The sequence below is a fragment of the Balaenoptera acutorostrata genome, chromosome 17 (genome assembly GCF_949987535.1).
Source record: "Balaenoptera acutorostrata chromosome 17, mBalAcu1.1, whole genome shotgun sequence".
Classification (NCBI taxonomy): domain Eukaryota; kingdom Metazoa; phylum Chordata; class Mammalia; order Artiodactyla; family Balaenopteridae; genus Balaenoptera; species Balaenoptera acutorostrata.
The window spans coordinates 78082128-78225412 of NC_080080.1; the positions used below are offsets into that span (position 1 = coordinate 78082128).

Consider the following 143285-nt stretch of genomic DNA (forward strand, 5'->3'; position numbering starts at 1 on the left):
TGGTGGGAGCGCCTGCCTTGCAAGAGAAAGAGCAGCCTTTGTCTCTTCCCATCCTTTGGTGGAGCGCGGGAAGGGATGAGAAGTATCCTGGAAGACCCTGTGAGAGTCAAAAGAAATGAGAGTTTGAATATCTTGGGGGTAAGATTCTCTTAGAGGAGCGACCATCTCAGGGAATGCGGCGTCTGGGATTCATTGTGGACTGATTTCTCTTGAGCTTCCTGCGTGGCTTCGACAGCTTTGCCCCTGTATTTCCTTTCCCTTCAGAAAGCCTTTTAAAAAAAACTCCTTTTGTGATCCTAAAAACGATAGCTCATATTTATCGCGCCTGGCACGAAGCTAAGTGCTTTACACACATTATTTCATTAAACCAGAATCATGAAGGTATTTGGCGTATGCCGAAGAAGAAAAGGCGTTTTATTTCGCGAGGGTGACATCCTTCTCAACCGGAGACGTGCATTCAGAGGATCAAAGGCCCGCTTACACCAACCAACTCATGCTCCAAATCCTTGGTTAACGAGGTTAATTAAGAGAGAGGCACAATATTGCTCCTATATTACAATTCCAAAAGCATATATTCTAGGGGCCTATCTATTTAGTTGAAGAATAAAGAAGAGACTCTCAGGGGATTTTGTAGAACAAAGGTCTGGGGCAGAGTGGGCACCACCACATCATAACAGTGTTAACAGCAATTATTTCTAATTGGAGTGCATCTGGGCTGGACGACTACAAAGGCCTGAAATTTAATTGTGGTTTTACAGTACCCATACAATTGTCTAAGTGAATTCAGATTTATTTGAAGCGTTCACAGGAGAAGAGACCACATGTAAATTAGAGGATTCTAGAGGGTAACAAATAACAAGCTGGTTTAATACCACAGGGGAGCAAGTGTCCTCGGTGTGTGTTTCCGAGCAGTTTCCATCTGAAATTTAATCCTAATGAAGCCATGATCAAGAGCCCAACACCTAAGGAGGCCTTAAGACTGGAAAGGCTGGAAAACAAGGGCTGTCCCCAGAAGTGGGCACCCTGCCCTCCAGATGGCATCATCCTGTAGTTGGCACGCTGCTCAAGAATGAGGAAGAACGCTTGGCATTAGAAGGAGTTTGGCTGGGGAAAACGTGTGACCATGGTTTTGGGGGGTTTGGGGGGCTTGGTTTTTACATTGTGATGTTGTATTAGTTAGCTCAGGCTGCCATGACAAAATACCACAGACTGGGGGGCTTAAACAACAAACGTTTATTTTCTCACAGTTCTGAAGGCTGGGAAGGGCAAGATCAAGGTGCCAGCTGGTTCAGTTTCTGGTGAGGGCTCTTCCTGGCTTGCGGCCAGCCCTCTTCTCACTGTGTTCTCACGTGGCCTTTCTTCCACGTGTGGCCATGGAGAGAGAGATCATGCTCTTCCTCTTCCTATAAGGGCACTAACCCTATCACGAGGGCTCAACCCTCATGACCTAATTGACCCTAGTTACCTCCCCAAGGCTCCACCTCCCAATATCATCACACTAGGAGTCAGGGCTTCAAACACCACATCCTATCAGCCAGAATTAGTCACATGACTAAACCAGCCTGCAATGGATGCTAAGTGTGGTCCCCGTTTTGCCCTGAATGAACAAGCTAAAGATCAGGGGTTATATCACTGTAGAAAAGGATAAAAACAGGTGTTGGTGTCAACTTACAGTTCTGTCACAGTCTGCTTCCCTAAATATCTATGTATCCTCTTATCAGATGGAACCCACAGACCCACTCCACCTCAAAGCCCTTCCCACTCACTGCATGTCTTGCAAAGTCCAGAACTTTGCTCTGTCCTGGCTCTGCTCTGTTACTGGCATCTATGCCCTGCCTCTCTCTCTTCCCCCGTCCCTCCCCATCTAGTAAAGACTCTCTTGGGGCCATCTGAAGCATAGCTTTAGGGGAAAAACCTATCATTTGATGATTGCTACTGTGCTGGATACCATGTCTGGCAAACAGCCTTTAATGGAAGGTGCTGGAAAAAGGCTTAGGACCACAGTCCTACTCTGCTAAGGCCATTGTCCGGAATCCACACTTCCAAGGGCTTCTCATCAGACACAGAGGGTGTTGGCTGTTTCAACCATCCGAGGCTCTAGATTGTAGGTAGAGAGGGCCTCCTGGAAACAGACTTTTATTCCCTCACACCTCCGTTTGCACATGGGTGCTCTCCAGCCTGGGTTCAACTCTGGGAGACACCACTTAAAGCAGCAGAAACATCCAAGTCATAGCAAAATTCTGAATTTGTCTTACCTTTTCCCCTCATGCTACAATCTCCCTCAGCAGGTGACAGAGCTTTCAAGGTAGAGTAAGGTCAATTTGAACTAAATGTTTCCACTGCCAAATACGGATCACCAGATTTCTAGTCTGTACGATTCTGAGCCCTTGCCACCTCCCACCTGAGAACTTGAACTTACACCACATCTTTTCATTTCTGCCATATGCAGTGCTGCTCGACAAGGTACTGAGTTCTATATTAATTTAAAAATGATGTTCAGCTGTAATAATGTTCGTAAATAACAGTGAGGTAGAAACTATGAGTGTGTTCTCTCTGTTGTGTGAAAGTCCAGAGGTGAGTGGACGATGCCTTCTCTGCTGGTTCCGCTCTATGAAGTTCCAGGGACCTGGGCTACGGACAGCTCCTCACTCGGCCATCCCTGCAGTGTGGCCACCACCATCACCGCCAAGATGGCAGCCATCATAGAACCTTCCAGGCAGCAGATGTAGGAAGGGGTAAGGATGAAAATGACATAGGCACCAATTTGCCTTTTAAGGATATTTCTAGAAACAGCCACACATCACTCTCTTCAAATATTATTAATCAGATGCAAGTGAGACTGGGGATTGTAGCTTTTATTACAGCAGCCATGACTCCATCTAATAACGGCAGAGATTTCTAAACGTGGGAAAATGGGCATTAGTAATCTTGGCCACAGGCGCTCCCAAGTCATAGAAGAGGATTCGAATCAGTTCAGCTATGCAACTTAGGTCAAGTGATTTGAACTTTCTGAAACCCTTTTCCAATTCTGCAAATGACTGTAATTCCTCTTTTGACTGTTACAAGGATTAAATGAGTTGACAGTAATAAAATGCCTAATGTAGGGTCTGGTACATACCAACACTCAATAAACATCAGTTTCTACTATGTCCCCTATGTAAACTCTGATCTTAAACTTCTAGTTTGTAGCAATGAGTCTGGTACCACTTGAAATCTCTTTGTAACACATTTCCGTTGACATTTTTTAACCTGTTTGTTAAGGGTATTTTAGTATTTATTCAGAGCTATGGATTTTTTTTATATATATAAATTTATTTATTTTATTTATTTATTTTTGGCTGCGTTGGGTCTTCGCAGCTGCATGCAGGTTTTCTCTAGTTGTGGCGAGCAGGGTTTACTCTTCATTGCGGTGCGCGGGCTTCTCATTGCAGTGGCTTCTCTTGTTGCAGAGCTTGGGCTCTAGGCATGTGGGCTTCAGTAGTTGTGGCACGCGGGCTCAGTAGTTGTGGCTCGCAGGCTCTAGAGCGCAGGCTCAGTAGTTGTGGCACACGGATTTAGTTGCTCTGCAGCATGTGGGATATTCCCGGACCAGGGCTCAAACTCTTGCCCCCCCGCATTGGCAGGCGGATTCTTAACCACTGCACTGCCAGGGAAGTCCTGGAGCTATGGATTTTTATAGAATAAATATTCTTTTAATTCTTTGTTATCTAAAAGAATTTGCTTGCCTTTGGGAGTATACCAAAAAAAAGAAAATATAATGTTCTCCTTTGATTCTTATTCATGTTACTATTCAGTATACTCTACATAGGCCACTTATGTTGATATAGTTTTGGATAAACTTTGGATCTTAATTCTCTTTCTCCTTATGGTTCCTATTTTTTCTCTCTTTCCTTCTGACTTCCTCCTTTCTAACTTCTCTGTTTCTCTATCTCTTCCTTTCTTCCATTCAAAAAAATTACGTTTCAGTCACTTTGCAAAGTACTATGTACTAGGTATGCAAATATTTAATATATGTTACAGGCTATTAAATGGAACATTTTCTTGACATCTTGAAATTTTGGCTGAAGCCACAAAGCTGTTAACATGGAGGGTAAGGACCTTTATCTTCTAAAAAACAGTGCTAAACATAAGCACGCAGGACTAGCTGATAGATGCCAACTCCTGGTTTCAGGTTTCATCTTCTGAACGTTGGGTTTCATCTTCTAAACGTCAGGTTTCATCTCTGACATGAAGTCATCATTCCCATCTTAAACAACAAAATTTGGATAAACTGAAAATAAATTACTTTTCTCTGACCCATCAGAAAACTGAGGGCAAAACCTACTGTACAGCACAGGGAACTATACTCAATATTTTGTAATAACCTATAAGGGAAAATAATCTGAAAAAGAATATATATATATATATATATATATATATATATATATATATATTAATTTATATATATATATTACATATATATGTAAAACAATCACTTTGCTGTACACCTGAAACTAACACAACACTGTAAATCAACTATACTTCAATTAAAAAAATTTTTAAGAATAAAATAAAATATATAATGGAATCTTTTATACCAAATTCTGTGTAGTTTTGGGGTTAAATGTGATTATAGCTGCATGCGGTTTATTATCTTGCTGCAAAATATGGATGAGATCATTAGTTTAATGATTTAAACCTCCCAATAAAAAGAAATTAACATAAAAAAAAGAAGAAGAAAACTGAGGGCAAACCAGCACTGCAAATTCTGGAGAAGTTGGTTCAGAGAGACAGAGCCAAGATCTACTTACCTGGAGCAGAAACCACTGGAGCTATAAAGTAGTCGGAACACTTAAATGGCAATTCTGACAAATCGCTAGAGGCTGAGGATGAACTAATATGACAGTGAGAAACTCTTGGGAATCAAAGTCTTAAGGGCCCTCACACTTATGTGGGCTTTACCTCTGGGAATCCTAGCAGGTTCTCACAGTGAAGGTCTGAGAAAGATCCCTTCCTGGCTCTGGGGAAGAGGGATCATTGTGAAAGAAGCCCAGGGCTTTCCCCACACAAAGCACTCTCCAGGGGAAGGAACTTTGCCAAAGCCTTATCTCAGCAGGACGAAGGTCATTCTACCCGCTTCCAGCTCTACTGTCTCACCTAAGAGGAGAAAATAGTCAGCTCGGGCCAGGGCTTTCAGGAAGTGGATTGGGAACACTGCAGCCAGGGAAAGAAGACGGACAGGGAAAAAGCTACACTCCTGGAAAACATTTATGAAGATTACAGCTCTGAGAAACAGGTCCCCTAGAAGGTGAGGTTCAGTCAGAAGTTTGTAGACTGCTACCCTTCTCCCCACACCTTACTGCACACCAACAGAGCTCCAGTGTAATAACAGTGGATTATAGCTGAAAACATTGCAACATACAAGCTCTCTCTCTAAAAAGAAATACTTAGGGAAACCCAAACACCAGAGGGGAGACAGAAACAAGGGTCATAGAGGGATTTGAAGCCTCTGGCACTTAGAGCTACAGTAAACATTAAATACAGCCCAGCCCCTAAATAGATTAACATCAACCCTCACACCAAAAGCCTATTTACCCCAGTTCCCATAACCCAATAAAACATGCTTGGCTTTCAACCAAAAATTACAAAGCATGCCAAAAAGCAAGAAAAAACAGTCTAAAGAGACAAAGTATTATCAAAACCAGACTCAGATATGACACAGATGTTCAAATTATTGGGCAAGGAATTTAAAATAACTATGATTAATATATTAAGGACTCTAATGGAAAAAGTAGATAACATGCACAAACATGCACATAACTGTGATACTGTGATTTATATTAAGATATATATATTCCTCTTCCCCATTTCTGGCACAGAGCTCCTAAAACCCTCGCGATTCCTAAGTGATAAGAATGATAAAGATGAAATGGGTGCCCTATTATTCATCTGACAAGTTCCTTTCACCCACACCTGAGTTTATATTAATGAGGGGACTTTTGGAAAGCCCGTAAGGGTGCAAGCTGGTTGCCTGGGAAACCTTTGGGGAGGGAAGAGGGACCGGAGGTTGAATCAGTCACCAATGGCCAATGATGTAATCTCATGCCTATGTAATGAAGCCTCCATAAAACCCAAAGGACAGCCTTCAGAAAGCTTCCATGTTGGTGAATGCATCCCCATGGCTGGAGGATGGGCACCCCCAGTTCCATGGGCACAGAAGCTCCTGCACTTGAGACCCTTCCCAGCTCTACCCTATGGACCTCTTCTCCTGGCTATTCATCTGTATCCTTTATAATAAACTTATAAATGTAAGTTTCTCTGACTTCTGTGAGCCATTCTAGCAAATTAATCAAACTGGAAAAAGGAGTCATGGGAACATGCAGTGTCAAGCCAGTTGGTCAGAAACGCAGGTGACAACCTGTGCTTACAATTGGCATCTGCAGTGGGGGCAGTCTTATGGGACTGAGTCCATAACCTGGAGGATCAGATGCTCTCTCCAGGTAGATAGTGTCAGAACTGTGTTAATTTATAAGACACCTGGTCAGTGTCCCCCGAGAACTGGAAAATTGCTTAAACCCCACACATCTGGTGTCAGAAGTGTTGTGAGTGTGGTAGTCTTCCCAACTCAGTTGGTGGTGTTGGAAAACAGCCATCAGAGTAATGTAAACAGAGAGATGGAAACTCTAAGAAAGAATCAAAAGAAAGTTAGAACTCAAAAGCACCATAACAGAAATGAATGCCTTTAATGGGCTCATTAGTAGACTAGACACAGCCAAGGAAAGAATCAATGAAATTAAAGATGAGTCAATGGAAAGTTCCCAAATTGAAATGGAAAGAGGAAAAGATGGGGGAAAAAAACATCCAAGAACTGTGGGGCAATTTCAAATGTGTATCATAGGCATAACTGGAATACCAGAACATAAAGAAAGAGAGTAGAAAGCAGAAGAAATATTCCAAGTAATAATGGCTGAGAACTTTCCAAAATTAATGACAAACACCAAACCACAGATTCAGAAAGCTCAGAGAACAACAGCAGGCTAAATACCAAACACACACGTACACACACACATATATCATATTCTAACTACAGAAAAATCAAAGACAAAAAAAAGAGAAAATTTTTAAAGAAAAATCTTTAAAGAAGCCAGAGAATAAAAAACACCTTACAGCTAAAGGAACAAGGATAAGAATTTCAGGGTGCTTTCATTAGAAACTATGTGAGAAAGAAGAATGTGGAATTTAAATATGTAAAGTGTTCAAGGAAAAAAACTACCAACCTAGAACTCTATATCCAGCAAAATTATCCCTCAAAAGTAAAGGAGAAAGAAAGACTTTCTCACACAAACAAAAACTGAAGGAATTCATCACCAGTAAACCTATCTTATAAGCAAGAAATGTTACAAGGGTTCTTCAGAGAGATGAAAAATGCTATGTAGGTCTGAATTTGGATCTATATAAAGAAAGGAATAACGTTAGAAATAAATGAAGGTACAACAAAACTTTTTATTTTTATTATTTAATTGACCTAAAAGATAATTATGTGTTTAAAGGAATAATAGCATCAATGTATTATATGGTTATAGCATGTAGATAAGTGGAATGAATAACAGCAATGTCACAAAGAATAGGAGGAAAGAATTGGTAATACTCTGTTATAAGGTACCTGCAGGCCACACAACACTATATGGTTTACTTCAGAGTGGACCTAGATTAGTTAAAACTACATATTGTAAACTCGAGAGCAACCGTTAAAAAAATTTTTGACATATAATCAATATGATAAGTGGGGAGACAAAATAGAATCATATAAAATGTTCAATTAAAACCAGAGAAGGCAGGAAAAGAGGGGGAAAAAAGAAACAAAGAACAAATGCAACAGTAGAAATCCTTAATTCATCTACATAAATAATCACTTTAAATGTGAATGATTAAATACACCAATTAAAAGACAGAGATTGTCACAGTGGATTAAAAAAACAGGACTCAACTATATATTACATATATAATTTATATATTAAATATAAAGACTCAGGTTAAAAGTAAAGGGATGAAGAAAGATATAATAATACTAATCAAAAGAAAGCTGGAGTAGTTATATTAACTTCAGACAAAGCAGACTTCAGAACAAGGGAGTTTATCAGGGATAGAGAGAAGCATTGCTTAATGATAAAGGGGTCAATTCTTTCTGAAGATCTAACAATTTTAAATGTGTATGCGTCTAACAACAGAGAGTCAAAATACGTAAGGCAAAAACTGATAGAACTGAAAGGAGAAATTTTAAATCTACTATTATAGTTAGAGGCTTCAATGTCCCTCAATCAGTAATGCATAGATAAAGCAAGTAGAAAATCAATAAGGATACAGATAATCTGGACAGCACTGTCAGTGGACCTAATTGACATGCATAAAATATGCCATCCAACAACAGCAGAATATACATTCTTCTCAAGGTCATCTGGAACATCCACCAAGAAAGACCACATACCAAGCCATAAAAGATACCACAACAAATTTACAAAAATGGAAATCATACAAAATATGTACTCTGACTGAAGTGGAATTAAACTCGAAACCAGTAACAGAAAAATATCTGGAAAGCCCACAAGTATGTGGAAATTAAACAACGTATTTCTAAATAACCTGTCTCAAGAGAAACTTAAACATAAAACATATTTTGAACTAAGTGAAAATGAAAATACAACTTACCAAAATGTATGGAGGGAAATTTATATCATTAAAACTATCAATTAGAAAAGAAGAAAGCTCTCAAGACAACAACCTAAGCTTCCACCGTAAGAAACCAGAAACAAGAAGAGCAATTTAAGCCTAAAGTAAGCACAAGTAAAGAAACAGTAAAAATTAGAATAGAAATCAATAAAACTGAAAAGAGGAAAACAGTAGAAAAAATCAATATAATGCTAACAGAGGAGATAAAATGGAATAATAAAAAATGCTCAAAACCAGAGGAAGCAGTACAGGAGATCAACAAAATTGATAAGCCTCTGGTTTTCTCAATGTCTGGTGGAAAAGTCATCAATGCATTCTTTCTAAAGTTGACTTAAATTATCATGGACCTCAGATCTTAACTCCTGCATAAAATTTTTAGAGCAAGTGTACAAAAGTTCATTTATAAATCTAACTGGATTTTATTTCAGTATTAATCAACCAACCTATTTGTAGAGTGGCTGGAAGGCTGGGAGTTTTCAGTGGCCCAGAGTAAGAAAGGGCTCTGCAGCAAAGCGGTAGAAAGATGGGATTTTTAATTAATGGAATTGGGACAATAGGATAACAAACTAGATACCTTACACAACAGTAGAACAAACTTCAAATAAATAGAAGATTTAAATGGAGCAGAAGAAAAACATGAGAATATTCAATTTATAAATTCAATTCATAAAGAAAAATATGAGAAATTTTAATTCAAAATACATGAAAGTACTGGAAGAAAAACATAAGAAAATTCAAATAGAGCCTTGGAGTAGGGGAAGCCTTTCTAGTTAAACCTCAAAGGAAGGGCTAACAAGTCCAAATAGATAAATATAAAAGCCTTCCTTACAGCAAAGAAAAAAAGCTTTATATTGCTTTTAAGAGGAATATGTGTAAAGCTTCTTCATTAAGTATAAAGTTTATACACTTAAACACTTATAGTTCAACAAGTATAAAGTCTTTTAGTATATAAACTTTATCAAGTGAAGAAGGTTCTCTTTTATCCCTAATTTTCCAAGAGTTTCTTTTACTAAGATCACACACACACACACACACACACTCTCTCTCTCTCTCTCTCTCTCTCTCTCTCTCTCTCTCTTTTGGATTCCAGCTAAAGCAATCAGATGTTCCATGACAATGTGCTTTGGTAATTCCCCCTTTGGGCATGCACCCTTTCCCTTCACCTGATGTTCATCTGTTCATGTTACCTGCCTTCCCACATAGACATTCAGATTTTGGATGCTGGTGTCATATTGCCTGTGAATATAGTCCCTTTGCTGTCTTGATGTAGATGCATTACCAGGAAATGTAAGCCTCTCTGCACAAACCCTCCATGTCCTGCAGGTCTGGGCCTACCAACCCAGCACCCCTGCTATCTGCTCATACCTGCCCAGTGACAGCTGTCAACCTGTCATACAAGCCCTATCCAGATCTTTATTTTTTTAAATAGCACATGAAATCAGAGATTTGCTACTCACTCTTAAACTTGTCATTGAGAAGTGTTATATGTTTGCATTACGTTAGAAATTATGTTTCTAAAAACTCCTATGATGATTGAGAAGTGCTTCTGACAATTGATACAGGGCTTTTAAAAATAGGAAAACAAATTGTGCAAAATCATAACTATATAAAATAAAATTTAAAACAACTTAACATCATTTGGAGAAAAGCTTATGGACATGCACCCCAAATCTCTCTGGTGTTGCCTCCATGGGTAATGTGACTCAGGGTGCTTTTTTTCACTTCTCCTTCCTGTATCTCTCAAATTGTAATGAGGATCTCTGCCAGTGGGGCCTCACCCAGATCCCTTTCTCCCCCTGATACACCCACCCAGCTGCTGCAAGGGATTCCTAGCAGCTGATGCTTGTGACCTTCTCCCCAGACTCCTTCCTGCCTGACTGAGCCAATGCCCCACCTTCAGGGCCTGTATTTGTTTGACTCAGGGTACAAGGAGTGGACTCAGTGATACAGTTTAAGCTCCAGAGTGCCCCCTCCACCCCAACGGAGCCGGGCTCAGGGTAAGAGTTTACCTGCCCACTCCTGGCTTTGCTCTTTCCCCTTCCTTATAAAGCTTCCCTCACTGCCGTCCAGGGTTTTAGCAACCAACCCACACTGAGTGCTGGGGCAGGCTAGGGGTTTTCAGTGGCCTAGAATAAGAAAGGGCTCTGCAGCAGAGCTGTATAAGCTGTGGGATAAGCAGCCCCGCTACCTGGGCCATATGACCCAGAAGATCCCATGATGCTGGAAATCCAATAGGAGAGATGCAGGCACGCTTCCTGGTTTCTGGAGCAAGACCGCACCATCCGTAGTAGGAAATTAGCTCCTGGGTCCAGCTGGGCCCTGGGAGAGAGGAAGCATCCGGCTGTAGAGCATCAAGTAACTATGCAGCAAGAACTCCCCACGTTAAATGAGGACCGTCCCACTCACCAGGACATAGGATCAGGCAAAGCCAGCTTCAGTCTATCACAGGATGGAAGTGGTATATCCAGGATCGAGCTTGACAGGCCCAGAAGGCACAAGTAAGGGGCACAGACAGGCCACTCAGGCTCCGTGTCACCTTCCACTGCTGCACGAGTTCCATTCTGTCAGCTCACACATACGGGAAGTCCCCTGTGGCCAGATGACAGAGGAAAACCCCGAGCTTTGTTCACACGGGGATGTTCGGTGTTGGTACAAGTCAACAAAGGAGCGATGCGTCACCTCAGCCCCCTGGGGGGGGGGGGAGGGGAGGGTGTTGGGAGATCGAGTGGGATGGAAACCATCCCAACTGCGCAGGGGTCCAGGCGGTGTACCCAGCCATCTCCTTTGTAAGAGAGAGGGGTTCATAGCCAGGATACACACAGACTCGTGCAGTGGAAATGGCTTGGTGGGTGATCAGGACCTAGAAGGAGCAAATCTGGGATATCAGAGACAAGAAGGTCTGGGGAAGGGGCATGGAGATAAACATATGGGAGTGGCCGTAGCACTCCCGTGAGGGTCTTTTATCACATGTTAATGTCCACCACAGAGCATCCCTTTAGCAGAGACGTTAAACTGAATAGACAGGATAGCTTGGCTAGGAGACATCAGCCAGCCTCTGTCCTCAGCTACCCCAGTCTTTGTACAATGGCCATAGACTGGAACAGCCATGGTAGCAGAGAAGGAAGCCAGGCATGTCCCAGCAGGGCTGCCTTTCACCACAGGCTCCCTTCTGCTGAGGCTGATCGAGCAGCTGCTACGGAGACGGATGCTGAGCCCTCCATTACAACACTGTCCCTCAAGGAGACTAACCAGGCCCTTCATGGCAAGTGATTACATTGGATCCCTTCCATCCTGGCAGGGTCAGCGGTGCAACCTGACCAGTCTAGAAGGTTAGATAACAATACCATATATCATAAAATATGCAAATTGAAAAAATGATTTTTTTGTACTGTTACAGATTCACAATACCTGTATCACTGCAGTTATGTGTGAGTAGAATTTTGATGAATTAGATTGTTTGTAATTGTTTTTTCCCCCTTCTAAGCTTACTCATTTTATTAAGACTATGTGAAAAGCAAGGAAAACTGTATTTTTTTTTTTAAGGTAATGATTTGAGATTTCTCAGGGGATTTCATTAGAGTTGGAACAAGGTTTTAAACGTCTTTTAAAGGTCGTTAAAAGACGACTTTTCTGGGGCTTCCCTGGTGGCGCAGAGGTTGAGAATCCACCTGCCAATGCAGGGGACACGGGTTTGAGCCCCAGTCCGGGAACATCCCACATGCCGCGGAGCAACTAAGCCCGTGCGCCACAACTACTGAGCCTGTGCTCTAGAGCCTGTAAGCCACAACTACTGAGCCCGCATGATGCAACTACTGAAGCCCGCGTGCCTAGAGCCAATGCTCTGCAACGAGAGAAGCCACCGCAATGAGAAGCCTGCACACTGCAACGAAGAGTAGCCCCCACTCACCGCAACTAGAGAGAAGCCCACGCGCAGCAACGAAGACCCAACACAGCCAAAAAAAAAAAAAAGACAACTTTTCTGAATTTCATTTGTTAAGAACATTCTCCGATCTGAGCACCAGCACCACAAAGGATTAGATTCCTATTCAGTCAGAATTTAATTCAGAAGGATGAATTTACTATTCACTCCCCTCCCCTTTCCCCTGCGGCAGAGCACACCTCCACGCTCCACTAACCTTGGGCTTGGCCATGTGTCTTGATTTGGACAGAAGAGGTGATGTGATCAGTGGAAGTGATCTAATCAGATGTCTTAAGAAGCGTGGCCTTGGGCTGACTCATAGCCTGAAGCAAAGCCTCCCGATGACTTGCAGACCTATAAGCAAACAGTGTGAATACGTAAATAAATGCCTACTTTAATGAACCCTGAGCTTTGGGATGACTTGTTCTGCAGCACTGTTGAGCAATACCTGACAATTACAAACATCACCAACATTGTCTAATCATGATTACAGATAAAAGGCACGCACCTGAGTGTCTGAGCTGTCAAACCAGAGGATATAGAATCGCACTTTAAAGGGATTTGGACAAGATTGTTCACCTAGAGAACAATCTGTGTTGTAAGCCTAGAATGTTATAGTTACGTGGAGTTTATCATTTGCTTAGCTTGATTTTTTTCCATATACCACGTACAGCACACCTGTGCCTTGGAGGGAACCTACAGCCACGTTCTAGACCAGCACTGACAAATCTCATCTTCCAAGTTTCCACCATCACGCGAGGACTCACGTGCACTGGGAAATGGCTCACCGGTGATCGGGGGCCGGCACAACCCAAATAACGAGCACAGTGTCAATCTGCATGTGACACTAGTTGTGAGACAATCAGGAAAGAACATTTTGTCCCAAATAAGGCAAATTCAAAATAAAATCAACCCCAGGCAGATGCAGAAAGTTGCCAATCACTCCCCAAAGGAGAAAGGTAAGCTGAGACTGTTGCTGCCGACAGCAGGGGTGAGACTTGAAAGAGAAGAAATTGGGCAATATTCCGTATATACCTCATGGCCCAGAATCACACTTCCCAACCATCCAGGATACATTAAGAGAGGACTCTAGTCAAATGGTACAGAAATCTGAGGGATGTGGAACTGCAGAGTGATCCTTCCCCCAAACACACACACACACACACACACACACACACACACAGTAGATTCATGGGTCATGTAGAAACGTAATCAGGAAGTTTAACAGAGTCTAAAACACTTTTTTGAGAGTGTAGTTTGTGTTCTGATTGTTCCCATGTTCCTTCTTTACCCTAAGATTCTCCTCTGCTGGGTGTAGATGTTTCTTCTGCATCCTGCACAGGTACCGAATTCTCGACTGCTGATGCATTTCTTCTTGATATCCCTCTAGCACATCACTCTTTCCTGACTCAAGTCTCATCTTTCTGATAGCCCCTCCTCCATCTTCCATGCCAGTTCACTTGTGCACCCTGTTTCTTAGTTCAGGCTGCAATAATAAAAATACCACTGACTGGGTGGCTTAAAAAATAAACTTATTTATCCCAGTTCTGGGAGCTGAGAAGTCCAAGATGAAAGTGCCAGTAGATTGGCAGAGCAGGTGTCTGGTGAGGACCAGCTTCCTGGTTTGCAGACAGCCACCTTCTTGCTGTGCCCTCCCAAGGGAGAGGGAGAGAAAAAGAGAGGGTGGGGTAGAGGGGCCCTCTTGTGTCTGTTCTTATAAGGGCATTAATCCCATTCATGAGGGCTCCACCCCCATGACCTAAGCATCTCCCAAAGGCCCCACCTCCAAACACCATCACATTGGGGATTAGAATTTCAACATACAAATTGGGGGCAGGGAGAGACACAAATATTCAGTCCGTAAAATGCTGTCTGTTGCATGTTGCTGTTCTCAGTGTCCCATCTTTAACTCCCTTCTCATCTCACTATAACATATTCTCCCCAGGTAGTCTCCTGAGGCAAACGAAACAAAAGAAAAATAAACAAATGGGACCTAATTAACCTAAAAACATTGCACAGCAAAGGAAACCATTGACAAAATGAAAAGACAACCTACTGAATGGGAGAAAATATTTGCAAATGATATGATCAATAAGGGGTTAATATCCATAATATATAAACAGCTCACACAACTCAATATCAAAAAAAAACAAATAACCTGATGAAAAGAATGGGCAGAAGACCTGAATAGACACCTTGCCAAAGAAGATACACAGATGGCCAACAGGCACATGAAAAGCTGTTCAACATCACGAATCAGAGAAATGCAAATCAGAACCACAGTGAGATATCACCTTATACCTGTCAGAATGGCTATCATCAAAAAGTCTCTCTGGATTTGGGCAAACTGCAATTTTTCTTTGGTGACAGAATGTCCCTTTAAGGCTAAGAGTGTTAGCAAGTAGATGCTGTCTTCCTGTGAGAAGGCTTGAGAAAGAGAGCAAAGAAGTAAATCATCCATATATTGCAACAAAGTAGAACCTCTAAGGAGCTTTATATTATCCAGATCGACCTTCAGGATTTGTGAGAAATAAGAAGATTCTCAGTAAAACTCTGAGGCATTACTGTCCAGGTGAATTGTTTTTCTCCCCAAGTGAAGGCAAAAAGGTATTGGGTAACTTTGTCAACTGGAATACTAAAGAAGGCACTGCATAAGTCAATTACAGTAAAGAATTTACTTCTGGTGGGAATGGATGGTAGTAAAGTCTGAGGGTTAGAACCACAGGGTGTTGAGGGATAAGAAGGTGTTTACTGCTCAGAAGTCCTGGACAAACCTCCACCCTCAGCCCTTCGGTCTCCTCACTGGCAATATGGGAGTGTTACAGGGGCTAGCACTGGGATAATGGGGCCTTGAGAGACTTTCAATCTGCTGTTATGGGTTGTATGCCTTGAAAGGCTTCTTTACTTATCGAGTATTGATTAATTCTGGGAAGAGATTTTGATGCCTCTGTTTGACTCTTGATGGAAGATGCACTGTGAATTTTGCCAATATCAGTTGCAGCTTTTGCCCATAAGAAGGGTGGTAGCGATTCAACAGGGACAAATGATCAGTGTTTCCAGAATCAGTTCTAGGACCATAAGAGATAGAACAAATTAAATCAAAGGGTGATTTAATTCACCTGGTTGGCTGCTTTGATGACTACTGTCAAATTCTAGGATTATTTCTCCCTTTGGGAGAAAGAAATCCCAGCATGATTCTTCTCTAAGAAGTCTTGGCCTAACAGATGGCTAGGGGCAGAGTAACTAAGGAGAAAGCGGTGTGTGTCTCTCAAAGGACCTAAACAAAAGGGAATAGGTTCAGAGGCAGGAACCTCTTGAGGTTTGTTAGAGATACCCACAATTTGAACTGTTTTAGTCCTCCGAGGCAGGGGCTACTTTATATAGTGGGATTGAGCGCAGAGAATGTGGCTTCAGTGCCAGTTAGGACTGGAAGAGATTCATCCCTGCTCTGGGGAAATGTTCCTCCAAGCCAATTAAAAGGGAGAATTGGAAAAAGCCCCTGCAGTTCCTCAGAGCCTTACCGCTGTGAATGGGAGGACATTGGAAAGGCTGGTTAGAAGGCTGAAGGTTGTCTAAAGCTCTAAAATTTCTAACAATCTCTTTTCCAGTGTCCTGGATCTTTGCAACAATAGCAGAAACTAGGAGCGTTTGGTTTTGTTTAGAAGACTTCATCTGCTGGAGTTGAAGATTAAGAATTTTGGCGGTCTTCCTTTTGGTGATTCATCTAGAGAGCAAGAGAGCTGGTTTGCCAAATTAAGTCTGGAGTGGACGTAATTTCCCATTCTTTTTACTAGAATTTTTACTAATTTCCCATTAACATAGAGTTCAAGCTACCCAGGGGGAATCAACATCTGAAGGAAGACCAGGATCTTCTTTAAAAGCAATCTGAAGTCAATTGTAATATTCATAAACAGATTCATCAGATTTTTGTGCGCAAGCCTGAATTTTGTTCCAATCAACAGACTTTGGAAAAGCCCTAGGAATTGCCCAGTGAAGTCACCTAGCGATTGCCTGAGTCTGATCATATAATAAGCTAGCCAGCTGGTCACCCAGGTGTAATTCTGGAGAGTCCAGGGTTTTCCCAATTGACAATTTTCATCCAATATCAGGCCTGACCTTCACTGACAAGCATATGCTGTAAGTCAGAGAAACCAGGTTGATCCGTTTGAATGATTAATTAAATTCCTCAGCAAATCTGTGAGGCTCTTCGGTTACTTTGGGAGAATCTTTGACTATGGTTTGCAGTTCAGCTTTAGCCCAGGAATATAAGAAATCAAGGGTTTAGCCTCTGGCTGCTCAGAAGTCTTAATTTTAAAAGGACAGGTTCTGATTAGTTAAGAGGAAAAGGATGTAGGGAGAGTTTCAGAGAGAAAGGGAAGTTTGGAGAGAGATTAGTACGGAGGAACTGAGGGTCTAGAGGAGGTGTAAGTGGCAAGAAAGGAAAGAGAAAGATAGTACGAGAGGCAGAGTGTGACCACAAGGAGACAAGGGAGAGAGCTGAGATGGAGGAGGAGGTGGGGTCTGAGGAAAAGAAGCCAAGGAAGAAGAGCCTGACACTTCGGGAGCCATTTTATCTTTCTTTAATCATTAGTTTGCCTCAGTTAATCTTAAAATCTCATTTTACAGAGAGGCAAACCCCTGATAACATTTAGAAGCCTCAAAATACCGTTCGAAATAGGCATTCCATTCACTTCCAGAAATTCTAGAGCTCTAGATGTCCAATTTGGTTTTAAGAAGATTAGGTTTGGGGATTTCCAAGGTTCCCCATCATAGCCATTGATGTGCTAATCTGCCTTTGGTCAGGTGGGTCCATTTAGTTAGAAATGGGCATGAGGTAGGACCAGGGTTTTTAAACATAAAATCGGCTAGAATCCCTGTAGGGGGGCACACGCTCAAAATCTTTAGATAACCAGGATCCCCTTTCTCTCTCTCTCTTTTTTTTTTTCCCTAGAGTAAAAGAATAATTTTCAAACAGCCTAAATAGCTCATTACAGCTCAAATGACTCAATTCAAGCAGCTTAAAGAGTTCAAACATCTCAAACCACCTGCAGGCCTAATGCCAGCCAGTTCTAAGGCAACAGCTTGGTCCCAGAGGAGCAGGGTCAAGGGCTTTTCACCAGGGCCTATAGATCAGCTCCTCTTCCAAAGGCATGGGCTGACAGCTGAACTGGGACAGTTTCGGTAAAACAAATACTACAAAAATCAGACCAAAGTACCAAACAAGTACGCTCATACAGAACAAGGGCTTCACCAGAAGAAAACAAAACCGTAAAACAGATCCCCATTAAAGCCCAGAGAGCTTCAAATGCAAAGAGGGTGGAGGTTCAGACTGAGGAGAAAGACTCCGGGGTCTGGGAGAAAAACCATGACCTCAGTGGGGTCCACTGTGGGTCCCGCACCTGTTTGCTCACTGGCCCCGGAGCCGGCAGCGGTCTTCTCTGGTGCCCCCACCAGGCCCCCAAAATGTTGACCCAAAATAGGCGGACCGCCAGATGCTTCTCCAGCAAAGAGGGGCTTCCCTGGGATAGCAGAGCATTGCAGCTTGGGGTTGGCAACCACGTCAGCCACAGCAAGGCCCTGCAGGGCAAGGGAAGCTTTTATGGAGGGGAAAAGAAGTGGAGAGGGATGCATTAAACAGAGCCCGTGGCTTGTCATTGGCCGGGTCCTTCCAGGAAAAAAGAGGAGTCGGGCTTCTTCCTGTTCTGCTCCGCTATAGTCACAGGGCATGAGAGCTCCCCCTGCTGGTCTCCTGGCGCTATTTAACTGAGGTTTCTGTTTATTAATTTTTTACAACTTCATCTGTACTATGTAGATAATGACAATATTTACCCTATGAAGTTGCTGTGACCATTAAACAAGTTGATATAGGTTTAAAAATAAAAGCTTAAAATAGTGCCTAGCGTATAGGAAGCACTCAACAAATATTAGTTTACAAGATTCTAGGATATTACTCCTCCAGCTTTGAGTGGAAACAATGTTTTCCCATAAGTTACATCTTCAATTTAAACCACCTTCTGTCACTCTGATATCTAACAATTCCCCCAAGTTTTCCCTCATTCATAGAATTTGAACATGGTCCCCTGGCTCATGGATCCATTCCCCCCCCCAATTTTACCACCCTTTGGGGTAGCTCAAATGCTGCTGTCCCCATGACTAATCCAGTACTCAAGCATCAATGGTATTTGAGGAACCCCCTTGTCTGTGGGCTTCCCTAGAGCTCACTGCTATGTGCTGAATGTGTCCCTTCAAAATTCACATGTTGAAATCCTACGCCCCCAATGTAATGGTATTCAGAGGTAGGGCTTTGGGTGGTAATTAAGCCTTGAGGGCGGAGCCCACAAGGTAGGATTAGTGTCCCTATAAGAAGAAGAAGAGAGCTAGCTTTTTTTTTATAGCAGCCCAAGCTAAGACATTTGCCTGCCAGATTGCCTTGTCCCTGATGTCCTAGGTTTCAGTTTCCCATTCTGACCACAGGGTCTGTCCCTTTACTTCCCTCAAAAGATTCATGCCTTTCTCCCCCAAATCAATAGGTTCCTTGCATTCTATCAGCATCATCCTATATTCCTTTATAATACTATCACCAATGAACATTTTTTAGTCTATTACTTAATAAAATTGTCCTCTTTATCACCTGAACTGACACCTGGCCCCTTCCTTCCACTTCACTGACCTTTCTCTTTGTTCTTCTTCACATCTCTCTTCACCACCTCTGAAGTGCACGTGATCCCCAGGGTTTCTTCCTGTGTCAGAGCAGTTGTCACTCTCGGCACCTCCCATGGTTAGACAGACAGTCGAGTCTATTTCACAAAACAAAAAAAAATCATCCTTCTTATTTTTTTAGCAACCACAGATAGGTCCATGGCTCCCATATCAGCATCTGAGGCCCAGCCCTTGCCCCTAAACCTGGATTTCTAAAAGCCTGATGGACGGACGTCTGCACAAATCCCTTCCTGCAAAAGAAAACCAGAACAACAACAACAAAAAAAACAGGACCCCCTCCCCTTGTAGTCTCTGTGTCAGTGGATAGAACCACCACCCACCCAGGCACCCTGGAATTGATCCTTTATTCTCCCTCTTGGTATTCAATTTCCCAATAGTCAGATCTAGTATGTGTTCAAGGTACCAGTAATGGAGAGACACCAGAAAAAAATATTTGGAAAGCATTCAATATTTGAAATTGTACACACACACACACACAAACACACAAACTTACTACAGGAAAACAAAACTAAAACAGAACTTTGCTGAATTTTCTCATACTTGTTATATAGACCATTATAGCTGGTTTTAAAAATATGTACAATGAGGCAACAGATTCATTTTTTTAATACTTAGGGTCCCTAAAGATCTTAATCTAGCCCTGCCCTTCTCTTTTAGCTGCTACTAGTCACCAGGTCCTGGCAGTTTGACATCCAAAATACCTCCGGCATCCCCCCCATCGCACACCCCGACCTTCATCCTTAACAACCACCACCCTTGGTCAGGCTCTTATCCTCCCACTGGAGTTTTACAAGCGCTTTCTCAACTATCTCCCGGTCTCCCTCCCATCATAGCGTCCTTCCCTCAGGACCACTGTGGTGGCTTCTCTCAAAAGCAATTCCAGAACCATCTCAGTCCCTTGCAAAAAAAAAAAGAGAAAAAAACAAAAACAAACGAACAGAACAAAATAAAACCTCTTTAATGGTACCACACAACAACAGGGGAAGTCCATGCACCTTAGCCAGACTCTCAAGGTTTCTTTGATGTATTCTGGTGTTTCTCAAATGTTACTTTCTGACCACTTTTAGCACGTTCATTTGGAAACAGTTAAAACTTCCTGGGAGGGGATCCAGGATTTATGTATTTAACAAGCTTCCGGCATGTAAAATGTGAAGACTCCTGTCTACCTTCCCGGGTCATTTGCCATCACTCTCTCCCCAGCAAAGACAGTGTTTCCCAACCCTGGATGTTTGTTAAAATCACCTAGCGAATTTATTTTTTTTAAACACCAGCACCTACGCATCTCCAGATGAATTAAAGACTACCTGGAACGAAGTCCAGAAATTGGTATTTTTTAGAAAGTCCCCAAGTGAATCGAATATGCAGCCAAGATGGAGAACCACTGGTAGCGTTTAAGATTGAGCTGCTTGGAAAAGTACCCACACACCTATGACATATTTCACCTGCATTCCTTCGCCCATAACATTCCCCACCTGGAATGTATCTCTGCCCTGACATCTGCTGAACTAATTCCGCTTTATCCCTTAAGACTAGGCATAGGTACTGTTAACTCCAGGGAGCTCTCCCACACTCCCTCCCACGGACTGGGTTTGATCCATTTTCTCTGGGCTCCCGTAACAACAAGTGCATATCTCTACCATTGTAATAAGTATAATTGTGTACATAGTATAATTATGTTTCTCTCTGTCTCCTCCAAATAAGTTTTGAGCTAAAGGCAAGGAGCAAAACTCATGCATCTTTGCCTTCTTTGAGCTTAGCAGTATCTGGCATATAGAAGGTACTGAATGAATGATTGTAGATTGAATAAATAAAAGAGTGAAAAACATGAATGGCTTGATCTCTTTGATAAAACAGTAGTTGAGTCGCCTGTCTAGACTAAGAGGCCTAGGGTGATGTTAGAATATTGGAAAGAGGAGGATATTTGGGATTATGGTTGTGAATCACCAAGAGAGGAATGGAAGAATTGAATTTTGCAAATATATTCATATAAAATACAGAAGTAGATTTCTTTACTGTAGTTAAAATATTGGCTTAGCCATGCAATCCATTCTATGTGCAAGTTTTGTAAGTGGCATAGGACCGTATGTATGTATTTAGTTAAGACCCAAAGAGGATTTTGTAACTGTTCTAATGGACTGTCAGCCCTTTACACCTTAGTGTAAATAAAAGCTCTGAAGGTAGGAGAAGGGCGCCATCTACTGAGAAAATGGAGCATAACAGAGACGTGAAAGCTTCAGAGGTTTCTTATTTTTAAATTGCTCCTAGGAATTGCCTTACCAAATTTCTTACTCTGCCCGCTGCATATTTTATCAAGTATTTTCTAGATTATTTTAAACATGTTACTTAGGAAAACTTTATATTGCCTCAATAAATATCCTGTGCCCATTTTTAAATACATCAAACTTTGTTCATATTTTCCTTAAAATTTGCAGTGTTTTTTCCTTAGATGTCCTTAATTTAAATTTAAAAAATAGAAATTAGTGGATAGCACAGCTGCAAAGTCCAGACTGTTATTTATTAACAAACAAACAAAAAATACTACTTGTTTTGTTCATAAATTCAGGGGGTAAAAGGATTTTTGATACAAGGCAATGGCCAGATGTGTTCACCCTTATTTAACACAAATGCAAACAATATGCAATTAAGTGCATCCTTGGAGCCTTTGCGAGAAGGCATCCCTGGCCTGGCATTGTAGCCCACACGGTGGAGCAGATGAAATCACCTGGACAGTGAAGAGAGGGCCACCCGAAACCCACTCCTTAGGTCCTGTGGCCGTAGGATGGATAACACTTTGTACATTGCATTTTCTCAAGCGCCTTCCTCGTGCACAAGAGACTTAGTTAACATTCAGAGAGGAGGCTGAACCAAATACAGAATCTGTTCCATGACCTTCCTGCTGAGATCCCCTGAAAGTTCAAACAAGTAGAAACAGCATTTATTGAGCAGTTTCTGTATGCCAGGCACAAAACTTTTCACCTTGTAGATGGTGTATCGTTTAATCAAAACATTCCCAGGAGGTAGGTTTTATACAGAGTTTAATGATGAAGAAAGGAGACTTGAAGAAACGGAAGAAGCTTACCGGAGCTCATACGTTTAGTAAGTTGTTGAAATTCCAAGGCCAATCTCTTCGTGGCTCAGATCTATTTTGTCCCCTCTTGCCCAGGCTGTGTCATAAGGGAAAAGTAGACAATCTAGCCAAGAAAAATGGTGTGGGCAGCATCAAAAGAGAAACTAATTCTTAGATGGGGAAGGCAAAGTTGAGTGAATCTCCATTAGTTTGAAAGCAATTTCTATAGGAAGTGTTTCTCAAAATGTTTACATTGTGATACTAATCACCGTGGTGCTTCCCTGGAGAAAGGGCCGGGCACATCCAGTTGGATTTGGGAAAGGCTGTTATCTCACATCCCCTCTCAAAGGGTCAAAATGTTCAGTTAGTATGTTAAGAGCTCTGAGAGGTAAAGAACTCTGTTTAAACTGGTTTATACAAGGCTTTGTGCCGAATTTTTCTTGCAGCACTTCTAACGCCCCAGAGAAAACCAATCAGAAAGTGCCAGTGAGGGGTGGATGGGCTGTCAGCAGGGCGAGATATGGTGACATTTCCATTCTCCCACAGGCTTCTGGCAGGTGGCGCTGGGGGCTGGGAGAGACATTAGAAGAGGCAGCCAGAACCCGAAATAGGATATTTGGGGAAATAAATAGGGATTGAGAGAGAGAGACAAAAATGGAGAAATATGTAGGAAGTAAAATTAATAGGACTTGAAGATGGATTAGGTGCAGAAGGGAAATAAGTAATGATATTATTTTATTATATATTATTTATAACATATAAATAATATGTAATATATACTATAAATAATATGTAATAAACAACCCACGGATTTCTCGCTTGGCTGACTGGGTAGATGTTGTACCAGATGAGACAGAGTTGGTTTAACTTTTTAAATTCAGTGCTCTCCAAATTCATTTATCCCTAACACTTTTTTTTTTTTTTTTTGAGATCTCCAATGGAACTGATAACCTGCAGAACACATTTTCAGAAACACCACTATAGGGGTCTTATGCGTTAGAAAGGAACTGGCCCAGAGAACCTGCTCAACATCATTCAGCTTCTGTGGGGAAAATCCTAAGGAAAACTTTAGGGAGACAGATGAGTTTCACTGTACAAATGAATAGTGTACCACTATAAGATCTAGAGCAAAGGAATCTGGAAAGGGGAGTGGTGAGCTTTCCAGCCCACCGTAGAGGAAGGGAGAGGACACTGGGGATGGTTTTGGGAGCAGTGAAGCCACAGTGTCTGACTCAGAGCCTTTGCTCCCACCATTGTCTGTCTGGGAGAAGACAATGCTGCCATGTTGTCGGTGCCCCACGTGGACGGTCCCACTGGCCTTGCTCAGTGTGTGTGCCCCAGCCTCCTTTCCTCATAACTCTGGGCCTGGCAGATAACACGCTGTGGAGCAATCAGCAACACCGCCCCACTCGACTGACTTCACCGTGGTCCCCTCCATTCTTATTCTGAAGCTTGAAAGAAACAGGCTTCTTCAAGAAACTCTTGCCCATGTCCTCATGTTAGTTCATCTCTGGGGGGTCCTTCCAGATACCTCCAGACATGGCAGAACCTACAGGTTGTTACAGCTCAGTATCCCACTCTGGGATCCTCACAAATCAAAAATGTAGAGCCGGACAAAGTGGATAGAAATAGGGTTTCAGTGCAAAGGTGGAGCCTACAGAATGGAGTATTTATGGAACACCTACCAGTTGCCACAAACTTAAAGTCTATATTTTAATTATAAAGTATTAAACACAGTCAATAGAATATAAAATATAAATTCTATATTTTAATTATAAAAGATTATATTCAATAGAATATAGAATATTAAAGTCTATATTTTAATTCTAAATATTTTATCTATCTAAATACCAGACCAGGACTTCCCTGGTGGTCCAGTGGTTAGGATTCCTTGCTTCCGCTGCAGGGGTCACAGGTTTGATCCCTGCTCAGGGAACTAAGATCCGCAAGCCACGCGGCTCGGCCAAAAAAAAAAAAAAAAAAAAAAGGAAGGCCACAAAGGCATTCTTGGAAATATGGTGACTAGTAAGGAATCATGTTCATAAGTTTGATAAGAATTTGTACTTTGATGACTGGATGAATGGTTGGTTGGTTGACTATTATTTTTGGTTAAAGTCTATGATAAAAAATAATACAAAATATAATATTTATTGAGTATTCTAAAAAATAGTCTTGCATTAAAATCAACCAGAGTTTTTATTCTTCAAACTAAAGAAGTTATATTCAACTCAAGTGCATCACAAAATAGATATTTACCCCTTTACCAAATACATTGCTTTGGTCATGTGTGAACATCAACTAGGAATCTATCCAATATTATGACATAACAATAATTAATTTTGGTGTAGAATATCCAGATCCAATTCACATGCATTATCTTGTTTGACTTTCACAGTTATTAAGTCACTCCATTTTCTTCAGATCAGATTTCCCACCCCAGGGACATGACTGCCTTTATCACAGGCAAATTTGAGGGGCCTTAGTTAAGGGCTCCCTGTATCCCCTAAATATTTTTGCAACCTGCTCACGAAGGCTTGACATCTTTTCATAAGAGGTAAATCTTATGAATAAAGACCAAAACAATTTTCCATGGGATAGGTGATACTTTATTCAGTTTCACACATAAGTGTGAAGGCAACACAGTAAATAAGAGTTCAGGCTCTAGACAGACCAATGATGAAACATGGGCTCAGCCATCATTAAACATGCTTCCTCATCTGTAAAAGGGAATCATGATTATGTATTATCTCTACCCCATGTGTTTTTTCCCAGGTTTCTTTTTTTTATAGGAGAGATTTATTTGAAGAAATATTGCAACATACAAAAACTACATAAAGTCTTAATTTCCATTCATACGGTGGTAAATTCGATACAATGTATAACAAAAAGAAAAATTTTTTATGCTTAAAGTACTGCACAGTTTGATCACTAAGTCCAATTAGTTGATAAGCAAACCTCACAGAACAGCTTCATGTCAGCCAAGGCCACAAACTCAGTAAACGTTAGCTGTTCTTGCTCTCCTTCTTGGACTGATGGAAAAGGAGAGACAGTACGAAGGGAACCAAGCTTTCCAAGGGGATGAGAGACATAATCCACAGAGGAGAAAAGCACGCCAAAAGAATTAAGAAGTTCGTGTTGGGCATAGTGGACCAACAGGCCAAATCCCCATCTTTGCTTGTTAGCTGGTGGACCAGCCCAGGGCCAGTTGAGTCTGACTCATCAGTGAGGCAGAGCAGCAGTTCACCACCAGATGGCAGCATAGACCAACTGCCATTTTCACCCTTGGGCAGCATTGCAGCTTCATGATGCAGAACTATATAAAATGTTCCAAAGAAGAACCGGGTTCACAGCTATGGAAACAGGTATTAGCCCATTCAGACTCCCTTTACTGCACCACCTAAGACTGGAGCGCTGATGTTCCTGAATTTCCTTTCCATCCACTTTCCCTCACTCCCCCTTTTCTTCTTGCTGTCCTTGGGAACGTAGAATAACTAGTAAATCTGATTTACTACAAAAAAGAATCATTCCACTCCCAAATTGAAGAATTGCAGGGTCCACTCTGTGGCAAGCATCTTAGCCGTTCTTCCTAAACCCACAGTGGTTCAGCTACAGTTAAAACTTTTATTAAAACAAAACACCATTTGCTATGCTTAACAGTACCACCAGTAAGAGGTAAATCACATTCTGACAAAAGTAGTTCAAAACAGAAGACGCCGCAGAAATCCACTTGCTTTTTTGCAGAAAGTCAAGCATTATGCCATCAATATCCTTTAAGATTAATTTTCAGATACTGAATAGCTTCATACAAATAAAGTATATTACATCCAAAAACCCAAAGTCTTTATGAGCTTTCATTGTTGATCGAGGCAAACAGATCATTTTTCTTTATAGCCACCAACAGGAATAACATTGCAATGATCTACCATAGATCAAAGTACTATAGGACCATCAGTCTGAATCCACTCATTTTTCATTCGCGCCAAGTAAGTCATTCAAGGAGAATTTCACAAATATACATAATGTCCCCCAAAATGCTATAATTTACATTTGCTGCTTAGATTTTGTCAACAGATATGAAAACATATGTATCCAAATGATTCCCTAGAAATTATACATTATGCAGAAATTGAAAACAAGACGTTATTCTTGCTTATGTCACTGTTTACCTGTACCTGAAGTTTTCCCTTAATCTGCCTTTTTTGTTGCGATGGAACCTGGCCTGGTATTGCAGTTATGAGCACATCCCTTGTTCTGTAGGTACACCTAACTTTAATGTGGATTAAATGTGAGCCCATGTTAATTTTTAGAATATTTCCCTAACTATCTATTAATAATGACACTACATTGAGCTGAAGACAACAAAAACATCTACTATTTGAAATATATAGCCTTACCCTTAAGTCAACATCACCAGTAATTAACCTCATCAGAGATACTAACTAATCACATCATGTGTGTCTAGTATGATGCACCGGAAAGGCCACAATAGCTCTCAGACAGGACTCTTTCCAAAACAAAGCACAACCTGAATCCAGTTGTGAGGAAATCACAGATAAGCCCAAGCTGGAGAACATTCTACAGATAAATGGGTTGTACTCTTGGAAAATGACAGTCATGAAAGAAAAAAGGAGAAACTGACTCAGATTAAAGAAAACTGAAGAGATGTGGAAAAAACTCAGTGCAACGTGTGATCCTGGATTGGATCTAGAACCAGGGGGAAAAAATTGCTATATAGAACATTACTGGGACAATTGGTGGAATTTGCATAAGGTCTACAGATTAGATAATAATAATGTATCAATGTAATGTTCCCTGATTTTGATGATTGTACATGGCTGTGTAAGTGGAGGTCCTTGTTCTTAGGAAATATACACTTAAAGTATTTAGGGGTAAAGGGCAATGTACTCTCAAGTGATTCAGAAAGAATACATAATTTTCATGTGTAGGGGGAGAGAGAATGTGCAAACATAGCAAATGTTAACAATTGGTGGATCTGACTAAAGAGTTTGTCAAAGTCCTTTGGATCATTGTTGCAACTTTTCTATCAGTTTGAAATTGTTTCAAAATAAAAGGTTATCCTTTAAAAAATGGTAGCCAGAAAGTCATTTCAGGCTAAGATCCAGTAAAGTAATTTTTCCTTATTCTTTTCTTAATGAAACAACATGTACCAAGACCAAAAAAAAAAAAAATACAATATTTACAAAGAAAGTAAAATCACCCACAATCCACCTCCCTACTCTGAAGGCATTCCCATGATGACAGTTTTCCTCCCGTGTCCTTGCTGTCATGCATCTGTTGTCCCCTCTGTGTGGTTACCATCACCTGTTCCAAGACTCCATAATCTGTTGTCTGAAGATTGGACTCCCCGCCTCTACGTGTCACCTCCCCATCTATTCTCACCAGAGCAGCTGAGGTGTGCCTTTTGTGTTTGGCACTTTCAACAAAGTTGTGCACATTCGCCAGAAAACCTCACAGGAGGAGAGATCTGGGCGAAATACATAATGAAGTGTCTGGCTGAATATTCTTGCATTTGAAGACATCCAAGCTTTGTTTAATCCTAGTAAAATCCCTTCTCCTGTCACTCATCCCTAGAGTTCACCTTCTACCCAGTTGAAAAGGAGACCAAATGTCCCCACCTCCACTTTGGTTCTCCCCACTCCACCCCTGCATGTATCTCACACTATGGCTCTCTACCTGGGCATTTCTGAGGCCAGGTGGCAGTGTCCAAATCTCTCAAATTAGATCAGATTGGGCTCTGCACTCCGAGTGAACCAGAACCCCTGGGTCTCACTGAAATCAGCAGGGCAAGGGTTAGGCGTCTGATCCTGAGCGGAACTCTGCCACTAGCCAGCTGTAGGCCTTTGGCAAATTGTATAATCTTTCCTGTCCCCAATTTTCAATTAAGTAAAACAAAGGCAGGATTAAATAACTTCTAAAATCACTTTTAATTCTGAAAGACTATGATCTATGATTCTATAGCCGGGAAAAGTAGAAATAATCAGATAGAAAATCAGGAGTAGAAAACTTTTGAAATGCAACAGAATGAAAGATGATTATGAACAACATAGGTTTACTTTAGGACCTAGATGCAGAAAATGGAAGAATAAGACTCTCCTTACACATACTGGTGGAACAGAATTAGAGACTGGGAATTGTACAATGAGATGATTAATGACTTAATAAAACAGTAGACCATGACTCTTACCAGCTATGGATGAATGACACATCTCCAAATGCTGTAATTAAATATCTCTGAAACCAAATTCTAGCGATGAGTAAGCTTTTCTTCCTTTATACTTTCAGTAGCTTAGGAAGGAAATACAGTCAGTTTTTTAGGTTATTAGATCAATGGTTCTCCAAGCATGGTCTATGAGTTTAGACCAGAGATCAGAGCATTTCAGAGGGAGAAGGGTTGATGACCACCAGCCCAACTTTTCAGTTACTGCACAAGGAGAGTAAAGACCAGGCTGGTTGAGTGACTTGTCGAAGGTCACACAGAACGGTGGTTCGCTCCCAAAATGTCTGATGGGCCGGGTGTCCCACTGCCACACATCCTCATCTGGGAAACACTTCTCACTAGTCAGTATCAGACTGGTCTCTGGTGCTCTTATTGAAACCATGGCCAGGCTTCACCTCTAGCACTGATTCACACGCTTCACCCCTGTATACACTTCACCCCTGGGACCGTCAGTTCAGGCAGGTCATGTACAAGACGTTTTGCAGTACTGGAGTCATTCCACCACTCTGGGATGGCATCCAAGATGCACACCTTCTGCCTGCCTCCCTGATGCCTGCCTCCCTGATGCCTCCCTCTGGCAACCATCCAGGTGTTTTCAATTTTTGCAACGGCAGTAGGTGAAGGGCTCCACACTGCTCCAGGGGTATGTTATCCCCATCAACGTGTCCTCTAGAAATTTGGAAAGTTTGAAAGCCAGTACATGTTCTGAACTCAAACGAACATGTTCAAGAAAAGAGCCAAGTCCACTTATAGGAACACCCAACAGTATGTCTCTTCTCTGGTTTTTCCCAAAAAGTAAGGATAGAGTTAAGGGGGACTCCACGATAGAAGCTAATTCCTTGCATTATCGCTACTGGCAATAGTAAAGATAGCTTTCGTTACTTGACATGGTGATGGTGGTTTCCATTGTGGGATGGGATGGAACAAAACAAGCAAGCATCGTGCCTTTTGCTGGCCTTGCAATGAGCTTTCCACAGCACCTCTTGTGTTAATCCCTAGACCCTGGCAAGGATAGATGAGAGTGATGCTTTTGCAGTTCACCTTCCTCTGGGCAGGGACCACTCTCTGCAAAGCCTCGGGATCCAGAGAGATAGTGCACCTGCCATCACACATCGCCTTGCAACGTTTTCTTGTGAAAACAGACATAACGTTTTTTACCTGGTAGGAAGCATCTTCAGTACAGAAAAGAATGTCATTCTTTGAATCTGTCAATAAAACCTCCCTAATCACCTGGAAGGTTTTTTTCTACACCTTTCCAGGTCTCTCAAGTTCTTTTGTAATCTATAATATTCCAGAGGAATGAAAGTGATTCCTCACCAATTCAAAAGTTTGAGAATTCCTAGCCCAGAAATTTGGATTTCAAAGGACATGGATCCGAGGCCCTCATATGAGAGAATCTACACCTACAATTTAATTGGTGCGAGCATCCCCAGGAAGGGGAAGTGGTAGAACTATGGGATTTAATTTCCCTGTTTTTGTAAATCAGACTGCCTGAATCTGAATCTCTATTCTTTAACTTACTAGCCGTGGGAACTTGGGCAGATCACTTCACCTCTTCAAATCTCATTTACGTCATTTGTAAAAACAAGTTTGATGATAAACAACCAACACATTTCAGATATTACGGTTGTTATTATCATTACTATTAATTATTAGTTGTTCAGAAGGGAATGTCACATAAAATTTTGGGTTGTGGGTTCTGAAATTACATTGCCTAAGTAACAATCCTGGCTCCATCCCGTGTTAATTATGTGACTATGAGCGAATTATTTAACCTCTCAAGTCACAGGTTTTTCTTCTCTTGTTTGGTAATGAACCTTAAGTTCCAAGGACAGTGTAGCACATAGTAAGACTCGATAAGTATTTGCTGAAAAACAAACAAAAAGGTTTTTGCTGTACAAATGAATGAATGTCAAAAGATAGATATTTCTCTAATGCTCAGGTCATAAAGCACACCCTATAGACTGCTAAATCTTTTCCTTGCTTACTTTCCTTATTATTTCCTTATTATGAAGAATCAATGAAGAAAAAATGCAACATATCCACAAAAGTACATAGCACAGCACTTGGTGTGTAGTAAGTATTTAAAAAATATTAGTTATTGTTATTATCAGTGGAAAGGCAGCGGCAGCAATGGCAGCAGGAGTGGTAGTAATACTGCTTTATTTGGGAGACAACTTGTAATTATTAACAGTGGAATATCTCTGGAAAATGTTCTTGGCAGAATTAATATTTCCATCTTTGACTGGAGCTCATTACAAATACCCATCTTCTCTGAACAGCGCAAGAAGCTTTGAAAGAATGTTCCGGATGAATTGGGAGTGCACGGCATCCAGTAATGTGTAGACAGGGAAACATTTTTTTCCCTCCTGAACTGTTCCACTGGACTTATTAAAAATCTTTCATGTGTTACTTTAATAGTTGGGATACTAATAAAAACAATAACAATTCCTGCCAATATTTATAATATAAAATTTTTCACTGGTCTGACACTGAGTATTTTAAGTATTTACCTGAAGTCCAATTTATTCTCGCGAGGCATTATTACATGAGATGTGCGCTGGATTTTAAGTTGAAACAAAGCCAAACAAACTGTATGTGAAACGCTCCTCCAGCTGCTGTCTTGGGTAGAATATTATGGGCCTGGACCATTGTCGAATATTTTTTCATCTGTTTCCTCCTCTTCAGTAGCTGCCCCTCCTGTCTTCCAAGGTGGTTATTGCAGATGAGATGAGGAAAACCTTGGATCCAATTGTAATTGAAGTTGTACAAATTTAAGTTGTTCTTATTTCAAGATGTGAGCTCACTGCCCGCCCCCCCCCCCCCACACACACTGGTTCTTGGATTCTGTTTGCACTCACTGAAAAACAACTCATTTGGTTGGTACATTTCCTCCACTGTCGGGGCCTGAATTTGGCTCGCAGAAAGGAGGACAGGCCGTCTCAGAACTTGCTGGAAGGTATTCGGGTGCACACCTATCTGCACTGGAAACAGGGAGGCCATGCTTCTGCAGCAGGAGCCTTTCCGAGACTCCTTTAAGGAATGTTACCAGGCCTTCTCAGAGCTGTGCGCAAGCCAAAATATATATTGACATGATAGACCACAATGGATTTAAGTGTTTAAAGTCAAAAATACACTTTTAAAAATAAGTACTTAAGTTGGCCGCTTGAGCAATACCTGGGTGCCAAAGTGAATTTGTTTAGAATAAACCACCAAGTATACTTTTTTTTAACATTTTTGCACGGAAGCAAGGAAAACCAAAGGGGAAAAACACAATTCCGTGGAACACTTCCTTGTGTCTACATTATGGAACAATTGCAACTTGTAGCAGAGTTCTATCGTGAGGCCAGCAAATTCTGACAGTCTCTATAAAAATGTTTAGCTTCAAGTGAAAATTAAAGATGCTTCTATGCCCCCAGCTCTGTGCCCTTCTGTCTCACATGTGTCCCTTACACTTCCTGTAATCCCCTTCCTGACAGCCAGAAAATCTGCTGCAAAAGAATCTCCCAAACTTGGGAAAAAATTGCAAAAATGTCGGCTGCCTATTTTTCACTGACGTGTCCGTGGGCGCACAGACTCTGCTCTCTCTTCCTTTGGTTACAGCACAAAGTTCCTATTACTCTCCCTGGTTGTCTCCATTGTTTTAATTTGGGTGGAATATTGTGAATTATTTTGACTTGGGCAACGTCTTGTGTGGGTGGGCTATGTAGGGTGTTCTGAATGTAGAGGTGAATTTGTCTCATTCATTGGGTTCCTTTTGGGAGATACCAATGCCTCCAGCGTACTCTAAGAAGTGCTATTTTATTCTTTTGTGGGGTTTCAAGCACCAGCTTGAAGCATCAGAGGGGAGAAACCGTGTTGACGTAGGTAGGTGGTCAGAGCATTCTTGGTCATATCATGTCCTCGGATACGCAGACACTTGGGCCATCACACTCGGGGGCAGGGTAGGGGGTGGCCCTGGGAAGGTCTTGAAATTTGCCACAGGGTTTCTCGCTCCTCCACTTCTCCTGACCCGGTTCTTCAGTCCAAGGCTGGGAACTGGGGAGCAGGGCCCGACTCTGGCATAAATGTATAGCAGTAGGTCAGAGAGGCGGTCAAATTCTCCCCCTGGCTTAGAGGGGCCCTCTGCAATTGAGACTCAGATTCATCACGTTTGCTTGCCTCTGTCAGAGGTGAAGGTCCAATAAATAGTGTTTAGCAAGGTCCCCGGCAGCTAGGACAGGGCACAGCATGTTTCCTCAAAGGGAAAGAAGTTTTTCTTCCCTCTCCGTGAGATGACATTCCTCCAACCTCAAATGAGAATCCTGAGCATTTTCCACCAGCCCCTGACCACAGCTCCGAGCTCGACCACGGGTACGCAGTGCCACGTCCTGGAGGAAAGAGAGAAACTGAGGCAGCCATGGAGCTGCTGGGAGTCACGTCAGCAGGCAGTTCACTGAGTTTCTCACTTAGGATCTTAGAATCCCCTGTGGGAAGAGATTTTCTTCAAAGGTGTTTAGCACTCTATCGATCCAAAATCGAAAGCGTTTTTGAATCCAAAACCTTCCTGCAGAGCCTTTGTTTATTTTATGTATGACAACAGCTCTCGCTCCTCGCTGCGTGTGGTTTTGGAGTTCAGGGCACACTCTCACCGTCCTGCCTTCCCTGTTGTCCTTGGTTGCCTGGACCCTGGGAAGCTTCAACACTACTTTTCACTGTGCATTTCCATTACCTCGATAAATGCGATTTCCAGGTTCTTTAAATGCCTATTCCTGCTCTCCTGCTCTCCCAGGGACACTCGTATGACCTCTTTTACCTCCATATCCTAAAACCCAGGAGACGTTCATTAGAGAAGCAAAGTCAGAATAGCAAGAAGCAAAGTCACCCGTTGCGTGGTGGCCCCAACTGCTGCCGGAGGACTGAGCACACAGCATATCCACATCCTCTCCCCCTCCGACATCCACTACTCCTCACCCGTCTTCTCCTGCCTTAATAATCCCTTCGTTCACAGCACTTATAACTTTCTAATACACTAGTTCATTTATTGTGTTTATTGCTAATTCATTGTCTCTCTGTCTCTCTGTCTCTCTCTTCAGTCATATAAGTCCCATGAGGGCACAGGTCTTTGCCTCTCTTGTTTGGTAATGAACCTTAAGTTCCAAGGACAGTGTAGCACATAGTAAGACTCGGTAAGTATTTGCTGAAAAACAAACAGAAAGGTTTTTGCTGTACAAATGAATGAATGTCAAAAGATAGATATTTCTCTAATGCTCAGGTCATAAAGCATACCCTATAGACTGCTAAATCTTTTCCTTGCTTACTTTCCTTATCTCTACGTACAAAGCTTTGGCAAATTTTTAAACTTTGTCCATGTTTTTCTTCTGCACTCTCTACATCCTTCCATAATCCCTGTGGCCCAGGACTTTTATTTAACCTAAACAAAACCATTTCTTTCGTCCAGTCTGGCCCATATTCTTCAAAGAGCCCCATGTTTCAATATATAATGCGTTCTCTCTCGGTTGTTCACCCCTTCTAAGTAAATCCATCCCATCATTTGTTTTATTGTTTAGAGAAGTATTCAAAACTTCAGAGCCATAAACACTTCAGGAGGTAAGTAAGTCTCTTCAAATTAGAAGAGAGTCAGACTATCTGTGTAAATATGCTACTGCCTTCTTGAAGATTACTAGTGCCAAATCATACAATCTTATGCAGCTGGCCCTCTCCCTTAACGATACCCAGATAGTAAAATTACTATAATTAGTTTTGCAATCACTCAGCACTAAAGAACTCTTAGTCAAGACGAGGATGCTATTTTGAGAGTACGAGGAGTTCAACAACATGGAAATAAGTGGTATTGATCTACTATTCCCGCGAAGAGAAAAACAACGTATAAGGTCTCTGATTTTCAAAATGTAATCTCCTTGAATGGAGATTTCATGAGGATATTTTACTTCTCCTTCTCCTCAAAAGGGAGGGATACAGAATAAAAATAGCTGATACTTATTGGTGCTTTCTATGGTCCCGTTACTGTGCTAAGCTTTTTACAGACATCATCTGACTCGATGCTCACAGGAACTCTAAAATGTTGGCATCTTACAGTTGCAGAACTTGAGGTTTCTGCATCTAAGTAATTATGCAAAGCCCACAGCTTAGGACAGCTAGAAAGAAGTGGGGTTACAAATCGAGCCAGAACAAAGCAGAGCCCTCACCTTCAACCACCAACCGCACGCCTCTCACCCTGTCCCCGATTTCCTCTGCTTTCCACATCTTCACCCCACCCCCATCCCCAAATGATAAATAAAGGGGTTTCTAGAGACATACAGGTAACTGACCCAAACACTGCGCTAAGCCGTCTTGTGCTGGATCTCGGGGGCCACGCGGCCATGAGGGGCTGGAGCCGCGCCTGCCGGGGAACAGGACTCAGGAGAGTTAACCAGGCGGGGTTAGCTGCTATTCTTGGCGTTGTTTGGTCTTGTTTTCCCAAGACGTAGAGGAATATAGTCTATTGAGGTTGTGAAAGACATTCTTCAAGAGTGGGAATTACATACAGAAGCTGTCAAGGCTCTGGAATGCTGCTCTACAAGATGACATCTACGTTGAAAGGGAGAAGGAAGCAGGGAGACAGATGACAACTCCAGCAGCCGAGCCCATGAACCACGAATTGAAAACACCCCAACCCCTGGCCACAAGTCCCCAGTCTCTAAGGGGCATAGGTATGTGTCAGGAAGCACTTCGGCACAACAAAATGACAAAACCCACCTTTATATCCAGGAAAAAAAGTCTGCTTTGCAGATGACCCAGACCTTGGCCTTCCCTCCTTGTTCTTCACGACAAAGAGCACGGTCATCTCAGCAATGTCACATCCCACTGTCACCTCAACGCCAGAAGGAGCAGGTAGGGCTGACAGGGCACCCGGCACCAAACATTTGAAAGGCTTCTTAGAAGTTTAGTAAAGAATCAGTCACACAGTCACAGACGCCGATTAGTTTGTAAATTTCTTCCTAGAGTATAAATCCTCATTCACTTTTACATCCCGTGCAGAAGCCTTTCATTTGTGCCCAAGACTCAATAAGTACTAGATGGTGACATGAATAGTAATCGGAATACCAGGCAGAGTCAGGAGCTGCAAAGGAAATGAAAGACGCTGAGGAGGTCGGGTCCACGCCGGAGAAACACGAGGGTCGGAAGGCAACTGCACCAAACCGCAGTTTATAAGCTGCAAGTCTCACTCCTGCATCTGCGAGCCGGGGAGACCACCGGCTTCCCAGGGGTGGGCTGCGAGTCAAATACGACCGTGTTTCTGACAATACCTTGCAAACTGCAAGGTGCTGCACAAGGCATCGTGGCGGTCCCTGCTTTTGCAGTTTAGTGCAGGACGGGGACAACCTAGGTCTACAATCAGGGACATGACGGAAACCAGCATCTGATTAGGGCCAGAGCGGAGTAGAGCTGCACTTAGCGCTCAGGCAGCAGGAGGTGCAGAGGGTGAAGAGCCACTTCTGGAGTGGGGCTGGGACTAGCGTGAGGCAGAGCTGACCCAGCAAGAGGCCAGGGCAACTCCTGAAGCGAACAGAGGACAGCTCTGGAAGAGAAGAGGAAGGAGAGGGCTCTTGTGCGCCGGCAGAGGGACCACCCAGCCCGCGGTCAATTCTATCCACGCATGTCGGGCCCTGAACGCCGATGCCTAGTAAGTTTCTTCGGCGTGACTTGGTAAACATTTCCTGTTCTTCTAATCTGACCCCCACTCCCAAAATGAATTTTTTTGTACTTGTTCTTGCTTATTAGAGATTTCAGGTATACATGAAGTGACTAGGATAGCGGTAGAGTGTGAGAAGAAAATGAGAGGAGAGAACATTCTGGGCCAAATTACAAAATAAAACTGTAAAAGTGAGGGCGTGAAATAAAACAATGATCAGTTTGGCTTCTTGCAACCTCTTCTAGCAGAGATGGGGTTTGCGGGTATTTTTTAGGGAGGGCTTGAGGGAGGGGGTCAAGTAAGAAGATTGTAGTAGTTGATATTATGGTTTTCAGAGGAGACCAAAATCAGCCAGGCTTTTGCTGATTACATATAAATCCACTATCTATCTTTATCAGTGCATTTCAAATATTAATAATATTAATATTAATAATACCTACTTGCACAACACACATGAAATCTGCTTTGGGTTTCACAACAACCTACAGGACAGTTAGGGCGTATTCACAGTACGAAAGGCTCTAGAAGGGTAGGCGATTTGCTCAGGACTGTGCAGGCAGGCAGTAAGGGGCAGAGCCCAAACTCACACCTGGATGTTGTGACTCCAAATGCAATGCCGTTTCCACATCACGTTGTGTCTCGCTTCTGGGTATTAAGTGAGGTTTTTGGTTTAGGTTCTGGCGCTGGAAGCTTTACTTGCAGTGTGAACGATCTTCACCCTCGGTGCCCGCCTCACTGGGCAGCTCACTCTCTCCTCCCCCATCTCAGAGCCCTACACTTGCCCCTTCCTCATCTTGCCCGCCCTGAAGACGGACCGGGAGACAGTCCCGACTCTCTTCTTTCTCCGGGAGGACGATCGGAACTGGGGAGGAACCCGAGTTGGTACCAAGCCGACATATTTGTGGTCTCTAAACACAGTGATGAAATAGAGAGAGAATCTGAGCGCACCACCCCGCCGCCTCGGGCTTCGAGCGTGGACACGACCAACGACACAGGCAGCTCCTCATAAGGTTGCCTGTGCACGAAAGCTGTTCCTGTGTTTATAACTCAAAGCACAACCGGTTCACCTCTTTCAGTCTCCTTCTCAGAATAAAGCATTTCACACTTAGGAGACATTTCTTTTACTCTGCTTCTGCAAAATAAAAACAAAAGGTGAAAACTTAAAAGCCCATCCGGGTGACTTTATTTGCCTGGTTCTACCTCGTCTGATTATATGAACTCACAATGTGAGAACCACCGCAGTGGGGGGCTGAGAGGGGCGCGATGGGCCCTGACCGGGGCGGCAGGGAGGCTGCAGAGGGGGCCGGGGGCTGAAGGCCCTTTGAGACCTGACTGCAGCCCCGGGAGGCCTGGGCGCTCGGCGGGGAGGACCGGGCTGCCCAGGGGCAGCGATGCTGCAGGGAAGGCACTGAGCCTGGAAGGAGTGGCAGGGACATTCCCGTCTGCCTCCCTCTCTGAAGTCTAAGGTCCTTGAGGACAGAGCCTGGGCCTCGTGTGTCCAAAAACACACCCTCCCCAGCTTGCTCGAGGCTGCACCCTTTACAAATGTCGCCAGATCTAGAGGACTTTGGAAACCAGGGGAAGGGGTGTGGACGTCCATCCTGAGGTAATGGCAGGTCTTGGGAAGTTTAAGCAGGGGGCTTGCTGGGTTTGCATTTAGGGAGGTCCTCCGGGCTGCGGTACCGAGAAGGACCTGGAGCAGGGCAAGGGTTCCCGAGGGAAACAGTGTAGATGGTCGCAGGGATCCAGGGGCATCGCGATAACCTGTCTCAGCGCCTCCGGAACTATCCTTCTAAACACACATGGGACTTGACCTTCTCCATCTCAGAACTCTGCAGAGCTTTTCTTTCTGTGCAGAGGGAAGTTTAAGTCCCGGGAACAGCATTCAGGGCCACACACAACATGAGCCCAGCCCACCTGCCCAGAGCCCCTGCCGCATCCCCTTCACCTACTCTGCTCTAGTCAGTGAAGAGGACAGGGCCCCAGATATGCCCCACAGACGTGCCCCTTCCTGTCTGTTGAGGCCATTCACCCTCTGGGAAGCTTGCTCTGGCCGCTCCCGGGAGCATCTTTAAGTCCCCTGCAGCTGGCGGTGCCTTGCTCCTCCCACACGGTTACCCCAGCGCTTTGCACGTTGCGGGCACCTGGCGAATGTTTGTTGAGCAGAATTGAACTGCAAGTGCAGTGCTTGTACTTGGATTCATTTAATATTTATTGACCACCAGAAACCATAGGCAAAAAGATTGATCTACTTAATTACCTTAAAATGTAAAACACTGCTCAGAAATGAAAACACAAAGTTAAAAGACAAACTGGGAGAAATATACAGAATACATTTGACAAAGAGGTTAATTCCCTTACTATACCAAGAGTTCCCCAAATTGCTCACACCAACAATCTAAAAGAAGATGAGCAAAGGAAATAAATACGCCCATTCCATTTTTCACTCATCAACTTACAAGGATGAAAGTTTTAAAGTGCCCAGTGGGACTGAGGGCGTGAGGAACGAAGACTCTCAGGCTTTGCTTCTGGGCGAGGGAGTGTGCTTCCTGTGGGAGGGGGTTTAGCAACATCTACACGAGGCAAACTACTGAAACCTTCCACTCCTACACGCGTAGCGTACAGACAAAAACTGAACGAGCAAAGAACCGCAGCTGTCGCCTCGTTCCTAAGAGGGGACCCCTCAGTGGGAGACTGGCTTCAGCACGGTGTACCTGCACAGTGAAAGAACTAGAGGAAATCTGTAACCACGCGTGGGGAATTGTCCCAAACTGTATCGCTACGTGAGAAAAGCCGAGGCCCCACTCGTGTACTATGATGTGCCTTCTGCGCAAAGCAAACAAACAAATATGCAGATACGTCTGTACATACATATAAAACCGTGAAAACCCTTGACACTGGCTGCTTCTGGGCAGATTTATTTACCTTGTAAACCCGTTGGCATTGTTTGAACCTGCGTTTTTTTTTTTTTTAATAAACTTATTTATTTATTTTTGGCTGCGTTGGGTCTTCGTTGCTGTGCATGGGCTTTCTCTAGTTGTGGCGAGCAGGGGCTACTCATGGTTGCGGTGTGCAAGCTTCTCATTGCGGTGGCTTCTCTTGTTGCAGAGAACGGGCTCTAGGTGTGCAGGCTCAGTAGTTGTGGCATGCGGGCTCAGCAGTTGTGGTTCGCCGGCTCTAGAGCACAGGCTCAGTAGTTATGTACGCAGGCTCAGTAGTTGTGGCACGTGGGCTCAGTAGCTGTGGCTCGCGGGCTCTAGAGTGCAGGCTCAGTAGTTGTGGCACACGGGCTTAGCTGCTCCGCGGCATGTGGGATCTTCCCGGACCAGGGCTCGAACCTGTGTCCCCTGCATTGGCAGGAGGACTCCTAACCACTGCTCCCCCAGGGAAGCCCTGAACCTGCAAGTTTTTCAATGTGTTCAATTTTAAAAGCCTTCCCTCCCCAAACACATACACAGCTGTTGATCCTTTATTACGTACTAGACACTTGCCAGGCGTTATGGGCAGAACCACAAATGACATTGCTGCATCCTCCAGGAGCTTTGACATAGACACAGTGATTCTCAAAAGGACTGCTTTTGCATACCACACACACATGGAACCTGCAATGAGACGCTTCCTACCAGCGTGAGACGCACGGGAACACAGTAAAATACCTTCTATGCATCTTGTTAGTCGATAGTTGCTTCCAAAGGCCTGCCTGACTCCCAAGTTTCTCAAGGCACCTACTCACGTCCTGACACAATTAATTAATTAGCTTCACCTCTCCCGAAGTAGAATCTTAGAAAGAGAAATAAAAGAGTGGCACATTTAACAGTGATGATGAGGGAAACCCCTGGGACTCTGTCCCTTCAAGTGGTGCAACAAGATCTCTAACAACCAGCTTACAAGAATAGTGTCCTGAAGTCAGCAGGGTGTGTGCAAAGGTGTAAGCAAGAAATTAGGAAACTACTGAAGACAAAGTTAGAACTCAACAGTGTTGCCTGGGTAGAGCCACATTATGCTTACATATGTTAAGAGTTTGCTGATCAGAAATCCCCAGTTAGTCTGTCTTCCAACGTACTTCATAGAAGACACACCTATAGATGCCAATCATCGAGGAGCTGCACCATCACCGCAGAACCACAGTCATCAGGACGGTGCGCTACCGGTGTTAGGATCAACACAGGGATCAGGGGGACAGAACTGAGGTCCAGAAACACGTTCACAAGTACAATCAGCTGCTGTGCCACAAAGGTGCCGAGACAACTCAGGAGAAACCACAGGCTTCTCAACAGAAGAGGCAGGGACGACAGGCAGGACAGCCACGTGTGCAACAGAACGAAGCTGACCCCTACCTCACACCACATTCAAAAATTAACTCAAAATGGATCAAAAGCTAAAACCATAAAACTCTTAGAAAAACCACAGATGTAAACCTTTGGACCTTTTCTTAGATATGTCACTGAAAGCTACAACAAAAAATGAGTCGGACTTCATCAAAATTAAAAGCTTTTGTGTTTCAAAGGACACCACGAGGTGAAAATACAACCCACACAGAATGGGAGATAAAATTCACAAACCATGTGTCTTATAAGGGACTTGTATCTAGTATGTAAAGGACTCTGACAACTCAGTAATAAAGATACACAACCTCATTTAAAAATGAGCAAAGGACCCGAAAGCACATTTCTCCAAAGAAGATATACAAGTGGCCAATACGCACGTGAAGATGCTTGGCATCATTAGGCATCAGGGAAATGCAAAGCAAAACCACAGTGACATACCAGCTCACGCCCACTAGAATGGCTGCAATCAAAGGCAGATAATAAGGGTTAATGAGGATGTGGAGAAACTGGAACTCTGATACATTGCAAAGTGGTGCTGCCACTTTGGAGAACAGTTTGCTGGTTCCTCAAAAAGCTGAACACCGTTACCATATGACCCAGCAATTCAACTGCTAGGTATACATCCAGAAAGAAATTAATGTCCACGCAAAACCTCGTACACAGAAGTTCAAGAAGCAACATGACTCATAAAATAGCCAATAGTGCAAACAACCCAAATACCAATCAACTGATGAGTGTATAAATAAAATGTGGTACATCCATACAATCGAAGGTTACTCAGCAGTGAAAGGGAATGAAGTACTGATACATGCAACAGGAATGAACCTTGAAAACATGAGGTTAAGTGAAAGAAGCCAGCCACCAAAGACCACATGTTGTATGATTCCATTTCTGGAAATGTCCAGAATAGGCAATGCTAGAGACAGAAGGTACCTAAGTTGCCTAAGTGTTGGGGAAGTGGAGGAAGGGTGGTGTTAGGAGGAAAGGAACAGTGTGTGCTAACAGGCACAGGCTTTCTTTCTGGGGTGATGCCTCCTAAAGTCCATTGTGCGGACAGCTGCTCAACTTCGTCAGTACACTAAAAACCATCGCATTGTACACTTTAAATAGATGGCTTATAGGGTTTACAAACTGCATCTCAATGAACCTGCTATTAAAAAAAAAAAAGAGCTAGGCCAGGACAAATAGCTACCGGATGAATGCTGCTGTTGGTATGCACCTTTTAAAAGGGTGACACTAAAATTCCAAACCCTTGAACAAGCTTCAAAGTACTGAAATGCTTCTTACACAGTACGTATTAGTTTCTTGCCAGCTCCTATTTTAATCCATCATTTTAGAGCAATCAGTACAAATCAAAGAATTTCTGAAAGAATCTATCTTTTATTCAAATAGAATCGCATCTGAAAATCAAGATCATATGGTTTAAAAACATCTGACCCGGGTTTTGGATTCAGACCAACGAGATGGATAGTCCGTTGTCAGCATCCGTTAAAATAATACTCTGGCTCCAGGACCAGATGAAAAGAAGGGACACAAACTATTCGTTTTCACTGACTTTTATATGTACATTAAATTTTATCAAATAATGTATCTTTTACAATTCTGTAAATGAAACAAACTGGATTTTAAAAGGCGGTGAGTTTGAGAGCTGCTACACAATCCACCCCGGTCACTATACTGAATGTTCCTGCTTTTATATCATAAAATGAAGCTGAGCTCCAGCCTCATCCTGTGTTGCAATCACCTGATGAACCCCAAACCCTCCTTTGTCCACCTCATCCTGCAAGTAGAAATCCTACTTCTGAAAGTATCACCTTTTCTTTCCATTGTTGTGGTTCAAGGATACTACGCCTTCACAAGGTTGTCCGGTATTCATAGATTTGAGCTACAGAATACTTTGACTAAGCCTTTCCTTAAAGAACGAAAATGAAGAAAGCCAGTTCTTTCTCATGCCACTTAAGCCAACCTTGCCTTTCCCCTGCTCCCCTAACCTTTTTAAACCGAGGTACGTGAGTGAAGTCAGGGCAGGGATCTTACTAGCACACTGGGATTAGACGCCCGCCACGCACCCACCCCGGACTTACCTTCCCGTCTTCTCCTCACCACTCAGTCCCCCACCTCACCCTCCAGGGGGACCGTCTACACACTGCGCTCCAGCTTTCCCTCCATCGTGTTGTCGCTCACATCACTGCTCTTCCTTGGAAGCACTGCTCCCCTTTCACCCCCATTAAGTCCTTCCTCGTTCACGACTTACTTCTCTTTCGAAACCCAGCGGAAAAGCTCAACTCTTCATGGAGTCTTTCCTGACGCTCCCTTGCCTTCAGGAAGTCTTGTAAACTTGGTGACACGGCACAGCCAGAGTGGCCCGCTCTCGTTATGGCACTGAGAGCAAACACAGAGGACACAGGGCTTCCCCTGGTGGAATCTGAGATCTGTCTGGGTAAGGCCTGGAAGGTCTTAAGAAGTTACCGTAACCACTTATTAAACATATTCATCTGCTTCTGAGTTAAATAAACCACTTTAATGCAAACACTCAATAGGGCATCTTGCCCATTGCTCCCAAGATTATGTCTCTCTCTGCTGCTGTAGGCATAGACGGCTTCACTCCATTCCGTCTTCTCTGGATCATGATAGCATTCTGTGTGTATGTACAAAAAAGAAGAAACCAAAATCAGTCAAGTACTAAATGCTAATCAATTGCCAGTAACCTGCTATTGTGGTCTTCAAAAAGGAAACATAAAAAACCGAGTTTAAAAAAAAAAACAAAGAATGAATTCTAGGACTCCAGATACTGTTTTCAGACGATTGTCAATTAAACAGAAGTGATTATTCGCACAGGAATATGTTAACTGGAACTGGGGTGGGGACACACTTTGTAACTTCAGGCCCATCGAGAGGAGCTACGGAATAACCGCCGAATGAAACCAACAGGTGATCTAGCAGAGGGACGGGAAGCAGCTGCAACCAGCGCTCAGAGAAACAGAAATTCTACGGCAACGTCCGCCAAAAATGGGACCACGGGTGATGGCGGGAGAGGAGGAAGAGGAAAGCAAGCCTGATGCACGCTGTGACGGGACGAGCCACCCGTTCCGCTCACCTCCAGAAAACTCCACTTATAACAAGGCTAGCACTTTAGGGCCACACACGCTTATGCATGTAGGAGACCCACCTCTACGAGAGCTGCGTCCTTACACGTGGCAGGAGGGTGAGGCAGCTACCGAGAGCGCCCAAGGATCCTTCAGGGCACACGGAGGATCAAGCCGAAAAGGTAAGTTTCCGACAGCCATCACTAAGGAAGGACTGCGGGTACTGACAAACTTCAGGCTTCAGTTTCAAGGCGAACAGATGAGTTTTAACATAAAGGTAACCAAACCAGGCTTACCCAGAACTTCCGGCAGTTTTTGTACTTCAGGAAGTGAGTGGAACACCTTCCCCTCTCATAGTTATTCTCATCCATACATCTGGTAGAAGCATCAGATTCCTTAAATACGTAACATAGGTATCATTTAAGAGGTGGAATGGCATCTAAAAGCAAACAAACTTCTGAAGCTGCTTCCCCCCCAGAGCAGGTAACGTGAAATAGTTCCTTTTCGTTCATTTGAACGAACAGATAATGAACAGGAACAGAAATATCTTTCCAACTATCCCAGCATTCGTTCTGCTCAAAGCAGACATCTTCCTTTTCACAGTTGCGTCAGTTCTCTGAATATCTGATCACAGGAATTCGAGTCGAAGCACTGACCGAGATCACTTAACCCAGTAACCATTCAATGAAGAGGCCGAGGCAAGGTGCAACGTGCTCAAGATCACGATGCAAGGAGTTCCCTGGCGGCCCAGTGGTTAGGAATCGGCGCTTTCGCTGCCGGGTTCAATCCCTGTTCTCGAAACTAAGATCCCACAAGCCACGCGAGGCGGGGTGGAGCGGGGAGGGAATCACTGCTGTACATGGAAGCAAAACCCAGTCTCCCGACTCGGAGGGCAGCTCTCGGCCCCTCCAAGTTCTCGCTTGGACTTGAATGTTTGAGTTGAGGTGGTTTCCAGAACCTAAGTAAGTTGCCAATGACCGGTCTGCATCGAGGTAACTTAAATTAACGACAGTCATCTCAACGCATGTTCGGCTATCCTTTGCTCCATTACGCAAGTAAATACACTAGTATGGGAGCAATTTTAATAGGTATCATTAATATCACTTCAAAACCACAATGAGCAAGCAACACAGGGCTAAGAGTTCAAAGGAGGGTAGCTGCCATTTGGGAGTTAAATTTCAGCTGTCTGAACTGGAAGTAGATTGGAGAACAAACTTCAAAGTGAAAGGCATGATTCTGAGACTCCAGCTAAAGGAAAGCTTTAAATAAAGGGGAAGGTAACTTGCTTCACAGATCTAAGAAACATGGTCTAGCTAAAGCTGTTAAACAGATTTCATATGTATAGCAAAGCTAATTTTCTAAGCCGAATATTTAATGAATGTGTATATGTGGAAAATGCATATAGGATCGGGAATATAATTTTCATAGCACCAGTCCGATGACTGCATTATTCAAGGGTGACAATGCCACAAGTAAGAACCGCTAATCTAACCAAATAAATGCCAATAAAACCTTACCATTACAACAAAATGTTCTGTTTACATGATACCTTTGTGAAAACCTTCAGGCTTTAAATAGCCTAATTCAGTTATCAGCCCATATCCTCAGCCAGGCTGTCTCAGGGACATGATGAAATCACTGCTATCAAAACATAAATTTCAGTGACCGTTTAAAAATACCTACTTTCCATCTTTGCGTGTTTGGACTCAAGAATTTCCTCAGTGTTACACATGCTTGTCTAGCATTAACAGTGATGTTATACAAATTAGGGAAACTTAAAAGAGATGAATCCTTGTTAGCTAGATTATGAATATCTAAAAATGCTCTACTGAAATAAGGATACACAGGCCAGGAATATTTCTTGTACAGAAATAACTTTATTTAAGAACTGCAGAAAACTGACACCCACAAAATCAGAAGAAGCCTGTTTTTCCAACTTAATACTCGCGACAATTAAAAACAAACTGGCTTACCAACAAGCAAGGATTTATGTCAGGATCTCTCAGCCTTCCAGTTACCACGGACATCCTAACTGTCTTCTTCCTGCAGGCAGATGTTGGGGAAGAGTTACACAGCGGATGACAATATAAGCCAGTAAATCTCATCAGCTCCACAAGTACTTGAAAAGTTAATTTTGGCATAATGATTATCCAGTGAGGAACTCATATAACCTCTGTATTTTCAGAGTAAAGACTTGGATGTGATTCTCCTTTGCACTTACGTGTGCCTCAGCACAAAGGCCTTACTTAAATTACTGAAGTGCATCTACTGAAATTTGATTACAATGTCCAGAAAGATAGTTCAGCTAAACTTTGGTTTTAGTTTACTCCTATTTCTAAAGGTTAAGCAATTAAACGTATTAACGAAACCTAAGAATACCGCATGCACTCTATTACTTCCTTATTATACATGGATTAGCACACAAAATAAGGGTGGAATAATTTAGTACAACCCAACTTTAGCAAAAACATTTGTTAACTAAAGTACGTGAATGTCTACTCCATGGCCAGCCCTGGGGTGGCCAATATACCAAGAACAAAAACAAAACAAAGTTATTACTTAGTTGACATTCTGAAAAGTTAAAAAAAGAAATCTGAAACTTAACTTCCAGGGGCATCTTCTATTTAACTGATACTTGCCAGGGTTGAAGGAAGTCAGGGAATGCTACTGTGGAGCATTCATCTTCCAACTAAAGCCGTATACAGATACAGCTCTGAAGAAGCCTGCATCCATTAAAGATGATCACAGCTCTCTCAGAGCCAATTAGTGATTCCAAGTCAACTCATATACTCATAACAAGTATGTCGACTCTATCCCAGGACAACTACTCTCTATAATGAAGTTAATTGAAATTGGTATACTATTATCTTCAAAGACATGCCATAGAAATGAACTAAAAGAGAAAACTAAAAAAATAATCAACTGTTAACTACTAAAAAGTAATTTTTTGTTTATTTCAACGTATTGGCATACTATTGATGAAGCCACCCACAAATATTTTTAAACGCTCTGCACTAAGTTTAAGGAACTTACTCCTGAACGGTGTTCTAGCTTAACTGTCTTTTACCTAAAGATCAAAGGAGAAGCCAGCAAATAATGCAGTATGACTTACCAAAAACACCACTGAATAAAAACTGCATCAGTATAACCAGACAAGAGCTCAGAATTTTTGTACAAAGTGGTTTCTACTTTCCTTGCCCAAGATGGGACCATCAAAAAATATCAGTCATGTTAAAATAAATAAAGTACATTCAGGAAAAACAATCAAACCCCACAAGCTCCTGAAAAGTGAAGGTATTCTGAATCCTGAGTCAACTAGTACCGTTTCTCTATTAAGAGAAAGACCAGGATGTCCAGGCTAAAGGAGGTAACCTTTGCAAAGAAGGATGGAAAAAAGCCTAATCATTCGGGGGTCTTTTCAGTACCCACTAAGTAATCTTTCTATTTTATGATCTTCACTGACCAATACATGAGTATACCTAGCTAGCAGAAACATCTTGGCAAAAAGGAAATTCAAGATGCTGTTCAACTATATGTAGAAGCTTCTTCCTCTCCTGAATACAATTCCTTTGCAGGCTTCCCTTCTTCTTATGAGAGGTGAGGGCACTAAGTAAATTCACAGTCTTCCTTTCTGCATCTGTCCTATGCTGTGAGAGCAGAGAACTCTGCTTAGCTGTTCATATGCCTTGGATATAATCTCAACAACAATCAGACGCAGACAGAACTCAGGTTGCCTGCCTTCTGTGAAAATGTTCTGCTTCGCATTTTATCATTGTCATGGGTCAGGAATTCTTTACAAGTAACACCGGGTAACATCACATATACCGAATCAGGTCTGCTGTAGGAGTTTATCCACCTTTCCTTTCCTTTCCCTTCCGGATTCTAAATACAAGTCAATCTAAGTTTGGATTTCCGACTGTCACCTTCTTTGCATGAATCCTCATGTATCAACTGGAAATGAAGAGGAAATGTCAGTTTACAGTGAGGAGCGGGGCTGAAGTCGAGATCGAGTGTTCCGCCAGCGAGGCCTTATCTACTTAGTTTCTGAAGGTACCAAACAAACGTGACGAAGCTCTACTTGCAGGGGACAGTCAGAAAGAAACCAACGATTTGAGAGAGGGGCCGCAAAAGCACAGCACGTTTGAAGAATAGCTCTAAAACCTTTTCCAAAGGGCAAACTGCTTTAAAAAGTATTTCTTGATTTCCCACCCAGTGAGTGGTTCAGGTCCCCACTCCGAGCAGCTCCGCAAGGGAAGGGGGACGCGGACGCTGCTGACCCGTGCAACGCACCCCTCCCAGGCTGGTCCTTGCCCTGGCAGGGGCTGCGGCCCTCCCAAACCGCAGGGCAACCGTCGGGAAGCTGAAACACGTCCTGCGAGGCCCTCAAGCCCTTAACCCACGGCTGGGTGCAGGCAGGCAGGGTCAGGAAGTCGCGGTGGCCCTGCGGAGGGGGCGGGGAAGGCGAGCGGAGAGCCTGGAGCCAGGCGAGCCCCAGGCCCCGCTGCCTCCAGCGAGCTGCCCGGCCCCCCGACGGCGGGCGCAGGTGAACCCACCTTGCTCCGACCTTCACCTTCGACGGCGCCCAGGAGGGCAGGGAGAGAGGAAAACGCAGGGAACTGGGGGCAGGGCTAGGCAGTTACGCTCCAAAGGCTGGGAAGAAGGGTGAAGGAAGGGCCAGGGGTGCCCAGGCAGGGGGCAACTTTCTCGTCCCCGGCCCGAGGAGACCCGTGTTGCGTGGAGGATGTGACGGGAAGGGGCCCAAGCCCAGGCGAGGCCTGGTGGAAGCGGCGTCACGCCGCAGAAGCGGATGCGGGCCCCGCGGCGGCCCAGGCGCGCCGGTCTCTCCCCGCAGACCGGCAGCCGCCGCAAAGGGAAGGGCGGGGAACTACTCACCTCGGGCGGCCGCTTCACCAGCGCCCAGGCCGTCTCCAGCTCCAAACACGTCAATGGCTCACGCAGCGGGACCTTAAGTAGCGCGCATCCCAACGTGCTGCCCCCGCTCCCCGGCGGCCGCCGGCCCAATCGGGGAGCGCCGCCGCCTGACTGACAGCCGAGCGGGGCCTGGCGCGGCGGGGGCGGGCGGGCCTCGCCCCGCCCCCGGCCGGCGGGAGGAGGGCCGAGGCGGGAGGAGTGGGCGGGGCGGCGCGCGCGGCCCCGCCCCCTAGCGCCCCCCCGCGCCGCGGCCCGCCTCTTAACACTTCGGCTTGACGGGCGGCGTGGCGAGCCAATCGGCGGGCCCAGCTGCGGCGGCGGCGGCGTCCAGTGGTCGACCCCGGGGCGGAGCGTGCGGGGGGGGCGGGCGCAGCGGCGGGCGGGGGCAGGGGGCGGGCCGGCGGGAGGCGGGGGCGGCGGCCGAGCGGGCCGGGGGAGGCAGCGGTGGGCGCGACGTCGGCGGCGGCGGCGGCGGCGGCGGCAGCTGCAAGTTGGGCTGCAGGGGCAGCGCATACACTACAATGGCTGCTGGAAAGAGGCGTAAGGAAACAATTTCCAGGCCCGCCGCGTCCAGCCCGAAATATGAGAAAAAAATTATTAGAAATTCCGCGGGCGGTGTAAAGGCGGCGGACGGGCCGGAGGGAGGATGTTAAAGCCCCGCGGTGAGTTCTCCCGGGGTCCGGGGCGGCGGAGAGGCGTTTAGCGGGAGAAATATCAGGGTTATTTAAATTATGGGACTCGCCGAGGGGGCAGAGGAGCCGCGGCGGCGGCAGGAGGAGGAAAAGTTTGTGCTACTCTCAGCCCCTGCTCAGGACCCCAGAGAGAAAAATAATAATAAAAAATAAAATAAAATCATTCAGCGGGGGTGCGAGGACTCCCGGAGTCGCTGCTGACAGGGCAGGGGGCGATGCGGCTGGAGACCCGAAGGTGAGGTCGGTGGGAAAAAAAAAAACCCCTTTATTCAGGGTCTGGAAAGTTTGAAAAGTTTTCCTCCTCCTCCTCCTCCTCCTCCTCTCTGGTGCTGTGAATATTGTGACAGCGGCAGCGGCAGCAGCGAGAGCGGAAGACATTAGAGACCCGAAAAATAAGGGAAAAATTAATATAAATTCAGTTTTACGAGTAAACTCTCCGCATTTTCCACCAAAACATCCCGGGGGAAGGTCGCTTCCCAAAGGGCCTGGCGGAAACCCGCAGTCGGCAATATTTGGGGGGCACTTTGAGTGACTTGGGGGAACTTTGCCCCTTTTTCAAAAGAGGTTTTTCTTTTTTGGAGAAACGGATTTGTTTTTGCCCTTTCCTCAGGTGGGCGAGTCGGGGTCGGGGTGCGGGGTCTACGGGGAGGTGTGAGCCCGGGGTGTGTGCCTGCGGGAGGAGGGGTGGTAAATGAAAGCAGGAGATCTGCACAGAGCAGGGACAGCTTGTTGTCAGTATCATAAACAACCAAAATGGAGGGAGAACTCAGGCATATAACCAAATAAAAATTTTTTAAAAATCGCAAAAAAATCCCAAAAAATCCGGGATGCTCCCCGTTTTCTCGCTCAAGGTAGAAGGATGAACCGCCTTTCCCCTGAAGCCCATTTTGACTTTGCAGGGACCAAGGAGTTAATATTTATTTATTTTTTAAAACTTTCGAAGGGCAAAAGCCTTTTATAACTCAACCGACAATGAGAAAACGTGAAAATCCGATGCTCGAGAAGGAGGGGGAGGGAGGGGGGGAGGTGGTAGTGCAGAAACTGCTAAACTTATTGGTAATGTGGACTGATCTGAGATAAGATAAACACTATATTTGCTATTTTATAACTCTCTTTTAATGATCGTTGCGGGGTTTCCCCCCCCCCTCCGTTGGAAAAAAAAAGTGATGCCATTTTCTTAATAGAGTTAATATGTGTGATTGGAAGAATAAACCTTTCCGGCTTTAGATGGCATTTTCGTCGCATTTATGCTTCAGGTTTTGTTGGTGGCTCCCTCGTTTCTTCAGACTAGGCTCTACAGAGGAGGGGTAGAGAGGTGATGCTTCACACACAGGCTGGTGTGCAAGGCTGGAGCACCTTTTGGGGTGGGGTGGGCAGCTGCTGGGTTTATCCCTTCCTGACACGTTTCCTTCACCTGCTCATCCTCAAGAAAGAGTGTTCAGCTGAGGTTTTCTGGTTTTACGTATAGAAAAGGATGGTGCCTTTTGCATCACATTGAAGTTAGTGGGAAAGTGCTGCTGATGTTGGTTCCACGTGGGATATGGGACAGAGCAGGGCATTTTAAAGGGACAGCTTCTCTTTTCTTATGATTTTCATCACCTACACAGAATCCCTGCGTGAGGACCAGATGCAGAGGTTCTGGGAGGGTGTGGTGATGGAAGAGTCTCCTCTTTCCATTACTCAAATGCACCCACCTTTAGCAGTGATGGAGGGAAAGGAGGGATAAGCAAGCCCAACAGAAGATGGATATTGTGAAGATCAGTTTGTATCCAAGCTGTTCTTTTGTGTAACAAGCCCTCCCAGGAACTTTGCATGTTACATTGCTTTGCTTTGGAAGCTGATTTTGGAAGGAATTGTGGAAAAATGGGAATAGTTTAAGGTGTGTGGTGTAATGGTATAGCATTATTGAACAGCTATGAATTCTGTGCAGTGAGATCAAAGAGCTGTGTATGCCCATAATGTGATTTTACAGCCATTTTGTAAAAGCTGTAAAATACCTAATATTCAATTTGGCTTAAGGTACATTGAGGACTTCTGGTTGAAAACTGCAGACAGAGTGGTGGAGATTCTTTTACACTGTAGGCAGGAGACATTTCTTTAAGGGAAAAAAAGCACATACACCAACACCATGGAAAAGTTTACGCATACCCATTTTAAAACCCCATCCTATACATGTGCTGTAACTCTGCGCCTTGGAAATTGAAAGGTTTTAAAGTCCTGTGACCTAGCAGTTTGCATCTTTTAAGTTGAATTTATTTGTGTTATTTAACAGGAAATGTTTACTGATCATAAACTGCTATTGACTCCAATGGCTTAGATTTTCACAGTATTTCCAAAATTTAAAATGTGTAGGTTGTTTGCTGTCCTCTATTGGAGATTAAGGTTAATCTCGAATAGAATTTACTTGTGTTCCGTTTTCCACAGGTATATGAAGTTTCTGGAATAGATGCCTATTTTCCCTTGTTTTTATGATTTATAGAAATGGATTAAAATTAGGGCTGGATTTTTAGACTTCTTATACAGAATATTTTTTCTTGCCATACTGTACAAATTATTATTTTGAAGTCTAGTGTATGTTAACCTGTGTTCACCTCTGAGCTCTTATCTGCACCTTTCTGTAAACATCTCCATGACAGCATTACATTGGTGTAGTGTGGTTTCTGATTTTGGAAGCAATTGCAGCTTTCTAAGAACTCATTAAAAAATTAATCCCATGAACCACTGTTAAATCAAAATTGATTGGAAAGTGATTAAACTGTCAATGGAGAAGAGAAACTCCCCCCCCCAAATAATCTTTCCAGAGGTTTCAGAATGCCATTAATACTTATAAAACCTTTGAAATTTATCTTACATTTTCATTGTATTTTGGCTCAAGACAGTTACATTGACTATAAATGGTCAGAATTCGGCTATGTGTTTAAAATAAGTGAGACTTTTAGATCTTGAATAGTTGCCACTTTCACAAACCAGATACTAATATCAATAAATTCAGTTTCTGTAAAAGTGAAGGAAAAGTATTTCTTCCAGTTACATTAGACCATTGGGTTATTGAGGTTGCTTGGACACTTCAAGTTATGATTAGTTTACTGTCAACCTAAATAAAAGTGCTGGTATTGTGATTTTTTTTCTATCTCACAAAGATTGGTATGAAACTTACTTCATGTTTGGGTTTTACACAACTAGTTACTTTTCTGAATCAGAAAATGCACTCAGAGCGCACAAGTATAAACCTGTAATTCCTCAGAGAGTCTTATTTAGATAGAGCATGATTACTAATTTGAATTGATTGTACTGAGCTTTTTTAATGCCTAAGAAATACTACCTGTTGAACATCTTTTTTCTGAAGCTACCATTAAATTGTACCAATTTACAGAAATAACCTAAAGTTATTGTATACTCAAAATCTTTATTTCAGTTAGAATTAGAGAAACCTCATAGGCTGAGATTCTTATTTGAAATTTATATGCCTAATTTTGCTATTTGAAATTCTGTAAGGTATTTAGCTGCTGTGGAAGATGATTTATAAATTTGGGCTAATTCTGATAAAATTCAATACCTGCATATTTATTATAACCTAAATATTTTAATAAACAGACATCTTACAGCTAAATAAATTAATGAATGTTTTTATCAACATAGTTTCAAAATTTTAAGGATACTCTGTGTTTTAATATCATACAAAGGTGTTCTTTTTCTTTCCTTTGTTTTTAACATAATCCTGGTTGTCACTGCATACATTTTGGTTTGGTATTCTGGAAATTTTCCTTTGTAAGGATTAAATTGTTATTTGCTGAATAAAATACAATGCTCCTGTCTTTGAGATTTGAAAAGCCCGAGAACTGAAACATGTATCTATAGCTATCTTTGAAGTTTTGTTTTGATAATCATTTGCCCCTTAAGCTGTGTAATCAAAATATTGGTTCCTTCCAGGAATGTTTTAATGTTTTTTATTTAGAATCTTGTTCTTTGGAAAAATAATATATATAAAAAATTACCTGTTACACACACGTGCACACACACACACACACGCACACACACACCCAAGAAAAAAGAAAAAAGTTCTACTGAATAAGTTTACTTACACAACCTGGAATACTTGTTCTTTTTGATGTGTTTCCAAATGTATAGGAAATAAATAACAAATTGTCCTCTTTATGTTGATAACGTCTTAGATTCTTAAGTTATTTGAGTAGGGAAGAGTTTCAGAAGAAGGAAGGAACAACTGAATCTGTTCAACACAATCCAAGATAATGAATATGTTAAAGGTAAAAGGGCTAAAAATTGTCCCTTGAGCCATTTTCTAAATGCTTTAAGAACCTGATAAACACCTTATCTGAAACATCAAATACTTTAAAAATATATCAGACACTGCAAAAGAACAAAAATGGACCTTTGATTTCTTTAATTTTAACAGGAATTAATGTAGGCAGCATATTTAACCAATTAGTAACTGTTTAGGTAGCCTTGGAAAAGTATTTACAAATAAGTTAAATGTGAGGGCAGGGTACATTGGATTGATGAACTGTAAAGTTAACTATGATTTTAGAATCCATGCAGGGGAATTCTTTCCCATTGTACAATAAGACCACTTTGGAGGCAACTAATTTTTACTTTTGTATGTATTTCAGTCCCTAATTTTTTTTTTGAAAAGCCTGAACCTGACATCTACTGTGTTACTACTTTTCATTTATACAGGGCAATTTTTATATCTCATTAGCAAATTTAATTTTTAAATTTAATTTGAGAAATTAAATGCAAAATTTGAGACCATAACATTTCATGAAAGTATTGGTGTGTACTTCCCGTTTGAAGTTATGAGAAATATACATGTGTGAAAGCCTGGCAGAAATGATTGCAGGGCCATGATTTGATTTTTACCTTTAAATCACTTGGCCTACTGCCCAGTCGTTTGCATTCTAGTCTGGGTGCCCACCTGTCTCCACCTTGTCCCCCAAGGGTGGTACTGACAAGGGTACAGTGGCGAGGAACTGCCAAAGGTGCTTTGGTATTTTTGTTTTCTGATTTTGTGTATGTACTGGTGTTTGTTGTTGTTAAAGTGTTAAGGTTTTTGCTCTTTTTTTTTTTTTAATGCTTATCAGAAAACAAAATCACAATTTCAGAAAACAAATAATATCTCATTTTTAAAAAGTGAAGTGATGTGATACTGCATTAAAATTGTTAGTGTTTATAAGTCCCTGGATGTCTTGTAAACAGAGTTACTGCAGGGTCATGGTATTAAAACTAACCACAGTGTGGGGTGGGGGGGATTTGAGATGGCAACCTAAGAAATGGGTATGCCTGCACAGAATGAATGAATTCAGGCAGTTATGTCCTAGCTTGATAGGAGAAGCAACTGGCTTGAAATGTTTCCCTGTATTTTTTTTTAAGTGAAAACTTTTCCTAATCTAAATACATAGAAAACCTAGAAATATGAATGTGTTAGAAAGCAAAAGTGTTCTTTTTTGATGTCTTTAAAAAAAAATGAGTTTTCAATAATGGAAGTGTATTACAAGAACATAAGTATGGACTAAAATGTCCAAAATTAATGGGGAAGAACTAGAGGATGAGAATATCAGATTAAATAATAATCATGGTAAATCTAAAATTTGACTTCTGTGAATAAAGAATAACTAAATACAAAGCAAATAATAATAAATTTACCCCCCCCCCAAAATGAGAGTGATAATTGGGGGATCTATAAGAGAGTATTTGTAATACAAATTGCTGGTTTTATAACCTTTTAAAAATAGATTCCCCCAAAGTTCTCCCTCCATATCTTTAGACCTGTATTAAACTAAATTAAATTCTAAGAATAATGTGTAGTGGTTATTTGGAATTCTTTATTTTTAAATAAGGAAAAACGATTTTTTGTTATTTTTTTAAAAGATTAAAGATTATTTTAAATGTGTACCTAAGTGAAGTGTTCTGAAAAATCTTAGAAACTGTTGAAAATTATTTTCTTCATTCTTCATCAGAAAGTTTAAAACTTTCTGTTAAGTTAATGAAATAAATTTTAAAACCTTAATGTAAGAACAGTGTACTTTGTGGACTTTTTTAGGGCAATTTAAATCATTTCTTACAGACTTCATAACATTTAAAAAGCTCCTCACAAGGTAAAGATAAGAACATTCACAAACTTCTTAATTTCTGGAATGTTTTTAGGTGTAGGCTGACAATTAAAGGAATTTTCCTTCCCATTTACTAATTAGCAATTGATTTTCTGAAGGAGAATCTAGACCTGTTACAGTATTATGTTCGGGAGTGGGCTTTTCCTTCAATATCAGAAAATATTTTGAGGGTAGAGGAGGCATCTTTTCTTCACGGGTCTCTACAGAGTGTGATGATCTGCCATTGCAGAGTCTTGAGCGCTACCTTTTTTTTGAGAGTGAGAGACTCATTTTAGGCTTTCAGATATTAAATGTTTAAATTATTTTCTCAAACCAGTATTGGAATTGCACATGTGTTTATTGATTATTTATGATATCCTATCTTTTAGTTTCTGAATATGGGAATGTTAATTCTCAGATGAAATGCTACAACTAAAGGGCTGCCATCTGACTTTTTAAAAAATTATCTTTTTAATCAGTAGTTTGACCTTAGAGCCTTTAATTTTGAGATATATTTTTGGAGACTGTTAAACTAGAAATTAGAGAATGAGGAATTTAGTCCCTTTGTCTAATAGGCAAAGTTAGAAAAATGTTTTAGTCAGTTTTGTTCATTTGAAGATACTTTAGCAAAAAGTTGATTGACTTGTTCTTGATCAGAAGAATTTTAAGAAATTGAACCTGAAAGCTTGAGGTAGTTCAAATGTGCAGGTTCAAAATAGCACCAGTTGAATTTTAGCCTGCTAGATTTTCTCAATAACTTGATTTTATTTTCTTGTATTGTCTTAATGCTGGAATTACACAGAGCCTGCATCACTTTTCATCACACTCCAAAAGAGTTATAGTAATAGGTTTTATTTTTATCAATTTTAGGCAATGAAATGAAAATACTGTTTTATATAAGAGAGCATTACCTTTTTTAAGCTACTTTGTGCAAATTCCCAGTTTCTGTAACTGTTCCATTCCAAAGAAGAGAAATTAGCTCCTTTACCTTAAAACTAAATTTGCTCTAAATTTACAGTTTATGGGAGGGTTGTCACTTTAGATATTTGGGTAAGATCTATTATAACCTAAAAAATAAATATTAATATGATCATCATATCTGATTATAAGCTACCTCTCAAACATGAATTTGCTTCCCTTGTACTTCTAAAATTATTTTCTAAATAAAACTGAGAAAATGTTTTTCATGTGTTTTTCTAATTTGATATTGTCTGAAGTAATTTAATTGGGTAAAATTTCAGTTTCAATTATGTTTCTCTTCTAATATTAATAGAATTTTACTTGAAAATTACTATTCAAATGCACAGTGTTTCAGCACTAAAATAGCATTAGATATATAATAAAATAGGTATGTTGATTATACCAAGAGTGGTGGAAGCAGCCCTAGTAGTTCTTATTTGGAATAGTTTAAAATGTTTCCAGCAAAGTGCCTATGAGTGTAAGGCGTACCTCTAACAGCAGTTAGTGATATTTTATGCTTTTCTTTTTCTGCTTCATAAAATTTGAGCATCCTCAGAGCTACTGCCATGCAAACAAATAACTGATTTAACTATGCCCTGTGTAAAGTACACATATCAGGTTTAGCTTCTAATGTAACTTGCTTTAGCTTTCTTATAAGAAAATTGTGTAAGACAGGTATTCCTTAGTAATAATTTGGTATACATCACATCTTAAAAGATATTACAGGTAAAATATATTATCATAATCATTTACCCAAATCAAAATGAAAGTAAACTATCAAGTAATCGTTTTAATTAGACATAGAATGAAGGTTTTAAGTATTTAACAGGATAACTTGATGTACTGCTGAAATTTAGGGAATTTTAGTTGAAAGTTGTTTTTGTACCCGAATCTATTTTTGTGTGCCTCGAAGTTTGTAAACAAAAGTGAACACATATAAAATCTGGCAGTTTATAGAAGTTCCTGAAACATCTATCCTTTGACAGTTAATGAAAATGTACTTTTCAAATACGTGGGCAAAATTACTTCAAAAATCATAACATATTCAATTATTATAGTTATTTTTGAAAGAAAAATGGAGATGAATGGTTTAGTATTGCTTTTATCTACATCAGTTGAATATTCATTGTATTTGAATTTTTTAATCATTAAAGCATTTAATACTCTTAGGGATATTTTGGTGTTTTTTTTTTTTTACGTAGTGTAACAGTGATTTCCTTAAAACCCTTTCTTTTTTGGACATTATAACCTAATTAAGACAGTTATTTCAAAACTTTAACTGCTTTTATTTAATAAGAGAATTCCTGTTCCCTAGATCATATTATTCTTAAAAGAAGTTCCTATCTTGAAGCACTCTTAATCTAGCTCAGGTTATCTTTTTAAATCTATACTACATAGAAACTTTTCTTCTTCTAGAGTTAGGCATTTATCGCTATGAACTTACCTCTTAGAACTGCTTTTGCTGCATCCCATCAATTTTAGTATGTTACCTTTCCATTTTCATTTGTCTCAAGGTTTTTTTTAAAAATTTCTCTTTTGATTTCTTCCTTGACCCATTGGTTGCTCAGTAGCATTTTGTTTAATCTACATATTTGTGAATTTTCTGGTTTTCTTCATGTAATTATCTTCTAGTTTCATACCATTGTGGTCAGAAAAGATGCTTGATATGATTTCAGTTCTCTTAAATTTATTGGGACTTGTTTTGTGGCCTAACATATGATCTGTCTTGAAAAATGTTTCATATGTGCTTGAGAAGAATGTGTATTCTGTTGCTTTTGGATGGAATGTTCTGTAAATACCTGTTAATTCTATCTGGTCTAATATATCATTTAAGGCCAGTGTTTCCTTATTGATTTTCTGTCTGGGTGATCAGTCCATTGATGTAAGTTGAGTATTAAAGTTCCCTTCTATTATTGTATTGCTGTCTATTTCTCCCTTTAGGTCCATTAATATTTGCTTTATATATTTAGGTGCTCCTATGTTGGGTACACAGATATTTACAGATGTTATATCTTCTTCTTCAAATAAGCAACCTAACTTTTAGGGATATTTTAGGAACTAGAAAAAGAGCTCAGGGAACTAGAAAAAGAAAGGAAGGAAACATCAAAGATTAGAGAAAAAAATGAAATAGAGACTACAAAGATAATAGAAAAGAGCAATGAAACTAAGAGCTGGTTCTTTGAAAAGATAAATAAAATTGACAGCCTTTAGCTAGACTCACCCTGCCCAGAAAAGAGGACTAAGATAAATAAAATAAGAAATGAAAGAGTTGGTACAACTAATACCACAGGAATACAAAGCATCATAAGAGACTACTATGAGAGAATGGACTTGAGGACATGGGGAGGGGGAAGGGTAAGCTGGGACGAAGTGAGAGAGTGGCATTGACATATATACACCACCAAATGTAAAATAGGTAGCTAGTGGGAAGCAGCCACATAGCACAGGGAGATCAGCTCGGTGCTTTGTGACCACCTAGATGGGCGGGATAGGGAGGGTGGGAGGGAGACACAAGAGGGAGGGGATAGGGGGATATATGTATACGTATAGCTGATTCACTTTGTTATACAGACAGTTACACCAACAAATGGACAACCTAGAAATGGACAAATTTCTAGAAACATACAATCTACCAAGACTGAATCATGACAAAATAGAAAATCTGAACAGATGGATTACTGGTTAAGGAGATTGAATCAGTAATCAAAACCTCCCAACAATCAAAAGTCCAGGATCAACCAGACACCTTCACTGGTGAATTCTACCAAACATTCAAAGAAGAATTACAGGCATGCCTCATTTTATTGTGCTTTACAGATATTGTGTTTCTTACAAATTAAAGGTCTGTGGCAACCCTGCATCAAGCAAGTCTATTGGTGTCATTTTTCCAACAGTATTCACTTCTGTGTCACATTTTGGTAATTTTCACAATATTTCAAACTTTTTCATTATTATTATATTTGTTATGGTGATCCGTCATCAGTGATCTTTGACGTTACTATTGCAAAAAGATTACAACTCATTGAAGGCTCAGATGACGATTAGCATTGTTCAGCAATAAAGTATTCTTTAATCACATTGTTTATTAAGACACGATTCTATTGCACCCTTAATAGACTACAGTATAATGTAAACATAATTTTTATATGCACTGGGAAAACAAAAAAAAAATCATGTGACTTGCTTTTTGCAATATTTGCTGTATTGCAGTGGTCTGGAACCAGTCCTGCAATATCTCCGAGGTATGCCTGCAATTCCAGTCCTTCTCAAACTCTTCCAAAAAGTAGAAGAGGAGGGAACTCTTCCAAACTCATTTTACAAGGCCAGCATTACCCTGATACCAAAGCCACACAAGAATGCCATAAGTAAAGAAAATTATAGCCAACCAATATCTCTGATGAACATAGATGCAAAAATCCTCAAAAAAATATTAGCAAACTGAATTCAATAATACCTTAAAAGGACCACATTCCATGATTAAGTGGTATTTATCCCAGGGATGCAAGGATGGTTCAACATCCACAAATCAGTATGATACATCATGTTAACAAAATGAAGGACAGAAATTATATGATCATCTCGACAGATACAGAAAAGGCATTTAACAAAATTCAATATTCATTTATGATAAAAAAAAAAAAGCTTTTAACAAATCAGGTATAGAGGAAATATACCTGAACATAATAATGACCATATATGACAAGCTCAGAGCTAACATCATACTCAGTGGTGAAAACCTTTTCCTCTAAGATCAGGAAAAAACAAGGATACCCACTCTCGCCACTTTTATTCAACATAGTATTGGAAGTCCTGCCAGGTCAGTTAGGCAAGAAAAAGACAATTGGCAAGGAAGAAATAAAATTGTCACTACTTGCAGATGACATGATAACTTTATATAGAAAACCCTAAGGACTACCCCCAAAAACTATTAGAACTAATAAATGAATTCAGTAAAGTTGCAGGATACAAAATCATTACAAAAAAAATCTATACATTGCATTTCTATATACTAATAATGAACTATCAGAAAGAGAAATTAAGAAAACAATCCCACTTAAAATTGCATTAAAAAAATACCTAGGAATAAATTTAAGGAGGTGAAAGACCTGTGTGCTGAAAACTATTAAGACAGTGATGAAAGAAATTGAAGAAGGCACAAATAAATGGAAAGATATCCCATGCTCATGGATTGGAAGAATTAATATTGTTAAAACGTCCATATTTATTTGTAGATTATAAAGCAACCTACAGATTCATTGCAATCCCTATCAAAATTCCAAAAGCATTTCTCAGAGGAATAGAACAAACGGTTTTAAAATTTATAAGACGCCATAAAAGACCTGGAATGCCCAGTGGAATCTTGAGAAAGAACGAAGCTGGAGGCCTCACACTTCCTGATTTCAAACTATACAAAGCTATAGTAAAAGAACAGTATGGTATTGGAATAAAAACAGACACATAGATCCATGAAACAGAACAGAGAGCTCAGAAATAAACCCACGCATTGATGGTCAATTAATACATAACAAAGGAGCCAAGAATATACAGTGGGGAAAGCACAGTCTCTCCAATAACCCATGTTGAGAAAACTGGATAGCCACTTGCAAAAGAATGAACTTGGATGACTATTTTACACTACACACAAAAATTAACTCAAAATGGATTAAAGACTTAAACATAAGGCCTGAAATCATAAAACTCCTAGAAGAAAACATAGGCAGTAAGCTCCTTGGCATGGGTCTCGGCAATGATTGTTTTAATCTGACACCAAAGGCAAAAGCAACAAAAGCAAAAATCAAGAAGTGGCATTACATCAAACTAGAACCTTATGCACCCCAAAGGAGATCATCAACAGAATTAATAGACAACCTACTGAATGGGAGAAAATATTTACATATCATATATCTGATAAGGGACTAATATTCAAAATATATAAAGAAGTCATACAACTCTAAAGCAAAAAAACAGTCCGATTAAAAATGGGCAAAAGACATTTTTTCCCAAGAAGACATACAGATGGCCAACAGGCTCGTGAAAAGATGCTCAACATCATTAATTGTCAGGGAAATGCAAATCAAAACTGCAATGAGATATCACCTCACAGCTGTTAGAATGGCTATTCTCAAAAAAATAACTAGAAATAGCAGGTGCTGGCGAGGATATGGAGAAAGGGAGCCCTTGTGCACCCTTGGTGGTGTGAACTGGTGTAGCCACTGTGGAAAACAGTATGGAGGTTCCTCACAAAATTAAAAATAGAAATGTCATATGACGCAACAATTCTACATCTGGGTGTTTATCCAAAGTAAACAAAAACACTAACTCAAAAAGATATATGCACCCGCATGTTCATTGCAGCATTATTCACAATAGCCAAGATACGGAAACAATTTGTGTCCATCAGTGGATGAATGGATAAAGAAGATGTGGGGTGTGTGTGGTAAATATGTATATGAATATTATTCAACCATAAAAAAGAATGAAATCTTGCCATTTGCACCAACATGGATGGACCTCGAGGGTATTATGCTGAGTGAAATAAGTCAGACAGAAAAAGATGTATACCGTATGATCTCTCTCATATGTGGAATCTAATAAATATATTAATTAATTTTTTAAAAACCCCAAGTTTATAGATACATAGAGCAGATTCGTGGTTGCCAGAGGCAAGGGGTAGGGGGTAGGAGAAATGGATGAACTGTTTTTGGTTTTGTTTTAGTTTAAATGGGAAACAAAAACAAAAAAATATACTAGAGATCCAGTTGGTCTACTTAAACATTGGGTCTGCTGTGACGCTTAAATTTCATCATACCCAGTTCACCTTTTATCAGCCAGTGAAGGAAGAGGAAGAGAAAGCAATTTGTTTTGAGAGAAGTGCAATTGATCATATTCAGAGGCTGACTCACAAGAGCTTTTCTAAAATGCATGATACCTCTGCCAGAATTAAAAGGAATTTCTTAATTAAAACCATAATACCCGTGTGTCTAAGAAGTGTTTTCATAATCAGATTTCAGGCACACTTGTATGCCTGCGCTGGCCATTCCAAGTGTTCTGCTGTTTGCACGTATTTTGCTCTCAGTGCTGCCACCCTGTGTATGGCAGTGCCTCGGTACTGTCTGCACTAATTTTCTGTGGTTTTTTTTTTTTTTTTTTTTTTTTATTAAGCGATAACGTCCAAAACTACTTCTGGAAAATAAGCATGCATATTACAATAAATTTTAAAGATATTTTAGTATACTGTGCTCTGTGTTTAACGCTGTACTAAACCTAGATTTTTAAAGGTTACACAATTCAGAAGTATGATATTCAACTGCCAAAAACAAAATTTGGGAATTTTTACAGATAAATACCTTTATCTGTTTCATCTGTCACTTCACTAAAGGCGGAATTGGACTAGTATTCTAAATACAGCTTGAAATTAATCAAATATGAAAGCAGAGGGTTTGATCCTTTAAAGATGAGAAATATTATAAGATCTTTTCTTTTAGCCAAGTTTTAGTTAAAAGTTCTTCCTAGTAAAAGCAAAACCAAAAATGAGCACAAAAGAGACTGTTTCTGTTTAAAAGAAAAAGAAACTAAACTTGATTGGTTAAATTATTCCCCGAATCATTAGCCAACATGACTTTTAAATTATATCACCCCAAATATTTTGAGTATTAATACTCTCCGTCAGCCATAAAATACTTCGGCTGGATAGCAATCTCTGTTTTCACCTATATTATCTCACTTAACTTTTACAGCAGTCTTGTGAGATAGGAAGTGCAGGCATAATGTGTATGCAAGGAGCAGTAATGATTTCAGAAACTGGAATTCTGTTGCTTTTTATGAGTAAGTCTTTAGACTGGACAAGCCATAGGAGCTAAATACATTAATTTGCTAGAGTAAACCTAAATTATCTCCATATTGAAGTTTAAATATTTATTTTAAAAATGGATTTGTTGTAAAAATAAAAATTTCAGTCATAAAGTTGACACTGAGTAACTCAAGTTAGAAAGTGCTTGCATGTCTACTTAATTTTTAAAAGTTATAGATAAGGGGGATATTTTTTATGAATTTACTACATTAAGGAGATTTTTAAAGATATAAACCTAAGCGTCCTTTTTTTTTTAAACATAGTAGACTATCTTTTATTTATTTTATTTATTTATTTATTTTCTTTTTGGCTGCGCCGCCCGGCATGTGAGATCTTCGTTCCCCGACCAGGGATCGAACTTGCGCCCCCTGCATTGGAAGCGCAGAGTCTTAACCACTGGACCACCAGGGAAGTCCCTGAACTTTCTTTTTTAATGATCTTAAATAGGTACAGTTTTACTAATTTTTGCTTTAAAACACATTTATAGCAAAGCCTTCTGATTTCAGAATGAGCATCTCTTTTTGAATAGTTTCAGTTCAGTAAATAATGTAATTCTATATCATGACAACTGAAAATATTGACAGTAAAAATTGTAGGTCTTCAAGGGAGGGGGAGAGGTGGCACTTGAGGTAGGCTTTGAACAAGGCATGAGTCAGGAATAGGCAGAAAGGAGGGCAGACACTCCAGTTAAGTGAATGGTTTCAGCAGGGGTTAGGAGGCAGAAATGCGCTTGTTGTCAGCAGTCTCCAAGAGGACCAGTCCGACTGGAGAGGATGGTTTGTTAGGGAGCAGTGCCACGTAGGACTGGAAAGGTATGCTGCGGCATGACTGTGAGCCATCTCGCCTGCCAGCCTGAGGAATCTGCGCTCTGGGCCTTAGAAGGCACTGCAGCTTTTTGAGCAGGGGAGGGTGTTAGGAAAATGAAGTCGATTCAGAATCCAGAATGAATCGAGGCCACGGGTGTGAGACTAGAGTTAGAAAAATGTTAGTATCATCCGGACTTGAGGTGGTGGTCCACTGCTGGGGGGATGACTCAGATCTCTCTCACTAAGCCCATTCTCACTAGCAAGTTCCAGACCCTGATTTTCAAGGGCCTCTTGGACATAACCACCAGGCATGGACGACCGGCATCTCAAACTCAGCGTCCCTACTACTAGCAACTCAGACTTCCAGTCCTTTTCTGAACGGCCCTACCATTCTTTCAGGCCCCTGGTCAGGAAACCATCTTTTCCGCGTTGAGTTGGAACTTCTGTTGTAGGCTTGGTACTTCTGTCGTAGGCTTGGTACTTCTGTCGTAGAGACACAAAATGAAGTGGACACATAGGGGGAGGAGTCATTAATGCCAGTGGGAGGATTCAGTTGGCACGGAGGTGGTCCTGGAGCAGGGAGTCGGGTTGCGGGGGGGAGACAGCCAAGAACGAGGGGAGGATGAGGGTGCCGGCCTGCAGTGCACGCTGGGTGCTCCCCTGTAACTGGGGCCCAGCGTGTCGTGAGTGAAAAGAACGCTGGTAGATGAGGTGGAAAGGGAGGCTGGGGTCAGGCTGGACCAGATCTTCGCTGTTGAGAGATCGACCCCTAAGGGTCCGAGCTGGGTCTGTAGTGATGTGAAGCCACTCTCTTCGCTGGGCCTCTGTTCTCATCCCTTCACTCAGCCCTCCCATCACCGATTCCCAGCACCTAACGTTCTCCTGAGCTCCCCTCCTCAGCCCTCTCCCCAGGTCACAGAGGAGCTCCCTGCCCGGGGCCTCCTTAACTCTGGCTCTGAACTGGTGGCCTTCGGCCTGGGGAGAGTCGGTCTAGCGGCGGGCTGGGCCCCTCGCCTCGTTCCTGCCCCCGCCCCTCCCATCCTGGGGTTTCCACCTACACGGTGCGTTCAACCCTTCCTCCCCAGGCAGAAACAATATCCTAGAAGCCCTCTGCCGTCTTCACACCCCCTCCTGAGTCGTCCTTCCGTCGCTGCCGGGCTCCCTGGAAGAGTGGGCTCTGCTGTCCGTTCCCTTCACCGCTTCCTCCTTGAGCCGTCCTGCCGCCGATTGGAGGCTGTGTGTGGCGAGAGCATCCATCAGTAGCCCCCAGGTACCACAGCCAGTGGCACCTTTTCCTTTTTGTCCCCCCCTCGGCCCTCCTGCAGCAGGAGACGCGTCGTGCTCTCCTCCCCTCCTGCTCCTCCGGCAGCTTGGAAGGTACCCACTCTTCCCCGGCCGGCCCAAGTCACCGGCATTTCCGCGGTCCCCGGGCTCCCCTGGACCACCTCTCCTCCCTCCGTGTCCACTCGTCCGCACCAGCGTCCGCTCCTGCGGCGCTCGCCCCGGCAGCCGGGTGGGGACAGCCTCGGCCTTCTCCCCGTCCCGGGACCTACAGGCTTGGGACATCTCCACGTCCACGCCCGTGTACAAGACACTTTCCTCCGTCTCCTCCTGAGTCAGCAGATTGATAGGCCAGGTACCGTGCCAGACTCTGAGCCAGGTGCCCCCCACCCTGTGCCTGGGCCCTTGCGGCGCGTACACACAGACCCCCTGTCTGCCACCAGCAGGCCAGCTTTGTGGTGGGTCTGCAGAGACAAGTGCACGTACCCCCGAGAAGGACAGACGACAGACTGGGGGGAGGATGCAGACACACCCGGAACTGGGGGAGACCCAGAATCCCAGAGAGAGACACACACACAGAGCCACAGGGGTCAAGGGGAGACGCGTACACCGGGGCTGCTGTATCTCTCTATCTATAAATTATTGTTTGTACTTCTGGAGAGACGGAGGGAGGAGAGAGCACACCAGCTCCGGCCCAGGGAGGGGACAGACGCACAGCAGGGAGAGATCCGTGCTCCCACGGGGTGGGCTGGGGGGAGACTGGTGATGCAGTGACACGCATCCAGAAGGTGGAAGATGGGGGAGAGAGACACCCAGAAAGGGGGGTCAGTAGACAGACCAGGAAGGGGTGGGTCACTCACCTTGAGGGGATGAAAGGGAGACACACGCACACAGGCAGGAGGCGGGAGAGTTACACTCACACCAGGATGTGAAGGGAGACTCACCCTCATACGCAGGAGGAGCTGGACACCCACAGAGGCACCCGGAGCCTGGGAGAGACACGCGTACACACCCCTGCAGGAGACAGACAGATGCCCAGAGAGGAGAGAGGGACACACGCGTACCCAGAGCGGGAGAGCGGAGCGTGCGCACACCACGAGCGGGAGAGACGTGTCTACGCCCCCCGTTGGGAAAGCAAGACAAATTCAAAAGGGAGTTGGCACGTGACGCACGTGCAGACACGTGCGTGCGCACGTTGAGATGGTGTGCGGAGAGGCGCACAGACAGCCGCCGAGGAAGAGCACGTGCACGCACACACGCCAGGAGGGGAGGGGCCGACGCGAAGGGGGCGCACACAGCCCCCCCGAGTCACGGAGACACGCAGCTCACCCGCGCCTCCCGTGGCCGCGCTCGCACCCGGGGCCCGGGTCGGGGGTGGCGTGTTCTGACGCCCCCTGGGTTTTCCCGGAGACACTCTCTGAGCGGACGTTATCACTTGACCTCTGTGCGGAGCTCACACGCCAGGCTGCCCTCAGGTCCCAGCTGCACACGGAAGGCCAGACTTTAGTGCCCTTAACCTCAGTAAAGGACTGAACGCTGCCATACGTTCCCATCCAAGTTGCATTTCTCCGAGGGTAACGTGCGTGTCATCGCAGCCGTCTCCCGGGTCCGGGAGTAGGATCGCCATGGCTGTGGCCGGGACTCTAGCCCGGGCCCCGGGCCCCTGCCCCTCCCGGGCCCCTGCTCGCTACCGGCTGCCGGCCCTGGCGCACAGCTGGCTGGGACTTGCAGTGGCGGGTGTCCTTGTCGCCCATTCGTGGAACTAGGTCTTATTTGTCATGAAATCGCCCCTCACCTCTGCCCAGCGAGCGCGCGGGAAGCCTCGGGAGATGCCAGCTCCTGGGCTGAAACAGTCAAAGCGGAGTCTCAGGCCCCGGCTTCCCACCCGCCCATCGCTCCTCGGGGCCGCCCCTCCCGGCTCAACTCCTGTCCCCACCGCGAGCCAGGCCCCCCTCACCGCCCCAGGGGCCCTCGCCCGCCACCTGCCTCCCTGTGCTGCTCCCATCTCATCACGGGGTCCAGGGAGCCTGGAAGCTTTTGCGGGAGCCCCGTGGAGAGCCAGGTGGGGAACTCGGAACGGCAGCATCAGCTGGCGTTACCAAGCGCGCCCTCCGCGCTTCCAGCCAGCGCGCTCACACCTGGCCACTCCTTCCAGCCTCATCACAAGGCCGTAGATGGGTGCTGAGCTCCTCTGAGTTCCAGGAGGGAGAAAAGGAGGCTCAGAGGAGTAACCAAGTACAAGTAGTAAATGAGAGGCTGCACGGAAAAGACTCAGCATAGGACCTGCTTCATATACGTGCTCAAACGGTTCTCATTGTCTACCAGCCCTGTCGACTCAGTTCTGCGAAATTCTACCTGACAATGGTAACAGCGATAATAGTTCCTCTCATAGAACTAGGACCTCTAAGAGTCTAATAGTCTAGTAATAGACAAGTATTAATTTATTGCATGATTCATGTTTTCCTTTTATTTATATCCTACTGTAATATTTGATAGAATAGGAATACCTATTATTTTATGTTCTAATTAATACTAACCTATTAATAGCTAATAGTCTAATAGAGAGCTAATTAGAATTTATAATAGACATCAGGTAACTTTGCCCAGGTTCACTGAGAAGATTGAGTCTATCGGGCTTGCCTGTCAGCAGCCTGTTCCCTGACTACCAACCCCATCCGCCCCCTCATCCCCTCTTTTCTTGGCTGCTGAGCAGCTGTGCTCTCCTGCCCAAGGCTCACCATCTCTTTTCCTGTCCCACTGAGCATGGAAATGTGTTCACCCCACTGGCTCTTTTTCTCCGGCCAGTGGAGATGTTCAGGATTCTCCAGACCAAGCAGTTGGAAGCTGGACTCTGCCACCTCCATCCATCCCGCCGTCCTTTCTCCTGCAGACCTTCGTGCCTTCACCTCCTTTCCCAAACCTCGCCACTTCGGGCTTCCACGTGCGTGAGCATGTCTGTGCACATGCACCACACACACCCACCCCATCGCCAAGCCCGGCAGGTGCTCCCCCCGGTGCTGTGACTCGGGGCCCTTCCCCTCTGGGGCGCCTGCCGCCTTCGGGCCACTGTGTCCAGCCCCCTCCCGGCCTGACACAGTTCTCAGATCTTGCTAGACTGATTTGTCCTCTACCCTCATTACAGTTAAAAATGACCCAGTCATTGTATGCTAAATGATTGTTTGAAAGCCTGAATGTTGAAAACCCTCTCCCAGAATATTTATTTCTAGAAAATAATTTACATAGTTGAAAGGCCATGACTAATAAAGGTATTTGTTCCTGTTACTTTTACATCCTCTCAAACTCCAAGCAGTAATTGCCTGGCTTCAGTAGAGTGTGTAGAACGGTTGGCTGGCCTGTGACCCTGTGTCAGGATTTCAGAAACAATTTCATGAACTCCATCCTTCACAGAAATTGTGAGAGTCGGAAACTGCATGTAAATCATTTCTGACTTCGTCATCATCAGCCAGGGTTTATTAAACACCCACAGAGTTTGTAGTATATCACATATAGGTTTACTGTGGAGGTTAAGTTTAGTGCTGCCTTTAGAGATTTTTTTGTAAAAGTTCTTATTATAGAGTATTTCAAAAATACTGAAAAATCAAAAGTGGAGAGAACAGTAGAATGCATCCTCACCTACCCATAGTCAGTTTCAGCAGCTATCACCTCAGTGACTAGGTCCTCCTACCCACACCCACCCCTTCTCCTGCCCACTAATTTAATACAAAATTATTTCATATCACTGGTATATTTTTGGTATGTATTTCCAAAATATACAGACTCTTTTTAAAGATATAATCACAATACAACTGTCACACCCCAAAAGAACAATAATGCCTTCATATCATCAAATATCTAGTTAGTGTTCAAATCTCCACAGTTGTCTCTTTGGTTTTTTTTTTTAACAATTTGCATGATTCAAATCCAATAAGCCTGTTTATATAGTCAGTTGACATATCTCTCAAGTCTGTTTTGACCTACAGGTTACCTGTTCCCTTCTCCCCACCTCTTAAAATTTTCTTGTTGAAGAAGTGGGTTTTTCAGTCTGGTTTGGTTTTGGTTTTGTCCTGTAGAGTCTCCCACAAGTCTGGATTTTGCTAATTGTATCCCTGTTGGGTTACTCGACGTGCTTCTGTGGCCCCTCATTTTGTGTAAGAATCAGGTTCTGCTTTTTGCCTCCAAACACGTTGAAGTCTCCTAGAAAGAAAAGTGGGGAAGCTGGAATGCGGAAGGAGTAAACTTTGAATGAAGTGCTACAAGCAATAAGAATGACATTGATATATGTGTGGTAAATCTAGATATGTGATCCCTTATTTCTGGTGGAGTATTGATGTTCACATCATCAAAAATTATGTTCAATACTAACAGGTATTTCCTTCTGGTATTTTTTTTTTCTTTCAACCTGTGTAATACTTTTGTAAACTGAATTGGGATCTTCCTTGTTTTGTATCCTAACACTGTATAAAGGTTATTTCCCGTGTACTTTTATGTTACTCCTACATATTGCTCAGAAGCTGGACTCCTTTGCATGAGCACCTTTGAATTCAAAGCATCCTCTGAATAAGCACCACATTTAATTAGTCGTCCCTGTGGTTGGCCAGGTGGCTTATTTCTAGTCTTCACATAATGCAGTGATGGATGGTCTTGTGCATAAATCGTTATGTGCATCTCAGGTTATTTTCTTCAGATAAATTCTTAGGTATGAATGAGTGGAGAAAATGATAAGTGCCGTCTTTTACTCGGCAGTTGCGTGGCCAGTTTGACTTCTGGAAGTCGCCATGGGAGTGCCCATTTTCTTAGCCCTCCCCAGCATGGCCATGACCACCGTCCATGCTTTTTTATTTCTCTCGTGTGTATTTATCTTTCATCTCTTTCCCCCACTTAGCAGTCCCCTCTTGCCGCCATCATTAATTTGCCTTTGACCCCTGAGGCTGCTAATCTTCCCTGGGCCAAAAATCTCAGCAACCCAAGCTGCTGTGGTTTTGCCTGAGAGACTGGCCCTGAGTGAGGGCAGGCACAGCGCCCACCTCCGTTATGAAGTGTGTGGTGTGTGTGCATGCGGAACAATCACTTTGGCTGTTCAGAACCTGTGTTCCCCCTTTCTCTTTCTCCCCCTCTGTTTTAGGTCATGGATGTTGCAGCTTAAATGAAAGATCACCGTGTATTAATACTACAAATTCATGTTAAGCTGAGGGGGGAGAAACTCACCTGCCAAACTCTGAATTAATCGGAATTTGCAAAACATATAAATTAAGGGAGTAATTATTCACATTACCCGACAATTCCTTTTCTAAAAAATAAGGATTCAGATTGGCACCTCTTTTGGTACCTTTCACCATTTAACTACGTGGGGGGACGTCAGTTAGAAGTCTGAAGTCTTAGAAACATTCAAACGTCCTAATCAAGATGCTCTGAAATTACAGTACATCCGAAGAATACCTTCTATTTGTATAATGCTCTGCCACGTGTCATTGGCCCTTGAACCGCTGGCCTCTGCGACCAGCGGCAGCACGTGAGTGCAGGGTGGTCCTGAAGCGGCAGCGGAGTCCCGGGCCTGCCGCGCCGTGACTTGGTGACGCAGCGCGGCCACTGCCAGGCCTGCCTCGGGAATGTCCCTCCCTCCCCGGGTCCCGCCGCCCAGCACCAAACTGCCGGAGGTCCTCAGGCACAGCAGTCTGGTTTCCTGTGGCCGTGCTCATGTTGGCGGGTTTTCCTCACGGTTCTAAAGGAATCGGGCAGTTTGGGACTGATGGACGTTGCCTGGGGCTCTTCCGTGGCAGAGGACTTGATAAGTCCACACGGAGGCAGAACCACACAGGGGAGACTGAGGGCCAGCATCATCTTCAGAAACAACTTCAACAAAACCTGCACTGGAATGTTTTGAAATGCCGTGTCCTCTGCTGGCTGGTCCTCGGGGACGTTCTCACCTCCTTTGCCCACGTGGCCGGCGCCCGCTCCTCCTTGCAGACTGTGCCCCGGGGGTCCCCCCTTCATGCAGCCGCCCTAGTTTCTGTCCTGTCTGTCCTCTGCCTGCACCCGGGAGTCCTGGTCCGGCGTCTGCACACACGCCGTCCTCCTGTGTACTCTTGTGCTCTGGGTACCATCCCCTCTCATCCGTTGTCCTTTTTCTCTCAGCCTTTCCTTCTCTACCTGGTCCTTCCTTTCAGCACTTAACGCGTCAAGCCTCTGCTGTTGTGAAAACAAGCAACACGTGGTGACAGAAGGCTCTCTCTTTTTCTACCCCTCGCCCTCCAGCTGTTGCCATTTCTCCAAAGAGCAACGCGTGCTGGGAGCCTCGGATTTCTCAGGTTCAGCTGATTCCTCAACCTCAGTGATCCATCCCGGTTCCTCCATCCCCTGAGATAGTTCTTCCCAAGATCACTAAAAGCCTGCGTATCACTCAAGCAAAAGGGAGTAGGAGGTAGTCCTTACCTTGACCACTGTCTGCATGAATCACTCTCTTCCTGGTTTTTCCTCCTATTCAAGGACGTTCTCTCTGCAGGCCACCCTCTTCCATCCATCCTGTAAAGGAAGAGTCCCTCCTCGAAGCCCTGTGTGTTGTCAGTGGCCTTTCTGCTGGGCCTCCCCTCTGTCCTCACCTGCCCTTCGGAGCCTTTGTTGCTTCTCCCTTGTCTGTCAGATAAGCTACCGTTCAAGGTCTTCGCCTGATTGGCTGTTTCTTAACATGGATAGTGTAGCCCTTACTGAGTGCTGGTCACTGCGGCATGTGCTCTACACACGACATCACTTATTCCCCACAACAACCCTGTAGGGTTTAATTATCTCACTTTTCAGCTGAGGAAACCCAAGCTGGGAAATGGTACGTCATTCACCCAAGGGCTCACAGCTGGTCCCCTTAACCCCATAATCACAAGCCTGCCTTTCCCTCGCCTACTCAGCTCCCTAAAGTGGAGGCCCTTCCTGACCTCCTGGTCTCCTGCTAGCCTTGCCTTTCCCTACGGTACCACTGGCTCCAGGCAAGAATTCAGTGACTGCGCCTCCTGTCGCCCCTGCTCCCCAGGCGGGGCGCTGTCCTCTGTCCTGCTCCTCCCCCCTCGGGGCCACACTCCACAGGCCCACACCTCTCACCTCTCTCACCCCCAGTTTTTTCTTTTTAGAGACATTATTTTTTTTACATTTTAAAAACAATTTTTATTGGAGTATAGTTGATGTACAATGTTGTGATAGTTTCTGCTGTACAGCAAAGTGAATCATTTCTACATATACACACAGCCACTCTCTTTTAGATTCTTTTCCCATATAGGTCATTACAGAGTGTTGAGTAGAGTTCCCTGTGCTCTGCCGTAGGTCCCTATTAGTTGTCTAGTTTGTATACAGTAGTGCGTATTTATCGGTAAGTGTGGTCGGACATCCCATTCCCCCCTCTGTGCAGGTGGGGGGACTGCCCTCCTCTCTGGAGGAAGACGAGCTTCTAGGCATGACCACCAGGTGGCACAGTGACTGCAGCATCCTGGTGTCGGTGAGCTTGGGCCAAGCCAAGAAAGACAGCAGGTGCTCTTGACTGCTGGGCCCCGGGGGAGACCCAAGAGAGTTTTCAGATTTAAAGCATTCAGCCTATTCCTCGTCATTCACAAAGGGAGTCAAGGAGGGTGGACCCCTGTGTTCCTTCACAGGTCCATGTGGCCAGCAGGAGGGAAGGCTTCCCTCCTTCCCTTCTTCTCTTCCTCCTTCTATTCGTTCAGCAAATATTTGAGCACCTCCTTTGTGCATCCACTGTTCTAGGTAGGAGGGATATGGAAACAGATAAGAAAAGGCAAGATCTCAGCTCCGAAGGTGCTTACCCAGCAGCCTTCGCCGGGACCCCATAGAAGATACTGGAGACAGAACCAGGAGTCTCTTTGCTGTTTTTGTTACCCCCAAAGCCTCTTCTTCCCCTTGCCTCTGGCATGGATTGACCCCTAGTTTTATATTATCTAAATGGGTTTCAGTTTAAAAAGCAAAAGGACCACCAGTCAGTGTACTGTTGTGACTAATTTTTTCTTCATGATTTTCTTTGGCCACTTGTGACCCTACTTCTCAGTTATCCCACTTAATCAAGAATTGACTGTGTTCTCTTTACAGTTAAAGATATTAAGGTTCAGAAAGGCCACAAGGCATGTTAATGTTGCATAGGTTAATACACGAAGAAATACATACTCAGGTCTCTGTATCATCACTCCATCATGATCAGGAACAGTGCCAGTGAAGTTTTTGGTTTTTTTAATTTATTGAAGTATAGTTGATCTATAGCGTTGTGTACATTTCTGCTGGACGGTAAAGTGATTCAGTTATACACGTATATATTCTTTTTCATATTCTTTTCCATTACGGTTTATTATAGGATATTGAATAGAGTTCCCTGTGCTATATAGTAGGACCTTGTTGTTTATCCATCCTATATATCATAGTTTGCATCTGCTAATCCAAAACTCCCACTCCATCAATGCCAGTAAAGTTTTTAAAAATAAAAGAAAACAGGCAAGTCTAGGGTTGTGACAGGTACCTGTAGATAAATTTGGCAAACACTGCATTTTTGCTGGAGGGAGCTTGACAAGGTGGGCCCAATGTAAATTACTGAGTTAAAATTACATCTAGTGTTTAGAAACATTTCCTCTGCACGGGATGAGCAAGAGTGTGAGAGGAATGCACGCATGATCACTTAGAAACCTCAGAGATCACGAGTTGCTTGTTTGAAGCTCGGGGAAGTTCCTGTCTGCTGGAATAGCCCCCTTGGTGGGGTCAGCCTTCCATGAGTACATGTGGACCGCCATCTCCTCCCGTGCCTTCCCTCCCTTCCTAATCCCTCCACCCGCCTGGCTCTGCAGCACGGCATTCAGTTCCCAAACCCTTGCCAACCCTGCTTCGGTTTCAGCAGGATGAGGGGAGGGGACGAATTCGAGATGCCATGTGACAGGGACATTCCCACGCTGCAGCATTCACAGTGTGGAATTTTGGTTTACTATGTAGTTTGATAAAGTAGCTGTTTTCTCTGATTTTTAGTAATCGTCATATTTCCACAGGTGCGTGAGGATCTTTGACCACAATTCAGCCACAAGCAGGGGTCAGTCCATCCCCGGAAGGTCAGCGGTCACATATTCCCTGAATTACCATTCAACACAACTCGCAAAGTGACTGCTGGCCCCATGCAGATTGGTTTTGTTTATCAGTGATACGGGATTATCTGTGCCCATGACCACCATGAGATTTAAGCTACACCCCACCTCTCTCACAGAGACGAGACGATCAAAAGTACACTGCTTCACCAAATATCAGTTTTCATATGAATCTCACATCACATGTGACAGGATAGTTTTCTTCACTCGGAGTCCTGCACTTGTCGGTCCTTCAAAGATTCTGTTGGCTGTGATTCTATGTAGGAGCCTGTGCCAGAAAAGAAAAAAAAAAAAAAAAGAACCCTTATTTTCAAGTGCACATCTGGTCGTTTGGGGGCAGCACTAACTCCTGAGTCACCCACTGAATAGGAGAGTTTTGCATTTTGAGCCCTCAGAGCCCTGCTAGAGACCTCAGGTACGTCCCCTCGGTGAATTCTCATAGGACCGCACGGCGTTCGTTCCCATCCTGCAGAGACACTAAATTGTCCAAAATTACACTTAGGTAAGGGTCCGGCAGGATTCAAACCCAGTTCTGATTCTCAAAAAGCAAGTCCTTTGCCTCTGTGCCACTGTTCCCCATACTCTGGGCTCTGAACCATGTAAGGCCTCACACTGATGGGTTTACAATCCCTTTTTGTTAATTAGCTATCAGCAAACACTGCAAAGGCCAAAGTGAGTTTATAATTGAGGAAGGTCGCATTTCTTTTTTTTTTTCTTTTAACTTTTATTTTATGTGGGAGTAGAGCCGATTACCAATGTTGTGATAGTTTCAGGTGCACAGCAAGCGACTCAGCCATACATATACATGTATGCACTCTCCCCCAAACTCCCCTCCCATCCAGGCTGCCACATAACATTGAGCAGAGTTCCCTGTGCTCTACAGCAGGTCCTTGTTGGTTATCCATTTTAAATATAGCCGTGTGTACATGCCAATCCCACACTCCCTAACTATCCCTTCCCCCTCACCCTTCTCCCCTGGTAACCAGAAGTTCATTCTCTAAGTTTGTGAGTCTGTTTCTGTTTCGTAAATAAGTTCATTCTTTTTAGATTCCGCATATAAGCGATGTCATATGATATTTCTCTTTCTCTGTCTGACTTACTTCTCTCAGTATGACAATCTCTAGGTCCATCCATGTTGCTGCAAATGGCATTATTTCATTCTTTTTTATGGCTGAGTAGTATTCCATTGTATATATGTACCACATCTTCTTTATCCATTCATCTGTCGATGGACACTTAGGTTGCTTCCATGTCTTGGCTATTGTAAACAGTGCTGCAATGAACATTGGGGTGCATGTATCCTTTGGGACCATGTTTTTCTCTGGATATATGCCCTGGAGTGGGATTGCAGGGTCAAGGTCACATTTAAAAAAAAAAAAAAAAAAAAAGCTAACCTAAAAATGTTGATAGGAAAATCACCACTTAATTCTGTTTCAGAAAGCAACACGACACACGAAGGTTGGCTGTTTGCCACATAATCTAAAAACGTGGCTGGGGATGGGAGTGGGGGGAGCACATTATTCAGGCCCCTACATTTAGGAGAATTTGTAAATCATGAGAATAATTTAAAATGTTCAGCCCTCGATAACGTGAGTCGTACGGGACTCCTCCACCATCTCCAGCCTCGTTCTGTCTCTCTCACTCTTGGCTCCAAAAATAACCAATTGCCTGAAGTTACCCAGATCCACCAACAGTGTCCAACTCCCCACCTGCCATACCTGCCCAGGCTTGGCTAATTCTTACTCATTCTTTTGTTGTCTTGGCTGAACAGTCACTTTATTTTTTTAATGACTCAAAGGCAGGCCTACCAGTCAGCGCGACACTTTTCTTTTCTAAGGCTACCACTAATTAACATATTTAAAAATCTGTACCCAGGCTGAAGTGAAACTCTCCGGTGAGTACTTCCTTTGGTATTTGATAAATGGAACCTATCCCAGAACTGTTTATTATTTGTAGGTCTCAGTTCCAGTTAGAGTGTATTCCTGGAGCCTTTAAATCACAGAGTGGGATATGCCAGTGTGTAAGGGACAGGTGAGCTGGCCTCCTCCAAGGGCGGCAGCTGAGAATGTGGCTCTAAAAACTGCCTCGACATCTATCCTTTCGAGTGAGGATTCAGTGTGACCCTTACAGTTAGGCCAGTAGCCCACTCATCTTTTTTTTTTCCCCCTCCGCCTGGGGAGAAAAGATTTTAGCCATTTTGAGTCATAACCCTCATAAAGGATTTAGTTCATGAGTTTATCATCTCACAGAAAAGTGGGGTTTTTTGTTTTTTTTTTTCTGCGAACTTCAGTAAATTCATACGAAGATTTTGTTTCTTGGCCTCATTAATTTTAAGTCTCTCTCAGTATGAAAACTTGGCCTTTTTTATAACTTCATTGAAGTATAATTGATATTTAATAAACTGCACATATTTAAAGTGTACAGTTTGCCAGGTTGCGACATACATCCCTGATACCATCACCACAACCAACATAGTGAACATAACCGTCATTCCCAAAAGTTTGCTCATGTCCCTTTGTGAGTGATGCCTCCCTATCCCACCCAGTTCCCAATAACCACTGAGCTGTTTCCTGTCACTACAGATTAGCTTGTATTTCCTAGAATCGTATATAAATGGAATCACGCAATATGTCCTCTTTTTTTCTGCCTGATTTCTTTCACTCAGCGTGATTATTTTGAGGTTCATCCATGTTACTGTGTGTATCAGTAGTATATTCCTTTTCATTGCTGGTTATTAGTCTGTTGCATGAACCTGCTACAGCTTGATTATCCATTCACACATTGAGGGACATTTGGGTTGTATCTAGTTTTTTACTGTTACAAATAAGGCTGCTATGAATATGCATGTATAAATCTTTGTATAGACGTCTGTTCTCACATCTCTTGGGTAAATACTTAGGTGTGAAATGGCTGTGTCACATACTTAACTTTTTAAGAAACTGCCAAGCTTTTAAAAAAATGATTGTACATTTTTACCTTCTTGCCAGTATGAGTTAGACTTGTCTCACATACTCACCAGCACTTGATACAGTCAGACGGTCACTTTTTTTTTTTTTTTCTTGGCTGCGTTGGGTCTTCGTTGCTGCATGCAGGCTTTCTCTAGTTGCGGCGAGCGGGGGCTGCTCTTTGTTGCGGAGCACGGGCTCTAGGCACGCGGACTTCAGTAGTTGTGGCTCGCGGGCTCAGTAGTTGTGGCGCACGGGCTTAGTTGCTCCGTGGCATGTGGGATCTTCCCGGACCAGGGATCGAACCCGTGTCCCCTGCATTGGCAGGCAGATTCCCAAGCACTGCGACACCAGGGAAGTCCTTTTTTTTTTTTTTTTTTTAGTTGTAGTCATTCTAGTGTGTAGAAAGCAGTATCTCCTTGTGGTATGATTTGCATTTCCCTAATGACCAGTGATGGTGCGCATCTTTTAATGTGCTTATTTGTCATCCATATATCTTTATTGGTGAAATGTCGATTCAAATATTTTGCCCATTTTTTTAACTGGGTTGTTTTATTATTGTTGAGTTTTGGAAGTTCTCTATATAGCCTGAATACAACTTCTTTACAAATGCTTAGCAAAGTTTTTCTTCTAGTTTTCTAGTGGCTTGTCTTTTCATTCTCTTAACATTGCCTTTTTAAGAGCAGTTTTAAAGTCTGATGGAATCTAATTTATCAATTTGTTATTTTATGGGTTGTGCTTTTAGTATTGTAGCCAAGGAATATTTGACTAACTGAATGTCACAAGATGTTTATCTATGTTTCCTCTTAGCATTTTTATAGTTTTGGGCTTCACGTTTGTGTCCATGATCCATTTGTATATGGAATGAGGTATGGATCCAAGTTCTTTTTTTTTCCCCAAAAAACGTTTTTGTTTTTGTTTTTGTTTTTTTTGGTAAAAAGATTGTTTCTAATTATAAAAGTAAGACATTTGTAAAATACAGAAGAGTATAAAGCCTACATCTTGCTAATTTTTTAATAACTTACTGAGGTACATTTAAAGGTATTGTGGCGGAGTGGGGAGGAGTAGTTCTAAGTGTGTACTTTACAAAATTGGAATCAGAGTATATTCCATGTCCTGCTTTTAAAAATTTTAGCATTATATCAGTGTTTAATCATGTGACTTAATGTTTTTTAAATGCATGTTTTTAATGGCTGCGTAGTTATCCTATCATATAGACATATGCTACTTTACCCCTTTTATTAGACATTATCAACTTTTATTCTTAAAATATGCCTGTACTTAAATCTTTGTTTCTCAGCTTTTTTCCTTATACTTTTAGAAATGATTTATCAGGTCAACATACATGTACACTTAGCTTTGACTACCTATTTCCACAGTGTATTCCAGAAAAGTTTCAATGGTTTACACTCCCAACAGCAATAACTAAGATGCTTAATTTTTTAAATTAATTTTAAATCATTTTTTGAAGTATAGTTGATTTACAATGTTATATTGGTTTCAGGTATGTAACAGTGATTCGATATTTTTATGGATTATAATCTATTTCAAGTTATTATGAAATATTGGTTATATGCCCTGCGCTGTGCATCACGTCCTTGTAGCTTAAGAAATTTAATTTTGTATGGCAAGTGTGTTTCTGTAAGAGCCTCAAGGATGCCCCTGGACACCCCTCTCTTGTCCTCCGCGGGGTCCCTCTAGCCTTGGCTGCTGTCCCCAGGCCAAGCGCCTTGCTCCTCCTGCCTCCTTACCAGATGCACCCCTCTCGCTTGGCTCTGTTGACACTGGCCAAGTTAAGCAAACTCCTTGCATCGCTTACCCCTTTCACCAGAAGAAAACTTGCCTGGGTGAGTGTGCATCTCTCTTAGGTCTGTAATCATGTACGAGGAAAACGTGTCCGTTTTCTCGGCCGTGGTTTGCCTTGTCCCCGTTTCTCCCCTGCCTCTTTATCCTCAGCCCCGCAGCGTTCTCTGCTCTCTCCCGCCAGGCACCCCGACCCCGTCTCTAACCAACGCCCTACCGTTTTTCTCCTCCTCCAGTGCCCACCTCTCTCTTCCTCCCTGGAAGCCCCTCCCGGGCCCTCCGCTGACACCCACGTGGAGGGGCGTCCCCTCCTCCCGCGCCCTCCGCTGACACCCACGTGGAGGGGCGTCCCCCCCCCCCCCCGGGCCCTCCGCTGACACCCACGTGGAGGGGCGTCCCCCCCTCCCGGCCCTCCGCTGACACCCACGTGGAGGGGCGTCCCCCCCTCCCGGGCCCTCCGCTGACACCCACGTGGAGGGGCGTCCCCCCCTCCCGCGCCCTCCGCTGACACCCACGTGGAGGGGCGTCCCCCCCTCCCGGCCCTCCGCTGACACCCACGTGGAGGGGCGTCCCCCCCTCCCGGCCCTCCGCTGACACCCACGTGGAGGGGCGTCTCCCCCTCCCGGGCCCTCCGCTGACACCCACGTGGAGGGGCGTCCCCCCCTCCCGGGCCCTCCGCTGACACCCACGTGGAGGGGCGTCCCCCCCCCCCCCCCGGGCCCTCCGCTGACACCCACGTGGAGGGGCGTCCCCCCCTCCCGGCCCTCCGCTGACACCCACGTGGAGGGGCGTCCCCCCCTCCCGGGCCCTCCGCTGACACCCACGTGGAGGGGCGTCCCCCCCCCCCCGGGCCCTCCGCTGACACCCACGTGGAGGGGCGTCCCCCCCTCCCGGCCCTCCGCTGACACCCACGTGGAGGGGCGTCCCCCCCTCCCGGGCCCTCCGCTGACACCCACGTGGAGGGGCGTCCCCCCCTCCCGCGCCCTCCGCTGACACCCACGTGGAGGGGCGTCCCCCCCTCCCGGCCCTCCGCTGACACCCACGTGGAGGGGCGTCCCCCCCTCCCGGCCCTCCGCTGACACCCACGTGGAGGGGCGTCCCCCCCTCCCGGGCCCTCCGCTGACACCCACGTGGAGGGGCGTCCCCCCCTCCCGGGCCCTCCGCTGACACCCACGTGGAGGGGCGTCCCCCCCTCCCGCGCCCTCCGCTGGCACCCACGTGGAGGGGCGTCCCCCCCTCCCGCGCCCTCCGCTGACACCCACGTGGAGGGGCGTCCCCCCCCTCCCGGCCCTCCGCTGACACCCACGTGGAGGGGCGTCCCCCCCTCCCGGCCCTCCGCTGACACCCACGTGGAGGGGCGTCCCCCCCTCCCGGGCCCTCCGCTGACACCCCCGTGGAGGGGCGTCCCCCCCTCCCGGGCCCTCCGCTGACACCCACGTGGAGGGGCGTCCCCCCCTCCCGGGCCCTCCGCTGACACCCACGTGGAGGGGCGTCTCCCCCTCCCGGGCCCTCCGCTGACACCCACGTGGAGGGGCGTCCCCCCCTCCCGGGCCCTCCGCTGACACCCACGTGGAGGGGCGTCCCCCCCTCCCGCGCCCTCCGCTGGCACCCACGTGGAGGGGCGTCCCCCCCTCCCGCGCCCTCCGCTGGCACCCACGTGGAGGGGCGTCCCCCCCTCCCGGCCCTCCGCTGGCACCCACGTGGAGGGGCGTTCCCCCCCTCCCGGCCCTCCGCTGACACCCACGTGGAGGGGCGTCCCCTCCTCCCGGCCCCGGTCTCGCCCCGCCCGCCCCGCCCCACAGTCTTTCTTGCTGAAGTTTGACGTCCTCAAGCCTGAGTGGTCAACTCTGTGCGGCAATGGCAGTGGCGTTCCGGAACCCCTAGCAGCTCTGTCTTTTTGCGGGTTTTGCCACTTTTTCCTTCCTTCTCGACGCTCTGCCTGCCACTCCGCCTCTAAATGGCCTGGTTTGGTCCTATCGTGGTGGTCAGGAGGCTCCACCGTGAGCCGACCGGTAACGGGGTTGGCCCTGAGCGAGAGGAGGCGACTCAGCCATCTCTGTCCCCCCCCCCCCCCCCGCGTGTCCTTTGTCAACACTGCTGGCTCACAGGCGGCCTCTCTCTGGGAAGGGCTTCTTCTTGCTGGTTTTCAGCTCGGGCTTTGTGCTCATCCAGCCCCGTTTCCTGCATCCCATCGAAGTCCCCGCCCCTCCACCTCCCCCGGAATTGTTCTCAGTGCCGTGGACCCCTTCGCTGTCTCACACTTGCTTCTCATCACTAGTACATGAGCGCAACGGTCCCTGCCCTGGGGCTCCCCGGCACTTTTCGCATCTGAACCCTTAGGACGTCTGTGACTACGCTACACGGGTCACCTTGGACCCTGTAACCGCAGGGGTGACCTGTGAGTCCTGGCTAACTGGCATGTTCGCCACACCCCTTTTCCCGTCTGTGCTGTGCGTCCTTCAGGGCAAAAGTCCACAGTATTCTTTTCCTTTTCTGACCTTCTGTCACTTGTTTATACCATACAATATTGCTTTTGCTGTCGAGTGGTCACTCTAATACCGCCTTAGGGCAGCTTTTACTTTAACCGTCACGCTGCTTGCCCTGACATAAGGCGTCCTTCCTGCAGCTGCAGCCCCTGTGCACCTCGAGAACAGCATCCCCAGTGATTCAGATCGGTGCCGCATGGGACAGAGGCCGGTAACAGTTATTACGTCGGTGTCAGCTGTCTGTCTTACCGGAGGGGTGGGCACACGTGGCTGCACGCTGAGCCCTGGTCCAGGGAAGTGAAACAGGTGGTTTCTGCACAGAGTTCCTGGCGCCCCTTTCTTTCCTGGTCAGCGCCTGTAGGTGTAGGTCTTCATCACCTGCACAACGTAAGGAAGCTCAGGACAAGCACACATTGGGAGCTTCAGAACTCACTCGGGGTTTTCTTTGCGTTGAAGACGGGCTTGCTTGCCACCTGCGAATTCACTTTAAAACCAATGGTAGCCTCACCGTGGAGAGCAGCACAGCAGCTGGGCGGTCGCCCCTCTCCTTGTTCTGCCTCTCCTTCGGGGCGCTCGTGGTTTGCACCCCTCCCTGAGAACACGCAGCCTGAGGGAAACACTCGTCCAGCAGGATTTCTCCCTCACCCGTTATTCAGAACAAAATATACAACCCAAGAGGTTCTTCTCAAAACTGTGTTACAGAGGAAATCATGGATGTGTTTAGAATATAAACGAAGAAAATAAGCTGCAATTTTGAGAAATAGCAGTAAACTTGGAATAATATTTTACCAATAAAAATACAAACAACCCAGATAATTTCATTGTGATTCGGGGGGAAGTATATAAACCTAGGGATATTGATTTGTTTACTTTTCATTTTTCAGCATACTGTAAATATTTTATTTGCTTCACATTTGTTCCTAACAGAATTTGAGATAGATTTTCCAATAAAGTATAAAGATGTGAATAAGTGATAATGAATTTTAAAAAACCAATTTGGTTCATATGCCATTAACCAAGCTGGGTCTGACTTTTGGAATTTCAAACTAACTCTTCTTTTTTTTTTAGGTTGCCTCTTGGTGCTGCCTTGACCGTATTTGGCACCCAGAATGCTTCATTCTGTGATGGTCTATTAATAAGGTTGCCTTGCTAGAGTTTGGAGCAGGGCCCCAGGTAGGTGGCTTTTATCATTATATGGCATGGCTTTCAAAGTGATCGCTTATTCCAGCTTCGAAATAATATAAGATATGACATTAAAAGCTTTGAAAAGCCTGCCACATAATAAGCATGCCACTTACTATTTTAAGGTCCATCAAAATGTATCATGTTCAACAGGACTTCGTTAATAGTTACAGTCTAATGGAAGGATTGGAATCCTGGCAACGATCAGTTTTTCCTTACCTTATGCACAAAACGCAGAGCTGCTGTAAAAGCTTATTTGTCCATGTTCCCCAAATCACCCGCAGATAAACTCTTAAACTCTTCCCTCTCCAAGTCTTGCCCAGCATGATAGATTATCCCGTGGTACCACTGTATCTCTTTCTGTCCACTGGGAAGGGTCTGGTTAACTCTGGGCAGGTGGGGAGGGGAGCTTGTTCCGCTGGCTGGGATGCGGCAGATGCTAGAACGAGGACCTCAGTGGGACAGCAGCAGTTTGCTGGCCTTGTCGGAAAGAGGACAACTCAGGCTTCTAGATTTCCCAGCCTGTAAGGTGCAGCTCAGTGGCACAGATCAAGGTGTAGCGATACTTGGAAATCCAGGCACACATGGATTTGGTACCAGGTAAGTTTGTCAGTGAGACCTCAAATACAGGATGGAGGTTTAGGAACCTGGGCCCGGGCCAGAGGATGGGCTCGAGGCCCTGAACTCCACCGACAGCAGGCGGGCAGCACCCCAGGAAAGGAGGACGCGGCCGAGGCTGAGAGCCAGGCAGGGTCTCCCGGTGCAGAGGGACAGAGTTCTGATGGGATAAAAGACCCATAAACTGAGCTGGTTGAAATCCTCTAATCTCAGCACACTCTGAAGAATAAGCATGAAAATCAAGTCAGAATAAACTTTTAGTTGTTCGTATGTTGTAAGTATTTTTTAATTATATATGAAGATGTTAATGGTTTTTTAGTGTTAACGGGTTATGGATTTTTTTCTTTTTCTATTTCATTGTAGTTTTTACACTCTCTTTTAATGAAGCTGTTTTTGAGCAGTTAGAAAAAGAAAAAATGTTTTCATTACTTTTACTTAGCCAACTCTGTTTATGCAGATTCTCTCCTTTTTCATTTCTCTTGTATCTGTAACTAGTCAAAAATGTTCTCTGCCGTTTTCGGTTTTCATCCCCCCATTTAATATCACAGGAAGAGCATCCTCTTGAAAGATTTTGAACTTTACTTCGTTCCTTTTTCTTTCCCGTAAAACCATTCATTTCCCAACAATAAAGCATAACGAGTACAGGTGCCATGTGCTCGTCGAGCTACGGAGCAGAGCATTTGACGGCAGAAACGTCCTGAAACTCCAGGCCAACTGGGTGCGGCCCAGGGGGTGCCTCCCCGCCCATCGGGTCCCCCGCGGGCCTGTGAGTGGACATGCCCACGTCTCCCTAGCTTTAGACACCCACGGCCTCCCAGGGGCTGCAGTGCTCCCCTAGGTTTCCACCCCTGTGCCAGAACTAACGACTTCATCCTATAGGGTTTGTCTTCTCAGTTTGCTTTTAAACTCATTTGAGGTTTCCGGAACCCCAAAACATGTTTACCTGCTTGCTTTGATTCCTGAAATTCCTTAAAGGGATTATAGTGTGTTCCGCAAATATTCATCCAGTGTCACCACAGGCTAGGGCACCATGCCAGGGATGTGGGGTGACTGACGGTCTCCCTGCAGATGAATTTACGGTCCCGGGGGAGAGACAGGTAATTTCAACATGAGTTTTACAATCCATGTTAGAGGTAAAAAGCTCAGAGAGGTAGAGTTCTGAAAAACTTCATTCTGAAAAATGTTCATCCTCACTCAACTAAAATCGGTCAAGGAATATAATTCTCGGTTCTCTTCTGATTGTGACAGCTCGGGGGAGGGCACAGGTCCCCTGACTTGACAGTCTTGCCCAGAGCGGATCCCATTCACCTTCAACTCTGTGGGAATCAGTAGAAGTGGTCTTGCCCTGGACAGTCACACGGGTGCAGCTCGGGGAGGACAGGGTGGTGGCACACGGAGAGCCTCCCCTGGGTGCGGGGTCCTCTGTCCTTACGTTGTCTGGTGCTCCTGAAGATTTTGCACACACACACACCTCACAACAGTTATGCCTTGTCTCGTGTACCACCGCATGGGCCTACGTTTAAAGTGCGCTTGACTTTGAGATGGCTTGAAACTAGTTCTTTGCATGAGCTTTTGTAACTAGGTGAAACTTTCTTTCCTCGCCCCTCTTGTTTTATGGTGCGCTATCTCTGCCTCCTGTTAAATGTATAGGTAGAGACAGACTGAGTGTGTATGCTTGGGAAGGTCAAACCTGAAGCCTGGGAGATGCTATATCTGTGATTTTAATAGCATTAGGCAGTTAGCCATTTATGAACAGAGGCACGCCCTCCAAATGTTTGGGGTCCTTCAGTGTGAACATTTTTATGGTTGGTGTCAAGCGTTTTCCTTAAAGCCCCAGGAATTTGAGGGGTCAGTGGTAATAAAAACATAAAAACAACTAATCATAATTTGGGACACATGCAGTTTTCAGATTGAGCTGACCTGCGAGCTGCCTACTTTATAATCCTAGCCTGAGCACCAGTATTTTGGAAATGCTTTATACAAACAAAAAAAAAAAAAAGGAAAACCTCTAAAAATAGTTAACGTGTGATTAAGCAATCTTACTTTGTATTCAGATGTAATTGCGATTCTTTGTGCTCTCTCTGTCTCTCTCTCTCTCTGGCATCATTTCTTTTGCACTATTCTGCTCTCATTTCCTGTTTGCAAATACTAATTGCCCATGTGAAGAGAATGAAAATACCCTGGTATACCACCCATCTGTAGTTTTCAGGTTTTTTTTATTTTGAAATGAATATACAACCATAGGAGGAAAAATCTCCCACATAGGAGTTAAAACGAAATGCCTAACTTCTAAGTTATGGATCCTTAAAAGAGCTTTTAAAACAGAAGAAAAACTTTATAACCTAACATGACATTTTTGCTCCATGAAATAATTAACCAAGGAAAACATTTCTGAATTGAAAGGTAAAATGTGTTTTAATAGTCCGTCTTCATCAGATTGTCTCTTCGCTTTTCTGGGGACGCTAGAAAATGAAATAAACAGCCACACCCAGGCTCCAGGTGGCCCCCAAAGGAACTTCCTTGTTGTGCAGATAAGAGAACTAACGTTGGAATTTGTTGATTGCACTTTGGAATTCGTTGACTTTTTCCTCTTGGCTCCTAAAAACAAATAGGTCTGCTACTCCTTTCAGGTCTCTGTTGGCTTTCAGTATTTGTATATTAAATATAAGCCTTTCTAAATATTGTAAGGCTAAGTTGCATGGTAAGTTTCAAAAGTGTTGTCCTAGAACTGCATTTTAATGAATTGCTCAAAAGTTGAAAATATCACATACAGTAATTCTAAAAAGGCATCCTGACAGTTGATTGATATCAGTTAACGACATCTACCATAGGAAGATAAGTTCTGTAATTTTTGGTATTCTGGGTATGAGTCATTTGGGTACCTGCTTACAACTTGGGTGGGTCAGGTCAGGTGCAGCCCCGCTCTTTGCCATGTCTCCTGCTTCTGGGCGGGCGCCCTACTCCTTCCCGTCTTCTTGCGGCATCAGCAGCCTCTCTAACCACCTAACCATCCAGCCATCCTTCCTGCTCTATGCCAGGCATGGACGCAGGCTCCTGCAAAATTTAGAAATTTTTATTAGGAATGAATGTGGACCAAACTGATATACACTTGTACTAATCGATTCCTTAGCAGTAAGGTCAATCAGAGGATGCTTGTTTTCAGAAACAAAACGAGTATCTTAGACAGCTTTTACTGCAGTTACTACTGTTTTAATCTAAGGCCTTACAAATAGCTGTTAGGTTTAGGGAGTCCCTTTCTAGTGACTTATTTAGTGTGTTGGACCAAATTGTGTCCACACTGTATTATTTTTTTACTTGAACTTAGATATATGTATTCTGTCCTGTGTCTACTGTGGGGGTTGAGCCTATAGTTCACTTCCTTGCTGGAAAGCACTTGTCCTGCTTTAATTATTTTCATTCACTCAACAAAAACTCTACTTGCTTTTATGGGAAACAACAGCGAATGAAACTAACACAGCTCCTGCCCCAATGCTGCCTACAGTCTACTTTTAATGCTGTCTTAGATTTTTAGTACTTGCAAGATATGTTTTTTCCTTTTATTAATAAGTGATTTTACAGACCTACAAAAATTGAATGCTGTACAAATTTCCACATTATCATACAGGATCAAAGAAATGTTCTAAGTGTGCTGTTGCCCTTCAGAATTGACTTCAATTATGTTATCGTGTTAATAATTTCTTTCACATTATTCAAAGCTTTATTGTATTTTATACACGTAAATTAAAGTATTAACTACTGGTAAATTTCCTTTTGCAACCCACCTATTTACTCTATATGAAAAACATGTTTTAAGCAAATGTTGACATTTTCTGAATTGTTTACTAATGGTGTTTTATGATTAGCATGAAGGAGAATAAAGCTTTGATTATGATGGCATTTGCCCTTAATTTGCAAAGTATATGCTTGAGTTTTAACTTAAATATGAAAGAATTATTGATGCAGGTAAGTGTTGTAAAACTTCACAGCTCTTAGAGAAATGACTTTTAGAACTGTGAAATTTTAAGTACAGAAACAGTTTTAATTCAGGCCTGTTCTGTTGCCAGTATCCTCATAGGAATTCATTTTAGTAGACCCTCTGATGTATGATTCATTTCGCTTGTTATTTTTTTGTGTGAGTCACCGTTTTAGAATGTAAAACACGGAGATAATAAACCTGTGTGTGTGCGGGCACACACACTGTATCCCCTTTAATTACTGTTTTTGTGTATGCAAAGTTGCCCTAGGAAAAAAACGTCTGTTCTGGTACCAGCAAAAACTGGGCAGGTATTCTGAAGTGTTACTTCATCTTAGGGCAATTTGAAACGGGTATATGTATATTTTCTGTGTTGCTTCATGATTCTTTAGATCAAGACAAAGAACTTTAATTATTTGAAAAAGCATAGTAACCAATCTTTGATATGTAAAAAAGAAAAACTGGAGTACAAATTTTGTTGCAGACTTTTCAGAATAGTAGTCACAATGCTTTTTAAAAGTTTTTCTTAAAAATCTACAAACAATAAACAGTGGAGAAGGTGTGGAGAAAAGGGAACCCTCTTGCACTGTTGGTGGGAATGTAAATTGACACAGCCACTATAGAGAACAGTATGGAGGCTCCTTAAAAAACTAAAAATAGAACTACCATATGACCCAGCAATCCCACTACTGGGCATGTACCCTGAGAAAACCCTAATTCAAAAAGAGTCATGTACCACAATGTTCATTGCAGCACTATTTACAATAGCCAGGACATGGAAGCAACCTAAGTGTCCATCAACAGATGAATGGATAAAGAAGACGTGGCACATATATACATATATATATATACATATATACAATGGAATATCACTCAGCCATAAAAAGAAACGAAATTGAGTTATTTGTAGTGAGGTGGATGGACCTAGGGTTTGTCATACAGAGTGAAGTAAGTCAGAAAGAGAAAAACAAATACCGTATGCTAACACATGTATATGGAATCTAAAAAAAAAAAATGGTTCTGATGAACCTAGGGACAGGACAGGAATAAAGATGCAGACATAGAGAATGGACTTGAGGACACGGGGAGGGGCAAGGGTAAGCTGGGACGAAGTGAGAGAGTAGCACTGACACATATACACTACCAAATGTAAAATAGATAGCTAGTGGGAAGCAGCCGCATAGCACAGGGAGATCAGCTCGGTGCTTTGTGACCATCTAGAGGCGTGGGATAGGGAGGGTGGGAGGGAGACTCAAGAGGGAGGGGATATGGGGTTATACGTATACATATAACTGATTGACTTTGTTATACAGCAAAAACTAACACAACAGTGTAAAGCAATTATACTCCAATAAAGATGTTAAAAATAAATTAATTAAAGTTTTTCTTAACAGTATGAAAGAGAATACACAGGTAATTTTAGTTGACATTTTAGTTAGGATTCCATGAATGGAAACTGTGTATTTATGTTTATTATACCAAGCCAAATAATAATGAACTCTAGATAGCTTCTGGTTTCCTTTGTTTGGGGAAATAATTAGCCACTCATAAGAACTCAAAATAATTAGGCTGAATTTAGGGAAATTAACCATGACTTTGGAATTATGTTTTGTGATAAAATGAATGAAAATGATATCTATTTATTATTTTATTTCAAGCTGTAAAATATGTAACTGGGGTAATTTGTAGACTATTGTAACATTTCAAATCGAGAGACATACAATTTTAAACTGTACTGAAACATTTTGACTCTAAAGGGTTTTTATTACAAACGCCATTGAACAGTAAGCGTAAATAAAATTTTTATGGATGTATTTGAGATGCAATAAAATTTATATTGGTCAGGGGAAAAAAGAAAAAAATATGTAAGTTTATTGTTCACTAGTCAACTTTGGTTTTAGATTTTTTTCTACCCAAATCACTATCCACTAAGACAGATATACTAGTTGTTCTTTGAACTGCTATTTAAATTACTTAAAGTTTACTTTACCAACCGTCTTTATTTAAAAGAAGCTTTTAAAATCTTAAATGTGTTTCTGTTTGGGGATCGTATTGGCAGCTCCGATAGAGAAATAGGCACTGTCACCTGTTCTTGCCTTTTAAGTGCAATGACAGGATTTATGCACTCTCAAATTGGTTTGCCAATCAGCCCTTCTCCTAGAATGCAGTAGAATAAGAGTGACGTAGGGCACTAGCCCCTTCTTGACCACATATGTGCTGTCGAGATGTTCAGCTTCCCTGGGCCTCTCACCTTACAATGGATATGGTGATAAAAGCATCCGCCTCTCAGGCCCATTGAATTCCAGGGAGGTGATAGAGATGGAAACACCCTCCACTTGTAAGGTATTTACATTATCACAATAACATAATGCGCAAAATAGGCCTTCGTATTCTTAATTAGCCTACCCAAAACTCAGTATGTGCCCTGGGCAAGTAAGTATTTACAAAGTTAATTTTATTATTTTGCAATTTTGATGTGCAGAATTCAGTTCTTCCATTTATGCATGTCCTGTGCTTTACAAAACAATGGAGCTTTTGCTTTAACTTTTTAAACATCCTTTATTAGTCTACATTTTTATTTTTCTTGTCTTTTAAACTATGAGAATAATGCTGCTTTCAAATATACCCTTAGTATTTTTGTAATGATGCTTGAATGCCCTCTATTAAATATTATATTTACACATCATCAAATTCTTAAAGTATGTGAAAATTTGATTTCAGGGGAAATTAATTAGATTTGTGTTTAGAATGTTAAGTAAAATTATTTTCATTTAACCTGTCATTGGTGAATCTTATTCTAACTTTGATTTGTATTATCCCTCTCAAGTTGTCATAATCATGATTTCTGAATGGTCATCTTTAAACTATTCAGGGTTTACTACCCTGTACTCTCTATAATAGATAATTCTATTTTTTTTTTTTTTTGCTTTTTGACCATTATTCTTTTCACATTTACTTGTACAGTCAGAATTATTAGCAGATTTTTTTCTATGCGCGTTCTTAGTCTACTGAGGATCATGCTACTAATAGCATTTTTTAAGATATTTTAAGATTTTTCAACAATGATCTCTTAAAACCAAATGATGCTTTCTTCCTGACACCCATTCTCCTGTAGCAAACCTATATTTAACTTCCCTTGCATGCTTTTGAAATCTAAGGAGCACAGAGTTATTGCTACATTTCAGCAGCGCTTGCAGCATTCTGAGAAATAAATTGGCGGGTATCGCAGGTAACACAAGTGTAGCCCAGAGAAGCCCACGTTGCACAGCCGTGTGCCGTGTGAGCCTGGGTGGGAGGTGCTGTCCTCGGGAGCCTGCTGGGCTGCGGTCAGGCTACAGGTGTGCTCTCCCCGAGAGAGAACTGAGCTTGTCTCTTCCCGAATGTTATTTAGCTTAATGAAAACTTGATCCGTTTGGTTTACAAATAGTAACCCTAATATCCATTTCTCTCAGTAGGCGAGTTAGGTTTAAAAAATTAAATTGAATTTGGGAAAGAAGTGGGGAGTCATTCAGCATCACCAAATGCCATTTATCTAGGTAATACTGTTTTACTTTTTGTTTCTGCCTTAATTTGGTCATGTAAATGTGCTTTGAACTAATAAAGATTTGCAATTGGTGAAAATTAATGCATGACTCTTCAGCAGAGTACGGAATGAAAGCATGTGTCATGAAATTGCCATTCTTTGATCCTGTGTTTTCCGTCACTTGCGGACTGGTTCCGTTTAGAGTGTAGTCCATTCTTATTTTTTGTTTCATAGATTGGCCAAAATGGGAAGGACTGGATTCCGCTCTCTTCCACGAAGAGTCAATGGAACTGGCTAAGATCAAGGTCTGACGCTTTTTCCATCTGTCATCAGGTATGCATTGAAGAGAAATCACTATAGTTTTATGCACGTATCTTTAAAGTATTTGATTGCTATGAATATTATGAATTTGGATTTTTATTCAATGTTGAGCTCGCAACTTTATGTTTATCCTGTAGTTTTTAAATGCACCTATAAGTAATTTGAGTTTTGTAATATATTGAGATAAAAGATATTGTTAGCCATGAAAAAATTTCAGCTGGTCTTAGAAAAGTGTAATATTTGAAATCTGCAATTCTTCATTGCTCAGTCTGTACATCCAAAGATAACAGAATTCATTTGTTACTCCATATTGAGTATCACCAATTTTCATACGATCAAATGTTTGTTGTTTCATGGTGCGCTTTTAGTACATTCTTTTCAATAACTTAGAAGTTGTTATTTTTCTCAACTGGAATTCTCTGCCCAATTATGGTTGGGTCTCATAACACAATAATGGCAAAATATGACCAGTCTTTGAAATATTTTCAGATATTAGCTATATACAGGGATTTAGATACTTCTCATTCCATGTTGATTTTACAGTTGAAAAATTTATCAGCCTGTTTCCCACAATGTTCTAAATAGGTGCACAAAAGCATCATGTTAGGAAATAAGAGAGTCAAAATTATTCTTTTTTCCTGCTTTGGCAGAATGCTTTATACCAATTTACAGTGTCATTACTGGTTACAGCAGAATAGCTGTTTAGATATTTCTGAGAGAGGCAGAGAAGCTGTCTCTTGAATGAAAATATAACAGGAGAACAAGTCCTTGAGATGCAGAAAAATCTAAAACCAGAGGGAACATACCGTGTTAGCAGTAGTAACGTCAGTTGCATTAATTGTGTTAATGTCAGTTTTAAACTGCAAAGGAGACTTAGGCAATTTAAACAGCATGAAGCAAGGCCTTGCCCGTATCTACCTACTGAAGAAGAAAGGCTGTGTGAACCAGACACCAATTAATTTACCCATATGCTGTACACTTTAATCAAATGAGTGGATAATTGCTATATTTTGCCTGTTTAACGATAGCCTCTACATTAAAATGCAATAGGATCTGTTGTAATGTACACTTAATTTTACAAAAATGTAGGTTAAATTTGGAGCTCCTGCAAAAGGATAACTGGAATCTGCAAAAGTCAGATCATCCATCTAGCTCACGAGGGCAAGTGTCAGTCTGATGCCAAAACACAAGTGAAACAAAGAAATTGGTTTTCCTTGTTTTCTGAATATATAATAGGATGAGAAATCCAATTGATTAGTAGTTGATGACAGTCATTTAGCCACACGCCAATTTTCAATTTAAAATCAGATCTTTTTCAAAGAGGTTGCTGGTATTATTTCTGTGTCTCTTAAAAATAAATACCTTGCTAAAAACTAGCCTTCATGAACCTTGAGGAATCATTTAACTTGTTTATATCAATTGGATCTTTGGGGAGTTGGTTTCTTCCTCTGAGAAATACAGTTGATAATATTTCCTATCTCTTGTCCACAAATTTTCAAAGGTTTCAGTCAATTTAAGTTTTTGTTTAGGTAGACATACTCTTTGCCGCACAATATATACATTTCCTTCTTTCTCACAGCACCGATAATGAATCGAAACTCTGACACACCTTTTACAACCTGACACACCTCTACACTGATGTATCCCTGCACAGGTATTGTGCACTAAGCCACAAGGCCCACCGGTGTGCTCACACTCACACGGGTCACAGGTGTGTCAGAGACTGGTCCCCCAGCTCTGGCTCTTCCACTCACCTCGGGTGCCCAATGAACAGCATCATTTTCTGTGATGTGAAAAATGGTGGGGAAAATTACTTCAGCCAAATCATTGCTTCCACCCAAGAGACAGGGAGCCGTGATCCTCATCTAATGTAACACCAAAAGGTTTTACCATTTCAAGAATGCATGTTCGTTATGAAGACAAGTCATTTCTGCTCTTGACTCAGAAATCCCTCTGTGTGTGATGACACTGGTATAAAGAATCAATTTTTAATTCGGGCGATGCGTTCAACTCTTTCAGGCCTCTGGTGTCTGTGCCTTGAGTACTCCTTCCCTGGAGTAAATGGTTCACAAGGTGCCTGAAAGAGTTTTCGGCTGCGAATCTATATTTTCCTCTAACACAGAGCGTGACTAGACCTGGCTTGCACAAACTATTGCACAAATGATTTTTAGACGTTAAAATATTTGCGGAAACATTTTTATGTTCTTAGCGAGATTTATGTCCTCTAGTCCCTTGTAAAAAGTGAAGCTTTAATAATGCCACTTTTAGTATCATGTCTTGATGCTTCCTGAGAGTTCCCGACTGCTTTCCCTGAGTACGACATTTGTCAGGTGGGATTTCAGGGGATCTGTGAACTGTTCATTCTGAGCAATGCGTTAATATGTGTTTTGACAAATATAAAGAAGCCTACAGATATTACATTAGACCAGCTGAATCCATTTTATGGTTTCTTTTTTTTTTTAATTCAAAAGCATCACATAGCAAATAAAACTTTTAAAAATTAAATCTAGTTACAAACTAGTTGTTTCTTATTTTTTTTTCCAGTCCCTTTTTGCTTTCTTTTACGACCACATGAAACTTGAGAAGCCACCTAAAGCTAAATCATTTAGTGGAGTTGGGCAGTTCCCAAGTGTCCAACAAGAAGGCCTGGTTTAGGCTGCGATGGCCACTGTCATTCCTGGTGATTTGTCAGAAGTAAGAGATACCCAGAAAGTCCCTTCAGGGAAACGTAAGCGTGGTGAAACCAAACCAAGAAAAAACTTTCCTTGCCAACTGTGTGACAAGGCCTTTAACAGTGTTGAGAAATTAAAGGTCCACTCCTACTCTCACACAGGAGAGAGGCCCTACAAGTGCATACAACAAGACTGCACGAAAGCCTTTGTTTCTAAGTACAAATTACAAAGGTATTAAACTCTATTTGTCTTTCAGATTCTATTTTCTATTATGTTGGCCATTTGAAGCCATTGTAAACGTATATATTTGTATCCACATCTTTCCGCTGATTTGCAGAGAGAAATGTTAAGTAGATTAGACGTTGGCTAGTTTTAGCATTCTAAGTCACAGACTTTTATGTGTTAGTGTTTTTGGATTTTTTTTTTTAATGCAATGCTTAATGAGAGTAGAATTTCCGTTTGTACAAAAAGAAATTGCAAGAAAAGGGTGTGGACATTAACGTGAGTATATTCAGCCTTGCTCGTTAACGTTTGTAATCGCTAAAAACCAGTGAAAACTAAAGTGGCGACTTAGATGGCTCCAGCTCTGCAGTGTTTAGGTGTGGTAACTACCCTCGTAGCAGATGCATATTAAGTTAAAAGAGTGTCCGAGCCGAGGGAAGTTCTGTGTTAGCCTAGCAGCTTAGCTTCCGTTTGAACAGTGAGGTCGGGCGGTTTTTGTCGTGATGCTGACAGAATATGTCTGTGTTCAAGGCACATGGCCACGCACTCTCCCGAGAAAACCCACAAGTGTAATTACTGTGAGAAAATGTTTCACCGGAAGGACCACCTGAAGAATCACCTGCACACACACGACCCCAACAAAGAGACGTTCACGTGCGAAGAGTGCGGCAAGAACTACAACACCAAGCTCGGGTTCAAGCGGCACCTGGCCTTGCACGCGGCCACGAGCGGCGACCTCACGTGCAAGGTCTGCCTGCAGACGTTCGAGAGCACGGGCGTGCTGCTGGAGCACCTGAAGTCCCACGCGGGCAAGTCGTCGGGGGGCGTGAAGGAGAAGAAGCACCAGTGCGAGCATTGCGACCGCCGCTTCTACACGCGCAAGGACGTGCGCAGACACATGGTGGTGCACACGGGAAGGAAGGACTTCCTCTGCCAGTACTGTGCACAGAGGTTCGGGCGCAAGGACCACCTGACGCGGCACATGAAGAAGAGTCACAACCAGGAACTCCGGAAGGTCAAGACGGAGCCCGTGGACTTCCTGGATCCCTTTACCTGCAACGTGTCCGTGCCCATCAAGGACGAGCTCCTCCCGGTGATGTCCTTGCCTTCCAGCGAACTGTTGTCGAAGCCGTTCACAAACACGCTGCAGCTGAACCTCTACAACACTCCTTTCCAGTCCATGCAGAGCTCGGGGTCTGCCCACCAGATGATCACAACTCTGCCCTTGGGCATGACGTGCCCGATAGACATGGATGCTGTCCACCCCTCTCACCACCTTTCTTTCAAATACCCGTTCAGTTCTACCTCATACGCGATTTCCATCCCCGAAAAGGAACAGCCGCTGAAGGGGGAGATCGAGAGCTACCTGATGGAACTGCAAGGCAGCGTGCCCCCCTCTTCCCAGGACTCTCAAGCATCGTCGTCTAAACTAGTGTTGGAGCCGCAGATCGGGTCCCTGGATGACGGCACAGGGGACCTCTCCCTGTCCAAAAGCTCGATTTCCATCAGCGAGCCCCTGAACACAGCAGCGTTGGACTTTTCTCAGCTGTTTAATTTCATACCGTTAAGCGGCCCCCCCTATAACCCCATATCGGTGGGGAGCCTTGGGGTGAGCTCTCCCCAGGAGGAGGAACATTCTTCTGTGGCTCAGCTCCCGCCACAAACCCAGGATCTTCCGGATCCTGCCAGCACCATAGGTCTGGGCTCTCTGCACTCACTGTCAGCAGCTTTCACCAGTAGTTTAAGCACAAGCACAACGCTGCCACGTTTCCATCAAGCTTTCCAGTAGGTTCCACGATGCGGATCCGTTACAGAAGTGTGTGTGTAGCCCTGCCTTAGGTGACCATTTTAATTTTAGTGCCTACTTTCAGACAGTATAAACATTTCTGCTTCTGTATAGTACCAGTTTTCATTAAGCCAGTATAAAATAGAAACTAGCTTTTAAAATGAGCTTTGGAACCATTTGTGTTCAGTTATGTTTACCTGGGTATTTTGTCCTGACTCACTGCCAACTGTCACATTTGAAGATGATTTCTCATATAGGGAAGCCATTATTAGTAGTAAAGTCTTACCAACCCCGTGTTCCAATTACTGTTAGATCTTAAATTTTTCATTTTTTGTCCAATAACAATGGCTCTACCTTTTGACATTTGGCTCATTAAAAAATTTTGCAGGAGAGTTAAATTTTCTAAAATGTATATGAATGACCTGAGAGTTGTAAAATTTTTACTAGCCTCTAAATGGATTAAGAATCAAAAGCTTCAAATGAATTAAGAATCCAGTCTGGGGACATGACGTATGTTTCTTAGATAGACCATAATTTCAGGTCAGTATATTTTGAAGACTTGCTATCGTCTGGCTCAAATGTTTGCCGTCTTTATTATGCACATATAAGAAAAACAAAACCGAAACACAAAGCACCAGTATCTGTAGCAAAAAGAGACCCCTAGTAAGGTGACACGGCACTCCACGTTACTTAAGAGTTGGCCTTAAATTAGTACACAGGATGTTTGTCACGTTTTATACTTCTTGCTCTCTTTCCGTTCGATTCATACTAATAGTGTATGGCATCAGAATCTTCAGTCAGTCTCTAGATGGATCTCTTTCGTCTTTTCCACCTTACATGGCCAGAGGGTAGGTCAAGCACAGCCAGCAGTTTTCCTTGGATTGTCAGTGCACAGTCGGTCCAGAGTCCAGAGCCGTTGGGGAACACAGGTGTGTTTATCCCTGCAGGGGATGGGGGGAGGGGGGTGGGGTGGGGAGGGGAGGTGTCTCCGCTTCTAGGGTGAGAGACCCTAGGCAGGGAGACGGATGTGAGACCTGCAGCTCTGCCTGGGAACTTGTCTGGGGATCGCGTCCCCTGTCGCCAGGGTGGAAACGAGATCCCTTAGGAGTCTAGTCAAAGCACATCGCTTATGTCACTTCTTGCTGAATTTGAGGCAGTTCGTGGTCCCTAAGCACCAAAAACAGAAAACAAAACAACAGCCCTGCTCCCATGGCATCTTTCTTATTCAGTGTTAATTCATCTTTCCTTGCTATTTTTGGACGGAGACTTTAAAGTTAAATGCATTCGAAAACTATTTGAGGAATGACCACAAAGTCTTAAGCGACTAAAAATATATACAGTAAAACCCCACTTTTACACGTCCCTGGGAAATGGGAGGAACGTTGCAAATAAGTTGAATTTGTAGAGGGAGGGAAAAAAGTAAAGCAAAACAAGCATTATCTTAGTGATTGTGAAAAGAACAATCGAGAACATTGTGTTCAATGAATACAACAACAGTTACTGTGGGCTTTCTTCATGTTAGGCAACCAGCATATGTTCTCAAAGGTCGAATTATTATTCTGTTTTTCTAATAATCAGTTGGGGCATCAACCTAAGAAACATATCTAGTAAGCACTTGTTAACACCTTATTTGGGGACCCTGTCTGTTGGGGTGGGTATGAGGAGGGAGGGTTTATAGAAGAGTATATATCTCTTTAAAAAAAGAGAGAAAAATATTTCTGAGCACTCATCTGCCCTATGTGGAAGCTTCTTTTCCCTTTTATAGGGCCAATTATCACTGCAGATTTCGATGTTTACCAAGAATTCCTAAAAATGAGTGCAGATTACTGAATAGAATACATTATTTAAAATATTGGGGAGTAGTATAATTTGTGGAGAAATGTAAATTGTAATAATGTAAATGGGGGTTTCACTATATATATTATATATATGTACACACACATCGCACTTCATAGAATCAAAGTTGCTCTCTTAAGGAGCTTGGGCTCCTGATATTTTATCATGCTCCTATTTTTTTTTTTTTTAATCCTAGGAGCAGTAGTTTTTATACGTATGTATTTAAATGTTATTATTAAAAGTTACATTTTATTAAAAAAAAAGTGTGTTCCAAAGGCATTAAAATTATATATGTTAATAAGGAAGTACATTTTAAAATTTTTCAAACTGCTCCTAAGCTTTTGATTAGGAGAATATTTGCTCTGAAAGTAGGCGTTTAGCTCTGCTTTATTACCGCCTCCTTTAGTTTCTATGAAACAGATTGCTTACTTAAATCACTAGTTGAATGATTAGTGTTCAATATTGCTTTAATCACCATTGGAAAAAAAAAAAAGGAAAAAGAAATCTGGTGACAGAGCACAAATAAATAGAAAACCTATTTTTAAATAGAAATCACAGATACAAGTGTGGAAGCACTACTTTATTTTGTCTAAAATTTGCTTAGAGAGAAGTCAGAACAACGAACTGAGACGTTGGCCTTAGTAGGCTGTATTTCACTGCTAATTAAAAAAAAATTAAAAAGGGAGTACCAGGATTTATTAAATAAAGCATTTTGGAAATGGGGAATGGTACCACGAAGGTATATATATTTTTAGCCTAATTCTCGCCCTGCGTGGAATTCAGATACATGGAGGCCTATCTTCCAGGGCACCAGTGCTAAAATTGTGGACTCATATTTTAATATGTACACCCCTTCGCCTGTTGCTGCCCCACAGACTTGAAATAACACTTCCAAGTAAGAGGGAATTCAGCTAATTTGTTTTTTAAATTGACTGTAGCGGTCACTAAACCCCTTTTGAGAGAATCTATATTAAACATGAGGCTGACTCATTTATTTTAATTGCACAATGGTCTGACAAGGCTGTAACACCGAACTCTTTTTTTTTTTTTTCCTAAAAAAAAAAAAATAATTGACACATTTTTATGTCAACTGGATGTGATTAAAAATAATTGTTGCCAATGCTGTTTTCATTCTCCGGTGGCCAGAATCATCATCATCCCTGGCATTTCTAGTAGTGCCTTTGCTTGGTTTAAAAAAAAAAAAAAAAAAAAAGGGATTATCATTAAGTAAAAAGATTTCAGTTTAGAATTTGGACCTCAGACAAGATATTGAACCTCATTCAGTTTGACCTTCCATGTGTTTGTACAAATTAGATCACCAGACACAGAAGCATGAGTGTGGAAGGATCTTGACACCGTAAGCAATATTCTCCACCGATGGATGCAAATATCATCTTTATAGCTGTTGGTCACTGTTACAATGTGCATCCTAAGATCCTATTACCAGGTTCCATTTTTCAGAACTTCAGTTGTCCTGGCAGATCATGCACTACTCTTTGTGCAGCTTTTTAATTTCATTTAGTGTTTCTTCCAAGCTGTGTATTTTTGCCTATTTGTTGCTTGTGCTTTATTATTCTTAGTCACTTGTGGAATATAGTGACATATTGTGTTAATTTGGACAGTAGCGGTTTTTAAAAACCATATACTGACTGAAACATGAGCCAGAGCTGATTGCTTTATTAAGCTAATAATGAATGTTAAAGAGTACATATTTTCAGGATCATTCATCTAGAAAGCAATACACATATATAGGCCAATATTTTTTTAAAAAATAGAGCTTGGTCAACCTCTATACTACACATATTACAAGATATAGCACTTTCAAAATGAATCTAAACCTTTACAGAAACTTTCTTATAGGTTATGCCTTTTATTTTAAGACTTATTATAATTTGTTTCAAGTGCCATTAGATGATATATATGTAGGCCTTTGATATATAATGCTTTGTGTTCAAAAATGGTAGATGGTATTTTAAACAGGTACATTTTTACAGTGTTTTCTTATCAATTTGCTATATTGCACAGAATCAGTGTGTGTCTTTTCATAAGGTTTTACAATGGTTTATTTTTTTACAAGGTTTACGTGTCTCAAAACACACTGTCTTCCCAGTATGTAAATTAAAAAAAAAAATACCAGTTCACCCAAGTTGCTTCTAGCCTACTGAGATCCATGTGGCGTTGGAGGAGATCTTTCAGATACTGAGTATTCTTCATTAGCAGTGGCAGACTGTTATCTCTGGGAAATGAGTGCCTACGTTGACCTTGTCTTATTTTTCTCATACTGCGTCAGCAGCTGTCTACCACACAGATAGTCTGTTGTGATCCCATAGAGCCGCATAAGTTGTGTTGTGTAGTTCTGTGCTAAAAACCCATACAGAGCTCCTTTTTGATCATATAAATCGAGATGATCCCACCCACAATGGTAAAGGCACGCTCGGATCACCCCCCCAGGCCCTTCTCCAACGTTGTCAGCCCTCTGAGGATGGAAGGCAGTGTCTTTTGATAAGTTATCTAGCTTAGAAATAACAGAACTATTGCTAATGTATAAAACACTTCATTGTATAAGCTTCAGTGGTACAGATGAACCAGAATGAATGTGTATCTTCTCAGAAGCACTCCTTCAATATTCTGTTGGATCATGCTGCTAATGTAACTTGGGATACAACTCTTCATGGTGCTACAAACTTCTCTGTCTCATTCAGTCGTGTTTTTTTATCCATAGGAAAAAAAAGGACTACATTAGGCGTAAAGGTGTACAATATATTTTTATACTGTGACTTCATTTGTCTTTAACAAGACTTTTACACCACCCACAACAATGTATTCATGTGCACTTGCAAAAGGAAATCTCGGACGTGCAGATGTTACCAGAACAAACCCAGCTTTGTCCACAAGGTGACTGTAACTCAGAACGAAACGTGGGCTTTATAATATGGTGTGGCGTGAAGAACATGCTGTATGTTACTAACAGCCCTTTGAATTTAACAAAAACTGGGAATCCATTCGGAAATGGATTGCATCATGCCTGAACATAAGCTGGACTGCTGAAATTGTATTTTTAGCTGATGAAAAAAGTGTTTGGACTAGTACTCTAAAAATGTTCTAATGATAAAGTTTTGAGTCAAAATAGGAAAGAAAAACTCTGCATTCCAGGCTGAATTTTGTATATTTTTATTGCATTTAAAATCGCTATTCTGTGATATGGGAAATCAAGTGGCTTATCATGTATATCATGTACTTAAAATGTATTCACAAACTACTGTTGTATTTGTATAAAATATAGACAAAGATCGTATTTTTTGTGTGTGTATAAGCTCTGTAAATTAGCAATCACATTACGAGGCTGCAGTGATAACTACATTTTAAACATCCACATCCAAAGAAGCAGGCTATTTATTGTCCAGTTACCCAGATATAAAATATTAATTTGCTGCTAATTAAACAATAGTGCTGCAGCTTCTTGTGGCCTACAGTGTTATGTTTGCTGTAAGAAAAAGATATGTGAACTCCACAAAATATATGAATAAAAATTATAGAATGGCTTTAGATAATGTAGATCTTCCTGAAATTTTAATAGATGATAAATTTCTATTTGGTATAACATTTTTTCCCTTTGAATTTTAAATATTTTCTCATTTGATAAACGTAAGATTCTAATAGCTGCCTCTAGGACAATACTTGGTTGCTGAAATGAAATGTAAAGTTCTAGGGTTTCTTTTGTTTTATAACTTTTGTACCTTTAAAGGAAGGACAGAAATTGTAAATAAAAAAGTTGAAACATCATGCATCAAAACTTTAATCCAGGTGAGAATTCAAAAAAGGAATCCCCAAAAGGCTGTAGGAATGTATAAATTGATCATGTTTCTTGTTCACGTGAGATAAAATTGGCATTCAGCATTCCTTTAGCCCTTATTGTCTGTCAGTCCTGCCTGTAAATTACCTTTTTAGAAGTTCCCTTTGGGCTGCTTGTCTAAAATTTTGCTGAAAAGCCTCCCTTGACAATTCATCTGGACCAAAATGGTGAGCACACAAATGTCATTTCATCTAAAATTCATCAGTTAAACAGTCATGCAGCTTCGAAAGAGAGACATTAATTCTGAAAATTCAGTTAATAATCTGGCCAGGAGCCAACTGTAGAATTTTTTTTTTTTGTATCTCATAGCACCTTTTTTACTATGATAGGAAAAAATTCCTTCTTTACCTTTGGCTTTCCTATCTTAAGGCTGTCTACCTTCAGAGAGGTAAAGAAAATGCACAGTGACCCCAAATTTTGCAGTTCCTCTTTTTACATACTTAATTCCAGCAAACCTAAAAGCATTACTTTGTTAATTCTTAGCATTAACACTAAATACATTTTCATTTAAATTCACACATATGAATATTTCAAGGACTATTTATAGAAAGAAAAATGCTATCGCTTTTTATAGTTAGAATACTCTGAAAAAGGATGTTTGGGATTAATTCACTTAAGGTATATTCTCACTTATGGAAACCTAATTAGAAATGCAGTTTGCTTACTGCACCATAGACCCAATGGGGCTAGAAGACTTTTTCATTCATGTTTTTGTTAACTGAAAGGTTCATACTGATGGTTTACCATTAAGGGGAGGAAAAAGTTCAGTCTGGCTATAGACAGCTTGAGTTTTGCTGCCACTTTTCCTTAATTAAGCATTTCTTAAGCAAAAGGCACTGCTTCGTGCTAAGCCCTAGGGCCGTTCCAAAGAAGTCAGCTTTACAGAAAGAAGGCTGTTTCCTGATCAAGCATCAGAGAGAAGAGGACAGCATCACTGCAACTGTGGGAAAGTGTAAATATTGTATTGAGTTGTACCCAGTTACCCATTTTTGTAGATCAAAAATGGTCAAATATTGGCAATTTCAGCCCAAAACTAAAACAAAACAACAAAAAGACCCAGAAGGTCTTGACTGCATTCTATTCAACACAAGGTCAATAATAAATCTGTCTAACCTGCAGATGTTTGACTCTTGGCTAATGTGATGGTTAATGTGTCCACTCGGCTAGGCCACGGTACCCAGACTGGTTGCCTGGTCTAGTCAAACACTGGTCTAGATGCGGCTGTGGAGGTATTTTTTTAGGTGCGACTGCCCTCCATAATGTGGGTGGACCTCATCCTATCAGTTGGAGGCCTTAAGAGAAAAAAGTGAGCTCTCCAAAAGCAAAAGGGAATTCTGTCTCCAGACGGCCTTCGGACTCGAGCTGCAAGATCCAGCTCTCCCCTGGTCCCCAGCCTGCTGGCCTGCCCTGCAGGTGTCGGACTTGTCAACCTCGACAGTCATGTGAGCCAATTTCTTAAAATAAATCTCTGTCTCTATGGTATACATATCCCATCGCTTCAGTTCCTCTGGAAAACACTACCACAGCTAGTTCCAACAACTGCCATTCTTTAGAGGTGCTAGTTTTACCTTGGAAGAAGTAGGAACATCTTTCTCTCTGATATGCTGTTATAGCAGAGAACATAAATTCCCAGGTTCTGACTGCTTTAGAAAAGAAACAGAAAAAGAGCACAGTACTTAATGGAGATTGTACCTATAAAGGATTTCTCAGACTCTCCTTTTCCATACTGTTATTTTGGCTGCCATTATTTTTTAAATTTATTTATTGGAGTATAGTTGATTTACAATGTTGTGTTAATTTCTGCTGTACAGCAGAGTGATTCAGTTATACATGTATATATTGGGTTAGCCAAAAAGTTCGTTCGGGTTTTTCTGTAACATCGTCCGAAAAACCCGAACGAACTTTTTGGCCAAGCCAGTACATTCTTCATATTCTTTTCCATTACGGTTTATCACAGGATACTGAATATAGTTCCCTGTGCTATACTGTAGGACCTTGTTGTCAGTTGCCATTATTGCAGATGAAAATGGTTTTCTCCTACTGAGCAAGTTTTCTTTTTAAAAAAAAATGTAAACAGGCTAATCTTGCTCTGCCCAAGAGAGGCATACTTGGCACGTAAACCAATGTTTATTCTAAATGCACAAGTGGAAACATTTGTAGATTGAATCTTTTTTGAAAACATGGTCCATTTATAGTAATACCTTAGTCAAGGTCTTAAGATCCTGAGGGAGATGAGAGTTGGAAGTGCAATGGCTCCTCACATAAGCTGTGGAAGTTTCCTGTTTTATGGTAGTAGAATTTTTGCAAAGGTTTAACTTTTGGTTTATTCTAGCTGTAATTAGAGAACTTTAATCTTTTTCTTGGGGCCCCTTTCAAAGTGTCGTTCTTGCAAAACTGCTCTGTTTCTAAAAACACATAATTGATCTGTTATTAGTATCCACACACACCTGGTGACATTTCTAAGACGGCTCCTGTAACCAGATTTTCATGCCCTAGGAATGTTCATTGTGTAAGTAGGTTAATAGCCTAAGCTATGCCCTATTTAAGATTTTAAGCTATGTCAGCTTTTCCCACCCAGAATTAGCGGTGATCAGTGGCTGTAACAAATATACACCCTTATAAGCATCTCGAAGACCATTTTGTTTACAGACTACAGGCAGCTGAGTTCACCTCATCCCTAGTTTTCTGTTACATTATCTCTCACAGGAGTAAAGTGCACTTACTGTTGTACTTTCTGTCATAAATTCTTTCGTATGCTATTTCCATAGTTATTCCTAAATTGGATGTTTACTAAAAGAGCTTCAGGTTAGTACTAGTCAGTGACTTGAAGGACCCTGAAAATTCTCTTCCATTCTTGACAGTGTCTGCCCGTTTCATCCTCTTCCTCTTTCTGTCATTTTCATGTTAAGTCACTCGCTGTTCCTTGTGCTTATGCATGCCTCTGTCCTGTTCTCCATCCCTGGAATGCCTGCTTTCTCTGTTCTTGCCTGTGAATGCCACATGCCGAAAGCTTACCATCCTCTAGCCCTTTCTTGATGATAGCTCTTCCATTCACAACACCTTCTTTGCTCTCACCCACTGAAAAGTATCTTATTTTCCCTATGAACGTTCATTAGATCTTCTCAGGGATGTGTCTGTCTTTTTTAATTCTTTTAAAGCCCTGGAGGTGAAAGCCCTATCCACTTAGTTCCCTGCACACGGCAGATAATCAACACATATTTGTTGCCTGAAGGGCAATGATGGCTCTTACCTTTCTCAACCATCTTAACAATTAGGACACATAGTTTAAAAGAAATACTCTTTCAAAAGTTGAACCTAGAAAAAATTTTACAGGATAATTTTAATGCTTGGGTTATCTTTGTTCTATAGAAAGTCTTATTTGATATACTAAAGATTGCGTGGGGATTTCCCTGGCGGTCCAGTGGTTAAGGCTCCTCGCTTCCAATGCAGGGGCCGCGGGTTCCATCCCTGGTTGGGGAAATAAAATCCCAAATGCCGCAGGGCGCGGCCAAAAAAAAAAAAAAAGATTGTGTGATCATACTTAAACCTCACATTTTGTTCTGCCCTCCTGCATCAAAATGAGCAAATTCTACAATACAGCACCATTTCTTCAGAAATAGACCACTCTAAATGCTTTCACTGCAATGGACCAAAATTAGAGAGCCTTTGAGGATCCCAATTCTTGTAACTTTGTACTTCAACACTTCTAACTATGGAGTCTTTAGCTCTGTTTAAACTTCCTGGAACTTGAGTGACTAGAGATAAGCATCAGTAGGTAGGGTTCTATTTTTTTTTTTTTAATAAATTTATTTATTTATTTATTTATTTTTGGCTGCATTGGGTCTTCGCTGCTGCGCGCAGGCTTTCTCTAGTTGCGGCGAGCGGGGGCTACTCTTCGTTGCGGTGCGCAGGCTTCTCATTGCAGTGGTTTCTCTTGTTGTGGAGCACGGGCTCTAGGCACGTGGGCTTCAGTAGTTGTGGCTCGCAGCCTCTAGAGCACAGGCTCAGTAGTTGTGGCGCACAGGCGTAGTTGCTCCGCAGCATGTGGGATCATCCTGGACCAGGGCTCGAACCGGTGTCCCCTGCATCGGCAGGTGGATTCTTAACCACTATGCCACCACGGAAGCCCGGTAGGGTTCTTAAGATTTTACTTCATCAAGTACTAGGATAAGTTCTCATTAACTGAAATTATCATTTTGAAATCTCCTTAGATCTTATTTAAATTTTAATTTGCCTTTTCTCCTTAGCAGTTAGGCCAATGAGTAAAAAACCACTGAAAGGGAACATTTTTGTTTGCTTATTCTACATACACAGTGAAAATCAATTTGTTCTTTAAAAAAAAAAATCAAAACCAAAATAGACCTCTGAGGTTTCCCCCCCATTTTTACAGATGGGACCAGGCAGTTACAGCTGCTGTACAGGGCCACACAACTGAAACCAGGGCCCAGGCCTCCTGACACAATCTCGGGCTCCTTATGCTTTCAGATGTCTGAAGTTTTCCCACTGGGGCCAACTCTGTTGGAAGGAAGAGGCATAATTTAACGTGCAAGGCTACAAGCAGAAATTTCTTTAAAGTTTCATGTGTTACGTCAAAATTTCAAATTCTGGGAAGATAATGAAAATTATGTGTCTTTGTCTCCCTTGTCAGTACTATTACTGTCCTCATTTTACAGATGAAGAAACTAAGGCTCAGTGAGATTGACTTGCTAGGAAGTGACAGGATTTAAACCAGGTTATTTGACTCCAGGGCCTGTGCCCTTTATCACTATAGTTTCAGGAGACCCAGTATCCGGGCATCCACAGGAGAGAAGAAAGCAGAAATTGAGAGTTCGGGAGACTACACTCCCAAAATAACATGAGAAGTTCTCCCCGGACAGGATTACCTAAATGTCTGTTCCACCAAGACAAGGAAAACACAACAAACTCTGTAGAGTGTATGTGTGTGTGGTATACAGGTAGATGTATGTATATGTAAATACACACACACTCACACATATGTTTCCTAACTTGCCTCCTGAGAGGGCTTAGAAGCAATGATACTTATGACAATGAGCACAGTAACACCCAGATCTTGGTTTCTAAGTACCATTCTCCACCAAAAGGTTTGGAGCTCCTTGGAAAAATGGCTGCTTCTAGGACCTGGGGCTAGGAAAATACAAGATGATCCTGGAACATCTTTTACCAGAAAATAAGGAAATGTTCAAAGAATGATAAAGAACATGTGAAAAACGACACAGGAGCCAACATGAATGGGTACCCAGTGGCCTAATTTGGGAAACTTGGGGCATTAATAAATAGTTACAGTAATAAATTATAATCCATGGACTAAGACAAGACTATATGAGGTTATGGTGATAAAAATACAATGAATAAATATAAATAACTAGAGAAGTAGGATTACAAGTAATAACTGCAGAGAAAGAATAATGAAATTAGAAAACTATGAATTGGCAACTATCAGAGTAATAATTACTTCAGACGAGAATCATCCATGGGTGTGAAGTAGTGGGCTAAGCTACGATGAAAAACAGGATATTTATATAGGATTAAAGTATCTTCCCACAAAATACTTATTAATTACAAAAAGAGTAACTTTGCATTAGAAAAACCAGTGGACACCTATTTAAACAATTGATCAAAGTGAACCTCATCGGTAATCAGACAAGTCAATAGACCTCTTGATATGCTACACTGAGAAGAACACAACAGCATTTACTTCACTGGTATTCCTGCCAACATTTCATAACCTGAATTTAGTCATGAGGAAATATCAAACAAACCTAAATTGAGGAATATTCTATAAAATATTCTTCAAAAGTGTCAAAGTCATGAAAGACAAAGAAAGACTGAGGAACTGTTTCATATTAAAGAAAACTAAAGAGCCTTGGTAACTGGATTAGTTTTCTGTTGCTGCTGTAACGAACTACCACAAAATAAGAGAAAAGAGAGATAAGCTCAGGACAGATCTACAAGATCCAAGACTTGCTGGCTTCAAAATAAAACTATTCTTATTTTCATTCGTTCCAAGATATTCAATTTGACAAAGGGCTCAGAGAGAAGATCAAATTCAAAGAAGGACTATAATTCCATTGTTAATATCTCAGAAAGATCTAAGATGGTACCTCAGAGAACCATTCAGCCAGACAAAATGCCCTCGAAGGCTCTTAAGGGCATGCCTCAAAGATCCTTTGCACTAAACAATAGGGCTTCTAAGAATCTTAAGTTTGTTGTCTCTAAGCAGCCTGACTGGCTCAGTGACTCTTGTGCATGGAGTGTTTTTTAATGGAATGGATTTGTAAATTGATTTATAGAAAATCCAGGATATTTTTAAAGGAATTGTATCAGCATGACATGAAAGGGACAGAGACAATACAAAATGGAGAAGTGCGTGTCTCACAGACCTTCTCCATTAAACAGAAGGGCTTCTAAGAATCTTAAGTTTGTTGTCTCTCAGCGGCCTCACTTGCAGCCCAGCCAACAAGGTTTCAGGGTGTGAATTTTTTAATAAATTGATTCATAGGAAACCCACAAAGTTTTAAAAGGAATAGTATCAACGTGACTGAAAGGGACAGAGGCAGTAGAAATGAAAAGGGATTTTTACCCTCAAATCAATTAGGGCAAAAGCAGGCTACAAAATTTCCTCAGCTGCCAACATAGCTACGTTTTATGAAAAAGGAAGACTAACTCAGAAGGCAGGATCAAGAACCCAGAGCCATGCTGAATCACCCCAGATGGTGGGCTGAGCCCTAATCAAAGCAACATGTGCCTAGCTGGATTTCAGAATTGTATAGACCAGTGATCCCTTGTGTGCCTCCTATTTTTCCCTTTATGAATGAGAGTTGTTCTCCCATATAGCGGTTATTATGTCTGTCCCTCCATTGTATGTTGGAGGTGTGGGGTGCAGATCATTAGTCTTTTTAGTTCTCAGATCTCAGATTGAGAGGAGCTGTACGTGGAGAGTTGTATCAAGGAGCTGCATTTGAGACACCGTCCCCAAGGAACCCCATCCGTATCTGGACCAGATTTAGATAACAGGATTCTTTTTTTTTTTTTTAATAAATTTATTTATTTATTTATCTTTGGCTGTGTTGGTCTTTTTGTTGCTGTGCGCGGGCTTTCTCTAGTTGCGGCAAGCGGGGGCTACTCTTCGTTGCGGTGAGTGGGCTTCTCATTGCGGTGGCTTCTCTTGTTGTGAAGCACAGGCTCTAGGAGCACAGGCTTCAGTAGTTGTGGTGCACGGGCTTAGTTGCTCCGTGGCATGTGGGATCTTCCCAGACCAGGGAACGAACCTGTGTCCCTTGCATTGGCAGGCAGATTCTTTCTTAATCACTGTGTCACCAGGGAAGTCCCGATAACAAGATTCTTGACCTCAAACCTGAGTCTGTGCTGTAACTTTTAGGGATATTGGGAAGGTTATATGTAATCTGCATATGGGGAAAAAGTAAATAATTTGAGACCAGAGAGCAGATTATAGCAAATTTAAAACATGTCCACAAAATCTTTGATATTCCTCCCATCCAATGATGCTGTCTAATTCCCCTTCCCTAGAATATGGACTGACCTCAGTGACTCACATCTAAGAAAAAGAATGCAGCATAAATGCTGCTGTGAGACCTATAAGGCTAGGCTGTGAAAATGATAAACCTTCCCTTGGTTCAGTCCCTCTCTAAGGACACACAACTTTGAGTGCCCTGGGCTGGCTCGTAGACGTCTGGCTGCCTAGAAGTTGCCATATAGAAAAATAGTATTAGTATAAATATTCTTCCTCGGGTCGGCAATGAAAATTGGCAAGTGCTTGGTACAGTTATCTATATGTGTTGGAATAGTAGAGACAGTCCACTAGTTAATGATTAAATTGGTTAGAATGATAACCAGGATGGAAAGATAGAAAGATGAAAAACATAGATAGATAGGTAAATAGATAGATAGAGTGGATCTGACTCTCCCAGTAACATAGGCAGATTATTAGGCCCAGTAGCAGAAAGAATACTACTCATATATATAGTTCTTTACAGTTTACAAACACTCACACAGCCATTATCTTCTTTTATCCTCACAAAAGGCAGGGCACTTTTTTTTAAATCTTCATTTTACAGAGTAGAGAAGTAACTCTTAGAAAAAAATAGATGAGAAATAGGTACTAAATAAATACAAGCAAAAAGACATCACAAGTAGCGTTATTAATATCGGAACACATAGACTTAAGATTAAAACATTCAAAAAGGAAAAAGAAGAGAAAGTAATATGAAATGCACAATTTTAAAAGGAAGATGTAGTAGCTATAAATTTCTTGCACCAAAAATCATGGCAGCTAAATATATAAATGGAAACTATTCGAAATGCAGGAACTTAATTCCAAAAATTCTATTGGAATGAGAGAGATTAGTAATTCTTTCAGAATGAAATATAAAAGAAAAAAATAAGAAAGGACATAAAATAATATAATCAAACTTGATGTATATATTAAAAAAAACTTTGTCATTTGCAAAAGGAATACATACACCCTCATATGTATGTCCAGGTATTACAAAATCTCTTATGCAAGTGATCATAAATAAAATGTAAGCACATTTTCAAAAGGATAAATATTAGGGCCACATTCTGTTAATAAAATTAGAAATAAATAACAAAAATATGACTTTAAAAAATATGTAACTACTTGAAAACTAAGAAACGTCATCCTAAATATCCCTTGGACTTAACAAAGAAATCCAAACTGAAATTACAAACTACCCAAAAAAGGCTAGTGAAAAGAAGAATGTGTCATAGCCAAAGCCCCGAGTCAAAGTTTAAGTTGTGCAGGGGAAAAATTATGACTTGAAAATTCTTCATTATTGAAAGAGAAAGACAGAAAATAAAGGAACTCGGTGTTTATCTATGGGGGAAACTGGTAGCTAGCCTCCAAAATCCATTCTCTCCTTTTACCACAGTAAAAGAATAGTAGCCAGGCACATGGCGTGTCTAGTTGGTCTCCAACTACACTACATCCCCAAGACTCCCTTGCAGCTAGATGTGGCCATGTAACCAAGTTCTCACCAATAAAATATGAGTGACAGTGTTAAGTGCCACGTGTAGCTACGGGGGACTTGACTTCTCCATATTTCCTCTCCCCTCCCCACCAGCTGGAATGAGGGCAGGGTGGTGACCCAGTTTTGATTATGCACACAGGACACTGCTTTAGAGCCGTGCCAACAAACTTTCTGAAAAAGGTCAAAGAGAAAATAATTTAGGTTTTGTGGGTCATCTGATCTCTGTCATAACTACTCATTGTAGCCATTGTAACTCAAAAGCAGCCATAGGCAAAATGTAAACCAATCAGCATTTTTGTGTTGCAATTAAACTTTATTTACAGAAACAAGCAACAGGCAGAATTGTCCCTCTGTTGTAGTATGCTGACCCCTGCCCTAGAGAATGGCAGGGTTTTCCCACTTGCTTGTGCCCTGAGTGACTTTATGGAACAGATCACTTACCTACCCAGGACTGTTCCATGAAAGAAAAATAACAAAGAAGTTTTGGGATCCTCTTGCTACAGCAAATTAGCCTTCATCCTAACTAACATATCAACTTAAGAGATTTGGGGAAAAGGACAATAAAGTAAGTCAGAAGAGAGTAAATAGATAAAATAAGTTAAAGGTGAATTCAATGAGGTAAAAATTAGTGAAACATAACTGCAAAATTAATGCTTTGCAACAAAAAAAATCAATAAGGTAGATAAACCCTTGGTGATCCTTGCTAAAGAAAAAAAGAGATAAGAGAATAAAAGTATTGTAAGAGACTAATACATCTAAATCTAATGAAGTTATTTTGAAGATTTAGAGGAAATGGATGATTTTCTAACAAAAAATTTAGAGGAAATGGATGATTTTCTAACAAAATATTAATTACTAAGACTCAAGAAGGAGCAGAAAATTGGACTAAATCAAATACCATATACAAGAATGGAAAAGTGATTAAAACTATTATTTGAAAAGACCAGCATCCCATGGATAAAACTCATAGCTTAGTTCCATATAAACTTGCAAAAGCACGTATTCATTCATTCTATAAATATTTAAGGAGTGCTTACCACCTGCCAGACACAATTCTGGCCACAGGGTGAAAAGCAGTGAACAAAACAGAGCCCCCACTCACATGGAGATTACCTTTTACTGGAGGGAGACAGACAATAAATAAACACACAAATAAATACATGTTGCATATTGTGACGATAAATGCTGTGGGGAAAAGCAAAGCAGGGTGTGGGAGATAGTGAGCACTTGTACTGTAAGTGAGTTTCCCTAATGGCATGCTTTTGAATGCGATTATCTGTTATCTGCATATCCTCTTAGGTGAAATGTCTCTTCTTGTCTTCTCCCCATTTTTAAAGTAGATTGTTTGGTTCTTTAACTGCTGGGTTTTGAGGAGTTTTTGATGTATTCCAGATTCAAATTATGTACTTCATATTGAGTGAATTATGGTCGTTTGTATTTTTTTGAGGAATTGGCTTATTTCATCTAATTTGCCAGATTTACATAGAGTTGTTTGTAGTATCTCTTATTTTTTAATGCTTGCAGAGTCTATAGTAATACTCCGTTTCAATCTTAACATTGGTAATCTGTGTCTTCTCTCTTATATGACAGTCTTGCTAGAGGTTTGTCAATTTTGTTGATCTTTTCAAAGAGCTAGATTTTGTTCCATTGATGTTCACCATTGCTTTTCTGCTCACAATTTCATTGCTTTTTTCTCTCTATTATTTCCTTCCTTAAGATTCTTTTGAATTTATTTTGCCCTTCTTTTTCTAAGTTCTTGAGGTGAGGACGTAGACTATTGATCTGAGACTTTTCTTTTTTCCTAATGTGAGCATTTGGTGTTAAAAATTTCCTTCTGGAAATTCCCTGGTGGTCCAGCAGTTAGGACTCGGTGCTTTCACTGCTGGGGCCTGGGTTCGATCCCTGGTCAGGGAACTAAGATTCCCACAAGCTGTGTGGCATTATCAGAAAAAAAAAAAAACATTCCTTCTTAGCACTGCTTTAGTTGTGTCCCACAAATTTTCATATGCTATATGCATATCAGTTCAATGTCATTGTTGTTTTTAGTTTCCTTTGAGATTTCCCATTTGACACCTGGATTATTTTGAAGTGTGTAACTTAGTTTCCAGGTGTTTGTTTGGAGATTTTCCTGTTACCTTTCTGTTATTCCTTTCTAGTTTAATGCCACTGTGATCAGAGAACACACTCTGTTTGGTTTCAGTTCTTTGTTGAGGTTTGTTTTATGGATGTGGTCTTGATATATTTCACGGACACTTGAAGAGAATGTGTTAGGTGGGATACCCTGTCAATGTCAATTTGATGTGGTAAATAATGGAGGACAAAGAAACATGTTGAAATACACCCATAAGTATGCAATCAGGAAAATCCAGATGAGGGAATGTCTACAGATAAAGTGGCCCACTTGCTTCAACAGATAAATTGTAAAGAAAAGAAAGCGATGGAGAGTCAGTCTGTAGATTAAAGGCCTTAAATATACATCAGTGTAAATAATGTGTGATTTTTATTTAATTCGTTTATTTATTATTTATTTTTGGCTGCGTTGGGTCTTCATTGCTGTGTGCAGGCTTTCTCTAGTTGCGGCGAGCGGGGGCTACTCTTCATTGCGGTGCATGGGGTTCTCATTGCAGTGGCTTCTCTTGTTGCGGAGCATGGGCTCTAGGCGCACGGGCTTCAGTAGTTGTGGCACGCGGGCTCAGTAGTTGTGGCGCACGGGCATAGTTGCTCCACGGCATGTGGGATCTTCCCGGACCAGGGCTCGAACCCGTGTCCCCTGCATTGGCAGGCCGATTCTTAACCACTGCACCAGCAGGGAAGTCCTAATAATGTGTGATATTAACCATAGTGTCTAGGGATGGATACATGGATGACAAAAAGTATTAAAACACACACACACACAGACACACACAAGGAAGTGCTTACTATAAAGTCAGGGTAGTGGTTACTTTTGGAGAGAGAGGGCTGTGATGGAAAACATGGAGGGGTTACTGGGGTGGCTGGCAAAGTTTTATTTATTAGCTTGTGGTTTTATTTCTTTCCTTGGGTGGTGGTTACGAGCAGTGGTATGCTGGTATTTAACAACTGACTCTCCAAGGGGAAAAGAAAGCCCTGACTTGTAGCAGTTTCTGATTTCCATCATGTAAATACTACCACCATGGCCAATTTCAAGCTACCAACATGATGTCATTTTATGTGGATCTGGGAAGAGATTACACAGACAGCTCTTAGGAGGCTGTATGAGCCAGTTCCAGCACAACGCTGGAAGGGTGTGTTCCTTACAATAATTCACTGAACTGTACATTTATTTTTTTTTAATATTTTAAAGTTAAAAAGATTTAAAAAATAAATTTAGAAAAATAAATTGCACTGTATAAATGGCTGATTCTAGGACTGGAATGGGAAATATATAAAATGAACCTAGAGCATCTTGTAGGGTCAGAAAGTAAATTAGTGCTCAAAAATAGAAATAAAAGCTCCATAATGATGGGGGTATGTCAAAGGGAAATAGTAGCCAATTGAAGGAGTTTCCAATGGCCAAAGCCGGAACAATTTTAGCAAGAAGATAAAGTAGTGTTGGATTATAACCTTAAGTATAAAGTAAATATCCATGACTACCTACTGATATAAATAAATAAGTGAATAAATAAATAAGTGGGGGAGAATAGACATATCTCTTGGAGAGAAAAATCCAAATAATTTGTGTATACACACAACACATTATTCCCTGCCCCTTAAGAAAGGGCTGCGCATAGGGACTTCTTTCTAATGAGTATAGTATGGAAAAGGGGGTAAAAATAAAGACTTTATAGTAGAGAAACCTGACAAATACAACCTCAGCCAGATGATCAAGAACAGCATCAACAGGGGTAAGTCGTGTTGATATTATGTACCCTCAATATGATGTGATGAAAATGGCAGTTGACTTCTGTGGTCTTCCTTCCAGAAACCCATCATCCCAATCTAATCATGAGAAAAACACCAGACAAATCCCAAATGGGGGACATTGTATAAAATACTTAACCAGTACTCCTCAAAACAGTCAAGGTCATCAAAAACAAGGGAAGTCTGAGGAACTGCCACAGGCAAGGGAAGCCTAAGTGGCCATGACAGCTAAATGCAATGTTTCCTGCATGGGATCCTGAGTATTTGTCAGACACTGTCTCTAAGACTGAATGAAGCAAGCCTGTCACATCCAGAAAAACAACTGACGGCATTTGTTTCTTCTGATAAAATTTGCTTTCAAGAGAAAAGTGAAATTTTGGAAACGTTTTATCTACCACCTTGATTTGGTGGCTTCCAGTATGATGAGATCAGGGGTGATATTAATGAGTGTGATTTTTTGGTATTGTGTAATGAAATGTGTCAACATTTGGAAGGTTTGCATAACTCAGTGAACAATTATTTTTTTCAAATGACCAATGTTACAAACTCATGCCTGGGTGAAAAATCCATTCAATGTTCAAGAGATATCATTGGATTTTAATGTAATACAGTATAAAAAGTACATTGTTACAGTTTCAAATTCCACATGGCAACTAACATGTAAGAAACTACCACTTGCCAAGTTTGGATACAGTATCAAAGTAGAATATCCACAATTATTTGAAAACACTAATAGAAAATGCAACTGTGCACATCTCTGTGACACTAGTTTTCTTCATATATTTCATCCAAAACCACATCTCACAACACATTGAATGCAGAAGCAGGTGTGAGAATCTGGTTGTCTTCTATTAAGCCTGACCTTCAGTTAAATGTACTTGCAAAAATGTTAAACGATGCCACTCTTCTCACTAAATTTTTTTGCTTTGCAAAATAGTTGTTTTTTATTAAACAAAAATTCTACTCCCGGAGTAGAGGCAAAGGAAAAAAAGCTATGGATCTGTTTTTGTTTTGGTTTGGGTTTTTTTGCTTTGTTTTTGTTGTTGTTGTTGTTGTTTTTTTGAGGGGCGGGTGTTTTCTTGCAGTTAATGGTAGTCAGGCAACACCGTTTGTGGCAAATGAGAGGCATGTAAGGATAAAAGCCAAGCTCCCTCTGGGAAAGCTCCTGCTTTCCTAGCAAAATGACAGACACGGCTGGCTTTTTCCAACATCCTGCCCGGATGTAGCTGTGATGCTGAAGCCGGCACACTAACGTAACATTAAGTCCTCTGACAGCCCTGACCATCTCCTTCTATATTTCACGTTACATGAAATAATCCTTCATTACTGAAACCGATGTTAATTAGCTATTCTGTTACCTGCAATAAAAAGCACTTCATGCTGATACATGACCTCACATATCTGAGAACAGGTAAGTCAGGATCCTCAAAGGGACAAGAATTCTAATGCGGGAGTTGCACAATTCCGATTGGGTGAACTCGCTTTCTCTTCCTTCTCCTTCCTCGTTTCAGGACCCCTCAAAGCTGATATCCACATGGGTAATAAGGACTTACAGAGTCAGGGAGGCTAAACTTGGGATTTGCACTCAACAGGACAGCGCCCTGGGCATCCTCCATGGTCCTCCCCGCCCCCCCCCAGTCCTCCCCCCTAGTCCTCCCCCCCAGTCCTAAGAGCAGACGCGGAGTGTGCACTGCTGTGTTTGTAGTGTCACCACCCTTGTGTGATGAATCCCAGTGAAGTTCTGAGTGGTTTAAAAGTTGGGGAATAATCCTTTTCAAACCTCTTATAATTTCTATTAAATCATAAACTTCCTGTCATTAATAAAACTAAGGGCCAGTTGGTGGTGGTGGTGGCGGCCCTTTTTCAGAGTCAGTCAGTGGAGTAGCACTAAAACCTCGTGCGTCACATGGATGTTTGACAGAATCGGTGTTCGTCCAGGGACAACTGTATGCCTGCTGGACCCGCCCTAAGGGGTCAAGCTCCTCAATCTTTGTGTTTCTTGTGCTAAACCAGCAACTCTAGATAATGAAAAGCCCTGATTACTTTTCCATTCACTTATAAAATCCGGTAGATGCCCCAGAAATATCTTGGGACGTTCATTCAAAATTTAAAACTATATATATATATATAATATGACTCAGTCATAAAAAGGAATGAAATTCTGCCATTTGCAGCAACTTGGATGGGCCTAGAGATTATTATGCTTAGTGATATGTCAGTGAAAGATAAATATTGTATGATATCACTTAAACAAACAAATATATATGCAAAACAGAAACAGACTCACAGACATAGAAAACAAACTAGTGGTTACCAAAGGGGAGAGGGAAGGGTGAGGGAAAATTAGGGGTATGGGATTAAGACATACAAGCTACTATGTATAAAATAGAGAAGCAACAAGGATATATTGTATAGCACAGGGAATTATAGCCATTATCCCTTAATAACTTCTTTTAATGGAGTAAAAGCATCACAATGCTATATACCTGAATCTAATATAACATTGTAAATCCACTATACTTCCATTGTTTTTAAATGCCATAATATTGAAACATCCTGGAAGGAGGAAAGCTATCTTTGAGAGTCTCCTGGACTTTGCCTGAATGAGAAATAAACTTTTGTTTCTTAAAATAATTTGTTTAAACCACAGACTACACATAAAGGCAGCTCTGGCTTTGCCCTCCCCAGCTCTATGTATAAGTTAATACCTACTCATCAAGTCCAATACTGAGAACTAACAAACTGCTACAATGGATTCATCTACTGTAGGCTCCTATTCTGAGTGCAAAGGTCTATGAACATTCATCATTTTCCTGATTCTTCCTCATCACTACAATGCAGGGCGAGGGGGAAGGATAAAGTCTCTAAGTTTTATATGCCATATCATTAACTGATCACTCTCTAATGAGATATCATGAGTCCTAGACTTAATCATCTTTCCGAGACCTCTCGAAAAGTCTACAGAAATTCAATTCAAATAATTGTTGAGCATCGTGGAGAAAACAGGCATTTTATTCATCAGTGAGCAGACAACCCTCCCGGGTCATGAGTTACATTTACAGTCCCCTTCTACTCCTCAGAACCAGAGATTTTCTGAAGTCAAAGTTCCTGGATCTGGGCTTCTGCTCAGCCTCTAACGCCCCACAGGCATTTGCTTTCAGAATAGGAAGAGGGTGGATTGCCAGATCTTTGGCACTCCCTGCTGGCCACATTATTGGGCCACCGCTATTCAAAGGTTGAGAATTGTTCCAATGGGTGCCAGCACTGTTCAAATGCCTCTTTAGCTGGATGAGCCATTCTGGCGTTATCTCCTCATGGATTATCCCTTTGGGAAGTTCCAATCTAAGCACATAATCCAGCAGTTAAGCCACTGAGACCCAACACTTCCAATCTCTATCAGGAGAGATGCTGAGATGCTTCTTACAAAATGAATCCCGGGCTCTTAAGAACGCTCTCTGTAACCACCGAGTTTCAAATTTCCTCTGTTTTCCCAGCCACCACCACCAAGTAACCAGCAGCCACCATAAATGGACACCTGCTAAGCAACCCACCTAAGTTTACTTTGTCAGCTCCAGGAGAAAACTCGGCTCCTGGGCACCTGCGCCATTCCCCCCTTGTTCCTAATGGTTCCATCCTTCTAAGGTGTAAGGCTTAGGGACCTGCCCCTGTTCCAACTAGCCAGGTAAAGGTGGAGCCCTACTCAGCAGAGTCCTGAGAACTCCATACAATCAGCTCTCGTTGGGGGAAAGGGTGCCACGGAAGAATCTCCCTGACTCTAACTTCTGAAGGCCTGTAGATCTGCCATCCCATTACTGGGGGGGAATTCACTCTAAACTGCTAACGCATAAATGGTGAGTTTCATATCTAGAGAGAGAGGTACAGCACAGGGTTATAAAAACACCAATTTTCTCCTTAGGGACAGTTAGGATTTGGAGTACCCTAATCAGGAATTCACATTGCAGAGTTAGAGAACCAGCACATCAAGATTATGATGGAAATATACATCCAAAGGTTTGTTAAGGGATACAAGGAAAGAAATCATTGGTGAAACTGATGTCTTCAAGATATGTGCCTAGTTATAGGCTCTGTGGAGCCCAAGACACTTTGAATGAATGAACAGAATTCAGATAACCCAGCACTCAAGTGTTGTTGGCAGTCCTCAAGAATCCCTCCACTTCTAGAAGACTTGGTGGGACAACCTGACAACCAGGTTGGAAGAACATGTGTCTTCCACAGAGCGCATCTGTCATGCGTGGTGTCTAGGGGACACTGAGGCACTGCCTGTAGCCCTCTTCAGGACTCGGAGTGTGCCAGGAGACCCCTCTACTGTCAGCCTTCTGTCAGAACTGCCTCAGTGGAAGAGCCCCCGCTTGCCCACCATCACACCCCTTCCACGAGGGGAGTCCTTACTCAGTAACTGGTCAGTGTATGTGTACAAGTCCCTGGCCCCCTTTCCTCAACTTGGGACACTTCTGCAGGACATCCCAGCTCTGGAGCAACCTCAAGTGACTGCCTCACAGCCCAGCTTATCTCTCGGGCCCCTCCTGCTTCCACGGGTCCAAAGAACCCTCTATAAAGAACATCCTGCACAACAATCTCCATGTCAGCCCATCTCCCAGGGAACCCACCCCGCTACAGTTGAGTCAGTAGTGGTCTACTGGCACTGGACCCTCCCCCCTCAAAATGCGACGAGTTAGGACTCCTGGTAAGAGCGAGAGACAGAGGGGTTCCTGTATAAGGTAGCAGAGCAACTGTTAAAACTTTTACCTGTGATGAACTGGGATGGGATGGTGCTGTGTACCCTGCCAGGCATCCTGTCAGAGATACAGAGTAAATGGTAACTATACCAATAGTTGAATCAGGTGGCAGTTGCTAAAGGCAGTGGACTTTGACAACAGATGAAGCGTCTGGGACTGCTTAATCAGCAATTGCTCTCTAAGCGTGAAGGCTTAGGGCTTCCTAAGTAGAATAAAAACACTCATCTCCTACAGCCAGAAGGATACCAAGTATATTTATTGCAAGTATCTTTTTTCCCCACTGTAGGGCTTGCATTTTTATTTTCTTAATGGTATCTTTTGAATTGACTCCTGATTTCCTTGTCCTATCTTTGTCTAGCCTAAGACTGTGAAGATTTTATCCTACATTTTCTTATAAAATTTTTAGTTTTAGTGTTTATATTGAGGTCTGTGATTCATTTTATTTTTTTCATATTTTATTTTTATTAACATAGCCCCAGTAAACGTTCCTGCTAGAGGACCACAGATATAATCAAGTGCCATTCTTCCTTTTTGGACAAGGACAGTGAAACCCACGTATGAGCCCTGAACATGCCCAAAGCCACATGTTACCTTGAGGTTTGAGCCCACTCTGAATCTGACTTCATTTCTCACCTTGACTGCATAGTTTACAGACCCCCATTGATGAAGACGGCAATACGCCGTCCAATATGGCAAAGGTGGTTCAGAAAGACAAATATCATATGATATCGCTTATATGAAGAATCCAAAAAGAATTGATACAAATGAACTTATTTATAAAACAGAAACAGATTCACAGACTTATAGTTACCAAAGGGGAAAGGTGAGGGGGAGAGATAAATTGGGAGTTTTGGGTTGACATATATACACTACCATATACAAAACAGATAGCCAACAAGGACCTACTGTATAGCACAGGGAACTCTGCTCAGTATTCTGCAACAACCTAAATGGGAAAAGAATGTGAAAAAGAATAGATACATGCATATGTATAACTGAATCACCCTGCCGCACACCTGAAAGCAACACAACATTGTAAATCAACCACATCCCAGTATAAAATAAAAATTAAAAAAAAAAAAAAAAAGGAAGCCTTCCCTGAATTAATGTATTAACTTTGGATGAGCATTCTTCAGGGCAATGTCTTTCTAAAGAGACCTAAAACAAAAGTCATTTAAAAAATGTGTGGCTCTCTTGACCAAAATTCAATGTTGGTAAAATCCTATTTTGTTTCATAGCACAGTACTAGAGATAGTTTCAAAGTTCTATTAAAGCAGTTGCTTAACTGCATTGAGTAGTAGGGTCTCTTACTGAGGAGAGTTGAGATAAAAGAAGCAAAAGTAGAAGCCAAGTGCTGATGTGACTATAGCGGTGACCACAGGCTCCACAAGGGCAGAAAGCTTACTTATTTTATTTACCACAGCAAACCCAGTATTAAAAGTGTGATTCATTTCCATTTCATTTTTGTGGATGGTGTAAAATAAGGATCAAAGTTACATTTTTTTCTGTATGGATATCCAGTTGTTCCAATACCATTTTTTTAAAACACTACCTTTTTCACCTTTGAATTACCTTGGATACTTTGTCAAAAATCAATTGACTCTACATAGGTAGACCTATTTCTGAGTTTGTTATTATGTTCCATTGATCCATATTCCAACCTTATGCCAGTACCACAGTCAGGATTACTTTGCTTTATAGTAAGTCTTGAAATTAGACAGTGTTCACTGTCCAACTTTGTTCTTCTCTGTCAAAGTTATGTTGGCTATTCTAGACCTTTTGCATTTCCATAGATACTTTTTAAAATCAGATGATCAGGGGCTTCCCTGGTGGCGCAGTGGTTATGAATCCACCTGCCAATGCAGGGGACATGGGTTTGAGCCCTGGTCCAGGAAGATCCCACATGCTGCAGAGCAACTAAGCCCGTGCGCCACAACTACTGAGCCTGCGCTCTAGAGCCTGCGAGCCACAATTACTGAGCCCACGTGCTGCAACTACTGAGCCCACGTACCACAACTACTGAGCCCGCGTGCCTAGAGCCCGTGCTCCACCACAAGAGAAGCCACAGCAATGAGAAGCCTGCGCACCGCAATGAACAGTAGCCCCCGCTCACCGCAACTAGAGAAAGACCACGCGCAGCAACAAAGACCCAACACGGCCAAAAATTAAATAAATAAATAAAGTCAGACGATCAATTTCTAAACACAAGTGCTGGGAATTTGATTAGTATTGCACTGAATCAATATAAAAATGAACGGTGACTGACATGTTAGTATTTAGTCTTCCAATCAATGAACACAATACCTCTCTCCATTCATTTAGGTCTCCTTTAATCTCTCTAAGCAACATTTTGTAGTTTTTAGTGTGAGATCGTACACACATTTTGGTAAACTTATCACCGTCGACATGTTTGCTGATGCTATTGTAAAAGAGTTGCTCATATACTGACCTTGCAACTGCCACCTTGCTGAATTCATTTATTATTTTTCCATTTCTTTTTTTTGCAGATTAAGATTTTCTGGTATAATGTTATAAGTCATAATTCTAGTTATTACTTTAAAATGTATATCTCAGAAATAACTAAATTTCCTTGTCAATTGCATTATTATGAACTCTCATCAAATCTTTAACCATGGTCATTTTTAAGTCTTTTGTCATTTACAGATAGTTCTGGGTGTACTCTGATGCTTTTGCAAAAATGTTCCTATGAAAGGGTTTCATCTTCAAGGAATTCATGGAAAAGACTCTGACGAGTACAGGTTTCTGGTAACTGACTATACTGCTGAACTAAGTGAATAAGCATTTTCAGAACTCTAATGGAAAACTGATGAATTCATAAAAGTGCTAACAAAAGATCAAGATGAAAAAAAAATTAATTACATGGGACTGAGTGAACTGATGAGGATGATTATTATTTTTGTGACTTTCTGTTTGAATTAAACCCCCCCCCCCAAAAAAAAGATTTTCTCCCTATATATCTATTCAAATTTAAACATTCACTTGTAGTTCTTTTTCAAATACTTATTTACTTATTTATCTTTGGCTGCGTTGGGACTTCGTCACTGCGCACGGGCTTTCTCTTGTTGCGGAGCGTGGGCTCTAGGCATGTGGGCTTCAGTAGTTGTGGCACACGGGCTCAGTAGTTGTGGCTCACGGGCTCTAGAGCAGAGGCTCAGTAGTCGTGGTGCACGGACTTAGTTGCTCCACGGCACGTGGGATCTTCCCGGAACAGGGCTCGAACCCATGTCCCCTGCTTTAGCAGGCAGATTCTTACCCACTGCGTCACCAGGGAAACCTCAATTGTATTTTAAAGAAACTTTTTTTAAATAAGAAGAATCTTTTACATTTAGCCACATATTTACCAGTTCTGATAATCTTTATTCCTTTATGCATGTTCAGGTTTCCATATGGTATCGTCTTCCTTTTGCTTAATGTACTTCCTTTAACACTTTTTATAGTGCAGGTCTACAGGAAGCAAAGTCTCTCCAATTTGTTTGCCTGAAAACATCTATTTTATATACATTTTGAGCAGTTTTTGCTAGAGATTAATAGATTGATGCCTAATTTTATTCTCAGCAATTTAAAGATTGTTCCCCTATCTTCTAGATTGCATACTTTCTGATGAGAAATCTGTGAAAGCAGAAGAAAATTATGTTGATTATAACAAACGTTACTACAGCCCCAGCTGAAACACTGATTGTTTTGAGAGCCTCTGAGCCAGAGGGCCCAGCTAAACTGCACTTAGATTACTGACCACACAGAAACTGTGAGATAATACATGTAAGACATAAATGCCACTAAGTTTTGGGGTAATCTGTTATGCAACAATAGATATCTAATTCAAAGAATATCCTAAAAACTTCCACAAACAAAAATCAGTTACAGGCAGAGCACCCAGAAAAAAAGCGTCGGACATCTTAACAGCTGCTTTCAAAATTGTGAGAGAAAATTTATTTCAATATGCAATTTGGACCAGACAAATTATTAATCAAATGTCAGGGTAAAATACATCATCAGACATGTAGGGACTGAAAAAATTTGTCTCCCATGTACCCTTCCTCAGTAAGTTATTGGAGGATGTGTTCCACCAAAACAAGAAAATAAAGCAGTTGAGGAAGGCATAGGATTCAAGAAAAAGTGCATCCAAACCAAGACAGAGGCAAAGAGAATTCCAAGAAGAAAAGAAAAATGCAAACCCAAGATGGTAGCTATGTGCTAGGCTAGAACAACCGTCCACTCTAGACTAGGACAGCTGCAGAAATGTGTGCCAGAATAGGAGGCAAATCCCCAAATACACAGTTTTAAAAGTTGAAAAGGGTTGCCTCTGGGTAACAAGTGAGAAAGAGAGATGGAGGTGAGCTCACATCTCACCAACCTTTAGGGAAATTCTATCTCAATCACTATTGGGACATCCTGACACCCACCATTTCCTCAAATGTAATTTATTTTCTGGATCACATAAATGATGTGTCCATGAGAAGTGCTTGCTTCACGCAGAATTACTCCTAAGCATTCAAACATTGTTCATAGACCTCCATCTCTCTTTTGCCAGATCTTTGCTCTGCTTTATTCTGCATTCATTTCTGTCTCAGGTAAGCATTCTCTTAAAGGTACTATTTCTTCACTGCTCTAGAAAATTCCCTAAACTGAGACTCACCGAATCATTATGGCCAAGAGAAAGAGAATATGATGATTAGGCAGGCCTGGAGACCCTAACAAATAAAAAGAAGCCCTTAACCATTGAAACTTATGGAGAAGTTAGTGCCCCAAATGACTAAATTGTGCTAACACTCCAAGTGGCTCACACATGTCTGGTGGTTACCCTGTGATAGTTTTCCCCTTCCCAGGAGTAGCATAAGAACTGATTTCTTATAATCCTGAAGGACTACCCACGGGTGGAGGGCACAGTTGGAAGGGGCTGTTATTAGAGCAGCAGTCTTTAGAATCCTCTCCCGCACCCCAAACTATAAGCATGAAACAGCACGAGGGTGCCAGAGGACTGAACGTCATCACAGCTGAACGTAGGACTTAGACGCACTAGGGTAGTTTTTACCTCCGTGTCCCCCTTATTGCCCTGGGTTTGCCAGAGACAGGTCCCCTGGAGAGTGTAGAGGACATCTGTCACCTTTTGGCTGCACAATATCTAGACCTTCCTAACAACACATCGGTTTCCTTTTTTTAGTTAATTTTTACTGGAGTATGGTTGCTTTACAATGTTGTGTTAGTTTCTGTTGTACAGCAGAGTGAATCAGCTACACGTATACCTATATCCCCTCTTTTTTAGATTTCCTTCCCATTTAGGTCACCACAGAGCACTGAGTAGAGTTCCCTGTGCTCTACAGCAGGTTCTCATTAGTTATCTATTTTATACATAGTAGTGTATGTACGTCAACCCCAATCTCCCAATCCATCCCACCCCGGCTCCCCGCTTGGCAACCATAAGTTTGTTTCTTTTCCTTTTGAGAAATTACTTCTCCCCACAATGTTTCATGGTCTGATTGAAACAGTATATCCAGGTGCCTGCTTCCCACAGAGGGAACCAAAGCTTCATGTTCTAGTGTTCCCCATGCTGTACCACCAGGAGGGGAGAAAAGTGAACAAAATTGACTGTGGGCTGCTCCATCCTAAGACTAAAAAAATGACTGAGGGACACTCAGTCCAACAGTTCGTATCTTGGCCCTACTTTTCTGCCCAGACTGGTACAGTGGTTCATGTTTCCTGGTTCTGTAGAAAAGTCTTGGTTCTTGCCCGCTTCTGAGCATGGTTCTTCAGGTTCCCACTGAGTCCGTAATCCTGCAAAATCTTTCCAATAAACTTCTTTTTGCTTAAGTTGGTTTCTACTACTTTTGGGAACCTAAGAAGCCTAAGTAATACAGTGGTTAACTGTGGATTGTAGTAAATTGAATGAGGCTGTTCCTGCTGTGTCAATGTTATGCCTAATTTTATTTCTGTATTGAAAGATTATCCTAAATCTCCCTAATTTTTGTAAGCTTTTACGAATCCGGCTAATGCAATCTTCTCTCTCCCTGTAACACCACCAAAAGCAATGATAATTTGATGTATACACTCCCCAGTTTGTGTCATAAGGAGGTGCAATGGAATTTAAACTTATGTCCTAGGGCTTTCCTGGTGGCACAGTGGTTAAGAATCTGCCTGCCCATGCAGGAGACATGGGTTAGAGCCCTGGTCCGGGAAGATCCCATATGCCGCGGAGCAACTAAGCCTGTGCACCACAATTCCTGAGCCTGTGCTCTAGAGCCCGGGAGCCACAACTACTGAGCCTGCGTTTCACAACTACTGAAGCCCGTGCGCCTAGAGACCGTGCTCTGCAACAAGAGAAGCCACCACAATGAGAAGCCTGCACACCACAGCAAAGAGTAGCCCCTGCTCGCCACAACTAGAGAAAGCCAGTGCGCAGCAACGAAGACCCAATGCAGCCAAAAATAAATGATAATAAATAAAATAAATATTTTAAAAAATCTTAAAATAAATAAGCTTATGTCCTAAACTAGATTCAAGTATTATACTTATCTATTACATTGATAATATATTGATTGGGGATCGGTGTACAAACATGGAAAATAGAGTGTAGGGTTAATTATGCAAGAAACAAACCAAACAATAGGAAAGCATAAGTTAAAAGCATTGGAAACATAGAATTGAGCAAGGGACAATACAATCTAAAACCCAAAGCCATTCAAAATGAAGATTTATATGGGCCTTCCCTGGCGGTCCAGTGGTTAGGGCTCGGCACTTCCACTGCAGCGGGTGAGGGTTTGATCCCTGGTCGGGGAAGTAAGATCCCACATGCCACATGGCACGGCCAGAAAACAAAAACAAAAATTGAACAAAATGAAGATTTATAGTAATTTCATATCTTCTACTATGCTTCCCTGACCCTGCTTTTTCTGACTTTAGCTGTTGTTGTTCAAAGTTGGAGCCATGATTCTACTTCACCTGGATCAACACGCTTGCTAACGTGCCAACTCAACACTATTCCTTTTGGTGGAAAACAACACAAGTTACCGCCTGTCTGCTGTCTTCTTTGGGGTCATCTGGGACAAATTATTGTATAGCCACCCCCTTCCTTGGGTTGGGCTGAATGCGGGGGCCAATATGAAGGCAAGTTATTAATAACATCTGGTCATGTAATTGGACATTGTCTGTAGGCGGGAGCTGGGATTACACTCAATTGTGGAAGAGACCACGCTGTTCTTTTTTGGTAATTTGTAAATTAATGGTCTTTGAAATGTGTCAGTGTTAATTGGGACATATAAACCCCAAATCAGCCTCCGGTCGATCAGTCCACTGACAGTTTAAAATTATACAGTAGTGATCTAATACATACAAAAGCCTAAAATCAAATGTTTCTGTGAATAACGGAACATATACACTTGACCCTTGGACGTCGTGGGGTGAGGGGCACCAACCCCCATGCAGCCAAAACTCCACGTATAACTTTACAGTCATCCCTCCATAGCTGAGGTTCGACGTTCTCGGATTCAACCAACTATGAATCATGTAGTATTGTAGAATGTATTTATTGGAAAAAATCCACATTTACATGGACCCGCACATCCAAAACCATGCTATTCAAGGGTCAACTGCATTTAGTAAGTGCTCGCTGGTATCCTGAGTTGAGGCTCCAGGAAATGCTTAGGTAAAGATTCTACTCATTCCTCCCAGAAACAGCCACAACTCCCATATGACACAGGGACCCCCTTTCACATACTTCATTGTTTCATAGGAGACCCGTGCACACACACAAAAATAATTCTCAGAAATGTTCTGAGTTGCCCAAGTAAGTGGGTTGCTGAAGTTGCTAAATTAAGTTCCTGGCATTTGTTTCACAAAAAGGTGATTAAAAGAGCAAGCAAAAGATCCAGAGAAGGCCAGGGAGTAAAGCCACTGATGTGCGTATGCTTCTCTATTTCTTCGTTCTGAGTACAGATTAGTAGTAAATGATGGAATCTTAATTTAAAGTCTGAGACCATGATCTTTATTTGCACAAGAATTCGGCATGGTCAGCAGAATTTGTTGCAGAAGGGGGCCTGAGCTCAGCCCTGAGGCTGAAGAATTGACCTTTGTAAGCCTCTGTCTTCTCCTCCCCACCTGCCCTTTGCTGTCTTACGTCACCACGTAAGGACCCAGTACTCAACTCTGTTGAGTTCAGCAGCCTCTAGTCTCAGGTAAGAATCAGAAATTAAATCTTTTTGTCTAGCCTCTGTTTCTCACTCACACACACACACACACACACACACACACACACACACACACCCCTTTTATATCTTTCCTGTGACAGCCAATAAAGGGATTTAATATCCTGTTTTCCTTCCTAGGCTAGATTGACACAACATGGGTACCACCATGTCTGAATGTCAGAAAGGATTTTCCAGCTTTCTTCCGCTAGTACCAGCCCATCACAGTGAGTGGTCTGTAAAATCCACAATAGTCACGCTAGAGATGACCTCAAATTTTAAGTTCCCCTTTATGAATCCTGGGACTATGATATACTGAAACATCTAAAGGAAAACCAGGGAAATCACCATGACAACCAGACTGATTCACGTTATCACAGAAAGAGGAGACGAGGCTCTGACACACGCTACCAAGAAAGTGGCCAAAACCACACTAAACACGTTGAGAGAAATATTGAGGGGAAGCCCTCCAGAAGGTTCTTTCTCCACCTCCTGCCCAAATAGGACCCACTGAGACTGTACCCCAGGCTCCCCCATCTCAACAAGCCCTAAAGGCCTTTTAATACTTGGGCTCCTCCTCCTCCTCCAGATTCACCTAAAATCATCTTGTGTGGAGTTCCAAGTTTCCTGATGTTCCACTTCCAAACATGTGGGCCAGTGATGCCAGGAGCGTCACTACAGAAGCACTATGTTCTTTATCTCATATAAGATTAAGCTTTAAAGCATTAGCACTGAAATCCTCATGCTATTAAGGAGGCATGCCCTAGAAATAATTAGAACATTTTTTTTTTGTCCATTAAAGATAGAACAGTTAAGTATTTCAGAATACATGAACATGAAGTAAATCTCTCCTCAGATTAGTCTAGATTGCAGAAGGTCAGGTGAGAAAGGAGTTGTTTGCATTTCAAATTTAAAAGGTCTTAATCTAATAAGAGGCATTGAGAAGACATATATATTTTATATAGATATAAATAGATAAAGAAATCATATTTTTAAAGTCTTAGTCTAATAAGAGATAGTGAGTAAGGCAATTTTTAATCGCTAAAAAGAATTACATGTATGTATACAAAACTTATCATCTATCTATCTATTCATCCATCCAGACACACATACACAAGACTGTAAGCAATTCTGTTTTTACCAACTTAAAAATTGCCTTACTTCCAAAAAGCACTGGGGTGCTGTAAAACACAACTTTGTCTTTACTCCTTTGGTTGAATGTATATAACTATACATGTATTCGTATAAAGCTAAAATTATAAGAGTGGGTTTTAAGCAAATACACCTAATTTTTTAAAGCATAGTCAAGCTCAAAAAGAAATATAACACCCAAAGACTTCTTAAAATTGGAATTCTACACTGAAATTAAGAATTAGGATAGGCACGTCCCTGGTGATCCAGTGGTTAATACTCTGCGCTCCCAGAATGAACCAAACCTATGTGCTTGTGTTGGAGGGTATCCTGCAGAGGCGAGGGGTGGCTGTGGCTCACTGTGGGGACAAGGACACTGGCAGCAGAAGTTCTGGGAAGTACTCCTTGGCATGAGCCCTCCTGGATTCTGCCATTAGCCACACCAAAGAGCCGGGTAGGCTCCAGTGTTGGGTTGCCTCAGGCCAAACAACCAACAGGGAGGGAACCCAGCCCCACCCATCAGCAGACAAGTGGATTAAAGTTTTACTGAGCTCAGACACCAGAGCAACACCCAGCTCTACCCACCACCAGTCCCTCCCATCAGGAAACTTGCACAAGCCTCTTAGATAGCCTCATCCACCAGAAGGCAGACAGTAGAAGCAAGAAGAACTACAATCCTGCAGCCTGTGGAACGAAAACCACATTCACAGAAAGATAGACAAGATGAAAAGGCAGAGAACTATGTACCAGATGAAGGAACAAGATAAAATCCCAGAAAAACAACTAAATGAAGCAGAGACAGGCAAACTTCTAGAAAAAGAATTCAGAATAATGATAGTGAAGATGATCCAGGACCTCGGAAAAAGAATGGAGGCAAAGATTGAGAAGATGCAAGAAATGTTTAACAAAGACCTAGAATAATTAAAGAACAAACAAACAGAAATGAACAATACAATAACTGAAATGAAAAATACACTAGAAGGAATCAATGGCAGAATAACTGAGGCAGAAGAACGGATAAGTGACCTGGAAGACAGAATTGTGGAACTCACTGCCGTGAAAACAGAATAAAGAAAAAAGAATGAAAAGAAATGAAGACAGCCTAAGAGACCTTTGGGACAACATTAAACGCAACAACATTCGCATTATAGGGGTCCCAGAAGGAGAAGAGAGAAAGGAAGGACCCGAGAAAATATTTGAAGAGATTATAGTTGATAAGTTCCCTAACGTGGGAAAGGAAATAGCCACCCAAGTCCAGGAGGCACAGAGAGTCCCAGGCAAGATAAAACCAAGGAGAAATATGCTGAGACACATAGTAATCAAATTGACAAAAATTAAAAACAGAAAAAAATTATTGAAAGCAACAAGGGAAAAATGACAAATAACATACAAGGGAACTCCCATAAAGTTAACAGCTGATTTCTCAGCAGAAACGCTACAAGCCAGAAGGGAGTGGCATGATATATTTAAAGGGATGAAAGGGAAGAACCTACAACCAAGATTACTCTACCTGGCAAGGATCTCATTCAGATTTGATGGAGAAATCAAAAGCTTTAAAGACAAGCAAAAGCTAAGAGAATTCCACACCACCAAACCAGCTCTACAACAAATGCTAAAGGAACTTCGCTAAGTGGGAAACACAAGAGAAGAAAAGGACCAACAAAAACAAACCCATAACAATTAAGAAAATGGTAACAGGAACATACATATCAATAATTACCTTAAACATAAATAGATTAAATGCTCCAACCAAAAGACACAGGCTCGCTGAATGGATACAAAAACAAGACCCATATATGTGCTGTCCACAAGAGACCCACTTCAGACCTAGGGACACGTACAGACTGAAAGTTAGGGGATGGAAAAAGATACTCCATGCAAATGGAAATCAAAAGAAAGCTGGAGTAGCAATACTCATATCAGACAAAATAGACTTTAAAATAAAGAATGTTACAAGAGACAAGGAAGGACACTACATAATGATCAAGGGATCAAAACAAGAAGAAGATATAACAATTATAAATATATATGCACCCAACATAGGAGCACCTCAATACATAAGGCAACTGCTAACAGCTATAAAAGAGGAAATCAACAGTAACACAATAATAGTGGGGGACTTTAACACCTCACTTACACCAATGGACAGGTCATCCAGACAGAAAATTAATAAGGAAACACAAGCTTTAAATGACACAATAGACCACATAGATTTAACAGATACTTATAGGACATTCCATCCAGAAACGGATTACACTTTCCTCTCAAGTGCACACGGACATTCTCCAGGATAGATCACATCTTGGGTCACAGATCAAGCCTCAGTAAATTTAAGAAAATTGAAATCATCAAGCATCTTTTCTCACCACAATGCTATGAGATTAGAAATCAATTACAGGGAAAAAAACGTAAAAAACACAAACACATGGAGGCTAAACAATACGTTACTAAATAACCAAGAGATCACTGAAGAAATCAAAGAGGAAATCAAAAAATACCTATAGATGAATTACAACGAAAACATGGAGATCCAAAACCTATGGATGCAGCAAAAGCAGTTCTAAGAGGGAAGTTTATAGCAATACAAGCCTACCTCAAGAAACAAGAAAAATCTCAAATAAACAATCTAACCTTACACCTAAAGGAACTAGAGAAAGAAGAACAAACAAAACCCAAAGTAAGTAGAAGGAAAGAAGTCATAAAGATCAGAGCAGAAATCAATGAAATAGAAACAAACAATAGCAAAGATCAATAAAACTAAAAGCTGGTTCTTTGAGAAGATAAACAAAATTGATAAACCATTAGCCAGACTCATCAAGAAAAAGAGGGAGAGGACTCAAATCAATAAAATTAGAAATGAAAAAGGAGAAGTTACAACAGACACCGCAGAAATACAAAGCATCCTAAGAGACTACTATAAGCAACTCTATGCCAATAAAATGGACCACCTGGAAGAAATGGACAAATTCTTAGAAAGGTATAACCTTCCAAGACTGAACCAGGAAGAAATAGAAAATATGAACAGACCAATCACAAGTAATGAAATTGAAACTGTGATTAAAAATCTTCCAACAAAGTCCAGGACCTGATGGCTTCACAGGTGAGTTCTATCAAACATTTAGAGAAGAGCTAATACCCATCCTTCTCAAACTCTTCCAAAAAATTGCAGAGGAAGGAACACTCCCAAACTCATTCTATGAGGCCACCATCACCCTGATACCAAAACCAGACAAAGACAGTACAAAAAAAGAAAATTACAGACCAATATCACTGATGAATATACATGCAAAAATCCTCCACAAAATACAAGCAAACAGAATCCAACAACACATTAAAAGGATCATACACCATGATCAAGTGGGATTTATCCCAGGGATGCCAGGATTCTTCAATATACACAAATCAATCAATGTGATACACCATATTAACAAATTGAAGAATAAAAACCATATGATCATCTCAATAGCAGCAGAAAAAGCTTTTGACAAAATTCAACACCCGTTTATGATAAAAACTGTCCAGAAAGTGGGCATAGAGGGAACCTACATCAACATAATAAAGGCCATATACACCAAACCCACAGCAAACATCATTCTCAATTGTGAAAACCTGAAAGCATTTCCTTTAAGATCAGGAACAAGACAAGGATGTCCACTCTCACCTCTATTATTCAACATAGTTTTGGAAGTCCTAGCCATGGCAATCAGGGAAGAAAAAGAAATAAAAGGAATACAAATTGGAAAAGAAGAAGTAAAACTGTCACCCTTTGCAGATGACATGATACTATACATAGAGAATCCTAAAGATGCCACCCAGAAAACTACTAGAGCTAATCAATGAATTTGGTAAAGTTGCAGGATACAAAATTAATGCACAGAAATCTCTTGCATTCCTATATACTAATGATGAAAAATCTGGAAGAGAAATTAAGGAAACACCCCCATTTACCACTGCAACAAAAAGAATAAAATACCTAGGCATAAACCTACCTAGGGAGACAAAAGACCTGTATGCAGAAAACTATAAGACACTGATGAAAGAAATTAAAGATGATACAAACAGATGGAGAGATATACCATGCTCTTGGATTGGAAGAATCAATATTGTGAAAATGACTATATTACCCAAAGCAATCTACAGATTCAATGCAATCCCAATCAAATTACCAATGGCATTTTTTACAGAACTAGAACAAAAAATCTTAAAATTTGTATGGAGACACAAAAGACCCCAAATAGCCAAAGCAGTCTAGAGGGAAAAAAACGGAGCTGGAGGAATCAGACTCCCTGACTTCAGACTATACTACAAAGCTACAGTAATCAAGACAATATTGTACTGGCACGAAAACAGAAATATAGATCAATGGAACAGGACAGAAAGTCCAGAGATAAACCCACGCACCTATGGGCAACTATTCTATGACAAAGAAGGCCAGGATATACAATGGAGAAAAGACAGTCTCTTCAATAAGTGGTGCTGGGAAAACGGGACAGCTACACGTAAAAGAATGAAATTAGAACACTCCCTAACACCATACACAAAAATAAACTCAAAATGGATTAGAGACCGAAATGTAAGACCAGACACTATAAAACTCTTAGAGGAAAACATAGGAAGAACACTCTTCAACATAAATCACAGCAAGATCTTTTTTGATCCACCTCCTAGAGCAATGGAAATAAAAACAAAAATAAACAAATGGGACCTAATGAAACTTAAAAGCTTTTGCAAAGCAAAGGAAACTACAAACAAGACGAAAAGACAACCCTCAGAATGGGAGAAAATATTTGCAAACAAATCAACGGACAAAGGATTAATCTTCAAAATATATAAACAGCTCATGCAGGTCAATATTAAAAAAACAAACAATCCAATCAAAAAATTGGCAGAAGACCTAAATAGACATTTCTCCAAAGAAGATATACAGATTGCCAACAAACACATGAAAGGATGCTCAACATCACTAATCATTAGAGAAATGCAAATCAAAACTGCAATGAGGTATCACTTCACACCAGTTAGAATGGGCATCATCAGAAAATCTACAAACAACAAACGCTGGAGAGGGTGTGGAGAAAAGGGAACCCTCTTGCACTGTTGGTGGGAATGGAAATTGATATAGCCACTTTAGAGAACAGTATGAAGGTTCCTTAAAAAACTAAAAATAGAATTACCATATGAACCAGCAATCCCACTACTGGGCATATACCCAGAGAAAACCATAATTCACAAAGACACATGCACCCCAATGTTCATTGCAGCACTGTTTACAATAGCCAGGACATGGAAGCAACCTAAATGCCCATTGACAGACGAATGGATAACGAAGATGTGGTACATATATACAATGGAATATGACTCAGACATAAAAAGGAACAAAACTGGGTCATTTGTAGAGATGTGGATGGATCTAGAGACTGTCATACAGAGTGAAGTAAGTCAGAAAGAGAAAAACAAATATCGTATATTAACACATATATGTGGAACCTAGAAAAATGGTACAGATGAACCGGTTTGCAGGGCAGAAATAGAGACACAGATGTAGAGAACAAACGTATAGACACCAAGGGGGGAAAGTGGTGCGGTGGTGGTGGTGGTGTGATGAATTGGGAGATTGGGATTGACATATGTACACTAATATGTATAAATTGGATAACTAATAAGAACCTGATGTATAAAAAAATAAATAAAATTAAATCCAAAAATTCAAAAAAAAAAGACTGCGCTCCCAATGCAGGGGGCCTGGGTTCGATCCCTGGTCAGGGAACTAGATCCTGAGTGCCACAACTAAAGATTCAACACGCGGCAACAAAAATCCTGCATGCCGCAAGTAAGACCCAGTGCAGCCAGATAAATAAGTAAATAAATAAACAAACAAATAATTTTTTTAAAAAAATTAAGATAATATACAATAACTATTATTTACAAAATGATATCAGAATTTTTACCCCAAGTAGAGGCTCTCAGACAAAATCTTTAAAGCATGTAATACTTGTATGCATGGTGGCCATGAAAATATGTCTCTCAGGTCACTGAATGCAGAAAGCATTACTCGCCAATGGCCCTGGAGCCACTCAGAAATCAATCATGATGTTCTCACTGAAGCCACGCTCCCCAGGGCTGCTCCCAGCCAGTGACTGTGCACAGGGACACCAAGCCAGCCCATTCCTAGGAGACACGGACTCCTCTACCGACAGCTTTGACTTGGAGAACCCTCATCAGCCATACTGAACCTTCTTAGAACTACACTACAGGCTAAGACTCGCCCACCCAACCTTCCGTTCTCCCTCCGCCCTCAGGGTCAGACCTGCATTACAATCTGGCAGCTCTCGAGCTGTCCGGCTCCCTCCTCATCTTCCGTCAGAGATGGTCCCCTAGTAAACCTCTAGCACCTCTAATCCTGTCTTGAGATCTGCTCCTCAGAGGACCTGGACTAACACAGCATCTTTTCTTCATAATAGAGAATCCTAAGATTCTATGTCCTCCTTGAAGTCCCCCTGGAGGAAAATTGAAGATTTTGCCACTAGATTGCGATAAAATCAACCCAGAGAATCATCTGGATTTAGACGTTGTAAACTGTAGTACAACGTGATAATATTAAGTTGGTGGAAGAATGTTATATGTTATAAAAGGAAGTTAAAATAAAGAGAATAAAAAGACTTTATTATTAAATATTTACTAAATAAAATATTAATGGATACACAAAACTCTTATCAGAAATTGAATAGAAGACAGAATTAGATTGCCCAACCAGAACTCATGCATATAAATCTTATGCACATAATATTGCATTTGAAAAAAAAATATTGCATTTGGTCATTACATATGGACCAGCTGGTGGCTAAATGAAACTTTCATACAGAGCTTGGGAAATTCATTTGCTTTATTTCCCCTTTATTCCCTATCTCATAAGGCTGACTCTGAGAATTTTTTTCTACCATCCTTCAGGATTTAACCTCCCAAAATTGAAAAAAATTAAACTAATCATACATGATATTTGTAATCACAAAACCTCACAAAATGAGTTATTATGAATGACTCTACAAGAAAATAATTTGACTACACATCCTGAGTAGCAATCAGTATAAGGATAAAAATAGCTGCAAAAAATCATCTTAAACTTTAATAATTTTGTCAGATAACATTAGTAATTATATTAATTTTGTTTGGAATTCAGATTTTAAAAGAAAGGGAAGGAAAATTATAAAATCAAAATGTTTTAATTAGGAACTATAATGTTAGAACTGAATTAGAAATATTGATACGAACCCATGCCTTTAAAAGAAAAAAAAGGAGTATATTTTCCAATTCTGTCAGCTAAAATGAGTTAGGAACAAGGGTTTAAGAGAATGGACCTGATGTGTAAACTTCACTATTATGATTTCTAATGCCATCTTTCCAGGATACCCTGGAGAAATGGCTGATTCCATGTCTGGCGTAGGGTAGGTTATGAGCCTGGGGCAACTTGCTGTAACAAGACAAGAAATAATTCAGATTAATGGGACTGTGTCTAACTCCCAGGGATGCGTCAATTTGATCAATAAAAGACAAATTTTGTACTGGTTTCATTTCTATAAAATAAACCCACAGTAGTAAAACAGTTGCTTGTGTTGATATTAATTGGCGTTCCACCCAAGATCAAATTTTTTTTTTTTTTTTAATAAATTTATTTATTTTATTTATTTATTTTTGGCTGTGTTGGGTCTTCGTTGCTGTGTGCGGGCCTTCTCTAGTTGCGGCGAGCGGGGGCTACCCTTCATTGCGGTGCGCAGGCTTCTCATTGCGGTGGCCTCTCTTATTGTGGAGCACGGGCTCTAGGCGCATGGGCTTCAGCAGTTGTGGCACTTGGGCTCAGTAGTTGTGGCTCACAGGCTCCAGAGCGCAGGCTCAGTAGTTGTGGCGCACGAGCTTAGTTGCTCTGCGGCATGTGGGATCTTCCCGGACCAGGGCTCGAACCCGTGTCCCCTGCATTGGCAGGCGGATTCTTAACCACTGCGCCACCAGGGAAGCCCCAAGATCAAATTTTGATAGAATGTTTGCCATATGAATAGGTAACAAAAAATATATCCCTCCCCCCGCAAAATGGAGGGGAAAGTAACATATAGGTTTCAGGTATTATTTATAAGTAAAATTGTTTTTTTTCTCTGAATTTTGTGATGTCTGTGTTGTCAGCTTTTTAAAATTTGTAACTTTTTGTGATTTTTCATCTAAAAAATATTTGCTTCCATATGTAATTCTAAAATCTTTTTCTTAAAGAGGGTTCCTCAGTTTGTACTACGCTTTAGGTCCCACGGAAGTTAGACCTTTCCCTGACCATCTTATGTTAGAAAAACTGAAGTCGCTCTATATGTACTGTACTGAGGTAGAAACAAGCTCACGATACATTGCTAAGACTAAAATTCAAATTTCAGAATAATGTCAACAGTGTAATCCCACTTAAGTAAAAAAAAAAAAAAGTAATGTTTCTCAAGTTTGACTCTAAAATCCTCATATTTCAGCAAAGTATATGTATTCATCTATTAGTTTTTCAGTTCTACAAAAAGCGAAAGTGAATTTTCGACCTTCATCCAGGCTTGTAAGTCATAATACAAGACTTCAACGACTCCAGGTCGCCCATTCCTTCCCATTTCACAGCCTGAAGTTGGGTTGTAACCTGAGGTCCCCGGGAAACGGATCCCTGCATTGATGTCGCTGGTCCTCAGCCTGAGTGGAAGCCGCTTGACCCAGTGGCTTGGGAGGCGGCCCTGGACCCCGCAACCACCCAGCAGGAGACACTCCTCCGACCAGCGCTGCCCTCAGTCTCTGTGATTGAAATCAAATTCAATAAGCTATTAATTCTGGCACCTGTTGTCACATCTTGCAATAAATATCCTGTCGCTTGCCGGATGCTGAAGGATCTCTTCACAGCCAGGCTGTCAATCAAAGAGCAGAAAATGCCAAGCCTCTATTTACTCTTAGAACCTGAGGGCCTTTTCTTACCTGTAGGTGCCCAGTCCCTCGACTTTCCTGTGTTTCATCTGCAATTCTAGGGGAGACAGTGCATCCTCTGTTTTCAACACGTTTTATTCTTTGCCTAATTTATTTCAGGACGACAAAGTTACCGCATTTGATCAGATCAGTGTGAACCCTCCAAATCTTTAGTATATAACAATAAGGCAACATGCCCTTATGTCTTTAACCTCAAACAAAATTTAAGTGCAGAAAAAAATACTCTAATTAAACTTTAAATTGGTTTAACATGATAAAATGATGTTACTTCAGCCCTGGTAGGGTACATTTTAAACCAATACTGTCTAACAGATCTTACTGTTATAATCTCATATACATCTTTTTATGAGTTTCATAAATAATAATTAGCATTTAGGTATTACTAATCAGGCCCTGATAGTATTTGGAACTCTGTTAATCTTGACAACAATCCTGAGGTAGGCATATTTTCCTCATTTTGCAGACAAGGAAACCGGGGGACAGTAAGAAACCCAGGCCATTTGGCCCCAGAGATTGGATATTTAATTAAATACTCTTGGGCAGATTGGCAGATGATAGATCTAAGGAACTTGGGATTTGTGAAGGGACAGAGTACCATTATTTTCATTAATACCTTATATTTTATGTAAATAATAAAGTCAAACTGTGAAAAATGAATTGTTTATGCTATTATCCTAAAAATAAAGATTATATTATAATAAGTCACATCATTTTGCATTGTGTGTAATACCAAGAAGGTTAAGGCACTCCACTGCTCTTATCTGGCTAATATTCACAGCATTCCCGATACCATATGACAATTTCCGAGCCCTAGATTATAATTCCAACTATACGATGGCTATTAAATAGATTTTGCAATATAGACTTATAGAATATAATTTTGTTACTTTCTTATTTTACTCTATTCACTGCCATCCTTTCATATTTCAGGTTTGACACAACTGCATTTCTACTAAAATATTTCATAGTTTACATTTTTTAGATTTTTGTTATTACTCCAGACAGGGCTCCCCAAACTTTGTTCCAAAATAAAAAAGTTTACTTTAATAATTATCCTAATTTCTTAAGTAAAAAGGTTGAGGCTCAAACAGGTTGAATGTTATACGTGATAACACATGCTAAGTCAGAGGGGTAATATATTGATAGACTAGAAATCTTATCCTAGGGCTCAAAAGACTTTCAATGGCTTATGTAAATGGACTGTGTTTATTAGCATCTTCTTGGAACAAATATACTTCAGAAGCATAGACCTATCAATAGAAAAATGTGGTTACACATCACCTACATGCTCTAAGTGCAGTAAGTCAGGACAGAACTTTATCATTTGATTTTTCAAAAGGTAGATCCTTTCATTTTCCTGTGTTTTTTCACGAACAGGGTAACATTGTCAGTCTTTGTTCCAAAGGTATGGAATGAAAATTTGTTTTTATTATAAAAATTAGAACGGAAGAACTTATGGCTGGACAGCACGACGCTGTATTTAATTTCAACATCTGGTTTTCCACATTATAGGGAGGAGCATTATATGATTCTGTGCCGCTTTTATTTCTTCGGATTTTTCCTCTCCTGGGATTCTCTCATATTTGTTATTATTTGAAGCTCTGGTCACGGCTCTGAATCATTTTTGTTCTTTTTCCTCCTCTACCTTCAAAACTGCTTCAAAACTTCTGTAACTCATTTGTTGAGAAGCCTAGAATCTCTTCTGCAAGTGAGCTGGCTGGGTGGACCTGAAGGATTGCTAGGGAGTTGATAGGTTGCTAAGAATATAGCTGATTCACTTTGTTGTACAGCGGAAACTAACACAACATTGTAAAGGATTTATACTCCAGTAAAGATGTGGGAAAAAAAAAAAAGTCTTGCTAATTTGCTACATAAGCTGCATGGAGTGTCAGAGAATTTTCCTTTCTCCGATGAATTTAGGGGGCTTGTGTTTTGAGCTGTATCAGTGATTCTGTTTGGATCGATTACTTTCAGGTTACCATTTTTTATCCCCATGTGAACGTTGCACCTAATTTTCCCTGTAATCGGTTCGACAAACGTCAGCTGTTCGTGTTTCAGTTCTTCCTGCCGATAACTGCTGGAAGTGATTCCATGCAGCTGGGGAATAAACTGACAATCATTAGAGCCTGCAAAGTGTGAAAACACTTCATTGCACTGTTGTGGTCTCTTTAGTCTGAGGACTGAAGATACGCAGCGGATGAGACTTGGAGGGAAGAAGCCTGCTTTACAATGATTAAAGAAATTGTGTAAAAGAGGGGTGAGGCCTGGGGCCGCTCGGGGCTGTTTATCCGGTGCACCCTTCTCCGGGGCTTCTTTGTATACGAATTCACTTTAAGCGTTGAAGGGAAATGCTTTCATCTGAATGGGATTGTCGTGCTTCGTTCGGACTGTTTCCCCATCTGATAAAACCCGTCGCTGAGCACCGGCACAGATGGGGCTCATCTGGGGAAGACGGAGGCGGAGGAGGCAAACGCTGGGGTGGAGCACAGGGGCGGCCGCCAGTGACGCCTGCAGGCCCGCGGGGTCGCCCCTGCTCTGCCCGCTCACCTGTGCCCCGGCGGGGTCCGCGCGGCCGGAGGGATGCCCTCGCCTCTCCCGCGGCGCCCTCACCTGCCGGGCGACCGGTCCCCGTCGGGGGACTCGCGGCCCTGCAGCAGCCCCTGCGAGCTCCCGGGGCCGGCAGGGAGGCTCTTCGCGGGGGGCACCCCGCCCCGGGCCCCGCGCCTCCCGCGCCGGCTGGCCTGGTGCTCCATCGACTGGGAGAAGGTGCGCCTGCAGCGCAGGCTGGGAGCCGGGGGCTTCGGCTGCGTGTACAAGGCCACCTACCACGGCGTGCCCGTGGCCATCAAGCAGGTGAGCAAGCGCACCAAGAACCGGCTGGCTTCCCGGCGCAGCTTCTGGGCCGAGCTCAACGTCGCTCGGCTCCGCCACGCCAACATCGTGCGCGTGGTGGCGGCCAGCACGCGCGCGCCCGCGGGCTTCGACAGCCTGGGGACCATCATCATGGAGTTCGGGGGCGACGTCACTCTGCACCAGGTCATCTACGGCGCCACCGGCTGCCCCGAGGACCACGGGCCTGCCTGCGGCGCCGCGGCGCAGCTGGGTCTGGAGAAGTGTCTCAAGTACTCCCTGAACGTGGTCAGCGGCCTGCTCTTCCTTCACTCACAGAACATCGTGCACTTGGACCTCAAGCCGGCCAACGTTCTGATCAGCGAGCAGGACGTCTGCAAGATCGGTGACTTCGGCTGCTCCGCGAGGCTGGAAGACGTGCCGTGCTTGCGGACCCCTCACCACCTGGGCGGCACCTACACCCACCGAGCGCCGGAGCTCCTGAAAGGAGAGCCCGTCACGCCCAGAGCGGACATCTATTCCTTCGCCATCACGCTCTGGCAGATGACCACCCGGGAGGCGCCCTACTCGGGGGAGCGGCAGCACGTGCTCTACGCCGTGGTGGCCTACGACCTTCGCCCGGCCCTCTCGGCGGCCGTCTTCACCGCCTCCATCCCCGGGAAGAAGCTGGAGAACATCATCCAGCGCTGCTGGAGGGCCAGTGCTTCGCAGCGGCCAAGTGCAGAACTCCTGCTGGTGGACCTTCGCGCTTTACAAGCTGAACTGGGCTGACTCTAAAACTGCATCCAGATAAGCCGTTGTCTTTGTTTGTATTCATTTTTAACGAAGTCAAGATGTAGGAAAAAACATATAGGTAGGATGAATTTTTAGAAAATAAAGTTCCTAAAAACTCCTTTCGTCTCAAATGCTTTTTCTGAGACAGACAGCACAGCTACAAGTCTAGTAGTCCTGGTGGTACTTAGGACCTAATCTTTTTTTTTTTTTTTAAAGGATTTTCTTATTTATTTATTTATTTATTTATTTATTTTTGGCTGTGTTGGGTCTTCGGTTCGTGCGAGGGCTTTCTCCAGTTGCGGCAAGCGGGGGCCACTCTTCATCGCGGTGCGGGGACCGCTCTTCATCGCGGTGCGCGGGCCTTTCTCTATCGCGGCCCCTCCCGTCGCGGGGCACAGGCTCCAGACGCGCAGGCTCAGCAATTGTGGCTCACGGGCCCAGCTGCTCCGTGGCATGTGGGATCTTCCCAGACCAGGGCTCGAACCCGTGTCCCCTGCATTAGCAGGCAGATTCTCAACCACTGCGCCACCAGGGAAGCCCCAGGACCTAATCTTATCCCTTTACAGATACTTCAACAGTCCCATAGTATTGCACTTATTCAAATTTGTTATTGATAAAAACCACTTTGCCCAAAACAGAACTGAATTGGGAAATGCCAAAATTTTCTATAAATTCGAATAATATGCTCCATACCTAAATTTAAACTATTAGCAGTTTTACTTGCTCCCATACCAAATAAGTAAAAACTTTTTTTAAAAAAGATTTTTTCCCTCCTCCTCCCCTGCCCAAAACAGCTACTTGTTTGTAATGACCTTCACACGTAACAATTTACAAATTGAGATAAATTTATTTTTAAAGGAATAATGTTTTAAATGAGTTCTTGGGATATTTTGCACTTGTACGTTCCATGAGTAGAAAAAATTTGCTAAAATACTTCTAAACTGGGTCCCTTTTCCTGTTATTTGGACACAAAAGTAGATGACACAACAAAGAAAGGTTATATGATGTGAGAAGAAATGAGGACCCCGAGGGACAGTAAAATTTAACATTGGGATGGAGGAGAGCAGACAAGGAGAAGCAGACTGCCCATCTGAGAACTCAAGGCCATGGCTGCTGGTACATGGGTTTAAAAGAATGAGGTGCCTGGATCTTGTCGTTAGGACAAAATTGACTTCCACTGAGCGACAGCACTTTCAGCAAGGGCTTGATGCAGAAGCTGTGTTTGGACTGTTAAGGAGAAGAGAGAAGCAGAAACCTTTAAAAGGGTAAGGTACACAGAAATGTTTTGAAATTGTTGATTTGGTTTAGTTTACTTTTAGGATAAAGGCAGTGAATTTATCTGTGAAAGAAGCAAGAGGAGACAGATAACTGATGAAGTTTAAGAACTTATAGAAGAAATGAAAAGTAATGCCCAGGGAAAGAGACTGTAGCCTTGGAGAGAAAGCATCTCCTCCTGGATGTGAGCAAAAGAGGGCAGGACAACTGCTATCACAGGTAAGATTTTAAGCAGGAAGAAGAGGGACTGGGGAAGTTCTCATCTGTGGACTTCTATTTTTTTTTCTGTTAAGAGTGATTAAGGGTAGAGGGTCTACAGAGTGAGGTCAGGATTTAGAATTGTTCTTGAGGGAAGCAAAAGGCAGCTGTCATGACTGTGTATAATATTGGTACAGTGCTGCCAGCTCTGTCCATGAAACTGGGGACAAACCAGCCATAGACCAACACCGACAAGTGCTTCCCTCTGTGTACTGCGGCAACAGGAGTTCACGTTGGCAAGTTTAAAATACAATGGATCAAAAACAAAAAATCACAGTGGGTCAGTTTGTTCTACCAGGTGTGTTAAAAGAAGATTCTAATTCCAGACTGACAGCTATAGAAGGATCCCTACTAAAAATATTAAAGTCCAGAATTCACTTCCCTGAATGAACATGGCCAAAGCTTAGATTCAAATATCTTCCCTTCTCCTGGGAACCATTCAGAGTGAC

The 143285-nt window shown here is 42.2% G+C and overlaps 3 protein-coding genes across 4 annotated transcripts; 2 read left to right on the plus strand and 1 right to left on the minus strand.

Annotated features, from left to right (window-relative positions):
- Nucleotides 1–43152: 43152 nt before the first annotated feature.
- CHCHD7 (coiled-coil-helix-coiled-coil-helix domain containing 7) lies at nt 43153–48772 on the minus strand. Its single transcript, XM_007168590.3, has 4 exons — nt 48633–48772; nt 45713–45782; nt 44036–44134; nt 43153–43291 (listed from the first exon to the last, which is right to left on the minus strand). The coding sequence occupies exons 2-4, from the start codon at nt 45764–45766 to the stop codon at nt 43187–43189; spliced, it is 258 nt and encodes an 85-aa protein (XP_007168652.1). The 5' UTR covers nt 45767–45782; nt 48633–48772; the 3' UTR covers nt 43153–43186.
- A 400-nt stretch (nt 48773–49172) lies between these two features.
- Nucleotides 49173–96918, plus strand: PLAG1 (PLAG1 zinc finger). Of its 2 annotated transcripts, XM_057531688.1 has the most exons (5): nt 49173–49333; nt 82780–82884; nt 91242–91340; nt 93873–94231; nt 94754–96918. In XM_057531688.1, exons 4-5 carry the CDS (start codon nt 93990–93992, stop codon nt 96009–96011), a joined length of 1500 nt encoding a protein of 499 aa, XP_057387671.1. In that variant the 5' UTR covers nt 49173–49333; nt 82780–82884; nt 91242–91340; nt 93873–93989; the 3' UTR covers nt 96012–96918. The 2 variants fall into 2 exon arrangements, with proteins under 2 accessions (XP_057387671.1, XP_057387672.1); XM_057531689.1 differs by lacking the exons at nt 82780–82884; nt 93873–94231.
- Nucleotides 96919–140259: 43341 nt separating this feature from the next.
- On the plus strand, nt 140260–141300 carry MOS (MOS proto-oncogene, serine/threonine kinase). Its single transcript, XM_007168633.2, has one exon. It carries the CDS (start codon nt 140260–140262, stop codon nt 141298–141300), a length of 1041 nt encoding a protein of 346 aa, XP_007168695.2.
- Nucleotides 141301–143285: the final 1985 nt, after the last annotated feature.

What these genes read in the sequence shown, in the direction of transcription:
- PLAG1 (XM_057531688.1), top strand. Translation starts at nt 93,990, where the DNA reads ATGGCCACTGTCATTCCTGGTGATTTGTCAGAAGTAAGAGATACCCAG. An exon ending in TCTAAGTACAAATTACAAAG is followed by an intron (nt 94,232 to 94,753) that starts GTATTAAACTCT and finishes TCTGTGTTCAAG; the next exon opens with GCACATGGCCACGCACTCTC.
- CHCHD7 (XM_007168590.3), bottom strand. Translation starts at nt 45,766, where the DNA reads ATGTCCGTGGTAACTGGAAGGCTGAGAGATCCTGACATAAATCCTTGC. An exon ending in ACATAAATCCTTGCTTGTTG is followed by an intron (nt 44,135 to 45,712) that starts GTAAGCCAGTTT and finishes TACGTATTTAAG; the next exon opens with GAATCTGATGCTTCTACCAG. An exon ending in AAAACTGCCGGAAGTTCTGG is followed by an intron (nt 43,292 to 44,035) that starts GTAAGCCTGGTT and finishes ACATACACACAG; the next exon opens with AATGCTATCATGATCCAGAG.
- MOS (XM_007168633.2), top strand. Translation starts at nt 140,260, where the DNA reads ATGCCCTCGCCTCTCCCGCGGCGCCCTCACCTGCCGGGCGACCGGTCC.